We start from the raw sequence: 144,179 nt of genomic DNA, 5'->3' as shown, positions 1-144,179 counted from the left end.
AGATTAATTGGAAAATAAATGACAAAAGTGCCAGTTTGCTGATGTTTTCAAGGTACATGATTAAGTGTTATTACACATATATATTGGTTTATGTACATTTATATATTAGTTTTATAAATCTTCCACTAAATAGAACCTGTAAAGTGAATGTATTCTAATGTGCAGACAGTGTTTTGAAGTAGATCTTGTAGCTCTGAGACAAATATTCCTTTTGAGTCAAACCCATTCTCTCGTTAATTCTTGAATTTCACATTTTGACCCAAGTCTGTATCTTGGAAAGTTCAGCCAACCAGCATTTTTGACTTGATTTTTCTTTATCAGTGACTCTCATGTGGTAAAAATTTCATTACTTTTATTCTGGAAGCATTTTCCTTGTAGACCAGTGTAATTATTATAATAGTCATGAAATGATATAAATACAATAAAGAAAACACTTTCATTGTGTATCAGTTTTATTGAGGGTGTTATTTTGAAAACAGCAACTGAATCATTGTGTAATGGATAAAAACCATCTGTTGACATTTGTAGGTTTCATTTAATCTATGAAAAAGCACAAAATTAGTTGATGATAATGAGTTTGGCAAATGAGGTACAGGTGACATACATGTTGGGTGTGAAAAATATAAGGAAAAAGCATTTATTCAGTGCATAAAATGTACATTTGACATGCCTTAAGGCCGGCAATAAACATTCAAAAATAACTTCCAGATTCAGAAATAATTAAGAATTTTTTAATTTTTTTTTTTTTTTTTTTTTACAAAGCCACAAGGAGCCACTATAGAGACTCAAGAGCCGCATCTAGCCCTGAAGCCATGGAAGACGTTTATTATCATTGTTTGAGTGAATCAGACATTTTCACACAAATACTGAATTATAGACATCTGTGGTCTACTTGATTATTTCCACTTTTGTAAATATTAACCTCCTTTGTCACTTCTCCTAATCCTACCAGAGCCATGCATATGGAGAATATTATATTAAAACACTAAATCTTTCTCCTAAAGTTAGACTATTGTTTTTATATTTTTAATTTCTGTTTAGATTTCTCTAAAAAAAAAAAAACACCCTTCAAAATCCTGTGCATTTAATTTTAAACCAGTAGGGGGTGTAATTAATTTAAGGTAGTTGTACTGTACTGGAGTATTTCTATTTTCTTCAGCTTTTTACATAATGCCACTGCAGCTACGTCACTATTAGTGTTTTTTGGGGTTTTTTTGTTTTTTCTTAATTTTTCTCTTTTCTTTTTCTTTTTCTTTTCTTTTCTTTTTTTTTTTTTTTTTTCCTCCACCACATTTGTCTAACAGCATTTTTCAATTTTCTCCCAAAAATCTCCACTTGTGATAATATTTGATGTGATGAAGGGTGAAGTGTTTCCTTCATGGGTTGAGTTTCCTTTTTTTTTTTTTTTTTTTTTTTTTTTTTAAGCTACATAAACTCTTTAAAAACCCTCCCTCTTTGGTTCATCATAAACTATATTGTCACAAAGCTGTACACAGGTCTGTTTTCTACGGTGGCCCAGAGGTGCAACAGGCCAAAAAATTATCCACTAGATGAAAAAAAATTATCTACTACAAGAAAAAAAAAGAGAACAGCCTAAAAAAATGATCCACTAGATGAAAAAAATTATCTACTACAAGAAAAAAAAGAGAACAGCCTAAAAAAATTATCCACGAGATGAAAAAAATTATCTACTACAAGAAAAAAAAAAGAGAAAAACAGCCCAAAAAAATTATCCACTATAAGGAAAAAAAAAAGAGAACAGCCTAAAAAAATTATCCACTATAAGAAAAAAAAGAGAACAGCCCAAAAAAAATTATCCACTAGATGAAAAAAAAAAAATCCCCTATAAGAAAAAAAAGAGACCAGCCAAAAAAATTATCCACTAAAAGAAAAAAAAGAGAACAGGCAAAAAAAAAATTATCTACTAGCCCAAAAAATTATTCACTGTAAGAAAAAAAAAAAGAACAGGTGAAAAAAATTATCTACTACGAGAAAAAAAAGAGAGCAGCCCAAAAAAATATCCACTATAAGAAAATAAAAACATCATCCACCTTTTCAATTACGGGGGCGCTGTTTACCCGAAAGGTGTCTTGCTTTAAAATTAAGACCACCACAAAAAATAAAAGGATAGGCTGAAAAATTTTAAGGCTTTCGGCTAATGTGGCTAATGCTAAGGAAGTACCCCACCGGAAGTGGAGGTCGTGCGCTAAAAAATAAAGTTATTTTAAAATATAGATATTTCCATTAATATAGTTTGCAAAGCAGTTAAATGATTAAATACGGTTCCAGTGTCTGCTCAAGGTTAGGCATGGGCGTTAAATGGTTAAGGTTAGGGTTAGGGTATGGTTGGGGTTAGTTTTCAGTGGTAAATGGCCCTTGTGTGCACTGTGTGAAGGTTCGTTGCTAAGCTAATGCTAACGCGAAAAGTTGACGGCAACTTTGTGAACTACCAGTGCGAGTAAACAATTGTGTGATTACGGTGTTGAATTGTTCAACTGCCTGACATTCAATATCATTTTTGATGAATATTCGCTACAAGAAGTTCTAAAATTATTTTATTTTAAGAGGAGGAGAAGATGGGCTTCCTGTGGAGCTCCACTGTCATGGCATCGCCCATTTGTTGAGAGACAGCAAGTGCATATTGCGGCACCGACACCTGGTGCCGTGGCACCTCGGCTGGTGCCGCGGGGTACCGTGGCACCTCGGCTGGTGCGGCACCACGGTTGATGCCGCGAGGTGCCGTGGCACCTCGGCTGGTGCCGCGACGTACCGCGGTACCACGGCTCGGTGCCAGGTACCCCAGCACGGCACCGCGTACCATGGCTCGGTACCACAGCTCAGCTCGTTGCCAGGTGCCGAGGCACTGCGGTACCACGGCACACATCTTTATCTCCACAAAATGTCCTTCTTGATCTAGTGTTAGTGAAGACACTCCGTTTGAGTTGAGGAGGAGAGGTCTACCTGCAAACAAATGGGCGATGCCATGATAGTGGAGCTCCACAGGAAGCTCCTCTTCTCCTCCTCTCAAAATAAAATAACACAAAGTTGCCGTCAACTTTTTGCGTTAGCATTAGCTTAGCAACGAACCTTCACACAGTGCACACAAGGGCCATTTACCACTGAAAACTAACCCCAACCATACCCTAACCCTAACCTTAACCATTTAACGCCCATGCCTAACCTTGAGCAGACACTGGAACCGTATTTAATCATTTAACTGCTTTGCAAACTATATTAATGGAAATATCTATATTTTAAAATAACTTTATTTTTTAGCGCACGACCTCCACTTCCGGTGGGGTACTTCCTTAGCATTAGCCACATTAGCCGAAAGCCTTAAAATTTTTCAGCCTATCCTTTTATTTTTTGTGGTGGTCTTAATTTTAAAGCAAGACACCTTTCGGGTAAACAGCGCCCCCGTAATTGAAAAGGTGGATGATGTTTTTTTTTTCTTATAGTGGATATTTTTTTGGGCTGCTCTCTTTTTTTTCTCATAGTAGATAAATTTTTTCACCTGTTCTTTTTTTTCTTATATTGAATAATTTTTTGGGCTAGTAGATAATTTTTTTTGCCTGTTCTCTTTTTTTTTCTTTTATTGGATAATTTTTTTGGCTGGTCTCTTTTTTTTCTTATAGGGGATTTTTTTTTTCATCTAGTGGATAATTTTTTTTAGGCTGTTCTCTTTTTTTTTCTTGTAGTAGATAATTTTTTTCATCTAGTGGATAATTTTTTTTAGGCTGTTCTCTTTTTTTTTCTTGTAGTAGATAATTTTTTTCATCTAGTGGATAATTTTTTTAGGCTGTTCTCTTTTTTTCTTGTAGTAGATAATTTTTTTCATGTAGTGGATAATTTTTTTTAGGCTGTTCTCTTTTTTTTCTTATAGTGGATAATTTTTTTAGGCTGTTCTCTTTTTTTTTCTTGAAGTAGATAATTTTTTTCATCTAGTGGATAATTTTTTTAGGCTGTTCTCTTTTTTTCTTGTAGTAGATCATTTTTTTCATCTAGTGGATAATTTTTTAGGCTGTTCTCTTTTTTTTCTTATAGTGGATAATTTTTTTGGGCTGTTCTCTTTTTTTCTTGTAGTAGATAATTTTTTTCATCTAGTGGATAATTTTTTTAGGCTGTTCTCTTTTTTTTTCTTATACTGGATATTTTTTTTGGGCTGTTCTCTTTTTTTCTTGTAGTAGATAATTTTTTTCATCTAGTGGATAATTTTTTTAGGCTGTTCTCTTTTTTTTTTCTTATACTGGATATTTTTTTTGGGCTGTTCTCTTTTTTTTCTTGTAGTAGATAATTTTTTTCATCTAGTGGATAATTTTTTGGCCTGTTGCACCTCTGGGCCACCGTAGTTTTCTGAGCTCATGACAGGTTTACATTTTAAAAATACACAATATATGCTGAACAGACACTACAAACATTATATAGTCTTATACTATATCATCCGTTGCAGTATAGTAAGTAGTTCCAATAAGCTGAACCTTCACATGTACAGTCATAAAATGAATCTAAAACATCATATATAACAGTAGAACATTAACAGGGATCATTTTACTGCACGATAAACACTGACTTCTCCCTCATTTGTACATAAACCTTACAATGTGTGGTGCTTTCATAGTGCAGTATTAGTACTTGTTCGACCACATGGAAATGTCATTGTATTGTACGCAGAGGGGGAGGAGCAGAGGGAATCAGTAGAGGAGGAAGGAAGGGGAAAGTCGCTCTCTAATTAATGAATGTCATGCTACAGTGAAGAGGCGGAGGGTGTTGACCTATAACAACAGTGTGTACTAAGAAACCCACAGAGTCACACAAACAACACTGCTCTGCTTATGAAAGAACCACATTTGTCTGGTGGTTTATGTAAATTCCCTTTGTTCCTTATTTTGCTGGTCCTGATCTTCCAGTGTCAAACAGTAATCCACTTAAATGCAGGCCAATAATCCAGGGGTGTCAAAGTCAGGTTAGTTCAGGGGCCACATTTAGCCCAGTGTGATCTCAAGTGGGTCAAACCAGGAAAATAGTAACATAACCTATTAATAGTAATCCAAAGTTTTTCTATTAAAAAAAAAATTACATTCCTGAAAATGTCAATATAATTAAGGAAATATCTTTTCTTTTTATTTATTTTTTTTTTAATAGCGCAATATTATGTCTCAGCTTATTACAGTATAAACACAACTTACACCTCACAGCGAGTACACAAAATATTTAATAACAGGCATAATAATGTAAAAATTGTACTTATTTTTCTTTAGACATTTCAGGTTGTTCAGATTTGTTCAGGTTATTCACATGTGTTTGTTAAAGGATAGTTTGTTAATCAGTCAATTCAGTCAGTCTTTATTTCACATACAGAGGTCCATATAAAAAAAATAAATAAATAAAACAACATAACAATAAAACAACCACCCACATACAGTACAAGGTTACAGTAAAAATTTGGAAAAATTTATAGTAAAAGTTTGATCTACGGTATATATAAGCACCGTCTCTGGTGCCTCCAGAGTCCAGATGTGTACCTGACACTGCTCTCCACAGGTCTGCCTGTGAATTTGTACATCAGGTTTCTGATTACAGCATCAAGAGCGGGAACATTATTTTGTGCAAAGAGTTGACTGTAATGTAAATAATTTCATAATTAAATGGACTTTTTGCACTCAAAAGAGCTGTAATTATTTATAGGCATAATGTAATATTATTTCTTTCACATTACACCAGGAAGAACATTTGGAGTCATTATTAATGTGTTGTTATGTTATGTTATGTTATGTTATGTTATGTTATGTTATGTTATGTTATGTTATGTTATGTTATGTTATGTTATGTTATGTTATGTTATTTATTTTGTGTTGTGTTGTGTTATGTTATGTTATGCTGTGTTTTGTTTTGTTGTGTTATGTTATGTTATGTTATGTTATGTTTTGTTATGTTTTGTTTTGTTATGTTTTATTCTGTTATGTTTTATTCTGTTATGTTTTGTTTTGTTATGTTATGTTGTTATGTTGTGTTATGTTTTGTTATGTTATGTTGTTATGTTGTGTTATGTTATGTTGTGTTGTGTTGTGTTGAGTTATGTTTTGTTATGCTTTGTTTTGTTTTGTTATGTTTTGTTATGTTTTGTTTTGTTATGTTTTATTCTGTTATGTTTTGTTATGTTATGTTATGTTTTGTTATGTTATGTTATGTTTAGTTATGTTGTGTTGTGTTATGTTATGTTGTGTTATGTTATGTTGTTATGTTGTGTTGTTGTGTTATGTTATGTTGTTATGTTATGTTATGTTATGTTATGTTATGTTATGTTATGTTATGTTATGTTATGTTGTTATGTTATGTTATGTTTAGTTATGTTGTGTTATGTTATGTTATGTTATGTTATGTTATGTTTTGTTATGTTATGTTATGTTATTTATTTTGTGTTGTGTTGTGTTATGTTATGTTATGCTGTGTTTTGTTGTGTTGTGTTATGTTATGTTATGTTTTGTTTTGTTTTGTTATGTTTTATTCTGTTATGTTTTATTCTGTTATGTTTTGTTTTGTTATGTTGTTATGTTGTGTTATGTTTTGTTATGTTTTGTTATGTTATGTTGTTATGTTGTTATGTTGTGTTATGTTGTGTTGTGTTGAGTTATGTTTTGTTATGATTTGTTTTGTTTTGTTATGTTTTGTTTTGTTATGTTTTATTCTGTTATGTTTTGTTATGTTATGTTATGTTTTGTTATGTTATGTTATGTTGTGTTGTTGTGTTTTGTTATGTTATGTTATGTTATGTTATGTTGTTATGTTATGTTTAGTTATGTTGTGTTGTGTTGTGTTATGTTATGTTGTGTTATGTTGTTATGTTGTGTTGTTGTGTTATGTTATGTTATGTTATGTTGTTATGTTATGTTATGTTGTTATGTTATGTTATGTTTAGTTATGTTGTGTTGTGTTGTGTTATGTTATGTTGTGTTATGTTATGTTATGTTTAGTTATGTTGTGTTGTGTTGTGTTATGTTATGTTGTGTTATGTTATGTTTTGTTACGTTATGTTATGTTATGTTTTGTTATGTTATGTTATGTTATTACTTGAGATCACATCGGTCTAAATGTGACCCCTGAACTAAAATAAGTTTGACACTTTTGCCTGTTAATATGTTCAGTGTAATTTTTGCACTTTACAAATTCATCCTGTGGGCCGGACTGGAGCCCTTATTGGGCTGCTTTTGGCCTGCGGGTCTTATGTTTGACACCCCTGCAATCAACAACTGAGGGAAAAACAACCCTTATTAAAGACAGAAATGAGGGCTGTTGTACGCTTTGTGTCCATAAATAATTATTTGCTGCAGAAATATAAATCCATACTTGTTATGAAATCAATTTTTTTTTTACAGTGAATTAGAACAAAACAATTTAATTTTGTCTAATTATTCACAGTTATTTTCATCATTCCTTTTTAGTCATGTTTTTTAGGACAATAAATGTTCCTTTTAGAGACAAACAGACACATAATCTGGTACATAACTGCTATTTTAACAACAACGACTATGAGAATAAAGGATGTTGATTTAGTAAACCGTCTCTAATGACCTGGGGATAATAACATTCATCCTCTTCTGTTCTTTTTACTCCATTCTCCTTTTATTTCAAAGACCCTGCATCCACATCTGAGAACAGTGCATTTTGCTTTAGTTGCACCTTATGTTTCATTCTTTTTTAAATTCTAACCTGTTGTCTGCAGTGGAAAAACATGTTTGCGCCTTCTAGTGGTCACAAAAGCACAATACACACATCAGTGTAAAAGCAAAAGAGTCAGACCTGAGGTAAAAGTGAACAAGGTGCTAAACTTTTTCACATTTTAGTGTTGAAATCTGATCAGTTCAGGTGAAAAACATGTGTAGTTTGACATGGAATGTACTTTTGTCAACCTGTAGTGATAGTTTGATAATTTGGGAACACTGTGAAGGTGCAGAAATTTTTTAATCATTATTTATTAATTTAATTATTATTATTGTAAATTATTTGGGCTGTGGTTGTTTATTTGGTTTTGTTCATTTTTAGTTGACTTAGTTTCTGTGGGTGTTGCTGATTATTGTTGGTTATTATCATTATATTATATCATTACAATTGTCGTTATTGTTGTTATTGGTACTATTATTGTTAATATTTTCTCATGTGAGGGTCTCTCCTTCTTTCTTCTCCCTTTCCTCTCTTTCAACCAGTTTTTTCCTGTCAGGTCTGGCATCAAAATATGGTTAAACAAAACCCCAAATAAAAATGGTGGAATATCAATGGGAGCTTTATATACTTTATGAAGTCCCCCTTGGCAAAGTAAATTTGTTCAGCGCAACAAGGAGTCAGACCACCATTCAAGACAAGTTAAAAAAAAACAAAAAACAGTTGTTAATTTCACGTGATCAAGTGTGAGTAAACAAGCAGCAGTCAGTGAGCAAGATTGAGTGACAAACGTGTTCAAAAAGCAAATTATGTCTAGCAATTTTGAGGAAACGAGTGTAAATTGTTACTTATTCGATCCGATAATGTGTCATCTTAGACTGGTGTCTGCTCTATCACAGCCCAGGTAATCAGACAATACAACATTACTGTGTCACTACAGCCCATGAAGGAGGCAACATGTTGCTGACCATGCCTGATTGAAAGCGCTGCAACTTAGTACTCGCACTTTGACGTAAATGACCAGACAAAACCACTAATATTATACATGATCTTTTGAAATAGCTAGCAATGGAATTTCACTACAGGTAGCCTTTAAAAGACCACTGTTGATTAGTGAGACATGATTGGATAATTTATAATGCAGTGTGTGTCAATCATAGTAAAGCAGTTTCAAACCAAAACAAGAGAAGGAACAAAGAAGCAGATCTATTAGTAATATATTAACACTAATATTCATGTAAGTATTTATGACACTAAAACCACTTCAGTTGTTGGAACAGGTTTTCATGGTTTGACATAATACTAGTGACAGCAGTGGATGTATGATGTCATTACTGTCACAATAAGGCAAGAATAAAGCCTTCACATTAGTCCTGTCCAGCAGTTAAAGGGGTCATATTTTGCTAAACCCACTTTTATTAGTCTTTCGTTCGTTTATTTGTGTATTTGGACCCTAATAGTTCAAAAAGTTTGAATTTGAACCCTCCAGGTGCTGCAAAGCTATCTTTATATTCATTTGGGCAAAAATCGAGTGGATTTCTACAACCTGTTTTAATTCCTGCTTATAATAGTTATGTCACAAAATTTGCCCATATAAGGTCGAGACTTTCAGGAACATTTCTCCAAGTACACCATAATTGTTTATCAGCAGCAGCGCTTGTAGTCCATATTGAAATACGTCCAAAATTTGACCTGATTTCTGAAAAAATTCCAGACCACGGACATTTTGTGTAGCAGCGAGCAAGCAAGCTTGTTAGCCACGGTTAGCCATACACTGTGGTTGTTGTTTTGCCTCCTGGCATGGTTTGATGAGGTCATCAATCGCGCGCTGGTAAACATTTCAGGACCCCACAAGTGTTTATTCCATATTCCAGCATATTTGGCAAAATCCAGCCATTATGTTATCGGGTTTTCATTATCGGAGGAAAAACTGATAATGATACGTACAGATTTTACATAATTATGCTAATATCAGGTCGATATTATCGGCCAGCTGATATTATTGGACATCCCTACGAAAATGTTCAGTTGTTGGTTGTATAAATGAACACAAGTGGCTGAAAGGGACAGAGAAGCACGGTCAACAACCTGGAGGGGGTGGGGCTTGAAGTGGCTCATTTGCATTTAAAGGGCCAGCGCTCAAAACCACCTTTCTGGTGTCATTACTCAGAAATAGGGTTGAAGATGGACCTGTGGAGTTGAATTAATGAAGAATTCAGACCCAAGCATAGCATTTACAGTTTATGTAGACCACAGGGAAATGTTTTTAAATGCAGAACTCTATTTAAAAAACTAAATATCACTCCTTTAAAACAGTTAATTACATACAACCACTATTAATATTCCAGATATATTAGGATATATGAGTCTATTTGAGCGTCTTTGTCATATTTGTTTGGGTGTGACCACTGTTTGAAGCCTTTAGGTCTATATTCAGATTTTCATGGTGTACCCTCCGGTATATCCCCAAAAGGCATATAATAGTTTTACCCCAAACGCTGCCGCTGCCAGATATCCTTTGAGTGAACGCAATAACTAGAACAGATTTGGTTAGATTTCCTGTCCCTTGATAACCAACATAGGGGACCTTTAGTGGAAGAACCCTATCAATTTCAGCTTCTCTGTGAGCATTACAAGTCATCCAAATGGTGGAGCGTTAGTTGAAATTCAGTTTTTTGGACATAAATCAAACAATGACAGGCCGATTGAGGCAAAATTTGGTTCATATCTTACAAATGTTCATTTTCTGTCTTCCATCCAGAGTTCATATGGTGTCATTTTCATTCACTAGTTGGAAAAATTGGCTCTCTGACTATTGTTTTGCTACTATCAGGTTGATGTAGCTCAAATTGAGTTCATATCAATTGTCTAACAGTTATCGTGGGTAGGTTTATGTATGAAGGTACTATCTTTATTCTATTGTTGTTGTTTTTTTATTTGGTAGTGGCTTATTGTTCGTATTTATCTATTTTATTTATTTTTGTTGTTTTTAATTGTATGGCTTTTTAATCTATCTTGTATTTTATTCTTTTATCTGGGTTTTATTTATTCTTCTGTATAGCACTTTTTCCTTTTTGTGCATTTTCTATGTCTTTAAATCTATTCTGTATTTTATTCTTCTATTTTGGTTTTAATTATTCTTCTGTACAGTTTTTTTTTTTTAGTTTTTTTTTTTTTTTGTTCTGTTTTTCAGACATAAATCAATCAATAATAGGTCGATTGAGGTAAAATTTGGTTCATATCTTACAAATGTTAATTTTCTGTCTACCATCCAGAGTTCATATAGTGTCATTTTCCTTCACTAGGTGGAACAACTGGTTCTTGGACTATTATTTTGCTACTATCAGGTTGATGTAGCTCAAATTGAGTTCATATCGATTGTCTAACAGTTATCGTGGATAGGTTTATGTATGAAGGTACCATCTTTATTCTATTGTTTGTTTGTTTTTATTTGGTAGTGGTTTATTGTTCTTATTTATCTATTTTATTTATTTATTTATTTTTGTTGTTTTTAACCCTTTCATGCACAGCGGTCACTCCAGTGGACAGTTATTCTCCAGCTGTTCTCTTGTATTTTCATGGATTTTGTTGTTTTACTTGCATATCAACCAACACAGTGAATACTTATGCACCATCCCATAATACACTGCAATTCATACCGTTACTGTAACATTCCTGTTTTTGATAAACCTGATCTGCAGTAACATATTTGAGTGTAAATCAATTGTTAATTGTTATTAGACTGTAATTAACAGGGTTTTTTTTTTTTTTTATGTTGTTGTGTTTTGTTGTTTTTTGCATATTATAAGAGTGAGTAATAACTACAATTATATTATGTTAAAATGTGAGAAAACATCAGATTAGCAACATAAAAAAACATTTATGTCATAGTTGTCACACAGTAGGACAGTAAATACATGTTTCTTTGCTTCAACAATTAAATGCATGGTGTTCAGCTGAGTGGACATTTTTGTAACTCCATGAAAAACAGGTTCATAAAAAAAAAAAAAAAAAAAAAAAAAATTCAATCACATTGTGTGTTTTTTCATGCCTAAAGATGAATAAAAACACTCAGGAAAAAAATCTTGATTAAGGTTCTTATAATTCATGCATGAAAGGGTTAAGTGTATGGCTTTTTAATCTATCTTGTATTTTATTCTTTTATCTGGGTTTTATTTATTCTTCTGTATAGCACTTTTTCCTTTTTGTACATTTTCTGTCTTTAAATCTATTCTGTATTTTATTCTTCTATTTTGGTTTTAATTATTCTTCTGTACAGCACTTTGGTCCACTGCAGTTGTTTTAAAGTGCTTTATAAATAAAGTTGGATTGGATTGGATATAACAGAGGATTGGGGGGATTTCGGGGATATACCCTTGCTGTCAGCCCCCGACAGCATAAACCTCATTTCTTGTTTAATTTGTTGTTTCCTGTAGGACAGATCATCAGAAGTCCATATGACTTGATTTGTTCCTTGCTTGACCTGAACAATGACTTGTCTTGTCTGGTTTGGCTTTCTGTATGAAATCAATTTGACGTGCTTGATTTTCACCACAGAGACTTAACCCCTTATAGGGCACTCATTGAAATACTCTGACATTCAGAATTTCAACCTTCATGTGATATTGGACATCGTCATCCACCTTCTCATTCGTTGCCGTGACAATAGTCTCCTTCCTCTTGCCATAAAACATCTGAGCAGCAGTTGTTAAAATGTAAACACACACAATAAAACAACTGTTATAAGGTCACAAACGGACAAAAATCACACATATTCACTATTTACAGCTTCAAAATATCTATAAATTTATAAAAACAAATGTGCATCTGGACCTTTCTGAGGCACGAGATTGGTCCCATGTTTTATGTTTGCGGAAATTACCCAAAAATAGTCACTTGCCCGATAAAGGGTTAAGACTCACTAGCTGTTGTGACTTAAACCCACCTCTGCAGAAATTAACCTGACAAATCTATTGTGTTGAAGAGAAAAAGAGCATTCTGAGAAGTCTTTTGTGCCCCGTAGAACATGTGATGTGCAATGGCAAAGGAACAATACATGTGACAGACTGATCCTGCAGACAGAAAGGACAGTTCTGGAGTAGAGGATGGAGAAAAGAAAACATACAGAGTTACAAAACTTAAAGTGGTAAATCAAGGCTTTTACCTGCATTTGCTCAATGTTTGCAGGTGGAAGAACTGCGGAACTGTGGAAGAACTCTATCTTCTCTCATCTCATCTTATCTCTTCTGTTCTCTTCTCTTGTCCTCTCTTACCTCATTTCATTTCATCTTATCACATCATATATTCTCCTCTCTCATCTCACCTCACCTCACCTCATCTTATCTTATCTTATCTTACACTATATTGCCAAAAGTATTTGCTCACCTGCCTTGACTCACATATGAATTTCAGTGCCATCCCATTCCTAGTCTATGGGGTTCAATATGACGTGGGTCCACCCTTTGCAGCTATAACAGTTTCAACTCTTCTGGGAAGGCTGTCCACAAGGTTTAGGAGTGTGTTCATGGGAATTTTGGACCATTCTTCCAGAAGCGCATTTGTGAGGTCACACACTGATGTTGGACAGAAGGCCTAGCTCTCAGTCTTTGCTCTAATTCATCCCAAAGGTGTCCTATGGGGTTGAGGTCAGGACTCTGTGCAGGCCAGTCCAGTTCATCCACACCAGACTCTGTCATCCATGTCTTTATGGACCTTGCTTTGTGCACTGGTGCACAGTCATGTTGGAAGAGGAAGGGGCCAGCTCCAAACTGTTCCCACAAAGTTGGGAGCATGGAATTGTCCAAAATGTCTTGGTATGCTGAAGCATTCCCAGTTCCTTTCACTGGAACTAAGGGGCCAAGCCCAGCTCCTGAAAAACAACCCCACACCATAATCCCCCCTTCACCAAACTTTACACTTGGCACAATGCGGTCCCACAAGTATCGTTCTCCTGGCGACCGCCAAACCCAGACCCATCCATCAGATTGCCAGATGGAGAAGTGCGATCGGTCACTCCAGAGAACACACCTCCACTGCTCTAGAGTCCAGTGGCGGCGTGCTTTACACCACTGCATCCGGCACTTTGTACTGCACTTGGTGATGTATGGCTTGGATGCAGCTGCTCGGCCATGGAAACCCATTCCATGAAGCTCTCTGCACACTGTTCTGGAGCTAATCTGAAGGCCACATGAAGTTTGGAGGTCTGTAGCCATTGACTCTGCAGAAAGTTGGTGACCTCTTCGCACTCTGCGCCTCAGCATCCGCTGACCCCGCTCCATCAGTTTACGTGGCCTACCACTTCGTGGCTGAGTTACTGTCATTCCCGAACACTTCCACTTTCTTATAATACAGCTGACAGTTGACTGTAGAATATTTAGGAGCCAGGAAATTTCACGACTGGATTTGTTGCACAGGTGGCATCCTATTACAGTTCCATGCTGGAATTCACTGAGCTCCTGAGAGCGACCCATTCTGTCACAAATGTTTGTAAAAGCAGTCTGCATGCCTAGGAGCTGGATTTTATACACCTGTGGCCATGGAAGTGATTGGAACACCTGATTCTGATTATTTGGATGGGTGAGCCAATACTTTTGGCAATATAGTGGATCTTATCTTATGTTATCTCACCTTACCTCACCTCACCTTATCTTATCTCATCTCATCTCATCTCATCTCATCTCATCTCATCTTCTCTCACCTCATCTTTTCATATCTCATCTCCTCTCCTTTCATTTAGGCCTTTATTACACTTTATCACCCATTCACCAACTTCAGCCTCCATTGGACATGTGTCATAACTCTGGTCCAATATTTGATGTGAGTAATCCACTACCGATAGTAATGTATTAGATGATATCAATAACAGTTCACAATTTATCTGAGAGTCAGATTGGGATGGTTTTTGGTCATGCGACTGGTTTTAAGACACATCTTATTATGAAATCCATAGACAAAGGCATCAGACCCTATATCATGTTCAACAATCAGGTCATGCTAATCTTGAATATAAAGGAGAAAATAAAAATGCAAACAAAATAAAACCTGGATCTCAGGAGGTTAAGTTTAGAGAACAACGGTGTACAACTCTGACCCCCTTACTGCATGTCTGACATATATGTATAATTATATGTGTTATAGTTTTTAACTGTGGCATACGGTACATGCTGTCATTTGGAGTGAACTGCTGAAAACACAGATGTTACAGTCATCATTTAAATGTGAAAACCTCACACAAGGGACATTTTACGGATCAGTGTGTGACCTTAGCGTGGTCATAATGATGACAAGATGACGGCAATGGTCTCCTGAGGATACTGAGGCCGTGCAGGAGCTGTTGTGTCTTTATTAAGGATGTGATGTGGCATTAGAGCGGTGGTATTTGTAAAGGCCGTGAGGAAATGGGGATGCAGATGTTTGCACTAAATGGGTTTCAGGGACAGACACAGACTGAGAGAATGATAGAGATGGAGACAAATAGAGACATTATGCAGATGCTTCAGCTCTACGTCAGATGTGACTCTAAATCCAGCCAATCCTCAAATCACCAGTTACGGCCAGCAGAGCGTCAGCGTCTGATTAAAATGGTCAAAATATTTTGCTCCTGCATCCGCTGACAGACATGCTGTCAGAGTTCAGTCATCGTTTACAGAGATTATACCAGGTGGCGTCACGGCGACGCTTGTTTTGCCAAGTCTTATCCTGGATCCCTGCGGAGTCATCAGCACAAATCCAAGGGGTGACAGCACTGGATCATGTGGCGCTGGACGTTAATCAAATGTTATGTGGATGTAGTGCAACCAGGGAACCAGGGGTGATAAAGATAGTATGTCAGCAGAGGAGGAAGCAAGTAAATATGAGGTGGCTCTGAGGCACAGGAGTCAAACATGCGGCCCGGGGGCCAAAACCGGCCCGCCAAAGGGTCCAATCTGGCCCGCGGGATGAATTTGTGAAAAACTGCAAAAATTACACTAAAGATATTAACAATCAATGGTGTCAAAATCATTTTAATTCAGGTTCCACATACAGACACATACAGTCCAATTAGATTTCAAATGGGTCAGACCAGTAAATATTATCATAATAACCTATAAATAATGACAACCCCAAATTTTCTCTTTGTTTTTTGGTGTAAAAAAAGTAAAATTACGTGAAAATGTTTACATTACCAAACTATACATTTACAAAAAATGTGAATAACCTGAACAAATATGAACAAATGGAAATGTGTTAAGAAAAGTAAATGCAATTTTACCAATGTTCTGCTTGTTACTAAATGTTTTGTGCGATTGTAATGCACATGTGTAAATGATAAACTGATAAACAGAGGCAGAATATTGTTAAAATTGCACTTGTTTTTCTTAAGACAATTCAAGTTGTTCATGTTATTCAGATTTTGAAGGAAACTTTCTAGACGTAAACCTGATCATAATAGAATTTTACTTTTTTTTACTGTTATTATTTTACTGGTTTGGCCCACTTGAGATCAAATTGGGGCTGAATGTGGCCCCTGAACTAAAATGAGTTTTACACCCCTGCTCTGAGGTGTAGAAATAGTTTTGTCATCTACCATGTGTTTTTGTTTTTTATACTTTGTTTTTATTTGTTTTTTCAACAAACAGACAATACAACACACAAAACAAACAAACCTGGGGTCACTGGTTGAACACAAAATATTTAAATCACAGACAGCAGTATAGTAATTATTCTTTTATCTGTTTATTTCTTTGTATTTTATGGATTGTCTGTTTTATCTTGTTGTACAATGTCCTTGGGTGTCTTGAATTGCGCTAATAAATAAATTTTATAATAATAATAATAAATATTATTATTATTATTATTATTATTATTATTATTATTATTATTATTATTATTATTATTATTATAGCATTAACCCTCCAGTATCCTGTCCAGCAAGGCCCTTACTAAGGACCAAGTGTGCCATTTTGGCACACTTGTGGAATAATGTCAAAAAATGTTTCACACAGTTTGTTTTTAATTCTTTTACACTTTTTTCTATTTCATCATCTTAAGCTGTAAGTAAAAATACCAAATACTCAACAATTGTCACATTTTTTAACCTTTTAAATGCCATGTTTGTAATGTAAACAGACCATTTTTTCTGATACAAAAAACAAAAAAAAAAATTTTTTTTTCAATGTACTACATACATTTATTTATTTATAAATAAATATATGTTAAAAAGTGGATCACATATTATTTGTTTTTTGCAGCCTGGCATACGTCAATCATTAACTCCAACACTGGTTAATTTGCATTATTATTTTTGGCGCTAGGTCAAATGTTCAAAAATACTAGCATCTGTCACCAAGTGTGCCAAAAAGGCACACCTACAAATCAAACGATTAAATATTAAATATTGATTTATTTTTCTGCTCTAATTTGATTTTATTTTTGTAAATCAAGGTCAGTCCTAATCATGCATATCAAATAATCATTCATTTTACATTTTTTTAACCCTTTAAACAATCTTTTTTCATCATGATGTCACTACATTTTTTGATGCAAAAAACACAAAATATGTTTGTTTGGTTTTTTTGTTTTGTTTTGTTTTGTTCAAAATATGACATAAAAATTGGATTACATATTATTTGATTTTTGCAGCCTGGCATATGTCAATGATTAACAGCAACATTAACAATGTTAATAAATTAATTTAGACCCTCACCTCTCAAAGGAAGCCCAGATATCAGTAAAAGCAGGATTTATGCCTTAATGGCTTACAGATCAAAAACAGTGGTTATAATGGAAAAAATAGTGCATTTTATGCACACTTGGGAGACAGATGCTAGTCTGGTAATTTTCTTTTGTTTACAATGTGCAAATTTTAGTTGGTGACCAGAATTTTAAAGATCATGCAAAAATGAACAACTTTTGAATTCTAACCTTATTTAAATTGTGAAAAATAATATGAAGTTTTTTTAAACGAAGTGCAAAGTGTGCCTAAAAAGCGCACCTGGATACCAGAGGGTTAATTGAGCATTGTTATGTTTATAGTCCAGCCACTTTCTCCAGCGCTTCATGAAGATATGTTCCTTGAGTCGTAGGTAGTAAGTCAGTCTTTTCATGGAGTATATTTCCTCTATTATAGCTAGCCACTGATCCTCACGAGGTGCGTCCGTTTTGAGCCAGTTCCTTGTAATGGCCTTTTTGGAAGCGATTATAAGAATTTTAAAGAGGTATTTGTCTTCTTTCTCTAATACATTTCCAGGTAGCAGTCCCAGCAAAAGGAATTTGGGATCCTTAGGAATTGTGAAGGTCATGATAGTTATTTAACATGTTTTAGTTTTACTTTCATGTACAGGGTAGGAACTATGAATAGATATCAGAATCAGAATCTTTAAAAGCCAAGTGGCCACTGCATGTATGTGTGTGTGTGTGTGTGTGTGTGTGTGTGCGTGTGTGTGTGTGTGTGTGTGTGTCTTGGGAATCACACAGAATCCGTACAGAGATGACGGCTGCAGTTTAGCATACTTATGTATTTTTAGTCAAGGAAGAGACTAGCGAAAACAATAAGTTGATAGGACCAGTGTTTTGGGAGATATCTGTAATTTTGGAACACAATAGCCTTACAATCATGTTACTATGCCCAGAGCATTTTGGCGGTGACTGCTGGACAAATGCGGTACAGCATGAACAAATACACAACAACATAAAAACTACCACATCTAGAACTCGTAGATCCCCACGGGTCAACGCACTAATAACCCATAAAGACCCCAACAGCCACCAGGTGACCAAAACCATCTACTGATCTACAAAAACGAGGCATTCGTATTATTAATAAAGCCAGTTACTATGAACATACTAATGAATTGTTTATGAAATCTCATATTATAAAATTTAATGATTTGGTTTAGTATAAAATAATGCAAATAATGTATAAAGCCAAATTAAAGTTACTCCCTCTCTGTGTACCAAGGTTCTTCTCAACACATGAGTCTAAATATGATTTGTGAGATGTTTGTAAATTTGTTGTACAAAAAGCTAAAAAAGAGACTAAAAGAAGATATATATCTGTTGGATGGAATGAGTCCAGCATGGATTTAAGAATGTGTAGCCCATTTTTGATATTTTAAGAAAATGGCACGTAAGGCAATTTTTGAAGGATACAATTGTTAAGATCTAATAAGTAATATGTAAATAATTTATTTTGGATTCTACATTAAATTACCATTAATTTGGTTGGTTATGTTTTCTGTTTTTCTGGGTTAGTTTCAGTATTTATGTTTTTGATTGTTTGTTTGGTAGGTTGTATGCATTGTTGTTTTTTCTTTTTCCTATATTGAATGCTGGGTAGCTGAATTTGTTATGTCGGACAGGCATTAATATAAGCATTCTACTTCTGCCTGGGCCTTTTCAGTCATTCACCTGTTGGTAATGTTTGTAGTGTTGACACTGGTTGTATTATTGGTATTGGTATTGGTATTATTATGTGATGACTGAATAAAAAATTTCAACATCATCATTATCATCTAAACTTTTTAATACCTGTTGATCCACAAATTCTATCAATACATGTAAATAATTGGTGTAAAATACAGTTTGTCATCTTTTCATGGTCATCAGATATGACCCATTTGGACCTTTAGAGGCTCCTTCGTTACCGTAGAAACACTGTCATCTTCTACAACGTTGATTCACCAGTAAAACCCATGGAGTTGGATCCACACTTGTTTATGCATTCAGTTATTGATATCTTTCCTGAAATAGTCACTTTTTCTTCAATTTTCTCTGTTTCTAATAAAATAACCCTTAAATTTAATCTGAGTTTTAATGAACATCTACATCAGGGGTGTCAAACTCATTTTGGTTCAGGGGCCATATTCAGCCTAGTTTGATCTCAAGCGGGCCAGACCAGTAAAATAATGACTTAATAACCTATAAATAATGACAAATCTAAGTTTTTCTTTTTGTTTTAGTACAAAAAAAAAAACCCAATTAAATTATGAAAATATTTACATTTTACAAAAAAAGATGTGAATAACCTGAAAAACTGAAATTTCATTTGAAAAATTAGTGCAATTTTAACAATATTATGCCTTGACTTATTATTCACACATGTACATTAAATAAATTAAATAAAAAATAAAAATAGAATTAAATAAAATTTTGGAGTTTGGAACTAAAATTTGAAAAATTTCTACAATATTCCATCTCTTATTAACACAACTACAGATCACAGTGGATCCATAAATGCACCAAACATTCAGAATATTGTTAAAATTGCATATTTCAGGTAGTTCATCTTTGTTTTTATTTATGTATTTATTTGCATTTTATTGTGGAAAAAAATAGTTTTGTAAATGTAAATACTTTCACAGTGTAATCTTATTTTTTTCACTTAAATTTTTTCCACATAATTTTTCACAAAGAAAATTTGTTGTTGTCATTATTTATGGGTTATTGTGTTGTTATTTTTACTTGAGATCACATTGGTCTGTATGTGGGACCTGAACTAAAATGATTTGGACGACCTGGACTGTTCAGGTTAATTTTTGCACTTTCATCCTGCGGGCCGGAATGGAACGTTTGGCGGGCCAGATTTGGCCCCCGGGCCGCATGTTTGACACCTGTGATCTACATGATCAGTGAATTAAATATTGGAAAATACCTGATTTTCACTTGAAAAACACAAAAATACAGAGTATAATATTTTAATAAATGGTGCTAAATCACTTCAGAAAGGTTAAATAGCACTACCAGAACAGGAGTGTCCCTGCCTATCTTCAAGAAACTCTTGAAGACCCAGCTCTTCAGAGAGCACCTGTTGTCCTAGCACTTTCAAACATTCCATTTTAAATTATCATATCTATTCTGTTGTTTTTACTTGGTATTTTTATTTCACTGTTTTTAAGTGAACAGCTGCTTTTATGTCTCTTTTAGTTTATTCTTGTATTTTAGTCTATTATTTTGCTTGTTATTCTTCTGTACGACAGGGTTTTAATTGTACAGCTGTTTTATGTTTTTAATCTATTCTTGTATTTTTCTTTAATTTTTTTTGGTTTTTCCCCCGCAAGTCGCTTTGGAAAAAAGTGTCTGCCAAATGCATAAATGTAATGTAATGTAAATAGAGAGAAAAATGTTTTGGGAACTGCCACAAAAGCAGCACTGGGTCTTTATGAGTTAATGTGGAAATGGGGTTAAGGGGAAATTCTTGTAAAATGAAAGACATGAAAGAAACAATCCTGCATCAATAAAAAGGGTAAAAACTCTTAACCCACATGTTTAAGAGAACAGATACTTAACACACTGTTACAACTAAAACTACTAAACACAGATGAAGACAGTAGGGGAAAACGTTAAAAACTGGGAAAATAACAGACTTCGGCAAAATTTCAGGATATAAGTTAAATTCCCATAAATCTCAGGTACTGACGTTCAATTATTCACCCGATTTGTTAATCAGAGAACATTTTAAAATAAATTGGAGTATGGAATCAATCTCTTATTTGGGAATTGAGATTCCAAAAGATGTAAACAACCTTATATCAATTAACTATGATCCTTTAATGACCAAAATTAAAACTGATTTAAACAGATGGAATCTGATCCCCTTCCTAGGACTAACACAAAGGATAGATGCAATAAAGATGATTGTACTGCCCAAATTACTATACCTTTTTCAGACGATACCAGCTGAACCTAACAAAACTATGTTTCAGGAAACTGATAAATGGGTTTCTAGATTCATATGGCAAGGGAAGAAACCCAGAATTAAATATAAAACCTTGCAACTGGCTAAAAACAAAGGAGGCCTCTCACTTCCTAATTTGAGAAATTACTATAGAGCAGCTCAAATAAACCCACTAGTTGATATCTGTAACCCTTCCTATGTAGCTACATGGAAAGAAATTGAAAACCAAAACAACAATATCCCCATACCGGCTGTGATTGGTAATGTAGATTTAATAAACAAAATGACTACACTCAATCCATGGTCTGAAACCGCTTTTAGGATCTGGGCAAAGCTGGTAAAAGAAAACAATGAATTGTGTCTGATGATTAGGTGGATAGCATTTGATGAAGATTTTATCCCAAATAAGACTGACAAGAATTTCAAGACATGGATCAAAAAAGGATTAGTGAAATACAGTGACCTTTTTCATAAAGGTTGTCTTAGAAGCTTTCAAGAAATAAAACAGATTTACCATCTTGACAACTCAGATTTCTATAGGTTTTTACAAATCCGTCATTATTTGGACAAAATGAACAAAGTAGATCTAGACAGACCACTTAGTGGAATAATGACAATTTTACTGAAATCCTATAAATCATACCCAAACAACAAGCTAATATCAAGACTGTACACCGAATTACAAAACATTAGGGCTGAAAATATGGTTTATATCAAAGAAAAGTGGGAAAAGGAGGGCAATTTTGAATTGACTATGGAAGAATGGACTAAAATACAAGAAAATATATGGAAAGTACATCTTCACTTAGTTGGAGAGAATTTGCATGGAAAAGTGTGATTTGCTTTTTTTAGAACACCTGCACAAAAAGGTTTAAATGTAGATACGGTCTACTCTCGTTAAACTGCCCGCCGTTATACCGCCATTTCCGCCTATCGCCATCCGCCAGCCCAGTTCCATGCACAAACAACACTTATACCATTGATTTCCCGACCGTTATACCGCCAGCGTGATTGCCATCGAGTACACATACATTTTAACAATGCACTGAAACAAACGCGCCAGACGCTGATCGCGACAAGCTACGAGTAGGTCTACGGAACGGCCACCGTTCATTTATCGCAGAACACTCGGTAGGTCAGGATGTCGGGAAGAGGACGTGGGATTAAGCCAAAGCCTCAAGATGATGGGGTGTCATTTCCCGACACGGTATAATAATGCTTAAAATGTTTCCCCACTTTAAATGATCCCTTACAACATAACAGAATTATTTAGAAACGCAATTAGAACGGGTTAACGGAGGCAGGATAGACATCATATAGTAAAGACATGCACATTATGGACGCAACCCGTTGTAACGCCATTTTCGCTATACCGCCAATTTGGCCGTGAACGGAAGTTGGCGGTATAACGAGAGTAGACTGTACATCATGCTGGAGACAGTGTGGGGTGAAAAAAGCTCATCACCATCATATTTTTTGGAGCTGTCCCAAATTATCTCCCTTTTGGGAAAAGATCAGGAATAGTATTGACCAGGGCCGGACTGAGACTCATTTTCAGCCCTGGAGTTTCATACCTCAGACCGACCCACTTTAGGTCACGACCAATTATTATTAAAATCATGGAATTATAACCTTACATGTTAGGTCTACACACTGTTCTGCAAAGCCTTCTAATTCAGTGTATTTTCTAAAATATTTCCAATTCAGTGCAAGTAAAGGTTGCTTCACAATGTGGATTTATTTCAACAGCGAGTGCACGTCGACATCTCCAACATTATTATTCCTCACAACACAACAATAACAGAATCTATATTTTTGTTCTTATAAGTGTTAACATTTTTCAAACCTTTAAAATGTTTGAAATGAAAGAATATATACAAATATTAAATAAAAAAATAATTAAAAAAAAAAAAAGAAAAAAGCTTGCTGCACTTTCTAATAACTATTATTTTTGTATCCTCTGCAACAAAAGATTTCCATCACAACTTACTTGCGGTTTGTTCCATCGTTGCTATTGAAAACTTTTGGTATAGTGATATTAGGGGTTTGATGAGGATGATAAGAAAAAAATATATGTGTATCCTGTGACTGAGGGCGAGCAAAGCAATCAAAGCTAACAACAGACTCATCTTCATCTGTGTCATTTGTGCCTAGTGGTTCATATGGAATCACAGGAGTGCCAAAATTAAAAGGAAATAAATGTGGAAATAAAAAGAGAATCAATAAAATAATTTTGGAAATAAAAAGAGAATCAATAAAAGAAATTTGGAAATAAAAAGAGAATCAATACAAGAATCAATAATAAAAAATATACAAATGCAGTCATATCATTGCTTTTGCTTATTCCATTTTGACATTGTCTTTTCCATTTGCGTTTTGACATTGTCTTTTCCATTTACGTTTTGACATTGTCTTTTCCATTTGCGTTTTGACATTGTCTTTTCCATTTACGTTTTGACATTGTCTTTTCCATTTGCGTTTTGACATTGTCTTTTCCATTTGCGTTTTGACATTGTTTTTTCCATTTGCGTTTTGACATTGTCTTTTCCATTTGCTTATTGTCATTGCTTTTACCTTATGGCTCAAGCTGTCAATCAAATGGCAGTGGGCGGGTCTTTCTGTCCAGGATAACTAGTCGATACTTGATCAGACGATTCTGGCTTGACAGTGGCTATGCAGTTGCTCTGTTTATGTGTTAGCTCTCAGCACGGGAGACCAGAAGTAGCGTCACGGACAGGACGTAGACACACATACACGTGTCAACTAGAACCATGTCTGCATTCGTCAGTGCAGATATTTCTCCAAGACTTTCCATTACATCTTCCACCAACCTTAAAATATAGTCCGTTGGAAAATTTTCTTCCACATACCGAGCAATTGCTAATAATTCTCGTTGAACACCACTTCTCAATTTGTCCACGTCAACCATATTTAACTTTCCCTCTTTTTACTTCAGATAAATGTGTATGCGCGTCTACGTCCTGTCCGTGACGCTACTTCCGGTCTCCCGCGCTGAGAGCTAACACATAAACAGAGCTATTGCATAGCCACTGTCAAGCCGGAATCGTCTGATCAGGTATCGACTAGTTATCCTGGACAGAAAGACCCGCCCACAGCCATTTGATTGACAGCTTGAGCCATCAGGTAAAAGCAATGACAAAACGTAAATGGAAAAGACAATGTCAAAACGCAAATGGTAAAGACAATGTAAAAACGCAAATGGAAAAGACAATGTCAAAATGGAATAAGCAAAAGCAATGATATGACTGCATTTGCATATTTTTTTATTATTGATTCTTGTATTGATTCTCTTTTTATTTCCACATTTCTTTTATTGATTCTCTTTTTATTTCCAAAATTATTTTATTGATTCTCCTTTTATTTCCAAATTTCTTTTATTGATTCTCTTTTTATTTCCAAATTTCTTTTATTGATTCTCTTTTTATTTCCAAATTTCTTTTATTGATTCTCTTTATTTCCAAATTTCTTTTATTGATTCTCTTTATTTCCACATTTCTTTTATCGATTCTCTTTTTATTTCCAAAATTATTTTATTGATTCTCCTTTTATTTCCAAATTTCTTTTATTGATTCTCTTTTTATTTCCAAATTTCTTTTATTGATTCTCTTTTTATTTCCACATTTCTTTTATTGATTCTCTTTTTATTTCCAAAATTATTTTATTGATTCTCCTTTTATTTCCAAATTTCTTTATTGATTCTCTTTTATTTCCAAATTTCTTTTATTGATTCTCTTTTTATTTCCAAATTTCTTTTATTGATTCTCTTTATTTCCAAATTTCTTTTATTGATTCTCTTTATTTCCACATTTCTTTTATCGATTCTCTTTTTATTTCCAAAATTATTTTATTGATTCTCCTTTTATTTCCAAATTTCTTTTATTGATTCTCTTTTTATTTCCAAATTTCTTTTATTGATTCTCTTTTTATTTCCACATTTATTTCCTTTTAATTTTGGCACTCCTGTGATTCCATACTTTCAGGGTTGTGCTGCTGAGCTGCTCCTCTGTCATCAGTAGACTCTGCTCTCCCTTTCACACTTCCTCCAGTTTCCTTAGACTCGCCTGCACCTGAATCACAATAAAAAATAATATCTACAGACATTTTGACTTACTTAACTAATTAAGATATTTACATTGGCAAAATATGCAGGCTTATTCAATATAACTTTATGCTATTGCCTTTCAATTGTGGGCTTTGTGTATTTACTGTCTCACTTTTAATAATAAAAATTAAAATAGGCCAGTACTATCGTTTGGATATAGAAAGTGGTTTTAGTGGAACTAATGCTTGTTCACACAGTCTGTTCCAACAGCTCACCTGACCTGGTTCATCGTCCTCATTAGTTGTTTCCAACCGGGAAGTCGTTTTTGTGAAAAAGTTACAGATTTTGTCACATTTGGCTGCGTTTGCTTCCAGAACTTTCCTCTTTTTAATTCTTGCCTTCTCCACACCACCCTTGCTCTTTCTATTCTCCATGTTTCAAACAGCAAACACAGCTGACCATCCACAGCCTACAGAGCACAGTATGTGCTCCACAGCTACAGTATAGAGCTACTAACCGTATGCAAGGACATGTTACGCCAGGTCATGGTGCGTCTGCAAATAAGTGGAAAAAAACAAACAGTTTGCTCATAGAGGGGGTGGGGCCCAGGAACAGCGGCTGCAGATTACGTGATCAACTCAGTGCTATGACTGAACACCGGCCCCCAAAAAATAAATAAATAAAATATTAAATACATACAGGGTGGGGAAGCAAAATTTACAATATTTTGAGGCAGGGATTGAAAGACAGTGTATGACCAATTAGTTTATTGAAAGTCATGAGAATTTATTTGCCACAAGAAAATTGACATAATAGAAAATGTTTTTATTCTATGTGTCCTCCTTCTTTCTCAATAACTGCCTTCACACGCTTCCTGAAACTTGCGCAAGTGTTCCTCAAATATTCCGGTGACAACTTCTCCAATTCTTCTTTAATAGTATCTTCCAGACTTTCTCGTAATAGTTTTGCTCATAGTCATTCTGTTCTTTACATTATAAACAGCCTTTATGGACACTCCAACTATTTTTGAAATCTCCTTTGGTGTGACGAGTGCATTCAGTAAATCACACACTCTTTGACGTTTGCTTTCCTGATTACTCATATGGGCAAAAGTTTCTGAAAAGGTATGGATAATAGTGTTAGGTATGATTATGACATCAATATATGTTTGGTTTCAAAACAATTGATGTAGTGCCTGCTGAGAAAAAACAACTAAATGTTCATTGTAAATTTTGCTTCCCCACCCTGTATATATATTTTATATATTATGTTGCTGACTTTGATTTCAACATTTGGCAGAAGAGTCATAAAAGAATGGGAGAATACATTTCTCTTACAATATCTTAAAGTGTTTCACCGAATAATCACTCTTTCACTTTGGATTACATCAAGTGCCATTATAATTTGCTAGTCTGCCAATCAAACGTTAAATATCATCTCAATTATTCTGAAAACATTTATTATAGGACTCCATTTAGAACAGAAGAGCCTCTGAGAAATGAAAAATTAAATATGCTTGATTTCCAAGCAATTTAGCTGAAATATACATATGAGGTTTAAGTAATTCTCCAAAATTTCTTGTGTTTGATGAAACTGTGTCAAATCTCTCTGCTTAGTTGCATCCATAGTGCAATAATAACAACAATAAAGATATAGTGAAATTTGCTTCCCCACCCTGTATTTACAGTGAACTCCAGCCCTCGCGGCCTAAATATTTATACCGGCCCACCGGGAATTGTCCCGGTCCTCCCGATTAGCCAGTCCGGGCCTGGTATTGACAAAGTCATGAAAATAAAAACGCCTTTAAATTTTGAGAATATCTTCTTAGGTAAATGACCAGGTGGTATAAAAGGATTTTGTAAAACATATCTGTGGAATATCTTGTTGATTGCCAGCAAAAAAGTGATCACTAGGAAATGGTCGACAGACAAGACACCCTCACTGGATGAATGGAAGGACCTTGTTAAAGAAATCGCTCAAATGGAAGAACTCACCTTTACACTAAGACTGGACCATGACAAATTCAAGGAATGCTGGAGACTGTGGATAGACTTTATAAATACTTAAAAAGAACATACTTGACGCCCATTGTTCAATTGCTACTCAATTGTTCTCTTTGTTTGTTTTTTTTGTTTGTTTGTTTTTTGTCTTGTTTTATAAAAAAAAAAAAAAACTATCAATGTATAAAATATGTAAATCTTGCATTGTAAAAAAAAAAGAAAAAACTATGGGAAAAGACAGGAGCGACTGAAGGCTCATTTACAGTTTAGTCCCAGTTTAGACTCACCTCACGATCGCTGTAGCTGCAGGTCCTCTGCTCATTTCAGAAACATGATTGAAGTCTCTGTCCTTGGCTCAGTTTAATAATTTGACCCATGTTGGCAGCCTCTCATGTCTCACTTTGAAGCAATGTGATCTATTCTCCAACATTTCCAGCTCAAGCCCCAAAAATCAATGTATTACAGTGTCCTCATCATCTAAATGTACAAGAATATATCACGAGGTGCCAGAGTGTTTACATTGTTTCTGACTCGACAACGTTGAATCAAATCCAGACATGAAATGTTGAAATCACAAATAGCAAGAGAATATCAACAATAGAGTCTAATACTGACAAGAAACGTTACGTAGGCAGCGACAAACCATCATCCAACAAACACACAGTTCAGTACAAACATAAAGAAAACAAGAAACAAACAGAAAAACATGACTAACATCCTTTTCTGCTGCCAAAACACTCACTGAAAAAAGATTTTTTTAACCCATGAAGACCCAGGGCTACTTTTGTGACAGTTCCAAAATATTTTTTCCCTTTATATTTTAACTTTTCTTAAATGATTGATCACCAATTATTAAACATTATCCTCTTTTTTTTGTGGCTTTTCAGTCAAATTCATGTATTTTCTATATTTAATTTACTGATCATGTAGATGTTTATAAAAGCTCACACAAAAGTTGAAGGTTATTATATCAAAAACAGAGAAAACTAAGGAAAAAGTGGCTTTCTCAGCAAAAATATCAATAACTGAACATAAAACCAAAAGTCTCCATTCACTGTCATTGGTCCAACTCCGTGGGTTTTACATGTGAATCAGTGTTGTAGAAGATGACACTGTTTCCATGGTAACAACATCCATCCTCTGAGCATCCACATGGGTCATATCTGATGACCATGAAAAGATGACAAACTGTATTTACAATAATTATTTACATGTATTGATAGGTTTATTGATTCAAAAGTTATTAAATATTTTAGATCAGTAGATACTTTTTACAACTCTGTTAAAAAAAAAGATGATGCATGAACAAACGTGTCACTTATCTAAAAAAAAACAAAAGTTAGATATTTAAATAATTTGATGCTTACATTTTAACCACTTTCACTAAAATAAAACAAACTTTAAACAATGTAATACTGAATAAAGTTTGATGAGCAAAATGAAAAAGTGAACTGATTTATTTTACACATTTTGAACTCATTGGTTTTGATGATTTTTAATTATTCTGCAAATTTTACTCATTTTCATTGTGTTACACCTGACTGTCATAGTTTAACCCTTTCATGCATGAATTATGAGAACCTTAGTCAATATTTTTTTCTTGAGTGTTTTTTTTCCTCTTTAGGCATTAAAAAACAATGAAATTATTATTATTATTATTTTTTTTTTTTTTATGAACCTATTTTTCGTGGAGTTACAAAAATGACCACTCAGCTGGACACCATGTGTTTAATTTCTGAAGCAAAGAAACACGTATTTAAAACTCATCATCAGAAAGTGATGAACTGTGTGAAAACTATTAAATAAAAACATTTTTAATGCAGCTAATCTGATGTTTTCTCACATTTTATCATACTCTAATGCTAGTTATTACTCATTTCATGGAGACAATATGCAAAAAAAAAACATTTTGTTTCAGAAAACTGTTAAATACAGTCTAATAACAATTAGCAACTGATTTACACTAAAACATGTTACTGTAGATCAGGATTATCAAGAACAGCAACGTTACAATAATTGTATGAATTGCAGTGTGTGGGATGATGCGTAAGTTCCACTCTGTTGGCTGATATGGAACTAAAACAACAAAACTCATGAATAAACAATAGAAAAGCTGTAGAATAACTGTCCACTGGAGTGACCACTATGCATGAAAGGGTTAAAAATAGCTGCTAGGCCTGTAACGGTACACAAAATTTTCGGTTCGGAACGTTTTCGGTTTTGAAAGCCACGGTTCGTTTTTTTTTTCGGTTCGGTACGGGAAGAAAGAAGACCTCTCAAAATGTCTTTAATACATTTATGAATTTTTGAACATTTTTCCCCCAATTTTTGGACACAATAGAATATAGGAAAACAGAATAATATAATTCTGCTGCTACAAATCAAATGGAAAACAAAATAAATGGTTAATATTACTAAATGTATTTTAAACATTAGTATTGCACTTTTCCCTGACAGGTAGTTTTGAACAAACAAGAAAAATCTAATCACAGTTCTGTCAGTTCACATTCTGCAGAAAAATATCAACAAAAAAATTCTGCATGAAGTGCAACATTAACAGGAGTGTAAACTGGTATTCTGTTTTTAACAAACTGAAGAGCAACATTGACAACAAACTTAACCAAATTGTTTATTTTAGGACAGAGAACAAACTGTTTAGACCACTTTGTGTACGTGTGCGCGCGCGGGTGCGATTTGTCTGGGGGATGGTTTGTTTGTTTTTTTGTTTTGGTTTTTTGGTCAGAGCCGTGGGGGTGGGGGGGTGCGGTCTGGTCCATAACTAACGTAACTTACGTGAAACGAAAGTGAAACTTTATTTTTATATACTTTCAATGGCCAGCTCCGAGTTCTAAACCTCTGTTATACAGCGTGCGTGAGAGAGAGACAGACAGAGCTAGTGTCAGTGTTGTAGAACTGCCGTAGTTCCCAGGGGCCAAACAACGTTCGTCTTATCACCGTCTCTTTCCTCGTTGTCTTTCACCGGGACCTGAAGTGATCCCAAACAGGACTGTAAAGATGGTGGAGGGTCTTCAGTCTCTTCCTTCCAGGTTGACATCTTTTTTTTTTTTTTACCTTATATCAGCTGCTATTTCGTATTTCAGGTCAATATGTGCGTCCTTCAAAATGTCCGTGTGAAACTTGCACGGATTCAAAGTTCCGCATCAAACAATGTCTTTCGTTCCTTTTTCTTTTTGTCAACATACTGTGCCGTTTCGGTACAGCTGTGTACCGAACCGAACAGGTGTGTACCGAAACGGTTTGGTTCGGTTCGGTACGTGTACCGTTACAGGCCTAACAGCTGCAAAAGTTACAATTACTCGATTAACTGGGTAAATCAAACAAAATTTGAAATAAATATTTACCAATATCCAGGAATTTGGAAAATCTAATCAATGTTTTATATATAATTTCATTTATATAGAATTACAGTCTACTCTCGTTAAACCGCCCGCCGTTATACCGCCATTTCCGCTTATCGCCATCCGCCAGCCCAGTTCCATGCACAAACAACACTTATACCATTGATTTCCCGACCGTTATACCGCCAGCGGCGCGGCGCGGCACCTCCGAGGTGCGCCGCCGTGGCACCTCCGAGGTGCGGCTCCCAGTGTTGTCTTTTCCGTGGAAACCGGGTCGAAATGGCTCTTTGAGTGTTAAAGGTTGCCGATCCCTGCCTTACAACATAACAGAATCAAGATTTATTTAGAAACGCAATTAGAACGGGTTAACGGAGGCAGCATAGACATCATATAGTAAAGACATGCACATTATGGACGCAACCCGTTGTAACGCCATTTTCGCTATACCGCCAATTTGGCCGTGAACGGAAGTTGGCGGTATAACGAGAGTAGACTGTATATTTGTGCCAGTTTCTTGAGCGAGCAACGATAGATTCTGAGCACACACTTAGAGATTTTGAGCACATAAAAATATATTTTGCGAGCGCATCAATTATATTTCAAAAAGAAATTACGCTTGAGCGAACAAAAATTGATATTGTGCTCCATAAATGCGTTTGCATGTTAGTTTTACTCATAATGTTCTCTCACAAATTCTTTCTATGGCGCACAAACAGACCGCTGCGCTCGCTCACTTTCCCCTTCCCTCTCTCGCTCAACCTCCCTCTCCCTGTGCGCTCAGGTTGTCGTGTCCGCACGCTCAACTTGACACACACGTTACAATTGTGCCACAAAACCAACCAATCGGAGAGCTTGCGGAAGTACACTCTGATTGGCTGTTCGCTCTCCAATTAGCTTGCTAGTTACGTTTACCCGAAAAAAAATCGCTCGATGAGACAGACACGGACCGGAAGAGGAGGAATTGTTTCTACACAAACTTCGGTCAGTATTTATTATTATTGTGATTATTGTCTCATGTCATACCACTACTTTTAGTTTTTGTACTATAGTGCCGTAACGTTAGGACTGCGTTGTCTGGGTTTACATTATATCTATTTATTTGTATAAGTTTGTGTAGAATCAATTCCTCCTCTTCCGGTCCGTGTCTGTCTCATCGAGCGATTTTTTTGGGGGGTAAATGTAACTAGCAAGCTAATTGGAGAGCGAACAGCCAATCAGAGTGTACTTCCGCAAGCTCTCCGATTGGTTGGTTTTGTGGCACAATTGTAACGTGTGTGTCAAGTTGAGCGTGCGGACACGACAACCTGAGCGCGCAGGGAGAGGGAGGTTGAGCGAGAGAGGGAAGGGGAAAGTGAGCGAGCGCAGCGGTCTGTTTGTGCGCCATGGAAAGAATTTGTGAGAGAACATTATGAGTAAAACTAACATGCAAACGCATTTATGGAGCACAATATCGATTTTTGTTCGCTCAAGCGTAATTTCTTTTTGAAATATAATTGATGTGCCCGCAAAATATATTTTTATGTGCTCAAAATCTCTAATTGTGTGCTCAGAATCTATCGTTGCTCGCTCAAGAAACTGGCACAAATATAATTCCATACATTTAAAATATTTCATTTAAAAAAATCTTGTAGAGACATTACATTTCAGATTTTTTGTTGGGGTTTTTTGTAACTTAAAACTATGCAGTAATATTCTGTCACTTTGTTGCCATTCTTTCTTAAGTAATCAATAGTCATATTGTTTTATGGTAACTATAAATGGTGGATATTACTGTTTAAAATGCAAAAAAAAAAAAAAAAAGAAAATCTATCATTGAACTCTGACTGATGCATGTGTGCTTTCTCATTGAAGTTTTCTCTTAAAAATACCATCCTCTCCACTATCCAGGGTGTGTATAATACAGTCTATGTTTTTCCCAAATGAAATGAACAGAAGGACAAGCAAACAAACATATAAACAGAATCCGAAAAACAACACAAAGCTTGTCAGCTCCTTTACTTTGCTTTTACAGGGTGTGAAAATTGTGGAAATCGTAGACAGCTGCCGGCCAATAACTGACTTGTTTTGATCCACATTACGTGGTTTTGTGGGAGAAGACAGTTCCATGCAGAAAAACAGAGGCTTCAAAGCAGACATGTAAACTGTTTTCTAGGTCAGGGTGAGCGGCTGATGTTTTATGATGTAGACTTGTGTAATTGCACAGTGTAGAGGACAAAAGTGGACAGGAATATGACAGTAAACGCCTCTGAAGTTCAGGCCGGGTCACTGAAGGACTCAATAAAATAGTTTGGATGCACACAAAGCTTTCTATGTGCAGCTACTTCTTTTCAGGCGCAGAGTTTATTTTGGTAGAGTACAATTTATCTTTGATCAGATCTTTTTTTTTTTTTTTTTTATGGGTGACTTGAATGCAGCGTTGAACCCAAAGGGCTTTGGGTTCATGTGGCCTCAGGGAACACAGTGTATCTGCTATAAGTAGACTCAGCATCAACACGGTACAGCCGGCATGTGTTTAGCTCCGTTCTGCACAGAAATGCCCCCTCACGTCCACAAACCACAGCTACATCTCTCCTATTATTTTCTCCAAGGTTTCGGTGATGTTTAGAATCGTGTTGTAGCGATTCGTGATCTTGCAGAGTTCTTGGCATCACAACCTCCCCACAACAGAGCAGAGGGAGGAGATGTAAGTCATGCCTTTTTGTACTTTATCTGTTCCAGCTACAACAACTAACCACATTTCATTGGGGAAAATTCTAATTATCCCAAGAAACTGTAAAATTCCAATGCAAAGGCATGCAAAGTGACTCGTAACCATAGCAGCTCGTTTCTAAATATAAATACATGGACGATGAAGCAAGTGCAACAGAGTTTCTCTGAATCTACATTAGAAAAAAAAAAAAAAAAAAGAAACTTACCCCATAAAGACCCACTGCTACTTTTGTGGCAGTTCCCAAATGGATTTTTCTCTCCATTTAACATTTCTGAAGTGATTTATCACCATTAATTATAATATTATCCTCTGTGTTTTATGTTTTTTAAGTGTATATCATGTATTTTCCTATATTCAATTCACTGATCATGTAGATGTTCATCAAAACTCAGGTTAAAGTTGAGGGTTATTATATCAGAAACAGAGAAAACTGAAGAAAAAGTGGATTTTTCCCCAAATACAGGGTGGGGAAGCAAAATTTACAATGAACATTTAGTTGTTTTTTCTCAGCAGGCACTACGTCAATTTTTTTGAAACCAAACATATATTGATGTCATAATCATACCTAACACTATTATCCATACCTTTTCAGAAACTTTTGCCCATATGAGTAATCAGGAAAGCAAACGTCAAAGAGTGTGTGATTTGCTGAATGCACTCGTCACACCAAAGGAGATTTCACAAATAGTTGGAGTGTCCATAAAGACTGTTTATAATGGAAAGAAGAGAATGACTATGAGCAAAACTATTACGAGAAAGTCTGGAAGATACTATTAAAGAAGAATTGGAGAAGTTGTCACCTGAATATTTGAGGAACACTTGCGCAAGTTTCAGGAAGCGTGTGAAGGCAGTTATTGAGAAAGAAGGAGGACACATAGAATAAAAACATTTTCTATTATGTACATTTTCTTGTGGCAAATAAATTCTCATGACTTTCAATAAACTAATTGGTCATACACTGTCTTTCAATCCCTGCCTCAAAATATTGTAAATTTTGCTTCCCCATCCTGTATATCAACAACTGATCATAAAAACTAGGGATGCACCAATACCGATACCAGTATCACGTATCGGTTCGATACTGAGAACATGTACTCCTTGTATACCTGTAGTCACTTTTCCATTGATCCTCAAATTGCGCAAATATAACTTGCACCAAAAAATTCACCTAAAGGAATGTTGAGCCGCATTATGTAATAATTCCCATTATGTCATAAAAGTTCAAAATGTAATAAGAATGTCACGTCATCTTGTAATAAAGCCGCATTATGTAATAAACTGACGCATTTTGTAATAAACTACGTCAATGCATTATGCAGTAAATTTTTTCGCATTATGTAGTAAGTTATTACAATTTGAGAAATTTATTACAAAATGCACTTGACACGTTTTTATTATCAGGAAAATGTAATGTGCTAAATTAATCTTTAAACTTTGTGGTTAAAGTTCTGATTCCATTACCTGTAGCTCCTGTGACTAATTTCTTCTAAATTGCTCTGAAATTATATTAATTTGGATTGTTATTACATAATGAACCATGCTATTGCTTTTTTTTTTTTTTAATAAAAATGTGTCAAGTGCATTTTGTAATAAATTTCTCAAATTGTAATAACTCACTACATAATGTGAAAAAATTGACTATATAATGCATTGACAGTTTATTACAAAATGTATCAGTTTATTACATAATGCGGCTTTATTACAACATGACGTGACATTCTTATTACATTTTGAACTTTTATTACATAATGGGAATTGATTACATAATGCGGCTCAACAAGGAAAACGACAATTTCGCCAAAATTCTCCTTTTTCAATGAAAAGTTTTTGTGCTGGCAAGAGGTGGTTTTTCTGGCATAGTGAAATTTAAAACCGCAATAGAAAGACCTTTTTCTGCAACTAGAGTCACGTGAATAAAAAAAAAAAAAAGAAGTATGTTGATGAATGTTACAACAATTGAAGAGTTTTAAAAGAAACATGGCGTGGTATGTGTGGACACACACAAGTGAAAGTGAATCATTTTTTAATTTAGTACAAGATAGAGGGGTAATATATTATAATAATGAATATACCGGTAAATCAATGTGATATTTATGTTTGTCGCCGTGTGACTTCTCATGTCCTCTCGCAATAATAAATAAACCAATCATTGTATTTGTGATTTAATGAAAAAAACGACATTACGCACTTGTCTTTTCGACTGTTTTTTCGACATGACAAACTGTATTTTACACCAGTTATTTACATGTACATATAGGATTAGTAGATCAACAGGTATTAAACAGTTTAGATCAGTAGATGTTTGGCTGTTTATGTGTTTATAGGTTAATGTTAATTATTGTAAAATCATTATTGAAAAACCCAAACATGACATACTTTAACCCTTTCATGCATCAATTATGAGAACCTTAGTCAATATTTTTTTCTTGGATGTTTTTATTCCTTGTTAGGCATGAAAAAAACAATGCAACTGAAATTTTTTATTACCCTTTTTTTTTTATAGTTACAAAAATGTCCACCCAGCTGGACACCATTCATTTGATTTTTGAAGCACAGAAACATGTATTTAAAATGCATTATCAGAAAGTGACAAACTGTGTGAAAACCATGAAATGAAAACATTTTTAAAGCCACTAATGCCGTTTTATCACATTTACTCATACTCTAATACTAGTCGTTACTCAATTCAGGGAGATAATATGCAAAAAAATAAACTTTTTGATTAAGAAAACTGTTAATTATAGTCTAATAATTAGCAATTAATTTACACTAAAACATTACTGCACTTCAGGTTTATCAAGAACAGCAAAGTTTTTTTTTTTTTTTTTCCATTTTATTTATTTATTTAGACAAGGACAATGCAAAATATACATTAACCTTAAATAGGAGGGCTGTAGTGTGCCAGGTTCTAACACTAGTGCTAATTTCCACCTGTAGTCCCTGAACAGGCTGATGTTCTCATTACAAAAAACAGACATTAACTGTCAAGTTGTTCTGGTTTTGTTTGACTTTTTTTTTTTTTTTTTTCCTGCTGTTTGCCCCAACTTGAAAAAAAGGCTCAAACGTCTGGAGGAGGTTTGGGCAACTGGATTTCACTCAAAGGATTTCCAGGACGACTTTTCCTCTTTTTTTTCTCTTTTATTAAATTTCAGAGGCACAGGTCTTGGATCTTTAGGTGAAAAAACCCTTAACAATAAACAACACAAAACAAACAACAATTAATTGATCGATAAATACAAAATGCTATAAATACAAATTCACCATTATAGAAAAATAGATATTTACATACAGATAAAAATACAATACAAAAATTGTTTAATTTAAATTGATTAACAAGAAATATAATAATATACAATATATAATATATTTAACAAATCTGAATAAATAGAATAAGCAAACAAAAAATCCAATTAATTACACTCAATTAACAATATTTAAATCCAACAAAATCACTACTTTAACTATAATTAACTGACATAATCAGGCAGCTGAAAACCTGTCCCAGGCAATTTACATTTAAAATACAATCATATCTAATATAAACCACAAATAAACCTACTAATTAACAAAAAAACACCCACACTTTAAACCCTGTTTGCGCTCCGGCGCACTCACACACATTAGCACATTAATGAGACTATCATTTGATTATTTGATTATCATTTGATTTCATAAATAGTCTCACCGGCCGCCCCTCCGCAACGTCTCTCTCTCAGCAGTCTGAAGTTTGCAATAGGAGCCGCAGCGGCGTCTGCTCCGCCCTTTTACCAGTTGCTGCTGCAGTCTCATTGGAGACACCTGTAGCCTTTCAGCAGTGCATGATGGCACAGTGCACAGCTGAACTCACTGTGGTCTTGATTGATCTGACCTGTGCTGTGGCCTCTGAATCTCACATTATTTTCCCCTTTTCTCCATGTTTTCCCACAGTGCATTAAAACCAGTTTGACTTTACATTAATAAAAACTAAAACATTAAAAAACAGTTAAAAAAATAAAAAAAAATTTAAAAAAATCATTTCTATAACTCCATCTATATAAAATATTCATTCACATCCAACCTTTCACTTTTATTCGTCCCACTGTAGTCCGTCACACACATTAATGGTATGAATTACAGTGTATGGGATGGTGCATAAAAGTGTCCACTGTGTCAGCTGATATGGAACTAAAACAATAAAACTCATGAATATACAAGAGAACAGCTGGAGAATAACTGTCCACTGGAGTGGCCAGTATGCATGAAAGGGTTAAAATACATATAAAAGACACATACACCATCATGTCTACAATGAACACCAGTGAAGGTTGTAAACATACATCCTTTTATTGTTCTCTATAACATGAAGCTATGGCTGCATGGTTTGTTGACAGATTTGTGATGTTTGAGGATAATCTTGTAATTTATATTTAATCCATTTGAGTATATTTACTTGGTTATGAAGGAAAATGTACAAATGACTGATCATCATTGTATTATTGTCTTTAAGTTTAGCTTTTTTTTTTTTTTACTGTTTCTATCTTACATCTGTTTACTCTTGTTTCTTTTAATCTTTTATGCTCATACTTTGAGAGACCTCTGCACAAGAATTCCTATGTACCCAAACAAGTGTACAAATGGTAAATAAAATCTGATATGTACATTTTCTCAGACATAGTGTTAAAAAAAAAAAGAGAGAGATGTTTTAGACTAGCCCTGGGATGATCTGATGACACATCCAGTGTATACCCCGCCTTCAGCTGCTGGTAGGTAGGACAGACAGACAGACAGAATACAACCTGTCAAGGACTGAGCAGTTTGTAAAATGGATGAATGCAAAAAACTTTAAAGTAGCAATTTCCATTTGTTGCAGCTGTCACTTAATGCATCATCAGACAAACTGCCATTACCTTTCAGATAATCATGAAGGTCAGCATGCAGCGGTAAGGTTAATCACACATTGATGAGCCTCTCTCATTAGTGCTTTTTTGTATTCAGGCTGGATTTAACCTTGAAATGAAATGTTTTTCTTTCAGTATATTGCATCTGAGTCTTCATCCATCAACAAAGTATGGGCAGTTACTGTCTGTGTTGCCTCTACTTTTGCAAAAATCACCTGGAACATAAAGTTCAGTAGATGCACTTGAAGTCATTTAAATTCCTTCAAAGTACAGGGTGTCCCATAAGTCTCCATACATAGGAAAATAAACGTTTCTTGACATAAACCATTTTTATTTATATAATATGCTCTATATGACTGCCATTTTGTCGGGAACACATTTCAACGTGTGTCCTCCACTGCTGAAGAACTACAGTCTACTCTCGTTAAACCGCCCGCCGTTATACCGCCATTTTCGCTCACCGCCGACCAAAACCATTGCACAAAAATCCCCAATGCATTATTCCATTAGCTACCGCCATTTCCGCCTATCGCCATCCGCCAGCCCAGTTCCATGCACAAACAACACTTATACCATTGATTTCCCGACCGTTATACCGCCAGCGTGATTGCCATCGAGTACACATACATTTTAACAATGCACTGAAACAAACGCGCCAGACGCTGATCGCGACAAGCTACGAGTAGGTCTACGGAACGGCCACCGTTCATTTATCGCAGAACACTCAGTAGGTCAGGATGTCGGGAAGAGGACGTGGGATTAAGCCAAAGCCTCAAGATGATGGGGTGTCATTTCCCGACACGGTATAATAATGCTTAAAATGTTTGCCCACTTTAAATGATCCCTTACAACATAACAGAATCAAGATTTATTTAGAAACGCAATTAGAACGGGTTAACGGAGGCAGCATAGACATCATATAGTAAAGACATGCACATTATGGACGCAACCTGTTGTAACGACATTTTCGCTATACCGCCAATTTGGCCGTGAACGGAAGTTGGCGGTATAACGAGAGTAGACTGTATAAAAAAGAAATATAAAGAAATACATGTTAGAACCATATGTATTATGTCTCCTATGTATGGAGACTTATGGGACACCCTATAGTCATATAACAGCTAGGGATGGGAAACAAGAGCTGGTTCTTTTTGGAGAACCAGTTCCCAGTGGCTCAATTCCTTGGAATCATGTGCCTGCCTGCTTAAAGATTCTGCTTATTGATTCTGCCTTTTTTGCACATGTGTGATGACGTCACACGTACGGTGCATTGTTTTGGTTTAGAACATAGCCAACATGGCATCAAGGCAGAAACACTCCAAAGTATGGTTATATTTCACACCAAAAGATGACACCAGGGCCACTTGGAACATTTGCAAAGCTTCCATTTCTTCAAAGGGGGGAAATCCCTCCAGTATGCTCAAACATTTGTCCACGCAGCATGTGATTCATTTACAGGAATGTCATGTGTTTGATACGCTACTTAGCCACACTTGTGAATGTAGTGGCAGAGTGAACACCAGGGCATCATCCAGGCCTGATTCTGGGGGGGTCAACAAACATCCTGCCCCCTCAAGTAACAGCTTCCAAAGGTAAGGAAAAGGAAAATTAGGTGCACCCCCCACCCCCTGTTACCGCTTCCGTCACCAGCATGTGCCCCCTAAACGTTCCTGATGTCCACCTCATATATAACTATCTGGAACTGGGGACAGCATCATCTGTTATTATTATTTGTGCATACTGTATATTTTCTGTACAGAGATGCAAAGGAAAAAGACAGTTAATGCAAAGAAACTCCTTTGTACTTTTTTATTCCCTCACCCAATGAAAATCGAAAAGCAAAATCAATATTAATAACACTGGTCAACAACAAATTTATTGTTTAAGTTTTTTGAGTTGATTTAGGATAATTTTGGTGTGCTGAATCCAAAAATCGCATTAATTTTGCTCAATCAGGTCAACTTTCTGAACTATGCTACATATTGGCTTTTTAACATTTTTGCTTACATTTATGGGCATTTTCACATCATATGATACAAAATTCTTTCATATTTCTTGCAATAAACGAGTTCTGAAGATTTGACTTTTGCCAATTTATGATTAATGTTTTTTTTTAATATTACAGGTGAATGAAATGGCTTCGACTAGAAGATCTTGCAAAAATAAGCCTGACATATTCTGCTACATCTGCGGTGAATACACCATTGTACCTAACAGGAATCAAGTCACAAGTTTCATAAAGTGTGCTTGTGAAAATGATTTTTTTTCTCTTAAAACCTATTTTGGGTGAGAACTATATAAAAAATCAACTGATAAAGTCACAAAAATGTAATCAATTTTGTGAGAAGATCAAATTTTTCAAAATCAAATTAGCAAAAAAAACCTGACCTGACTGAGAAAAACAGATGTCATTTTTGGACTTAGCGGTGCAAAATGGGGTTAATTCAGTTGAAAAAACCTAGACAACTTGCAAAAAACATTTTTTTGTAACCCAGTGTAATGGAATCTGAATTGTTACATTTTTATCAATTCCCATCACTAATAACATCTGAATTAAATAATAATAATAATAATTATTATAATAATAACAACATGCTGTGTAAAATGTAATTAAAACAGAATACAATGATTTGCAAATCTCATAATTTCCCACCTTTTATTTTCATTGAGATGTAGAAAACATATAAAACAGAGAAAATGGCCCATTTTAACCCTTTATATGGCACTCACTGAAATACTTTGAAATTCAAAATTTTAACCTTAGTGTGTTATTGGCCATCGTCATCTACCTCCTCTTTGGTTGGCATGGTAACAGTCTCCCTCCTCTTGCCATAAAACATCTGAGCAACACTTACTAATAAAGTAAACACGCAATAAAACAACTGCTATAAGGTCATAAACGGACAAAAATCACTCATATTCACTATTTACAGCTTCAAAATGTCAATAAAATCTCTCTGAATCATTGAATAGTTTTATAAAAACCAACATGCTTCTGGACCACACTGAGGCAAAGGATTGGCCCCATATTTAAAGGAGTGATATTTTGCTTTTTTAAATGGAATTCTGCATTTTAAAACATTTCCCTGTGGTCTACATAAACTGTAAATGCTCTGCTTGGGTCTGAATTCTTCATTAATTCAACTCCACAGGTCCATCTTCAACCCTATTTCTGAGTAATGACACCAGAAAGGTTGTTTTGAGCGCTGGCCCTTTAAATGCACATGAGAGCCACTTCAAGCCCCGCCCCCTCCAGGTTGTTGGCTGTGCTGCTCTGTCCCGTTCAACCAACAACTGAACATTTTAGGTAATCGACTCGAAGTTTGGACATATTTTCAGTATGGACTCCAACCGCTGCTGCTGACAAACAATTATGTCGTACTCGGAGAAATGTTCGTCAGAAGTCTTGACCTTATATGGGCAAATGTCGTCACATAACTAGTTATAGACGAAACAAATGAAGCATGTATTAAAACAAGTTGTCGAAATCCACTCGATTTTGGCCAAAATGAATATAAAGATAGCTTTGCAGCACCTGGAGGGTTCAAATTCAAACTTTTTGAACTATTAGGGTCCAAATACACAAATAAATGAACTAAAGACTAATAAAAGTGGGTTTAGCAAAATATGAGCCCTTTAATGTTTGTGGAAATTACCAAAAATAGTCACTTGCTCAATAGAGGGTTAAGAAAAAAAGGAAATCGTAATTTTGAGGTGGCAACACATCACATTTGACCATCTATCTATCTATCTATCTATCTATCTATCTATCTATCTATCTATCTATCTATCTATCTATCTATCTATCTATCTATCTATCTATCTATCTATCTATCTATCTATCTATCTATCTATCTATCTATCTATCTATCTATCTGCTCTCCAGAGGGAATGTTTCCTGTTTAAATAAATGCAAAGTAAGAAAACACTAGTTATAAGTGACGTCATTAACACAGTAAATGAAACCAACAGCTTCCACTCTACAAATACCACCATAATTCCGAAGCTGCTGATCTTGCAGACGTTTAGGCGATCACAATGCGTCTCAGACACCAGTGCCAAACCCTGAGGCAGGATATAAGCACCACCCTGAATAAAGGTCACAGGATCAGGAGGCTCAGTTCTCCTTTATGTTTGTTGTAGTCAGCACAATAACAACCTTGGCCTCCGTGAAAAGAAAAGGCTTTTTGAGTTTTTGACACAGTGACAAGAAACAAAAGTTTACAGACTTCATTTGTCAGTTACAATAAAACACACAAAGGACGAAGAGACTTAAGTACATGTGGTACAAACAAAAACTTTCTTACTGTCTAGAAAAAAAAATACTATGGACACATTCTGAAGTTAACCCTTAAAGACCCAAACAGCCCAAAACCATCTACTGATCTAAAATATATAATACCTGTTGATCCACTAATCCTATCAATACATGTGAATAATTGGTGTAAAATACAGTTATTCATCTTTTCATGGTCATCAGATATGACCCATTTGGATGCTCAGAGGCTCCGTAGTTACCATGGAAACACAGTCATCTTTTCAACATTGATTCACCAGTAAAACCCATGGAGTTTAATCAGTGACAGTGGATGGAGACAAGTGGTTTATGTTCAGTTAATGATAGATTTTACTGAAAAAGTTGCTGTTTCTTCAGTTTTCTCTTTTTTTATACAATAACCCTCCACATTAACCTGAGCTTTTATGAACATCTACATCAGGGGTGTCAAACTCATTTTAGTTCAGGGGCCACATTCAGCTGAATTTGATCTGAAGTGGGCCGAACTGGTAAAATAATAACATAATAATATATAAATAATGTCAACTCCAAACTTTTCTCTGTGTTTTAGAGCAAAAAAAAGTAAATTTACATTATGACAACTTTTACATCTACAAACTATCCTTTCAAAAGATGTGAATAACATGAACAAACTGAAAAAAATAAGTGTAATTTTTACAAAATTATGCCTGAACTTAAAGGACTGTTAATATCTTAGTGTTATTTTAGCATTTCTTAAATTCATCCCAAGGGCCAGACTGGACCCTTGAGCAGGCCGGATTTGGCCCCCGGGCCGCATATTTGACACCTGTGATGTACATGATCAGGGAATTAAATACAGGAAAGTACTTATTTTCACTGAAGAAATGCAAAATACAGAGGATAATGTTGAAATAAATGGTGTCAAATCCCTTAAGAAAAGTTCAATAGAGAGAAAAATTAATTTGGGAACTGACACAAAAGTAGCACTGGGTCTTTATGGGTTAATAAAAGTTGTCTTTATGTTTAATGTGTTTTTTTCTTATTCCTAGTTACCTAAAATGAGTGAAATGAAGTTTATTGTTAATCTGAAAAGACAACATTAACCAAAATCAGTAGATTTCTCACAACATGAAAGCACAAGATAAGTGTGGAAGCTTATTAAACAATTTATTCTTAAAATGATCTATACAATATATAGGTTCATTGACCCCAACAATCAAGTATAAGTTCTAATTTTTTGTATAGTTATGGACTACACCAGTAAAACCTATGCATCAGGGGACAGAGACACTTGATTTATGTTCAGTTAATGATATATTTTGTTGAAAAAGTCACTTTTTCTCTATTTCTGGTATTATGACACTCAACTTTAATCTAAGTTTTAAAGAATATATCCATGATCAGAATATTAAAAATAGGAAAATATTTGATTTTCAATGAAAAACCACAAAACACAGAGGATGAGATTAGAATAAACGGTGATAAATCAGTTAAGAAAGAATAAATAGAGAAACAAATTCATTTGGGAGGTGACACAAAAGTTATTTTAAAAATCTGTCATTATTTATAGGTTATTATAATAATATTTTACTGGTGTGATCCACTTTAGGTCATTTTGGTATATATGTGGAATGATTTTGCATCCTTGATTGTTAATATCTTCAATGTAATTTTTGCAGTTCACAAATTCATCTCATGGGCTGGATTGGATCCTTTGCTCGCATATTTGACACCTGTGATCTATGTGATCAGTAAATTAAATATAGGAAAATACCAGATTTACACTGGAGAAAAAACACAAAACACAGAGGATGATATTATAATAAATAGTAATAAATCAGTTAAGAAAGGTTAAATAGAGAGACAAATTCATTTGGAAACTGCCACAAACATAGAACTGGGTCTGTATGGGTTAAACATGGTCCACAGTCTTGGAGGAACTGAAAGGAGACCGAGTGTGAAGTACCCCCCCCACCCCCCCGCACATAATGTGGTATTACTTTGTGGCAGAAAATATAAACCCCAGCAGTGACAGAGTGCTGAAAAATACATACAGTCATGAAGAGTGATTTAAGACACGAGACACAGAAATGACTAATTCCACAGACAGGTTGTCGCCTGGGAAGTTACGGTGGCACTTGGAAGTGGGTGTGTTGTATAACACACTGTTATCAACACTAACCATACCTTATTAATGTCCTAACCAGGATCAGGAGGACACACTAATCATTAAACACTTATGTTTTTGGCTTTTCTAGTCCAGAAAGCAGCTACTTCAGCTCCATTAAGTACATGCATGGGCCTCATTAGGACTTGAAAACATCCAGGGCTTAACAAAACAAATTTGCGAACCAGGGGGTGGGGGGTCAGAGGCTGAATAGTAGGGTGGACTGCCTTAATGTTTGGTATTTCAGACTTCTAGTATAGTAGTATATTACAATGTTAAGACAACATGGTAATGTAATAATAATAATAATGATAATAATAATAATAATAATAATAATAATAATAATAATAATAATAATAATAATAATAATAATAATAATAATTAGGCCTGTAATGGTACACGTACCGAACCGAACCGTTTTGGTATGCACCTGTTCAGTTCGGTACACAGCTGTACCGAAACGGCACAGTATGATGAGAAGAAGAAAAAGGAATGAAAGACGTCGTTCGACGCAGAACTTTAAATCCGCGCAAGTTTCACACGGACTTAATAAAGCAGCACACATTGACCCGAAATATGAAATAGCAGTTGATATAAGGTTAAAAAAAAACAACAAATATGATGTGAACCTGGAAGTAAGAGACTGAAGACCCTCCACCATCAGTACAGTCCAGTTTGGATCAGTTCAGGTTCAGGTGAAAGACAACAACGAGGAAAGAGACGCTAATAAGTCGGACGTTGTTTGGCCCCTAGGAACTATGGTAGTTCTAAAACACTGACACTAGCTCCGTCTGTCTGTCTGTCTGTCTGTCTGTCTATCACGCATGCTGTATAATAGAGGAATAAATACAACGTTGAAAGTATGTAAAGTTTCACTTTGGTTTCACGACAGCGTTCATTACGCTAGTTATGGACTGCACCCCCAGGTATATAACTGCGCACCCCCCTCTACCCCCTGGCTCCGACAAAAAAAAAAAAAAAAATCCCCGTGCACACAGGCACACAGAAATACACACAGTGTCCTAAACAGTTTGTTCTCTGTCCTAAAATAAATAATTTGGTTCATTGTGTTGTCAGTGTTTCTCTTCAGTTTGTTTCAACAGAATACCAGTTTACCCTCTTGTTAATGTTGCACTTCATGTGGAATTTTTTTTGTTATTTTTATGCAGAATGTGAACTGACAGAACTGTGATTAGATTTTTATTGTTTGTTCGAAACTACCTTTCAGGGAAAAGTGCAATACTAATGTTTAAAATACATTTAGTAATATTAATAATTTATTTTATTTTCTATTTGATTTGTAGCAGCAGAATTATATTATTCCTGTTTTTCTATATTCTATTGTCTCCAAAAATTGGGGGAAAATTTTTTTTTTTAAAAATTAATAAATGCATTAATAGACATTTTGAGGGGTTTTCTTTCTTCCTGTACCGAACCGAAAAAAAAACGAACCTTGGCTTTGAAAACTGAAAACGTACTGAACCGAAAATTTTGTGTACTGTTACAGGCCTAATAATAATAATATAAAATGTACAGCTTAAGCAAATAGTACGTAAAAACCGGGGGGGTACCGCAACTTCCGGGGCTATTTTCAGTGCGGCAGTTGAACTTAGAAGTGCAATATTCAAGGCACATTATGAGCAGAAAACAAGTTTAATCCATAAAGACAAAAATGTTTTTTCTCTCTATTTAACTTTTCTTAACTGTTTTATCACCCTTTATTCTGATATTATCCTCTGTATTTTGTATTTTTTAAGTACAAATCTGGTATTTTCCTATGTTTAATTTACTGATCTTGTAACTTTCGTGTTCATAAAAACTCAGATTAAAGTTGATGGCTGGAGAGTCGGCTTGTGACCGAAGGATCGCTGGTTCGATTCCCTGGACTGGCGGAGATGTGCACTTGAGCAAGGCACTTAACCCCCCCATTTTGCTCCCCAGGCACCTGATATGGTGAGTCCACTGTTCCTAGTATGCAGTGTATGTGATGCATGATCTAGTGATGGGTTAAAGACAGAAGACACATTTCAGTGTGTGGTGCATGTGTGTGAACCTACTGACAAATTAAAGATTCTATTCTATTCTATTCTATTCTATTCTATGCTATGCTATGCTATGCTATGCTATGCTATGCTAAGCTATTCTATTCTATGCTATGCTATTCTATTCTATTGTCAAAGTATCAGAAACAAAGAAAAATGAAAAAAAAAACAAAAAAAACATGTTTTTTTCAACAAAAAACAACAACTGAACATAAACCCAGTGTTTCCATCCACTGTCATTGATCCAACTTCATGGGTTTTACTGGTCAATCAATGCTGTAGAAGATGATGGTGTTTCCATGGTAACTACAGAGCCTCTGAACATCCAAATGGGTCATATCTGATGACCATGAAAAGATGAAAAACTGTATTTTACACCAATTATTTACATGTACTGATAGAATTAGTGGATCAACAGGTATTAAACAGTTTATATTGGTAGATGCTTTCGGTTACTCGTGCTTGTTTGGGTCTTTATGGGTTAAATAAAAAAACAGAAAAACAGAAAACAACAGTCCTAGCTACAGGCCATAACTGTTTACACTGTTACTGAATTATAAGTTACTATCTACTCGGGTGTGTTTGGATATTTACAACCTTTAGAAGTCATCATTTTCAAACTATGACACAACAGGTTTTCACAGACACGCCTTGAACTATATGATACGAACAGAACAAACCTGGAACACAATAATGTTAGATTAACACAAATGTCTTACAACATAATGATCTTTGCTGAAACCTTTATTACCATCCATATAATATATATATATATATATATATATATATATATATATATATATATATATATATATATATATATATATATATATATATATATATATATATATATATATATATGCTCTGCTTTAGTGCTCTTGGGAATTTACCGGATCTGTTCTACTAATCTGCAGCTAAAACACACCTCTGACCTCTGATGACCTCACACTGTTGGAGCCTTGGTGGCTTTATGACTGTAACTGTCTTTTAACAGGATCCACAAAATGAGAGCACATTACACCTAGTTTTGCACTGACTACATGTTGGTTTTGTTTTCCTGCAGAATGGTTTGGCCCATGGTATATTTCTAAGTGTTTAATTTCTTATGTATATGTTTTATGTTTTCACACTACTTTCTTTATACAAATAGTATGAAAACATCATTAGATTTAAGAAGATGTATAAAAACCTTATTTTCCAGAGATATAGCAAAAATGACCAGGAGTTCAACAGTAATAGTTATTGATTGTATGTTATAATTTGTTCTCTAATTTGTTCTTTAAACACCCTGACACACTTTAATCCAATCAATGACAAAAATCTGGAGGACATTCTACACCAGCTGAGCTCTTCCTACTGCTGTCTAGATGTTTTACCCACAGATTTTTTCAAAAAAGTTTCACACGTCATCGCATCTGACCTGTTAGAGATTGTAAACGTGTCTCTAAGCTCAGGAGTCTTCCCACAGACCCTGAAAACAGCTGTCATTAAGCCGCTCCTAAAAAAGAACACTCTAGAAAAGACCTCAATGAACAACTACAGGCCGATATCAAATCTTCCTTTTTTAGGTAAAATCATTGAAAAGGCTGTGTCCCAACAGCTGAATTACTTCTTAACAGTCAACAGCTGCTTTAACGTCTTTCAGTCAGGTTTTAGACCACATCACAGCACTGAGACAGCTCTGCTCAAAGTATTTAATGACATTCGCTTAAACACAGATCATGGCAGATCTTCAGTTTTAGTGTTACTGGACCTCAGTGCTGCATTCGACACAGTCGACCATGATATATTACTTGATCGACTGGAAAATTGGGTGGGACTATCTGGCACAGTTCTTGATTGGTTTGCATCCTACTTAAAGGGCAGGGATTATTTTGTGTCAATCGGTAACTTTAAATCTGAGCAGACCAAAATTACATGTGGAGTCCCCCAAGGCTCCATCCTGGGGCCCCTTCTGTTCAACATCTACATGCTTCCACTGGCTCAGATCATAGAAAAAAACCAAATAGATTACCATAACTATGCAGATGACACACAGCTCTACATTTCAATGTCCCCAGGTGACCATAGCCCCATACAAGCACTGGGTAAATGCATGGAGCAAATATCTGAATGGATGGGCCATAACTTTCTTCAGTTAAACAGAGAAAAAACTGAGGTAGTCGTTTTTGGACCCAAGGAGGAGCGTTTTAAAATCAGCATGCAGCTCCAGTCACTTCAGTTAAAAGTTAAGTTTAAAAATCACATACAAACAATTACAAAGTCAGCTTACTATCACCTCAAGAACATTTCTTGGATTAAAGGACTGATGTCGCAGCAGGACCTTGAAAAACTTGTCCATGCCTTCATCTTTAGTCAAGTTGACTACTGTAACAGTATCTTCTCTGGTCTGCCTAAAAAGTCTATTCGACGACTGCAGCTGATCCAGAATGCTGCTGCTCGAGTCCTCACTAAGACCAAGAGAGTGGACCACATCAGCCCAGTTCTGAGGTCTCTACACTGGCTCCATGTCTCTCAGAGAATAGACTTCAAAATTCTCTTACTAGCATATAAAGCACTGAATGGTTTAGGCCCAAAATACATCAGAGACCTTCTAGTCCAGTATGAACCATCCAGACCACTCAGGTCATCTGGTACAGGTCTGCTCTGTGTTCCCAAAGTCAGAACTAAACATGGAGAATCAGCGTTCAGTTTCTATGCTCCGTATATCTGGAACAAACTACCAGAAAATATAAGGTCTGCTGAGAGTCTGAGTTCTTTAAAGTCCAGGTTAAAGACTCACCTGTTCACTGCTGCCTTTGACTAAAAGGCTTTGACTTTTTAAATTTTATATTCTCTTTGAAACTCTGCACTGCAACTTTTACTTTAATATGTGTGTTTTTATTTTTATTTTATTCTATTTTATTTATTTATTTATTTATTTTTTGATTTTATGTGTTGTTTTCTTGCTTGCTGTTTTTGATCACCTTTTATATGTTTCTTTTATAATGTTTTAAATGTGTTTCTTTTTGTTTCTTTTATTTCAATGTCCTGTGTGAAGCACCTTGAATTGCCTTGTTGCTGAAATGTGCTATACAAATAAACTTGCCTTGCCTTGCCTCTCTTTCAATACTTTAATAACTGACCTGTTCTTTTTTTATGGACTGTATACTTTAGTCATATACATTTTTATTGTAGGAAAATACATGTTTGGCTTCATCCTACTCCATTTTGGACATAACAGTTTGTTAAAGTGCCACAAGAAAATAACTGTACACTGTGTGACTTTTTTTTGTGTGTTATTTATCAACTTATTGCCTCCAATATTCTTGAGGGTTCCATTTATTTGTAATTTCTCTTTGCCTTTTGTTCACCTTTATATTTTATTATTACCTCCGCCAAGGAGGTTATGTTTTTGCCAGCATTGGTTTGTTTGTCTGTCTGTCTGTCCATGTGCAAGATAACTCAAAAAGTTATGGACGGATTTGGATGAAAATTTCAGGAAATGTTGATACTGGCACAAGGAACAAATGGTTAAATTTTGGTGGTGATTGGGGCGGGGGGGGCACTGATCTGCCTTGGTGGAGTTCTGTGCTCTCTGAGTGCTTTTCGAGTTTATTATTATTATTATTATTATTATTATTATTATTATTATTATTATTATTATTAAAAGCCATGGCTCTGAGGTTATATCCTTTTTAAAAGTAGAGAAAATTACATATCACAAACAGGGAAACTTGAACAAATTCTACAATAAATCCTCCTGACACCCAGTAAGTAAACATTTTTGCCATTTTACATTAAATAATTGCCTTAATTGGAAACAGCATAATGCAACAGTTGTTTCAGATACATTTTTTATATATATTTTTAACATAATGTCCTTTTCAGTGGACATTATGTAATTTTTTTTATTTTAAAGTAAAGCTGTGATACTCTTGTCCACTATAGAGGACAAAAATGCATTGCTGGGTCTTAGGAGGATATGGTAACCATTTATGGATTTTTTTTTTTTTTTTTTTTTGAGACAATGTAATTCCCTTCCTTTTTTTTTTTAATTTATGTATTTATTCATTCTTATGTTTAGGTGAACAGTTTAATTATTTTACACAGACTATGTCTTGGTATATGTAGGTATGTATATACACATAGGTAGGTATATGTAAGCACCTTTGTTCCTCTTGTATACACATCAATAAAAAACATGAAACAGAAAAGCCATGGCTCTGCTAAATAGGAAGTAACTGTTTGAGGACAATGGGATTGAAATCCCTGTGAAGTTGATGAACTAATACCGAAAACTCCATTGTGTTGAAAACACGGTTGTTGTGGGAAATCCTGCATTTTATTACAGGTAGTGTTTCCCTTCCTTAGAAGCTGAACACAAGGCCAAGTGGAACAGACGATAAAAGGACACTCCGAGTGTGGAGAACGGAGCTAAGAAGAATCACTGAGTTGAAAAAAAAAAAAAAATCTAGGTTTTGTTTCTGTGCTTGGAGACTGATCTCATGAAATTGCACTGCATGCCAGTTCTTATGGCATTTGACATGGTATATGTACGCATTTTCAACATTTTGCGTGCTATTCAACGCCATTTGATCGCGTGTCAATTTACGCCAAGATCTCCAGCTCACATAACCCTAACCCCTAACCCTCAGTGTGTGGTATTTGATTTGGTGTGAACATACACATGGAAAACTTATAATGCGTACAGATAACTCTCTAATTAAAAGTGGCATTTATATTTAAGTGAGTCATGATATCACTTTGGTGTTTGACACTTTGCTTTTTGCACAAACATGCAAACAGGCAATGAGCTAAAGATGTGTGTTTACTGCACACATAGACATGTGTTGTACAGTAAAATATTAACTTGATGAGTCTCATGCAAAAGGATTTTAATGTTCATATGAGTGAAACATCAGATTTAGCAAAATTTCTCAAAACTGAAAACGTGTCATTCACAACATCCACAAACTATGAAGTGCACAGAGTTTTCAATCTCAACAATGAAATATGGAATCATTAGGTTAAAGCAGGGATGTCGAACTCATTTTAGTTCAGAGGCCACATCAGCCCAATATGATCTTAAATGGGTCAGACCAGTGGAAAAAAAAATTACACTGTGAAAATGTTTACATCTGCAAAGTTTCTTTAAAATCTGAAGAACATGAACAACCTGAAATGTCTTAAGAAAAATAAGTAAGTAATTTTAATAATATTACACCTCAGTTTATCATTTACACATGTGCATTAGAACTTACAGATCACAGTGGATCTACAAATACAAAAGACATTTAGTAACAGACACAATATTGTTAAAATTACTCTGACTTCTCACAAGATATTTCATGTTGTTCATATTTGTTCAGGTTATTCACATTTTTTCTTAAAGAATAGCTTGTAAATGTAAATATTTTCAGAATTAACCCTGTAAATCCTGAACCATTAAATCATTGACAGAAAATTCCAGTTCTTTGAAACTGCGGCCTTTATTGGTCCTTCTTAACAACCAAAAAAAAAAAAAAAGTTTTTTCTAATATCAATTTCCTTGCGTGAGTTTAAATTTTGTTTCATATTTGATACATCGGGTCTCAATGCTCAAATACTATTATTTTTGAACAAACAAAACATAATATAACACAAACATGTCTAACAAATTGGTGGATTATCTGTGTATTGCACGTATCTAATTGAATACATCAGGTTTTTCAAGAAAAAAAATGTCACACTGATCATGTAGACGGCTTCAAAACTCATGTATCAAAAATGATATGTTTGGCGTTATAGGGTTAAACAGGCTTTTTGCACTTAAGCAAAGATTAAAATTTGGAGTTGTAATTATTTACAGGCATGATGTCAGTTTTTTTTTTTTTTTTTCACATTAAACCAAGAAGAAAATTCTGAGTCATTTTTTTTATGTTATTATGCTATCATTTTACGTGAGGACATATTGGTCTGTATGTGGAACATGAATTAAAATGAATTCAGCACCCTTGACTGTTAATATCTTCAGTGTAATTTTTGCATTTCACATTTGTTCAAGTTATTCATATTTTTTGAGAAAGGATCGTTTGTAAATGTAAACACTTTCATGTAATTTGACTTTTTTACACTAAAACAAAGAGGAAAAATTTGCGTTTTTCATTTTTTATAGGTTACTGTAGTATTTTACAGGTCTGATCCACATAAGATTGAATTGACCTAAAATGACTTTGATCTTTGATTGTTAATATCAGCAGTCTCACTTTTGTATATCACAGATTCAGCCGATGGGCTGGAATGGACCCTTTGATGGTCTGTTTTTGGCACGCGGGCCGTATGTTTGACACCTGTGGGTTAAAGCAAAAGAATAACACATGATTACCTTCATCAGATCTGGACCCTTGAGAACTGCATTAGTACCTGAAAGATGATTAAAAATACGAACAAATGGTGAATTCTGTAAGTCATCCTAAATCACTCACATGTGGCATTCAAGGACAAGTGTGTTAGTGTGAGTGGTTCCTTCACAAAACACATTGTCCCCATGTGAGGACCTCGTAAGACAAAGCGTAAGTCCTATAGTAGGACCTAGTTATAGCGCAGAGAAATGAAAAATGCCCATAAAGTAAAAGCTTGGAAAAACCACATGGAAGAGATTAAGATCATTAAATCTATCTCTATTTAAAGTGTGGTTTCAGAGTCTATAGTTCACCTCCTACACTATTGGTTTATTGTTTTGTTTTTACTCATATGTATTATCACTCTGTGGTTATTGTTACTGCTTATTCTGTGCATTGGTTTATTGGCAATCCTATCGTCTTTACTGTTTTTATGACTTTCATTATATTGGTTTTGTGGTGGTTCGTACCTTCTGAATCACATTGTAAACCTTGCTTTTAGAAAGCTATGATATAAAGATTTGTTGATTTTATTGTCATTCAACATGTGGCATGAAGAACAAAATTATGATCCACAGGACTGACAGTGAAGCTAAAATAAAAATAAATAAATAAATTAATAAAAAAAACTTCACATTTAACTCATAAAGACCCAGTACTAGTTTAGTGGCAGTTCCTAAATGAATTTTTCTCTATTTTTAGTCTTTCTTAAGTGATTTATTACCATTTATTGTAATATTATACTTTGTATTTTGCATTTCTAAATAAAAATCACCTGTTTCCCTATATCTAATGTGCTGATCATGTAGATGTCCATAAAAGCTAAAAGTTAAAGCTGAAGATTATTACTCCACCCCAGGAAGGGGTACTGTTTTTGGGTACTGTTTTTGGTTTGTTTCTTTGTTAACACTCATACCAAATTCATACCAAATTGGGTTTATAGATTCCCAGTGACCCAGAAAAGATGTCATTACATTTTGGGAAAAGTAGGTCAAAGTTCACATTTTTTATGATTTTTAAAAATCTTCCCATTTACTTATAATGGGAGAAATATGTGTGAGGGGCGGGGTTAGTTTGCCTGGCACCACTTGTTATATCAGAAACAGAGAAAACTGACGAAAAAGTGACTTTTTCAGTAAAATATATCATTAACTGAACATAATAACAAGTGTCTCCATCCAACTCCATGGGTTTTACTGGTGAATCAATGTTGTAGAACAGGGGTGTCAAACTCATGTTAGTTCAGGGGCCAAATTCAGCCCAATATGATCTCAAGTGGGCCGGACCAGTAAAATAATAACAGTGGAAAAAGTCAAATTAAATTGCGATACTGTTAACATCTATAAAAATCTGAATAACATGGACAACTGGAAACATCTTAAGAAAAACAACTGCAATTTTACCAATATTCTGCCTCAGATTATCAGTTTATCATTTACACATGTGCAATACAATTTACAAATACACAAAACATTTAATAACAGGCAGAATATTGGCAAAATTGCATTTACTTATCTTAAGACATTTCAGGTTATTCACTTTTTTTTTTTTTTTTTTTTTTTTTTTAGAAAACAACAGTTTTTTAATAATAATTTTATTTTTTTAACACTAAAGCCAAGAGGAAATTTGCTGTTTTCATTATTTATAGGTTTAATATGATAGTATTTTACTGGTCTGACCTACTTGATATCTAATTGGTCTGTATGTGGAATCTGAATTAAAATGATTTTGACATCCTCTATTGTTAATATCTTCAGTGTAATTTTTGTATTTCACAAATCCATCCTACGGGCCAGATTGGATCCTTTGGCGGGCCAGATTTGGCCCCCGGGCCGCATGTTTGACACCTGTGTTGTAGAAGATGACAGTGTTTTCATGGTAACTACGGAGCCTCTGTACGTCCAAATGAGTCATATGTGATGACCATGAAAAGATGACAAATTGCATTTTACACCAATTATTTACATGTATTGATAGTATTAGTGGATCAACAGGTATTAAACAGTTTAGATCAGTAGATGTTTGGCTGTTTGGGTCTTTAAGGGTTAAAACAGAAAAACTATTAAAGCAAAGTATATATAATAATAAATAATGAACATGGAAGAGGAGAAACACTTGGAATGTAAACATAAGACTGATTGAATATTGTACAGTGTTATTATATTATAGTTCAGTTATGTATGAATTGAACAGTCACAGATGTATCACAGCCCACATTCACATTTTTGTAATATTTTTTTGCACTCCCCAGCTCTGTGATCAGCTGTTGTGAATATCACTGCTCATAATGCCCCGTCATATTGTGCTCAAACAGTATTCAGATCATCACACAAACTGGCGTCCTCAGGTCATTCAAGCGCCATCCGAGACCTGAGATCATAACCATGGGAAATCGCTAAAGGCTCTAAATAATGGCACTTATCCTTCTGTTTACACACAGAACCCACAGGATTATGTTTTCAACAGAGAAGGCACTGTAATGATTATATTTCTAATGCGTTGCAGAGAATTAAAGTGGTTATTTTTAAGTGTAAAGGTCACGGTTTGAGCCTCGACGACAGCAAAGAGATTGATAAAGTGATGTGTTGTGTGTTTAGTAAATATATCACGTCTCTATATGTGCTCATGGCCTTGACCTCCCTGTGCCGGCCAACGCAGTATCAGATTACTGTAAGAGCACATGCACAGCATATCCCAACTACGAGATGCCGAGGATAGGGTGACCAGGTCCACACATGACAAACGCTGTGGGACAATGGGGAACATTTTACAAATGCTGAGAGGCAGATGCACATTTTGATCAGTGGTGGGTCATCCATAGAGGGCGCTAGAGCACCGCCCCACCTGTCCCATATGAAGAAGAAGATGATAGGAATCACCTAGAAACAAGCGGCGCAAGGCACAGCAAACCCCGCCCCTCACATGTACTGTAAGGCAAGGCAGGTTTATTTATGAAGCACATTTCATGTACAAGACAATTCAAAGTGCTTTACATAAAACATAAAAGCATTACAGCAGGGGGCAGGGGAAGCAATAAAAAGTGTAGGCAAAAAGAAGAAAAAACAAAACAGACAAACATAAAACTGATAAAACCGATAAAACAGATAAACAGATAAAAACTTTAAGCTTAAAAGAAATTGTAGCTGATTTTGGCATCGATCCAGCTGATGTCATCATGTCTATGCATGTGCTGATGTCAGCATATCAGCTGCCTCTATATATACTGAACAACAAAAGAAACGCAAGTATGTTTCGGTATTGGTTTATATGAGAGTTTTATTATGAATATTGGTTTCATATGAGATATTTATATCCAGCTGTGAAATTTACAGTGGCAGTACATTGAATTGTGTCCATGAGTACTGAGTTGACGGTCACGGAGATGGGCCAAGCGAATATGGCGATCCTGATTACGGGTGGTCACACGTGGTCTTCCGGATCTTGGTCTGTCCCGAGTGGTCCCTGTGTCACGGACTCGTTTCCTCAGCCTACTGATGGTGGACTCATGCACTTGCAGACGTCTGGCAACGTTGCGAGCCGTTAAACCAGCATCAAGCATACCAATGGCGCGTTCTCTCAGATTATTAAGATGATTAAGGCGAGGCATCGTGGTAATGCAGTAACTTTTGAATCTCACCATTTCTTTTTATAGCCTCTGGATAAACAAAGGGAATGGCCACTCCCATTTGTTGCTCCCACTACCATATCACTCAAAACGTACCGCACCTCCGATACTTTGTACATGTGCTCAACACCACTCGTGGTCGTGTTTGCCTGCAAACACACGCTCCAATGGTTACAACTCACTTATTGTAATGTGTATCTTAGTTGACAACTCAACAGGACAGCTGAACTCTTGCCTAAATTAACGACCAAAACTTGCGTTTCTTTTGTTGTTCAGTATATGTGCCAAGTTTGAAGTAAATTAAAACAAAATTTAAGTTTTTACGGGCATGTGAAATTTCAACCGTTATAAGTAAATGGGAGAAGAAAAAAGATTTTAAAAATTCATAAAAAATTTGAGGTTTGACCTACTTTCCACAAAATGTACTAACGTCTATTCTGGGTCACTGGCAATCTATAAACCCAATTTGGTATGAATTCAACCAATAGTTTTGCTGCTACAGACATTTGAAATTTTGGCCATTATAAGTAAATGGGGGGGAAAAATGTTTTTTTTTAAAAATTCATTAAAAATTGGAACTTTGAGCTACTTTTCCCAAAATGTACTGAGATCTATTCTGTGTTACTGGCAATCTATAACCCAATTTGGTATAAATTCAACCAATAATTTCGCTGCTACAGACATTTGAAATTTCGCCCATTCTAAGTAAATGGGGAAAAAAAGATTTAAAAAATTCATTAAAAATTTGAACTTTCCCCTACTGTTCCCAAAATGTAATGAGATAGATTTTGGGTCACTGGCAATCTATAAACTAAATTTGGTATCAATTCAACCATATAACAATAGTTTTGCTGCTAGAGTGTTAACAAATAAAAAAAGAAACATACCATACCAAAAACAATACCCCTCGCCTCCCCTTCAGGGGGGTGGAGTAATAATACTACAAAAACATTAATATTTAAATAAATGAGCTATACATGATACAGCCCATGAGAACTGTGTATAATCTGTATTCAAGTGTATGTTCAGAGTGCAGGCAAACGTGGCCCAAATCCAATTTTTGTTGCCCATATGTGACCTGTATCTGATCTGTTAGACAGTTTGAATAGCAGAAATCCAATTTTTTCAAATCCGACCCAGGCCACTTTCATATGTAGTCCTAAATCTGATACGTATCTGATATTTTGCAACGCGACTTTAGTTTGAACAGCCAGGTCGCATTTATTTGACCTTTACGTCATTGAAATGTAACAAACGTCACAATTCTGCATCCTAGGAGTGTTACTTCCGTACATCAGGACCTCTTTTGCATATGCGGGTCACTTCAGGGTCGCATTCAGTGCACACTCAAAACTGATAGAAGTTGCAGTTAATGTGTAATATGAACGAGCAAACAAAAAATTCGGATTTCACCAAAAAATCTGAATTGTGCATTAAGACTTGCTGTCTGAACGTAGCCTGAGTGAACAGTTAACTGACCTGTTTCCTGTTTGGGGTGTAAAAATCTGTGCCCAAGGCTCTCCGTTCACAATACACTCTGTTTATAAATGGCGCGTGTGCAGTTGACCCCCTCCAATACAACAGATAGGAGAGCCTGGGGGCACAAAAAGCTGCGCACAAGTGGTAGGATAACTCAGTGGTAAACACTACTGGTGCAGATGCAGGAGACCAGGGTTCCATACCGGCACAAGTGGTAACATTGACATGATTTAATCCTTATGTTGATTTTTGCTCCTCACATCTGCCTCACAGTATTTACTCCTTCTACTGCTGCTCCTGAAAAAAAAAAAAAAACAACAAAAAACTCACATCAAGCACAAAATCAACCAAATGAACAAAAATGAACATAATGAGCATTACAACAATATGTTCCTGTTGAAATCAGGAAATGACTTTAACCGTTTCATGCATGAATTATTAAAACCTTAATCAAGATTTTTTTCCTGATTGTTTTTATTCCTCTTTGGGCATGAAAAAAACGTGATTGATTTTTTTATTATTTTTTAATGAACCTATTTTTCCTGGCACTACAAAAATGTCCACTCAGCTGGACACCATACATTCAATTTTTGAAGCAAAGAAACATCCATTTACTGACATACTGTGTGAAAACTATGAAATAAAAGCATTTTTGACCTCCTGAGACCCAGCAACACATTTTTGTTCTCTGTAGGGGACAAAAGTTTGACGGTTTTCCTTGAAAAAAAAAAGGCTGTCCATTGTAAAGGGCATTCCATTAAAAAAAAAAAAAAATTGTGATTTTTATAAAATGTCTCGGAAAAAACAAACAAACAAACAAACAAAAAAACTGTTGCATTATGCAGTTTACAATCAAGACAATTGTTTAATGGAAAAAAGCTAAAAATTTCCCTTTCCTGGGTCTCAGGAGGTTAATGCTGGTAATCTGATGTTTTCTAACATTTTAACATACTATAATACTAGTTATTACTTACTCAGATAATATGCAAAAAAAAAAAAAAAAAAAAAAAAAACTCTGTTTATTACAGTCCAATAATGATTAGCAATTGATTTAGATAAAAGAACAGGAAAGTTACAGTAATGGTATGAATGTCAGTGTATGGGATGATGCATAAGTGTCCATTGTGTTGGCTGATATGGAACTAAAACAACAAAACCCACAAATATACAAGAGAACAGCTGGAGTGACCACTATGCATGAAAGGGTTAACACTGCAGTACAGTGTTAGTTTTAATAGATATTTTTTCAGTTTTAAGCTTTTTTGCCTCTGGAACAGGTTACATTACTTTTATGAAAGTAGATACCTTTCTGATATAATAACTAGTAGTATGTAACCTTCACAACACTGCTGCTACTACAGTATGTATGCACAGAAATATACATGTTTCCTCTGCAGATTTTCAAAGAGCCAGTAAAAATGTATGAAAAATGTGGAAGTAAATCAGACTGAAGTCTATATTTTCTTTCTCTAAATCCTGGAGAAAAGTTTGGAGTTGACATTATTTATATATTATTATGTTACTATTTTACTGGTCCGACCCATTTGAGATCATATCAGGTTGAATGTGGCCTAAATGTAGATTTTTTGTTTTTTACGCATTTTTGTGAAATTTTGCTGAATCTGATGTGACACATATGAACATTGCATGAGCCTCATCAAGTGAATGCTTTACTGTCATGTCATCATTGTGCATCACAGAATACACATCTATGGCTCATTGCATTTACATGTCTGTGCAAAAAGCAGAGTGTCATATATAGTTAAAAATGCACCGATTTTTCTTGTCCGTTCATGCTATTAAGGATAGTTTGTTAACATTTTCCTAATGTAATTTGACTTTTTTTACTCTAAAACCTGGAAAAAAACTGGAGAATAGTTTCGAGTTGACATTATTTATATATTATTCTGTTATTATCTTACTGTCTGCTGTTGTGATTTGTTGACATTTTTTACAATTTTGTGAAATTTTGCTGAATCTGATGTTTCTCACGTACAGTATGAACATTAAAATCTTCTTGCATGAGACTCATCATGTTAATACAGTGAGCAACAAATACACATCTTTAGCTCAGCACTAACATGTCTGTGCAAAAAGCAAAGTGTCATGTATAGTTAAAATTGCACATATTTTTCTTGTTTGTTTATATTATACATATATTTAAAGATAGTTTATAAATGCAAACATGCAGTTTTATTTTTTTCCACTCTAAATCCTAGAGAAAAGTTTGGAGTTGACATTATTTATATATTATTATGTTATTATTTTACTGTCTGATGTTGTGATTGACAGATTTTTGACAATTTTGGGAAATTTTGCTGAATCTGATGTTTCTCACACACAGTATGAACATTAAAATCTTCTTGCATGACACTCATCATGTTAATGCTTTACTGTACAACACACGTCACCACTGTGTAACAAATACACATCTTTAACTCATTGCATTGCAAAAAGCAAAGTGTCATGTATAGTTAAAATTGCACATATTTTTCTTGTTTGTTTATATTATACACATTTTTAAAAATAGTTTGTAGATGCAAACATGTAATTTTATTTTTTCCACTCTAAAACCTAGAGAAAAGTTTGGAGTTGACATTATTTATATATTATTCTGTTATTATCTTACTGTCTGATGTTGTGATTTGTTGACATTTTTGACAATTTTGTGAAACTGTGCTGAAGGTAATGTTTCTCACATACTGAATAAACATTAAAATCTTCTTACATGAGACTCATCATGTTAATACAGTGAGCAACAAATACACATCTTTAGCTCAGCACTAACATGTCTGTGCAAAAAGCAAAGTGTCATTTATAGTTAAAATTGCACTTATTTTTCTTGTTTGTTTATATTATACATATATTTAAAGATAGTTTATAAATGCAAACATGCAATTTTATTTTTTTTCACTCTAAATCCTAGAGAAAAGTTTGGAGTTGACATTATTTATATATTATTATGTTATTATTTTACTGTCTGATGTTGTGATTGACAGATTTTTGACAATTTTGGGAAATATTGCTGAATCTGATGTTTCTCACAGTATCATACAGTATGAACATTAAAATCTTGCATGAGACTCATCATGTTAATACTTTACTGTACAACACGAGTCATCAGTGAGCAACAAATACACATCTTTAGCTCAGTACTAACATGTCTGCAAAAAGCAGTGTCATGAACTGTTAAAAATGCACTAATTTTTCTTGTTTGTTCATGTTATTACGGATAGATAGAGTAGATGTAGTAGACAAAATTATAGGCATTTTCCTGATGTAATTTTACTTTTTTCACTCTAGAACCTAGAGAAAAGTTTGGAGTTGACATTATTTATACATTATTCTGTTATTATCTTACTGTCTAATGTGATTAACACATTTTTGACAGTTTTGTGAAATTGTGCTGAATCTTATGTTTCTCATATACAGTATGAACATTAAAATCTTCTTGCATGAGACTCATCATGTTAATGCTTTACTGTCCAACACATATCATCAGTGTGCAACACAGAATACACATCTTTGACTTATTGCAATTACATGCAAAAAGCAAAGTGTCATATATAGTTAAAAATGCACTGATGTTTCTTGTTCGTTCATGTTATTAAGGATAGTTTGTAAACATTTTCCCAATGTAATTTGACTTTTTTTACTCTAAAACCTGGAGAATAGTTTGGAGTTGACATTATTTATATATTATTCTGTTATTATTTTACTGTCTGATGATGTGATTGACATATTTTTGACACTTTTGTGAAATTTTGTTGAATCTGATGTTTCTCACACACAGTATGAACATTAAAATCTTCTTGCATGAGACTCATCACGTTAATGCTTTACTGTACAACACATGTCATCAGTGTGCAACAAATACACATCTTTAGCTCATTGCATTGCAAAAAGCAAAGTGTCATGTATTGTTAAAATTGGACTTTTTTTCTTGTTCATGTTATTCCCATTTTAGTAGTTTGTAGATGTAAACATCTAATTTTATTTTTTGTACTCTAAAACCTAGAGAAACGTTTGAAGTTGACATTATTTATATATTACTGTTATTATTTTACTGTCTGATGTTGTGATTAACACATTTTTGACAGTTTTGTGAAATTTTGCTGAATCTGATATTTTTCACATACTGTATAAACAAAATCTTACATGAGACTCATCCTGTTAATGCTTTACTGTACAACACGTCATCAGTGTTCAACAAATACACATCGTTAGCTCAGTACTAACATGTCTGTGCAAAAAGCAGTGTCATGAACTGTTAAAAATGCACTAATTTTTCTTGTTTGTTCATGTTATTACGGATAGATAGAGTAGATGTAGTAGACAAAATTGTAAACATTTTCCTAATGTCATTTTACTTTTTTCATTCTAAAACCTGGAGAAAAGTTTGAAGTTGACATTATTTATCAGCTAAAATTTACTTAGGGGGTCAAATGAGTGGCCATTTTTGTCAAAAAAAAAAAAAGTTGTAAGAAATGCATAGAACTGTGTTGAAATAATGCTAATACATTTGTGCACAGACTACTGATATTATTTGACAGTGGAAGCTATATTTTCAGAAATATTGGATTTTGAATAGCGCGTGTATGTGAAAACTTTTGCTGGTGGACAGACGTGACATTACCCATGATGCTCTGGTCAGTACCAGTACTTTATTAGGAATAAACTTATAGACTTACTATTGCTAATTCTCCTCTTATTCATAAATGTTAGTATTGTGGATCTAAAACAATAACAGCTGACACAAAAACACAAAATGTGGCAGTGGACGCATGCGACATGGTTGGTACAGATCCCATCATACTGATGCTCGGCAGCCATGTCACCGTTTCCACAAATGATCTCTGTGCAAAAACTAGTATCATAATTATTTTTTGTGTAGTTTATCATCATACTAAAGAGTAAATAACAATATAGAATTGTTATTTCTTTATAAAAATGTTTATTATTAGAAAACTATTGATTTAAAAAGTGACGTGTGACATTCTTAATGTATGTATTTGCGTAACATAAGCAGGATGGATCAGCACCATACTCCATATTGCAACCTGTAAAAATAAAACATGTGATATGTGGGATATAATCTTGTAAGAAAAAGTGGGGAATCTAAAAGAATAGAATATTTGTTTTTCAGGTAAATTCAGTTCAAATATAACTTGGCCCTTTGTGACATGAAAATATAGCATTAATTGTGATAAAATTGGACATTTTTTACCTGAAAACATAGTTCATATGACCATCAACATGTTGTAACAGAACTGAAATCCTGTAAATTTGCATAACTTGCCTTTTTTTTTTTTTTTTTTTTCTTGGTATGGTGTGTTGGGGGGAGGGAGCTCGCATTTCTGACAGAAACAGACTGAACAAACTCATTAAGAAAGTGAGCTCCATCACTGGGACTGGACTGGACACAGTTCAGCAGGTGGCTGGGGTGAGAATGCTCAGGAAACTGGACTCTATTTTGAAGAATGCATCTCACCTACTGCACCATCTTGAGGTGTTCAGAGAGAGCAACTTCAGCCACAGACTGATTTCCTGCAAAGGATCAATAAAGTATCTATCTATCTATCTATCTATCTATCTATCTATCTATCTATCTATCTATCTATCTATCTATCTATCTATCTATCTATCTATCTATCTATCTATCTATCTATCTATCTATCTATCTATCTATCTATCTATCTATCTATCTATCTATCTATATTTACCAACACAAAGTTCCTTTGGAGATTCACTTATATTGATTTCTTATGCACAAAGACATAAATAAGACCTCTAAGCAAATTTTAGCCATTATATATTATTATGTTATTGTTTTACTGTCTGAAGTTGTGATTGACACATTTTTGACAGTTTTGTGAAATTGTGCTGAATCTGATGTTTCTCATATATAGTATAAACATTACAATCTTCATGCATGAGACTCATCGTGTTAATGCTTTTCTATCCAACACATATCATCAGTGTGCAACACAGAATACACATCTTTGACTTATTGCAATTACATGCAAAAAGCAAAGTGTCATATATAGTTAAAAATGCACTGATGTTTCTTGTTCGTTCATGTTATTAAGGATAGTTTGTAAACATTTTCCCAATGTAATTTGACTTTTTTCACCCTAAAACCTGGAGAATAGTTTGGAGTTGACATTATTTATATATTATTCTGTTATTATTTTACTCTCTGATGATGTGATTGACATATTTTTGACAATTTTGTTGAAACTGATGTTTCTCACATACTGTATAAACATTCAAATCTTGTGACACTCATTATGCTAATGCTTGAGATAGATAGATAGATAGATAGATAGATAGATAGATAGATAGATAGATAGATAGATAGATAGATAGATAGATAGATAGATAGATAGATAGATAGATAGATAGATAGATAGATAGATAGATAGATAGATAGATAGATGGTCAAATGTGATGTGTTGCCGCCTCAAAATTATGATTAACCCTCTATTGAGCAAGTGACTATTTTTGGTAATTTCCACAAACATTAAATGGGTCATATTTTGCCAAACCCACTTTTATTAGTCTTTGGTTCATTTATTTGTGTATTTGGACCCTAATAGTTCAAAAAGTTTGAATTTGAACCCTCCAGGTGCTGCAAAGCTATATCCTCAGGTTGCTTGTGAAAGACCAGTGTTGTTTTAAATTATTAATAATGGCCAACTGCTGAGAAAATTCACTACCGTTTCTCTGCAAAAAAAAAAAAAAAAAGAAAATAAAACGCTGCTCAGTTCAATTGGAAGAATTCCACGCAAATTCACAAAGCTTTGGCAAATTTCACTTTCATATAACTCTGTGTGTTTAAACCTTTGTAAAAGCCACAAATACATTTTGAACTATTATGACGGGAGTTATTTCAGTGACAGTATCGAATGTCTGTTAAAAGAAGTGGTTGCAAGAAAAATACAGCTGTTCCCAATAAATGCAATACTATGAATAGATAGATACAGGGTGGGGAAGCAAAATTTACAATATTTTGAGGCAGGGATTGAAAGACAGTGTATGACCAATTAGTTCATTGAAAGTCATGAGAATTTATTTGCCACAAGAAAATTGACATAATAGAAAATGTTTTTATTCTATGTGTCCTCCTTCTTTCTCAATAACTGCCTTCACACGCTTCCTGAAACTTGCGCAAGTGTTCCTCAAATATTCGGGTGACAACTTCTCCCATTCTTCTTTAATAGTATCTTCCAGACTTTCTCGTAATAGTTTTGCTCATAGTCATTCTCTTCTTTCCATTATAAACAGTCTTTATGGACACTCCAACTATTTTTGAAATCTCCTTTGGTGTGACGAGTGCATTCAGCAAATCACACACTCTTTGACGTTTGCTTTCCTGATTACTCATATGGGCAAAAGTTTCTGAAAAGGTATGGATAATAGTGTTAGGTATGATTATGACATCAATATATGTTTGGTTTCAAAACAATTGACGTAGTGCCTGCTGAGAAAAAACAACTAAATGTTCATTGTAAATTTTGCTTCCCCACCCTGTAGATAGATAGATAGATAGATAGATAGATAGATAGATAGATAGATAGATAGATAGATAGATAGATAGATAGATAGATAGATAGATACTTTATTCATCCCATAGGGAAATTTACAGTTTCCAGAGGTATCCACAAACTTCAAAACAAACAGTAGTAAAAGCACAATCGTAAAAGAAAACACTTTAACTTTCCACATGGAGTCAGCACAAAGGAGACTGTTGTGCTTAGAGTCAGTGCAATGAATGAGTCTGTGCAAAGGATTAAAGTGCAATGTAAACAATGCAGTGTAAAGTGTGTAAGTCATGTGTTTACAGTCCAACACATATCATCAGTGTGCACCACACACACACACACACACACACACACACACACACACACCTACACACATATCTTCAGCTCTGTGACTCCCATCTGTGTGTGTCTTACCCAGTGGACATCTTAACCCTCCATTCCTATAGGTGTCAGTATAGTCGTCCTTCCTTCTCCCCCTCCATTCCTCTCCTCCTCCTCCTCCTCTCATCCACCAAACCTCCGCGAAAGGGTGTGCGTTTTGAAGGTTGTATGAAGCTAAGCACCACTGCGGAGAAGGACCAGTCGGCTCTTGGCTTGACTACCCGACACGAGCGTCCTGAAGCCGGGGTGGAGCACATCCCTCTCCCCCCTCCTCCACCTCCTCCTCTCAGCTACTCTGCCGGTCGGTCCCCCTCCTCTTGAGCTCAAACTCCCACCAAGGTCTTGTCCTCCGTGGAACACAGCTGTAAATGCCGCATACACCGACATGAATAACTAAAAGTTTACCTTCATAAGACACGTCGGAAAATGCGATGTGACAGTTTTTGCGACTCTGCCTCAAGGTCAGTATCCGAGCAACGACGCTTTACGTCCGAGTTTCTTGGCCAGTGGAAGACTGAAGGGGGGGGGATGCCGCTGTGTCTGTCTTGCCTCCAGCATCAACAATGACATATTTCACCGAGCGATAAAGCAGTCCACTCGGAGACGGACCAACTTGTAAAAAAAAAAAAAAAAAAGACTGTTGCTGTAAAAAAAACAAAAAAAAAAACAAAAACAAAAAACAACACAGTGGCTGCTCTGAAATTCAACTCTTTCCAGTCGTTTCCTGCTTTGCTCCATCGGCCTCCGCGGGTCCGACTGTTTACCTGGACATTAAACGCATCATCACTCAAGTCAAGGAAGCTAACACCGTCTGACAACATGCACTTTTGGTTCGGTTTAAGCTAGGTCCACCAGTTATTCATGTCATTCTGGACGGTTCCCCAGTCGGTTAACCGGCGTATGCTTTCGAAGTCACAGAAAAGTTAGCGCCTCCAACTTCCTTAAACTTCCACTGACTGTGTTTTTTTTTCTTACTTATCGCTTGTGTTATTAAGCGACATGCCTTCACTGACAGATTCAGGCGTCGGGAAGAAGAGTTTACCGGAGCGGGGGCTGCTCCTGCTGGTGGTCTGGGTGTTACTGGAGGGCTCTGTGATCCCACTTGGGGTTGCCAGCTCTCCGGATGTCAAACTTGAGGAAACACACGCCAACCTCACAACGGATCATAAGGAAAAGAAGGTTTTTCCCGTCCTGGACCTCGACTACCACCATGTACAGACCCCCTTTGAGATCTCATTATGGGTGCTGTTAGCCTCTTTGATGAAATTAGGTGAGTACCACATGACTAAGTTATGTCTGATCATCATCTGGAATGGCTGAGCAGAGAAGCAGCAGTGATGTTTGAGATGGAAAATCCCCCTTAGCACATGTAAATATGACTGTGGGTGGTCTCAGTTATTAATATGGAGAAGAAATAGTGCATCTAAACCACCATTCACCTTGTGTTCTTCCTATTATATAAAGATTAAGGGGATAAGAATATATCGATTCTGCAATATATCGCGATACTTCATTTCACAATACTGTATCGATATTAAAAAGTACTGTATCGGTATGAAAAAGTACTGTATCGATATCAAAAAGTACAGTATCGGTATTAAAAAGTACTGTATCGATATTAAAAAGTACTGTATCGATATCAAAAAGTACAGTATTGATATTAAAAAGTGCTGTATCGATATTAAAAAGTACAGTATCGATATTAAAAAGTACTGTATCGGTATTAAAAAGTACTGTATCGATATCAAAAAGTACTGTATCAATATTAAAAAGTACAGTATCGATATTTTTAGGTATTTATTCAAATGTAGGTATGGTGGAGATTCATTTTTGTTTTTTGGTTTTCTTTATTGTTTATATTTTATTTATTATTTAACACTTTTATTAAATAATGGTTATTTGAATCATTCTAAAAGCACTTTTTTCTGTCTGAGAGGCAGATGATAGTTCCTTTGTTGGGATTGAACTAAAATATTGTTCTGATGTTAGTTCTGAACTAATAGAATATGAACATTTGAACAGGATCTAAATCTGTAATGTCTGTAAAACAATTTCAGTTTGAATACAGGAACATTTTATGATATAGCATTAGATCCTGTTGGGATCAAATAAAAATGTGTTTAGTATTTGTGCATATTTCTGGTGTAATTCAATTCTTACAGGAAGTAATCTTTAAAAAAAAAAAGAAACAAACAAAAAAAAATGCCTTTTTAACAATATCATGATATATTGTGATATATCGTATCGTGATCCTAGTATTGTGATTTGTATCGTGTTGCCAGATTCTTGCCGATACACAGCCCTAATAAAGATCCGATGGGTATTCCAACAAAAACAAGAAAAAACAGGATTAGTTCATCTCCTTTTGTGACTGTATAGATGTATATATATGTTTCTGCTGTGCACATTTTCTACACATATCAGTAGTGTGTTTTAGAGGGTTCAGTGATGACTAAGCAGCTCCAAGGTGTTGTACAGCAACTATTTGGCAACTTGTCAACACAAGGGTTACTTGTTATCTCTTTCACACTATTACAACACTAACTGAGTCAAACACTGTTCATAAGGAAGTGTCCAAAGAGGAGATATCCAAATTTGACTTTAACCACTTCCTGATCTTTGATAGAGCTGAGCATAAATGTATTTTTCTAAAAATAGGTTTCTAGTTCATGTGTTGCATAGTATAAACATGCAATGTGAGTACTCGCTTATAAATATTAGACTTTAAGGTGATCCTAGCGTGCTGAAAGGCTTCTGTGGCACTCTTCGCTTTCTGTTGCTCTTGTGTTTCCTCACTCTTCGTCGCTCCTCCCCTATGGCTCTCCTTTCTGTCCTCCTTCCTCTCTATATACTCCTGTCTTTCTTTCTTTCTGTCATCAGCCCCTTCTTTGCATTGTGCTCCCTGCAGAACACAGCATTGTCCTGTGCTATCGTTTACGGCGAGCCAGCAGCTTGTCTGGTTGTGTGTGACATCAGGGGCCTGACTGAGCACCGGGCTGTAGCCAGGGGAGAATACTGCCTCACTGTCTGGGGGTGAGAATCCCAGTGTTTGTGGAAAGACAGGACAGGCAGGAGTGGCTTCTCCAGTAGGACGAGCTGAAGGACGTGACAGCGGTCAAAATGAGAGATGAGGATGAGAGAAGATAGTGAGTGGAAGCATTATGAAAGTGCATGGAACATAAGTGAGGTAGGGAAGAAGGCAGGCTGAATAAGCGTGCGAGCTGACAGCAGCAGTAGACGGTGGTGACCTTAAGCCTCTGATTATCCTCGGACTCCTGGAAATGGGCTGTGGGTAATGCGATGTGGCTTTTACACTGCTCAGCCTCGGTCATGTCTTTGATTCATGCTCGTGAACCAAATCCCTTGACTCTTAAAGACAATAAATTAACCCATAAAGACCCAAACATCCACCGTCAACCAAAATCATTCACTGATTTAAACTGTTTAATACCTGTTGATCCACTAATCCTATCAACACATGTGAATAATTGGTGTAAAATACAGTTTTCCATCTTTTCATTTCACCCATTTGGACGTTCAGAGGCTCCTTAGTGAACGTGGAAACACCGTCATCTTCTACAACATTGACTCACCAGTAAAACCCATGGAGTTTGACAAATGACAGCGGATGGAGACACTTGGTTTATGATCAGCTATTGACATATTTTACTGAAAAAGTGACTTCTTCTTGTTCTGATATAATAACCTTTTAATTTACTCAGCTTTTATGAACATCTACGCGATGAGTGAATTAAATATAGGAAAATACACAATTTACACGCAAAAAAAAGTGCAAAATAAAGAGGATTATATTATAATACAGGGTGGGGAAGCAAAATTTACAATATTTTGAGGCAGGGATTGAAAGACAGTGTATGACCAATTAGTTTATTGAAAGTCATGAGAATTTATTTGCCACAAGAAAATTGACATAATAGAAATTGTTTTTATTCTATGTGTCCTCCTTCTTTCTCAATAACTGCCTTCACACGCTTCCTGAAACTTGCGCAAGTGTTCCTCAAATATTCGGGTGACAACTTCTCCCATTCTTCTTTAATAGTATCTTCCAGACTTTCTCGTAATAGTTTTGCTCATAGTCATCCTCTTCTTTCCATTATAAACAGTCTTTATGGACACTCCAACTATTTTTGAAATCTCCTTTGGTGTGACGAGTGCATTCAGCAAATCACACACTCTTTGACGTTTGCTTTCCTGATTACTCATATGGGCAAAAGTTTGTGAAAAGGTATGGATAATAGTGTTAGGTATGATTATGACATCAATATATGTTTGGTTTCAAAACAATTGACGTAGTGCCTGCTGAGAAAAAACAACTAAATGTTCATTGTAAATTTTGCTTCCCCACCCTGTAAATGGTGATAAATCACTTGAGAAAAGTTAAATACAGAGAAAAATGAATGGAACTGCCACAAAAGTAGCACTGGGTCTTAATGGGTTAATTTGAAAGGCTGCCTGTGCACCATTCCTATCTTTGTCCATTTGTCACACATCCACTCAACTTTAAGTGATTTGAACCTGTACAAACATGTTTCATGCAACTCAAATTCTAGCAAAAAAGAGTTAAAACAAAGACCTCTGCAGTTTTGGTCTTCTGCACTGATCATATCATCTCAACTCACCTTGACCCAGCACAGCTTTTTTGGCATTTCCACTACGTGAGAGCAGGAACCCCCAGATACTATCAAATACTATTTTGCCAAAGTTCCAAGCAGGCCAAGGTGATACTACAAGCAGATTGGTCCATCCAGAAACGTTGCTACATCAATACTTAATGTATCATCATGTCAATGCATGAGGTACTGAGCCAAGATAAAAGGAAAAACGGAGCAAACTTTAAAGTAGGCTCTCTCTGTCTTGTTTAGTTTCTTGTTAGTTTTAGTTTAGTTTTAGTTTTATTAGTTTATTGTATCGTGGACAATCCCAATTAATTAATTGTATCAATAACAGTAAAAAGGGGCAGCTTTAGCCAACATGGCTAGTATCCTGCTGTAGTCCCTGGCCTGATGACAATAGGCACCCTATAAAAACAATAGATTACAGCACATTAATTAAAAGGAGGGAGTTAAGGTAGCTATGAGACAAGATAAATCAATAAAGATAAAAAAAGGTTAAAGAGAACAGTGAAGCATCAGTACAGTCATACAGAGACAGCACGTATAATCTAAACATATAAAAGCAGCACATATAATATAATCACACACAATACATCAGCGCATAATCACAGACAGGGATATAAACAGACATCACATACCTCACCTCACATCACCTGACAAATAATAATAATATGTCTAATTTATTTGTAAGCCTCCTCTGTTGTGGTTTTTATTGGCTTCATATATAAAAAGTTAATGGTTTGTTGGTGACAATCGTGTCGCTATAACAACCAGCTGCACTGAGCAAGTACAACATCTGCAGAAAGAAGCCCCGCAAGCTACTGGCCAAACCAAGCCGAGCTGTGCCGTGCCATGCTAAGTTGAGGCAAGTCAGGTCCAACGTTTCCTGTCAGTGGAGGAGCTACACTAGGCTACAAACAATAACTGACTTCAAGAGAAAACAATAGCTAAAAGATTGTAAAAATGCTTCTGTTTAGTATTTTAATATTAGTATTACTTAGTATTTATGACATCTGTAGTTTTATCATTTGTCTGCTTTTTCTCCCTGTAGACTATCATTATTGTATCATCCTTTAAAAATCCACCTGTCAGTCGACCTCTACTAAATAATCCTCTTAACCCTTTCATGCATGAATTATGAGAACCTTAATCAAGATTTTTTCCGTAAGTGTTTTTATTCCTCTTTAGACATGAAAAAACAATGCAATTGAAAATTTTCTAATGAAAAAAAAAAGATTCATAAAATAAATAAATAAATAAAATAAAAAAACATTAAAAAACTAGAAGCACTCAGAGAGCGCAGACCTCCACCAAGGCAGATCAGTGCCCCCCCGATCACCACCAAAATTTAATCATTTGTTCCTTGTGCCAGTATCAACATATCCTGAAATTTTCATCCAAATCCATCCATAACTTTTTGAGTTATCTTGCACACGGAGAGACAGACAAACAAACAGATAGACAAACCAACGCCGGCAAAAATATAACCTCCTTGGTGGAGGTAATAAAGTAAAAAAAAAAAATACGTACTACTACTACTACTACTAATAATAATAATAATAATAATAATAATAAAGAAAATGTTCTTATGAACCTTTTTTTCATGAAGCTGAGAAAATGTCCACTCAGCTGGACACCATACGTTTAATTTTTGAAGCAAAGAAACATGCATTTACTGATAAATTGTGTCAAAACTATAGGGGGGGGGGCTTGTGATTCTGGGGGTTTTTACTCAGGGGAGATCTACACAATGTTACCAATTCATGCCAGAAAAGATATGGAATGTCTTAAAAATTTAATTAAGATATGTATTAAAAAAAAATCCATGAATATACAAGAGAACAGTGCAGAATAATTGTCCACTGTAGTGACCACTATGCATGAAAGGGTTAAAGTGAAGCTTTTTCCGCCTTTGTATGTATATGATGGGTGTGTCTGAAAGGTGCTGTTTAACTTTAATCAGATAAACAGATAAAGGTAAATGTATCATACTTTTATCTAAATAACCTTGTTCCACATACATTTTGTGTATTAATAGGTAACCCATCACAGGAAGGGACTATAAAAAGAAAAAACTTGACTGGCAGTTGTGAAAACTAATGACTGTCCTAAAACTTGGTTATAGGCGCCTGGTCTGTCTGGACCTTCAGTCCTCAGGTGTGTTAGGCCTCATTCATCGATGTGTGGATTGTAGTAGGACACACCTTTGGTAATCACACCGTAGACTGTGAACCTCCCCATTTCCCCCTCCTTCTAGGAACACTTTTGATAACATGTCCAACAGGCCCAGTTAGTTTCACCTTCCATTTAATTCAAACAACCCAAATGATTTCAAGGGAAAGTGTGTGTGACTGTTATTGTGTTATTCAATGGCAGCTACACATGCTACACGCACACAGTGGCTGACTGTTATATGAGTATAGTTTTTGTTGTAGTGGAAGTTGAAGTGCAACCTGAAACTTGATTCCTGTTTGTAGGAGTCAACTCAAAAGTTTGATGTAATTTTTATTGCAGAGTAATACAACGTATGGAAACATTTGGATTTGCTTGTATAAAAAATACTGATTGAGACTTTTGCATGTATTATTTTATTATTTATTATTGTATTTATAGTTCTAGGCCAGTGGTTCTTAACCTTGTTGGAGGCACTGAACCCCACCAGTTTCATATGCGCATTCACCGAACCCTTCTTTATTAAAAAATAAAATACGATTTTTTTTCAAATTCAAGACACAGGTATATGTTTTACTGGTGCACAAAATGAACTGTGCATTAACACCACTGTGTTCAAAGAACAAAACCAATACAGTGCATGAACTCACAACAAATTACATACCTTTTCACAAAGACATGACCTTTTTTAATACAATCACACTGAAATGGTTTTAATTTTTAACCTTATGTATTCCAATAATGAACTTATTGTATTTATGCTATGTATTTATCGTCATAACAACGATGTGGAAAATACTCAAATAATTCATCGTCAGACGAGTGGAAGAGATTTTAAACACTTCCGGATGTGTTGTAGTGCTATAAGCAACAACAATACACCGCGTATATTGGATGTCAATCAGAGAAAGAGTCTCCAAAGCCGTTTGTTTACATACACGGACCTAGCCTGACACACACACCCGACTAATGAGTCGAGTGTGTGTCTTGACCTCCGCCGAACCCCTGAGACTGACTCACCGAACCCCTAGGGTTTGATCGAACCCAGGTTAAGAACCACTGTTCTAGGCGATATATATAGTTAAAACCAAAAATATGTGTTGACATAGGTTATTGGTTTGACCCTCAAACCACTTATATCTTATCTCATTTTCAAACCCGAATTTTACCTCCAAATACTTCCAGCTCTAGTTCTTCTGATTTCCAATGCTGTACAATTATTAGTCTTTCCAAGTAATTATGATTGGTTATGGGGCTGTCGTTTGTTTATTACACTTAATTGCACTGTGACATTCTTTGGAAACCTCACCCTTGGCAAAGCTTCACTGCATGTGTGACAAGCTTTACACGGTTCATCATAAATGTGTTGTTAAGGTTAAGGCACGGTTGGCCTACTTAGGTGGAGTGTTAGGTAAGGAGGTGACTACTGTAACCTAAAAAAAGGAATCTCTGAGAAACGGCTAAATGTCTCTGCATTGCATGTAATGAAATCACATCTGTCATCTAATTAAATTGCCTTCAGATCAATAGTGAATATCGATTGGCTTGATAGTGGATGGTTCTGCGCCTGAGTCACAGGGACAGTATTTCATCATTTTATGTGTCTTAGGTTAAAGGTGTTTTAGCAGAATGTCTTTATATCTGTATCTCTATTGCTCTCTCTGTTTTTCTCTCTTTTTTAATTCAATTCAGAAATGCTTTATTGGCAGTACCAACAAATGTTTACGCAGATTGTACATTCCAAGGTGAAATGTGCTAAGTAATGTAAAAGTTTAAATCTATCTATCTATCTATCTGTCTGTCTGTCTGTCTGTCTATCTGTCTATCTATCTATCTATCTATCTATCTATCTATCTATCTATCTATCTATCTATCTATCTATCTATCTATCTATCTATCTATCTATCTATCTATCTATCTATCTATCTATCTATCTATCTATCTATCTATCTATCTATCTATTTATTAGGGATGTAATGATTACCGGTATAACGATAAACCGCGGTACAATTGCCAACGGTTAGTATTACAGTTTAAATTCTAATTATCATGATAACCATGTTTGATTACCACACTTTTCTGGAGAAAACGCCTATGTAAAGATCTGCTTTTATGTCAAATATTTGAGTATAGTTTTCATTTATTACAATTTAAATTTTATATACCTAATATTTAGAACCAATACTCACTTTTAAAGTCTTTGAAAAGATTCATTAATCATCTGTGTGTTATTTATGCAATAAATTATATACATTTTTCAAATCAGATTTTATTTATTTATTTATTTTTTGTGTTTTCTGGCCTCATGTTGATATAGTCGCTTAAAGTGAAACAAATAATAGGCAGTTGATATAAATGAAGTTGTGCTAAAAAAAAAAAATCGATACCAAAGAGGGGTATAGTAAATATTTGTTTATATAGTATATAAAGGCAAAATCAAAAGTACTGAAAAATGGCCAAAATTGTTTTTTGTTTTTTTTTTCCCAAAATACAACTTGGTTAAATTATTTCAGTGTGTATAAGTACTTTTTGAACATTTTGAGCACAATTTCAACAATACTGCGATAATAATGATAACCATGATAATTTTGGTCACAGTAACCTTGTATTTGTTTTCATAACGATATGAAATTTTCATATCATTATATCCCTACTATCTGTCTGTCTGTCTGTCTGTCTGTCTGTCTGTCTGTCTGTCTGTCTGTCTGTCTGTCTGTCTGTCTGTCTGTCTATCTATCTATCTATCTATCTATCTATCTATCTATCTATCTATCTATCTATCTATCTATCTATCTATCTATCTATCTATCTATCTATCTATCTATCTATCTATCTATCTATTCATAGTATTGCATTTATTGGGAACGGCTGTTGGATTTTTCTTACAACCACTTCTTCTTTTAACAGACATTCGATACTGTCACTGAAATAACTCCCATCATAATAGTTCAAAATGCATTTGTGGCTTTTACAAAGGTTTAAACACACAGAGTTATATGAAAGTGAAATTTGCCAAAGCTTTTTGAATTTGTGTGGAATTCTTCCAACTGAACTGAGCAGCGTTTTATTTTCATTTTTATTTTTTTTTGCAGAGAAACCGTTGTGAATTTTCCCAGCAGTTGGCCATTATTAATAATTTAAAACAACACTGGTCTTTCACAAGCAACCTGAGGAGCTTAATAGTCTCCATCAAACAATCAAACAATGACTCACAAAGGCTTATCTTTCACACAGGCCTCCATCACTTGGACACACATGTGTTTTTCACCTTTTATCAAAGTGTGTTGATTTTCCAGTGAACGTATGTGAATCACTGTATTTAACAAAGAGGCTGATCTAATGTTTTCTCTTCTTTTGTGCTCGCTCGATCTGCCATATTTGACTGCTGGCATCGAGCAATTAGTCACCTGGCAACACGACTCAGCTCCTGCCTCCAGAAATGAGAAATGAAAATGTCTAACAAGTGCCAGTCTGTGTGTGCTGACACAGGCTTACACAGGCTGAAGTGAAAGAGCTGATACTATTCAGGGTTTTCAATGACCTTGCTGCTTAAAGGCTCTCTGGAGGGCGTCAGGCAAGGACAAAGTACCTGCAGTTATTGACAGCAGCCAGGGTTTTCTGTCCCATTCAAAGGCTGGGAACAGGGCCCAAGTATTTTTGTGCTGCCCCTGAGCTACAGAGACAGAAAAAAGTCTGCTGAGATTTCTCTATCACACTGAGGAGAAAGGATTATCCTGAATCTGTGGAGATCATCTTTTTTTTTTTATGAGGTGTTTTTTATTGACTGGAGTTGCAGTTGCTGACAGTATGGTTTTAAATGGACCTAGTAAAAGTATAAATATAGTACAGCACAGGGTGTGAATCATAGGTTGTTTTTAGCATTAAAGTTGCTAAGCTAGTGTACGTATTTAAATCTGTTTGTACTGATTCTTTAGAGACTGTCAGTACAGGAAGCGTTCGGTTATCCAACTGTGACCTGCAGATGTTCGTTCAAGAATCTGAGCCAGAAAACAAATTAGAGCCATGACAAGTAAACAGACTTCAGATCATCTGTATAGGAACATTTTAACAGCTGAAATGTATGAACATGGTGTTTTCTTCATAAATAAAGAGATTTGTTGATCATGTTTCTTACTATATTCTAAATATTATAGTAATATAAAATAGGCCTACGTAGTGTGATGGAAAAAAGTCATATAATAATTACTGAGGATATCATTGTGATGTGCAGTTTTAGTCTTATTTGGTAGTTAAGGGAAATGCATAGTTTACTGATCTCTGAACTGTTTTAGATTTTCCAACGCAGACAAATTTGTATAACTTGAATATAAAATGTAGATTCCTGTATTTTACAGTTTTTTATCCATTAGATTCAACTCAGTGTTACTGAATCCAAAATGTCACCATATATATGTCGAGGCCCAAAACGGAATCTGGCCTGATTCAGAATCGGGCCGGCCCAGAATGGAATTCTATTCTAGGCCGGCCTAGAATGGAATCCTGCTGCTATAATGTTATTTTTATACCATGTTTAATGCAAATGATCCATATTTCCATAATTTGTCATAATTTTACATTTTCAGTCTTACATACCTTGAGTAACTATTGTCAATTTCAGTCGATTTCACTGTACCATATATTGGTGGGGAGTACCACAAGGTTCTATTTGTAAATAAAGTGTATTATAGTTTACAATTAAAATGTTGTTTGTTTCTTTTTTTTTTCACATATTTGCAAATTCCATGTATTGATTTTTGTAATAATTTAGATAATTTGCATTAAACATGGTATAAAAATAACATTATAGTAGCAGGATTCCATTCTAGGCCGGCCTAGAATAGAATTCCATTCTGGGCCGGCCCGATTCTGAATCGGGCCAGATTCCGTTTTGGGCCTCGACATATACACACTGGACTTTTACATTTCAGTCTCACAATTATACAATTGTACAGACCAACACTGCAGTGCTATTATTTGTGCACCTGTAGTCCAAAACTTGTAAGAAATCTACTTGTTGATTTTGGATAATGATGTCTTTTCAGATTAACAATCAACTTCAATTCACCTACTTTAGGTAACTAGGAATAAGAAAAACGTAAAAACATAGACAACCTTAAAGCGTACTTATGGTGAATTTTCATTGCTAGCTATTTCAAAAGATCACTGACCCCGTACAGCAGACACCAGGCTAAGATGACACAGTATCGGCCTGTGCTGGGTCGTGTCTTTAGGATGGCAAAGCTTATGACTGGACTAACAACAAACGCGAACACATGGTTTAACTCAGTCTCGCTCACTGACTGCTGCTTGTTTACTTGCAGTCTATCACACGGAATCAACTAGGGTACGTCACTTACAGCCAGCAATGGCAGCTCCCAACAGGTTCTGCCCCTGGATGTAATTCATCTTATACAAAGGTCTAGTGTAGGAGTGGGAATCGAAAACTGGTTCTGACTTAGAACTGGTTCCAGTTGATCAGCTCCATCGGAATTGTACACCTCTAGCATTGTCAGTTCTTCTTCATGATTCTCTCATTTCCCAGCACAAGGTTTTCTGGTTTTCCCTATGTCGCATCACGGTACTTTACGTAATTACGTATTCCGCTGACCTGCTTCAACTGCGAGGAATCATGGAGAGGAAAAATTGATCCAAAGCTTGGCTACGTTTGACCAGAAGAGACGAGAATAATGCATTTGTCGACCCGACAGGGAATTAAATTCCAGGAATGTCATGTGTTCAACCACCTGCGTACGAGTGCTAACATTGCTAGTCAAAGAAGCTCCACTATAACCTGCCGAAATGCTTTTATCCCACTCAAAAAAACACTCAGGAATCATTAGGAGAATTGATAAGGAATTGGATTGGTGAGCAGAACTGACAATGGCATTGATACTGATAAAATTTGTAATACCTCCACCCAGTCTGGTGTGGTGCATTTATGGCTTTTTTTTTTTTTTTTCTTTACTGAATTTGTGCCTCTCGTGCTTATAAGTATTGCACAAAGCACAGTTAATGTTGTAAGCGTGACAAGCACAGGTACACTTTAATTAAGAAAATAAATGATTAATTTGTTTTCTGTAAATTTGATATCTAACATTTCAGTTTATATCTATCATTTCAATATCTGAGCTGTAATCTGTAGACAACCCTCCCTCCCACCCATTTTCTGAACTGCTTAATCCTTGAGATGGTTGCAGGGGTGTAGGAGCCTATTACAGCTACCATAGGGTGAAGGTGGGGTACACCCCCAAACCATGTGCTGTTAAATGGATTGAAAGCTAACTCAGTTATCGTGAGTATACAGTCTACTTTAATGGTAGCTACTCAGAGGTTGAAAATGTGAGTTGTGGGGTGCCCCAGGGTAGTTGTTTAGGACTTCTTTTATTTTCAATTTTCACAAATGATTTTCCACTGGTAACTAAACATGCAACCATGGCAATATATGCAGATGATAGGCCTGTAACGGTACACGTACCGAACCAAACCGTTTCGGTACACACCTGTTCGGTTCGGTACACAGCTGTACCGAAACGGCACAGTCTGTTGAGAAAAAGAAAAAGGAACAAAAGACATTGTTTGATGCGGAACTTTAAATACGCGCAAGTTTCACACGGACATATTTAAGGACGCATACATTGACCCGAAATATGACATAGCAGCTGATATAAGGTAAAAAAAAAAAAAATATGATGAGAACCTGGAAGGAAGAGATTGAAGACCCTCCACCATCAGTACAGTCCAGTTTGGGATCAATTCAGGTCCCGGTGAAAGACAACAACGAGGAAAGAGACGGAGATAAGACGAACGCTGTGTGGCCCCTGGGAGCTACGGTAGTTCTAAAACACTGACACTAGCTCTGTCTGTCTGTCTGTCTCTCACGCACGCTGTATTCCAGAGGAATAGAACTCGGAATTGGATGTTGAAAGTATATAGAAATAAAGTTTCACTTTCGTTTCACGCCAGCATTAGTTACGTTAGTTATGGACCGGACCGCCCCACCCTCCCCCACGCGCCCCCCCGGCTCCGACCAAAAAAAAAACAAAAAACAACCAAACAAACAAACCATCCCCCAGACAAATCGCACCTTGCATGTGCGCACACACGAGTACACAAAGTGTCCTAAACAGTTTGTTAGCTGTCCTAAAATAAATAATTTGGTTCAGTTTTTTGTCAGTGTTTCTCTTCAGTTTGTTAAAACAGAATACCAGTTTACCCTCCTGTTAATGTTGCACTACATGCAGAATTTTTTTGTTGATATTTTTATGCAGAATGTGAACTGACAGAACTGTGATTAGATTTTTGTTGTTTGTTCAAAACTACCTGTCAGGGAAAAGTGTAATACTAATGTTTAAAATACATTTAGTAATATTAATAATTTATTTTATTTTCTATTTGATTTATAGCAGCAGAATTATATTATTCTTGTTTTTCTTTATTCTATTGTGTCCAAAAATTGGGGGAAAAATGTTCAAAAATTCAAATGTATTAAAGACATTTTGAGGGGTTTTCTTTCTTCCCGTACCGAACCGAAAAAAACCGAGCCGTGGCTTTGAAAACCGAAAACGTACCGAACCGAAAATTTTGTGTACCGTTACAGGCCTAGCAGATGACACAACATTATATTTATCGGCAAAAAATGTAGGTCACCTTAATACCATCTTAAATGAGGAGTTAGACTTAGTTACACAATGGATTACAGACAATAAATTACTTAATAATGCAGGCAAAACAAAATATATGGTTGTTGGATCAAGATATTTTCTTAAGATGTCACCAACGTTGCACTGAACTGTGGGAGAAAACATGATTCAACAAGTAGATGAAGCTAATTTATTGGGTGTAATTATGGATAGCACGCTGTTGTGGAATGGCCAAATAAATAATATATTGCAAAAAATGGGTCGGAGTACAGGAATAATTAGACACTGTAAGAAATTTATTCCCCAATGGTTGACCGAGCTATTAGTTCAGTCATTAGTATTATCTCATATGGATTATGCCTCAGTTGTTTGGTCAAATGCTAATGAAAATAATTTACACAAATTGCAAGTTGCACAGAATAAAGCGGCACAAATTGTTTTGGGTTGCCCTTACAGAACTAATAGAACCACAATGCACAACAGTTTGACATGGTTAACCGTAAAATCTAGATTGAAATATTTTTTATTATCATTTATTCGTAACATTATAGCAACACAAACTCCAGAAATTATTCACAGAAAACTGTCATTTTTTGTTGATCAACATAATTATTGTACAAGACAAACCACTGAAACACGGTGTGCTCTGCCTCTAGGCAGAACAAATCAGTTACAGCAAACTGTTTTTTATCGAGTCATGGTTGCATGGAATGGATTGCCAGGGTTTTTGTTGTTGGAAAATAATAGAAAATGTTTTTAAAAGAAATTAAAACTTTTTTGTTTACACAGCAGGCATGACATGGAATGAGTATTGCTAATATTGAAAGATGTCTTATGATCTGTATCAGACAGCTATTGGTTGGTGAAGGAGTACAAATGTATAGTACTTATTTTGTTTGTTTATTTGTATCAGACAGCTATTGTTTGGTGAAGGAGTACGAATGTATAGTACTTATTTTGTTTGTTTATTTATTTTTATTGCATTGGGCTGTTGTACAGGGTCACCCAAAAAAATGGGAATTTTTTAAGTGCGTATTGGCAGACATGAGCAAGTGGCAGCACTGCGAGACAGTGACCTTGAGCAGGTAAACACACCCCCATTTTAGTAACCATGGATCAGTGGAACGGGCAACAGCGTGCATTAGCCATAAAAATGTTTTATAAAAACGGTGATAGTTTGACAGCTGCGCAGAGGGAGTTCCGACGTTTTTACAATTTAGGACGTCATGGTGCTATTCCATCAAAATACGCGATAAAATGTTGGATTAATAACTTTGAAGAGACTGGATCTGCCCTAAAGAAGAAACCAACAGGACGACCAAGAAGTGCTCGTACTCCTGGCCCCCTAGATCACCAGATTTGTCTGTTTGTGATTTTTTCTTGTGGGGCTATCTCAAGAGTAAAGTGTACACGACTCGACCAAGAACTCTGGATGAGTTAAAACAGAGAATTCAGGATGAAATTCACAGTATCCCAGCTGAGATGTTGCAGCGGTCAATGAGGAATCTCAACAGCAGATTTCAAGAATGCATTCGTACAGGAGGACGCCATCTACAGGAAGTAATTTTTAAATAATGAAAATTCCATCATTGTTTCTTAAATGGCATGTTTTAAGGTTTCAATTACTATGAATAAAATATTTTTCTTCCATCACTCTTGGTTTTAATGGATTGTTAAAAAGTTCCCGTTTTTTTGTGTCACCCTGTATATGTCCTGTTTGTGTGTGCGTGTGTGTGTGGGTGTGAATGGCGTAAGATGAGTGTAAAATAATTAAAATTGTAATGTAATGTAGAGGAGACCCCAGGAAGAATAGCAACTGAATCATCAGTTGCTAATGGGATCTTAATAAATGAAATGAAGTGTCACCAGTTCATCACAGAGCTGACATACAGATGAAAAACCATCCTTACACTAGCATGAACATGCATACATGTTGTGTGTTACAGCTGAGTACACTTACTAATACCACTCAGCACTTGTCCGTTTTAACTTGGCTGTAGCTACATACTGTGTTATTCTTTGTAAGTGCACTTGTTGACTATCTTATCTCCCACTGTGGTTCTTTAGTTGACAGGAACTGAAGGCTGAAGTGATTTAAGAACGTGTTAACAGTCCACTTAACCTCGGTTGGGCGCTTCAGTCCTCCTCCACTGAGCTTCATAAATCTAGAAGTTTCCAGTTTTGATGGTGAAATGCCTCCTTGTGTCATTCTTTCCTGCTTCGCCAGATTACACAAGTCTTCCCTTGTGCCTGCCGGTCACCCATGAATGATAATGGCTCATTTAGTGTGTCTTTCCAGTGAGTGTGCTGCTGCTTGAGGCAGCTAAAATAATTGGTTTCGGCCACCGAGTCATGATTTGTTTGACATTTTCTTACTTGGGACCATTTTCTGACATTAACTCCCCTCAGCAATTTTCAATTTTGAAACCTTTAACAGGAAAACTACAGAATTGTGTAACGTGTTCTATTACAAAATGAGAACTAGCCTCATCTCAGTCGACACATGCCAACCTTTGTATGTTTGGATAATGAAGCTCTAGAGCAGGGGGTGTCAAACATGTGGCCCGTGGGCCAAAACCGGCCCGCCAAAAGGGTCCAATCCGGCCCGTGGGATGAATTTGCAAAGTGTAAAAATGACACTGAAGATGTTAGCAGTCAGTGTCAAACTCACTGTAGTTTAGGTTCCACATACAGAACAATACAAGCTCAAGTAAAATAATAGAATAATAACCTATAGGCTAAATACTATCAGCTTCCAAATTTTTGTCTTTTAGTGCAAAAAAACAACAACATTAAATCGTGAAAGTATTTGCAATAACAAACTATCTTTTAACAATAAAATGTGAATAACCGGAATGAACATGACTAACCTGAAATGTCTAAAGAAAATTAAGTGCAATTTTAACCATATCCTGCCTGTTACTAAATGTTTTATGCCTTTGTAGATTAGATCTGTAATGCACATGTGTAAATGATAAATTGAGGCATAATATGGTTAAAATTGCACTTATTATTCTTGAGAAATTTCAGTTTTTCAGGTTATTCACATCTTTCTTGTTTGGATACATGTAAATAGTTTTATAATTTAACATTATTTTTTACACTAAACAAAGAGGAAAGATTGTAGTTGTCATTATTTATATGCTATTATCCTGTTATTTTACTGGTCCGGCCCAGTTGAGATCAAACTGGGTTGAATGTGGCCCCTGACACCTGTATAAATGATAAATTGCGGCATAATATGGTTAAAATTGCACTTATTATTCTTAAGAAATTTCAGTTTTTTCAGATTATTCACATCTTTTTTTGTTTGGATAGTTAGTGAATGTAAATAATTTTATACTTTAACATTATTTTTTTTGCACTAAACAAAGAGAAAATATTATAGTTGTCATTATTTATATGCTATTATGTTATTATTTAACTGGTCCGGCCCACTTAAGATCAAACTAGGCCGAGTGTGGTTCCTGACATAAAATGAATTTGACACCCCTGGTCCAGTGCCAGTCATGTCCATCACACAAGGGACTTGTCTTCTAATAATACCCAGAGCTGGTTCCACTGACATTTTAAATTCTGTAGATTTATTTGACGTTTATGTCATTTTAGTGCATCTTTAAACATCAGCAGTCCTGTCATCAGTGTGTTAGTGGTGTGTGACAAGAAACTGTCCAAATCACTGTATAGTGAAAGAGTGATGATTTTTTTTTTTTTTTTTTGTGTGTGCAAATCTGCCTGATAGAAACTTGAACAGCAGGTTACAGCAATTCTTTGTGAGTAGATTCCCTAGTGTTTTAGAGTGTGTGAAAATTTGAATACCTGTCCGTCCACAGGAAATACCCCCCCCCCCCCCCCCCCCCCCGTGGACGTAAGCTAAAAATACACGTGTTTGTAGATTCTTTTTAAAGTCGTAAAGAGGTTTTCCATCACTTTGGATTTTCCCACAGGACATTTTGTCGAAATGCTCATACTGCAGCCATCATTTCTGAGATAAAATGGCTATGTTATGTTGTTTTTCTGTCCTCTGGGATGTTTGCACATTCTTTCAGCAGTGTAGCAGCATTTTTTTCCACTATTACAGTGGAACCATATAGTCTGATAAATGTAAAGCAATCATTACATCTGTCAGTGGTAGAGGAAGTTCGTCAAGAGGACTTGGTAAATATATATAATCCAGATACACATGCATTAATTGAGAAGGAGGAATAACCAAATAGAACCGCAATTTAATGTTATGATTGTAAATATGCAATAATTTAGACATGAAAGACAGTGTTTGTCAGCTGAAACTGGACCGTCATTGACAAGAACTGCGCTATGGTAGACACGTACTGTATTCTGTGAAAGTCTTGGCTAATATTAGGTTTGTTGGTTTAGTTCTAATGACCACACCTAAGCATTTGTCAGTCTCTGTATTAAGACACAATCCAGATATATGTGAAATATGTACAGCAGTTAAGACAAAAGTATGAGGGAAAAAGCACCTTCTATAAACCAAAGTGGTCGTATTTATAATTAACATGTCCTTAACACATTTGTTTAGACAATATCAGATTTATTGCTTTAATTTTCTCATGTTTTATAGCAGGTTTCATTTAACATGTCAGATGTTTCTAACTTTGTGTTGTTTTTTGTCACAGGGTCAGAGGTCATACTAAATTGTGACTTTAACCTTTAGACCCCATTTAGTTCAGTTCATTTTTTGTGTGTTTTTTTTTAAGGCTGCACACATATATTCTGTGTTTTCTCATATCTGAAGAAAAGAGAATTAGAAATAAACATGCTCATTTCAACCCTGCTGAAACGGCAAAGCTAAAAGTGACCTAAGACTTACGTACAATATTGTACCTCAAATGAAAATGTAATGCAGATTTTGAGTTTGACAAACAAACCCAATTACTTTAAACCCCGCCCCTCGCATGCATAGTAACTTATTTCGGCATCGATCCAGCTGATGTCATCATGTTTTTGCGTGTGCTGATGTCAAAATATCAATTTCCTCTATATATGTGCCAAATTTGAAGTAAACTGAAACAAAATGGATGTTTTTATAGATGTGAAATTTCGCCCATTATAAGTAAATGGGACTAAAAAAGATGTAAAAAAAAATTCATAAAAAATTAGAACTTTGACCTACTGTTCCCAAAATGTAATCACATCTATTCTTGGTTACTGGTAATATATAAACCAAATTTGGTATGAATTCAGCCAATAGTTTAACTGCTACAGACATTTGAAATTTTGCACATTATAAGTAAATGGGGGAAAAAAGTGAAAAATTCATTAAAAAAATTAAACTTTGACCAACTTTTCTCAAAATGTAATCACACATATTCTGGGTCACTGGCAATCTATGAACCAAATTTGGTATGAATTGAAGCAATAAGTTTGCTGCTACAGATGTGAAATTTTACCCTTCATAAGTAAATGGGGAAAAAAAAAAAGATTTTAAAAATTCATAAAAAAATGTGAAGTTTGACCTACTGTTCCCAAAATGTAATGAGATCTACTCTGGGTCACATTAACCAAGTCTGGTATGAATTCAACCAATAGTTTTGCTGCTAGAGTGTTAATAAACAAACAAAGAAACAAAATGAACCTAAAACAATACCCCTTGACTCCTCTTCAGGGAGTGGGGTAATAATAACGAAGTTTGTAAATGTATGAATAAACAACTGAAAATGTAATCTATATTAGGGCTGCACGATATTGGAAAAAACTGACATTACGATTTTCTTTTTTTACCCTGCGATATAGCCTATATTACACTACGAAAAACTATTCAGGAGGATATAGTAGCTGTGTGGTGCTGACGAGGCCGGTGGTAGGCATGGGCAGGGGTGGACTAAGCCCACCCAAATGTTTTTCTTGCCCACCCAATCGAAAGTTAAGGGAAAACGTTTATCCAATAGAAAAAAATGAAGGACTACACGACTATTGGGTCTTATTTGCAATTGGATGGGCAGCCTACAGCCCACCCTATTCCATCAGTGATTGGTTGTCATTCTTGTTTTGCATTTCCTGAGCGCTTTATTCGCTCCTACAGCAGCTCACAGTCCGTTTCTGGGCTGCGGGGAGTTCAACGTCCCACCTTGGTCTCTACTGCACCTATCGAGGTCACTGCTGCACCTGTCGGGGTTTCTGTTTCATACCGTGATTCCTTCTATTGGAGTTTCACTGTATCTGTGGCTTGTTGACGTGCTCTTGAGCTGAGTATCGTCTCTGGGCTCCTGCAGAGCAACCGGCCTGGTTTGGCGGCCACTCGCATCACATTAAGTGCGCACACACTGACTAAAGCAGCACCAATAAAACACACACATTGGGAAACACAACGCCAGTAAAACCAAAAAAACATACACAACACCAGTAAAACACACACACACACACACACACTCTGAACCGTCGCTCCAAGGAAGGGACAAAAACCGAGTGGCAAATGATCTCTGTCACGAAATCATATTAATTATTATAATAATTTCGTCATGATAGTCTGTATGTATCTAGTTCTACTGACATTTTAGTCTAAATTTCAGGGTTTTAGATGAAAAAGAAAGATTTGTTGTTCTCTTTGTCATTTGTCACTTTTCAGACTGAATTTGAATGAGATTTTTCTGGTTTGTGAAATATGAAAAAATATAATTTAGTTTTTTTTATTTTTACTTTTGGCCCCGTTTCAGTTGTTTGTGCGGTTGTTCTATCTGTGCCACTTTTCAGTCTGAGTTTGAACAAGAGTAGACTGCCTTCTTTTTGTAAAAATTCTGGCCACAGTGAGAATAATTTATTTTATGAGTTGTTAGTATTCATTCTTCTATTTTCCAAGCTCATCCAATGAAAAGAAATATGCACAAAGGACTTTTAAAATCATTTTCATTTTATATTAAAGAGTAAATGAACACAGATGAGCTGCCCGACAATTGAATTCCTCTTTGGGGATCAATAAAGTGATTCTTAGACTTAAGTAAACCCCCCAAACCACTTCTTTTCAGTGCCGTCAGGACTGCAATTCAAATTGTGAGCCTTCAGGACACTTGCTAGTGTCTGTACACACCAACCAAGTTGCCCACCTGTTATTTCAACCAGCCCACCCTAATATGACAGGCTAGAACCGGCCCTGGGTGCCAACATGAATGGTCAAACAAATTAGTTGTGTTTCCTCTTGTTGTGGCAACAGGTGCAAGGCACTGTCGACACAGAACATGTGTTTCAATATCATCCTTCTTGTAGCTGAAATAATTCCAAACCTGACGTTGCTTTTCTTTGTGACACCGAGTCTTCGTTTTCAGTGATTTTCTCTTGTTCGTTGCTCATTTTTCAACATTGTTACCAGCGACTCACTCCATGTGCAGGGGCGTGGTCTGCTTCGGCAAACTGATTAAGAATGAATGTGATTGGTGGAGTTGCTCGCAGTGTGCGTCAGGTACCCAGGTTGAAATTAGATGAGAACACATTGAGTTCATTTGCCTCCAACACTGCAGGACCTGGGTTGTGACTATTGCGCACACGTATATTGCGATGACGATGCTCAAACGATATATTGTGCAGCTGTAATCTATATTATATTATCAGCTATTCTTCTTGTTGAGTTATATAAAATCATTTCAGGAATAGACATGATAGTAACGTGGTAAACCAGTTAGCTTTATCTAACATTTTTGCAAATAAATAGTCTTTGTAGTCATTTTAGGGTGTATTCACACCTACCACGTTTGGTCCAGACCAGAGTTCGTTTCCCCAGAAAGTCCGAACTTTTTTTTAGGTGTGAATGCAAACATGTGAACTCTGATTCAAACCAAACAAGCCACGTAGAAGAGGTGGTCTCGGTCCGCTTCCAAACGGACTCTGGGCCGGCTCACTTCTGGTGTGAATATAACCGACCTCGAACCGAACCAAACCAAGGAATCTTGAGCCTTTTTGTGCTTGATGAGCCACCGTAGCCGCTGGAAGTAGCCGAGGTTTACAGGTGGTCAGAGCTAATAGCAGCAGCTATGAGCTGTGGACAGACGTGGAGCAATGAGGAGATTGAATGTGCCACTGACATTTGGTCAGATGCCCATATTATGAAACTGGCTCCGACTGAGCTTTTCATGAGTGTTAACATTTTCGTAAATTTGTGTCTGTAAAAAAACAATTTATATTCCGAAAATGATAGCTGTATGTAGGAGCACCACGTCTATTTTCATCAACACCGGCCATCTCTGATTCACCCCGCCCCCAACTTTTCTGTCCAATGCCAGCGCAGTTCATCACATGCGTGCTTCTGTTCACGCATTTTGGTCCACTAGCAAAAAGTGCAATGTGAATGCGATCCGACCCAAATAAAAAAATTAAAGTCCGCATTTGATACGAATCAAATAAGCCGACCAAAAGACTTTTCAGTTGTGAATACACCCTTAGTGTAACTTGCCAGCTACAACAACAGTCGAGCTGTGTGTCACGAGAAAGATCCTTTGTATTCAATGAATAGAACCTCTGAAAGTCTGACTCCAGAGGCACTGAGTTGTCAATCACACCTGTAAAACCAACATGATCACACACGGCAGATATCAAAGCCATTTCTTAGCATTAAAACCTTATTAAGACTGTCATACGTTACAAAACCACTAGCAGAACTTTACTGGAGGGTATAAATAAAGCGAATGAGAAAAAAAAACAAAACATTGATTTAGTATTCCATTAGAGGAGTTCAGTGGAAGTCTAGCGATGCCAGACTTTTTGAGTTTCCATCAGTGGAATTACACTTTAAGACGTTTCCATAGTCAGTAAGGAAGGGCTTCATGTCATCTGATTGAATCCTGGAGAAACACCAGACAAAAACTGTTCTGTAGAGGTTTTTATGTCTATGTATTCAATCATCCATACATTGGTTCCTTTTACAGCCATGGTGCTTCTCCACATTTATTTCTTGAGGCAACTTTCCATTTGGTTTTGAATTGTAGTGACATTTTATACATGCATACTTGAGCTGTGACTCTTACATCTGTCATCATATCCAGAACAGGTTTAACTGCTTTCCCAGGCATCAGGCGCTGGTTATCACTCTTCACAAAGCTTTATTACTGCCGGTGATAATGATTAGACTCTGTTGGAGCTGGATGATTAGATTGGGTGGCTCTTCCTCCCTCTACGCTGTGATTGACACTGGATTTTATTTATTCATAAGGCATGGTTTTGTTTTTGTTTTTTTCAATTCCTTTATGTCACTGTGCTGTTGCCTCTTCATACACTCTCACATGATTGTATTAAATTGCAGGTTTTTTTTTTTTTTTTTTTTTTACACTGACGTTTCCATAGTCAGTATGGCAGTAGTCAGTTGTTTTTTTTTTTTTTTACCAAACATAGATAAATGAAGTTTTAGCCACTGTGGAATAAATTACAGAACACTATTAGGCTATGTTCAGACTGCAGCCAAATGTGGCCCAAATCCGATTTTTTGACGCTTTTTGGCCTGCATCTAACTTGTTAAAGACAGTTTGAACGGCACAAATCTGATTTTTTTCAAATCTGACCCAGGCCACTTTCATATGTGGTCCTAAATCCGATACATATTGGATATTTTGCAATGCGACATCAGTCTGAACGGCCAGGTTGCATTTATCCGACCTTTGCATCATTGAAATGCCAGTACAGCCCGACTGCAACATGCTTGCGAACAGATATAAGTCGCTGGAGATGAGCGTCTTGTTATGAGAGTGTTACGGAGAGACGGTCACAGATATAGTTAAACATTCTTCTTGTCATTCTAAAATTATGAATGAAGTCTGTGTCAGTGAAGCCGCTAACATCACTATCCCACCTGCGGTGGCCCAGAGGTGCAACAGCCCAAAAACTTATCCACTATAAGAAAAAAAAGAGCAGCCCAAAAATTATCCACTATAAGAAAAAAAAAAGAGCAGCCCAAAAACTTATCCACTGTAAGAAAAAAAAAGAGCAGCCCAAAAAAGTATCTACTATAAAAAAAAAAGAGAACAGCCCAAAAAATTACCCACTATAAGAAAAAAAAAACATCATCCACCTTTTCAATTAAGGGGGCGCTGTTTACCGAAAAGGTCTCTTGCTTTAAAATTAAGGCCATCAGAAAAAATAAAAGCAAAGGCTGAAAATTTTTAAGGCCTTCAGCTAATGTGGCTAATGCTAAGGAAGTAGCCCACCGGAAGTGGAGGTTGGTGAAAAATAAAAATAAAGTTATTTTAAAAATATATAGTGGATAATTTTTTTGGACTGTTCTCTTTTTTGTCTTATAGTGGATAATTTTTTGGGCTGTTCTCTTTTTTTTTTTTTTTCCAAATAGTGTATAATTTTTTTGGGCTGTTGTCTGTTTTTTTATAGTGTATAATTTTTTGGGCCGTTTTCTTTTTTTTCTTATAGTGGATAATTTTTTGGGCTGTTCTCTTTTTTTTTTTCTTATAATGGATAATTTTTTGGGCCATTTTCTTTTTTTTTTTCTTATAGTGGATAATTTTTGGGGCCATTTTCTTTTTTTTTCTTATAGTGGATAATTTTTTGGGCCATTTTCTTTTTTTTTCTTATAGTAGATAATTTTGTGGGCAGTTCTGTTTTTTTCATAGTGGATAATTTTTTGAGCTGTTCTCTGTTTTTTTCTTATAGTGGATCATTTTTTGGGCCGTTCTCTTTTTTTTTTTATAGTGGATCATTTTTTGGGCTGTTCTCTTTTTGTTTTTCTTATAGTTTATAATTTTTTGGGCTGTTCTCTTTTTTTTTCCTTATAGTGGATAATTTTTTGGGAAAGTAGATAATTTTTTGGGTTGTTGCACCTCTGGGCCACCGTACCCACCACTTCTGACTCCGACTCCGCATCCAAATACTCCGTTGTACAGACGTAGCAGCCATTGCAACACAAAAGGCCAGAGGAAAAAAAACCTGGCTCCTCTTTTTTAATCTTCTACTTAAAATTATTTGACTGTAATGGTGCTGACTTCAGTTGTAGAGAAACTTTATCAGTGCTACACACACGCCGATACGGGATGCCTCCATAGTTACTTCCATAAACACAGTGCATGCTGCGTGGTCACGTATTACGTCAGGACCTCTTTTGCACATGCGGGTCCCCTCAGGGTCGCATTCAGTTCATACTGACAACTGATAGAAGTCGCATTTCATTTGTAATATGAACAAGCACACAAAAAATCAGATTTAAAAAAAAAATAAAAAAAATCCGAATTGTGCATTAAGACCTGCTGTCTGAACGTAACCTTAGACTGACTTAAGCCCCTGGTCCTCAACCTTGGTCCTTGAGAGCCACTATCCTGCATGTTTTAGATGTTTTCCTCTTCCAGCACACCTGACAGTTGTTATCAGGCTTCTGCAGAGCTGGATGATAGGCTTATCAATTGAATCTGGTGTGTTGGAACAGAGATACATCTAAAACGTACAGGATAGTGGCTCTCGAGCACCAGGGATTTAACCCTTTAGGCCATAAAATTGTCACTGTCATATTTTATGTCAGGCTGCTCTTACTTTAATTAAATAATTTTATATTTTAGTTACTGCTAAAAGCTTTTCTTATGGTTTTATTATTCACTGAATCGTCTTTTATCTATATTGTAAAAACCAAGTGGCCTCTATATGCATGTGTATGTTTGTCTGGGGATTCACACAAAATCCAGAAAGAGCTGACTGCTGCAGTTTGGCATACTTATGCATTTCTGGTCAAGGAAGAAACTAGTAAAAATGGCAAGTTGATATGACAGATATCTTGGGAGATATTAGCAATTTTGGAATACAGTAGCCTTACAATCATGTTGCTATGGCCAGAAGGCTTTGGTGGTGACTGCTGGACAAATGTGGTGCAGCAGACACGAATACACAACAGCATAAACACTACCGCATCTAGAACCCGTGGATCCCCAGGGGTCAACGCGCTAGTTATTTTTATTTGAAGTATGATTCCTATTTACTCATCTGTGGAGAAAGTGAGGCCCTCACCTCAATATATACAGCATTTGAGTCAAACTGAAGGTTGAATTAATCTACTTGAGTATTTTGCTCAGAAATGTAGGGCAGAAATTAAAGTTCTTGTTTTTTTCTCACCGGCCAATAAGCCATGAGCTCTTGTGAAGGCGCTGTGTCTTCGTCTTTGTCGTCATCATCTTCGTTAATAATTTCTTTAAACATCTTCTCTGATGAAACTGGTCAGATTCATTTCAATTTTTTTATGTATTTTCCTTGGGAGAATTTCTACAAAGTTTGTTCACAATTATGAGAAATTCTGATTTGTAAAAATTTTTGATGAATTTTTGAAATGCAAAAAATATCGTTTACTTTGAATGGTTCATATTTTGATGGCTTATAAAATGGAAATGATTAGAGATATCAATATAGTTACTATTATTAGTCAAGTAATATATGGACTTTAATTTAATTACAGGGTGGGGAAGCAAAATTTACAATGAACATTTTGTTGTTTTTTTCTCAGCAGGCACTACGTCAATTGTTTTGAAACCAAACATATATTGATGTCATAATCATACCTAACACTATTATCCATACCTTTTCAGAAACTTTTGCCCATATGAGTAATCAGGAAAGCAAACGTCAAAGAGCGTGTGATTTGCTGAATGCCCTCGTCACACCAAAGGAGATTTCAAAAACAGTTGGAGTGTCCATAAAGACTGTTTATAATGTAAAGAAGAGAATGACTATGAGCAAAACTATTACGAGAAAGTCTGGAAGTGGAGGAAGCAACAAAAAACGTACCAAAGCTTTTATTAAAGCTCTCAAATCCAAAATCCTAAAGGATCCAACCAAATCCATGAGAAAAATGGCAATTGAACTTGAGGTAGACAAAAAGACCGTTAGAAATACAGTAAAATATGATTTGAAGATTTAAATTCTCATGACTTTCAATAAACTAATTGGTCATACACTGTCTTTCAATCCCTGCCTCAAAATATTGTAAATTTTGCTTCCCCACCCTGTAGTTGAGTTGTAGTTGTAGTTGAAAGTACCACCCACTTATATTGGGAGATCTCTCTTTTGCATCCAGACCACAGGACTAACATAGCGGCAGAACCTGACAACCTCACAAATTCAACTTGTTATTGAGTCTTGATAGAACATGCCGGTGAGATACAGGCCCATTGATCCTATTTTGTTAGAAGAATTATGGCTTTTGACTTATCGGAGTTTCATACACTACAGTGAACACCGCTGTTGTCTGCTGACCTTTCCCTCCTTGCTTTCCAGCTGAATGAAGGTGTCTTCTCCTGATAAGAGTGTATGTAGTATACTGTCTCTGTATGAAAGATGTTACTACATGCAGTATGGTACAGTTATGAACAGGGGAAAGTTCACTGTTGTTACAGGCCGCAATGAGGCAAGTAAATGACAAAACTTAATGAACCCAGCTATTGGAATAATTTTTTAGGTTAGTTATCATGGGGCCTATTTCTGAGGAGAACTTTTCTTTAATCTATTCTTCTCAGCTGGGAGTCAGTTAGTTTACTGGAGATGTGCGAGCCCATTTCAGTCCCACACACCGCTGAGATCTGCGCAACGACATCTTTATGTAACACAGATTACAGACGACTCACTGAGACGTTCGAGACATTTTTAAACCCTCCAGTAAACAGATTGATGCTCACACAGATGAAACTTTGTGCGTCAAATAGTCAGAACCAGCTGTGATTACATCCTGCTCAGAACACAAGCCTTCTCCCAGAGGCTCATGGGTACTTTCATTCGCTTGTTTTCCGAGCCAAGTTGCTACAGGAAATCTTTGTTAACCCACCTGGCTGCGTGACCTCAGTCAAGATGTAGGCGGGATCTGCGCTCTAATGAAGTTCACGGAAAAGAAAAGAGCACTTAGATATGTCGTGGGAAAGTTAGGTCTCTTTAGATAAGGCAGAGGTGTCAAACATGAGGCCCGGGGGCCAAAACCAGCCTGCCAAAGCTTCCAATCTGGCCTACGGGATGAATTTGTGAAGTGCAAAATGACAACAATTAAGGATGTTTAACTCGTTTTACTTCATTTTCCACATGCAGACCAATATGTTCTCAAGTAATTTAACAGCATAATAACTTACACATTTTCTTCTTGGTTTAATGTGAAAAAAACAACAGCATTATACTGAAAATATTTACATGTATAAACTACCCTTTAAGAATAAAATGTGAATAACCTGAACAAATATAAACAGACTCAGCTTTCTTGTTGTTCAATCAACAAAAAACAGTTACCCAAGTCTCGCATTTGTAGCATAAGAAAGATAAAAGATAAAAAAATAAAATTTAAAATAGAATATATAAAAGGTAAGTAGGGTAGAAGACTAACTACCATGAAATATGCAAAAAAAAAAATCTTAATATGTACAAAATTACACAGTATGCAGCAACAGTACAGTGCAACCTGAAATATCTAAAGAAAATTTTGTGCAGTTTTAACAATATTCTGTCTTTTATTAAAGGTTTTGTGTGTTTGTAGATCCACTGTGATCTGTAAGTTGAGATGTAATATTATAGAAATTCTTATTTTAGTTCCAAATTCCTCAACTCAAAAATTTTAACAATATTATTCCTGTTATTAAATGTTTGTGTAACATTGTGTGTAAAGCATATGTCCAAGTCCATGTATAAAGGCACATGTAAGAGGCATATTATTGTTAAAATTGCACTTATTTTTCTTTAAATTTCTTCTTTTTTTCAGGTTATTCACATCTTTTTTCTGAAAGCATAGATTGTAAATAGGGGTGTAACAGTGCACTTGTTTGTACCGAACCATTTAGGTTTGAGGCCTTCAATACAATACTGAGGTGTATAGAACAAATACATGTACCCTACGTGAAGAACGCAAACACTCGGGAAGCAGGGTGGTGTTACTGCTCACCTTAGGGCAGAGGTGTCAAACTCATTTTCTTCCGGGGGCCACATTCAGCCCAATTTAATCTGAAGTGGGCCGGACCAGTACAATAATAGCATGATAGCCAATAAATAATGACAACTCCAAATTGTTTTAGTGCAAAAAATAACATTCAATTATGCCAGTATTTACATTTAAAAACTATCCAAACAAAAAGGATGTGAATAACCTGAAAAATGAAATTTGTTAAGAAATGTAAGTACTTTTTTTTTTTTAATCAATATTATGCCTTCACTTACCATTTATAGGCTATATGTGCATTATAGATCAGATCTACAAAGGCACAAAACATTTAGTAACAGGCAAAATATTGTTAAAATTGCACTTAATTTTCGTTAGACATTTCAGGTAGTTCATATTTGTTCAGGTTATTCACATTTTATTGTGAAAGGATAGTTTCTTAATTTAAATATTTTCATAATTTAATGTTTTTGTACTTAATCAAAGAGAAAAAAATGGTGTTGTCATTATTTATAGGTTATTATGATATTATTTTGGAGTTCGATGCCCTAACTTGCACTTTGCAAATTCATCCTGCGGGCCGGAATGGAAACTTTAGTGGGCCAGTTTTGGCCCCTGGGCCACATGTTTGACACCTGTGCCTTAGGGAATCCTGTGAGGCATTCAGAAACACTCAGTAAATTACAGTGTTTGCCATATACCAACATTGAACATTCAAAAATACATGGCATGTGGGGTGCCTGTTAATGCAAAAATGACTGAATAATATTTTGTAGACATGTCCTGTGTCCCACAGGTAGTTACGGAGCACCCCCCCCTCCCCTTCACTGGTCTTCTTCACTGTACTGAAAACACTGAAAATGTATGGAACCGAAGACCCCTGCACCAAAAAACGTACTTAACTGAAATTTTTCTGTACCATTACACCTCTAATTGTAAATATAAATATTGTCACAGTTCTATGTTTTTATTGCACTAAAACAAAGAGAACGAGTTGTCATTATTTATAGATTATTATGCTATTATTTCACTTGACATCAGAAGAAAATGAGTTTGACAGCCCTGAGATAAGAGCTCCTAGAATCCAAGTTTCCCTCAGACCAACAGCTGCATGACGCTGTATCCACCGGCGACACACACTTGTGAGTCTGTATACTCAGACACTAATACTGTTGTCTTTAGGCGATCCTCCCCCTTCTTCTCATATATTTTATTCCCAAAGGGACACTGTGACACAATATTTTTCCTCCCAAAGTGCTGTAACATCTAAATGTTAAGATGAAGTTTAATTATTGTTCCATTTTATCCCTTAATTGCTAATTAGTCATTGGAGTGCCTTGCAGGTTCTTGTTTACTGACAGCATGTAAGCACTGCGCTAGTGAGGGAGTATTCATTTGCTGTTCTGTCGTCTTCATCGTGCAGACATAAGCAAACTGAAGCAGGCCTGTTACCTGCTCAGGAGGGAACCAGTCTGTGGTTCCAGTACCAGATGGTGCCACTGTTGTCCGGAACAGCTCAGCTTTTTAGCCGTGGTGCCTGATATAAACAATTAAACATTAGGGAACCTGATGATCTTTTGAAGTAGAATTAATATCCGTGATCTGAAATGCATATTTTTTTGTAGGTTGTTGGCCAGTTAGAACCAAACTGTAACCAGGCTTTAACAATATTATGTGCCTTTTGTAGATCCACTACAATATGTGAAGTTGTAGTCCACATATGTAAATGATGAAGCATAATATTGTTAAAATTGCACTGATTTTTCTTTAGAAATTCCAGGTTGCTCATGGTCGTTTTTTTTGTGGAAGCATGGAAGTTTGTAAATGTAGACATTTTCATATTTCATTTTTGCACTAACACAAGAGAAAAGTTTGGACTTATTATTTCTAGGTTATTATGCTATTGTTTTACTGGTCCAGCTCGCTTGAGATCAAACTGGGCTGAATGTGGAACCTGAAAGAAGACCTGTGGCTTAGACTGTGGTGTGGTGGTTTTTGTAGGTTATTTGACTTAGAGCAGGTACAGGTACAATATTTAGATAATAACTTAAAAAAAAAATACAGGGTGTCCACAAAGTCTCTTTACAATTTAAAACAATGTATTACAATACCAATTGATGAGATATGTTCATCAGATTTGTTCTATGTACTCAGTGGTTATCAAAGTTTTTAATCACATTGTGGATCATGTGCAATCAAATCAATGGTCCTTTTTTCTTCAACGAAAGATCAATACCGCAGATGTTCACTTTGACCTTTTGACTGAATATGTGTCACCACAACTGGATGACCTTCAACCAACCATCATTTTCCAGGTAGATGGTGCACCACCACATTGGGGACTGCATGTTGGTGGGTTCCTAAATCTAACATTTCCAGACCAGTGGATTGGAAGGGATGGTCCAATTCCCTGGACACCTCGTTCACCAGATATCACTGCCCTGGATTTCTTTCTATGGGGTTATGTTGAAGATATCGTGTATCGAACAAAGATATGGGACATCAGTGACCTGAAGTAAAAGATCACTGATGTCATTAACTCCATTAATGAGTCTGTGATACAGTGAACATGGAAACAAATCCAGTATGGTCTGGATGTGGTGCATGTAACTAATGGTGTCCATATAGTGGTGGATTAAATGAGGAAAAAAAAAATATCTACCTTTTATTTCGTAATAATTTCCACAGATTTGTCTATTTATTTGCTTTTTTAATAAATGTGTTAAATTGTAAAGAGACTTTATGGACACCCTGTAGATCTCCTCAGTATGTCCACAGTTTCCTGTGTCACACATCTGTGACCGTTCATTTTTCTATTAATAACAGCCTGCCATTGTCTAATTACTCTTGCAACAGGTTCATAATAAACTTAAAATATCTTAATAATAATACATTTTATTTGTAACACACTTTACATTTGACACCAAATCTCAAAGTGCACAATATAGGAATAACCACAGAAACAGCAGCAATATAAAAAAAGAAACAAAAAAAAAAAACACTTCTCATAGTCACATTCAAGATCGAAGAAAAAAAAGGTTTGCTTTGCACTGTTGGTTCAACAAAGCGTCTGTGTAAAACCCTGTGTACTGCACATCAGACGTCTCCATCCTCCTGCGTAGAGTATCATGTTACTGTAATTCTTCACTGTCTCCAGTCGTCATTTCATCAGTGGCTGAAAAACAGTGCTTTACATAAACTCCGGCTGGTTAGTCAACTAACCCACCTCGACTGCATATGCTAAGAATGTTAGAAACATGACTAGAAACTGCTTTCTCTTCTACATTTAAAATTAAATTTGATCCAGTTGGAGGGTTGGTAACTGTTATTATTATGGGTGGATATTGCTTGAATTTCATCGCTTCCTTTTCATAATAATTTCTTGTTCGGTTTAAATATTTTTTTGTATTATTTGCTGAATGCATACAATCCACAAACCTTTGATTGATTAAAAAAACAGCCCTTATATAATACAGGTCAATATAGCACAGATAATTAAACTAAAATGTTGTGATGAAAAACGTGGATTTATGTTAGAGCCCAACCGATATGGGATTTTTGGGATAGATGCAGATACCGATATTGGAGGCTAAAAAAAAGACGATATTCGATATATCAGCCGATATCTGATATATTGGCCGATAACCAATATATCAGCCGATAAATGAAATAAGAACATTGATATACACAGGATATAATAGTTTTATATTAGATAATGGTGGACATGTGAATTAACAGTTGCATCTTTGTTTATCTCACAAAGATAATGTACACAACTTCAAAACACTGTATAATTGTCTCATATTAGACTAGTATGTGACCTCATGGGGAACCATGGGTTGTAGATGTGGTAGTTTTTATGCTGGGGAGAGCAGACTTTTGGGAAAGACATGTCTATATTTTATAAGTAGTAACCTGAAAATATTTTGGTAAATCATTCTTTAAAATGTAAGTGACAATTAATGTACAATTTTATTACCCAGGCGCCCCTGCAGAATGAAATGGTGAGGTACATAGGAAGCACACGGACAGGGGTGGGGGTAGAATAATTTCTGGGTGAGGGGGGTGATTGTGAAAGTGAAAGTGAACACACTTTACTATTCCTCTAACTCTCCAGGCAGCACAGACACACATGAACAGAGCGACAGAATCTCCGTGCAGTAAAATAGTTAATACATCGGTTACATATTGACCGATGTTGATTAATCGTGATACGCTATAATCGGCCTGCCGATTAATTGGTCAGCCTGTAATTCATTCTCTTATATTTTACGAGTCCAGAAGTATGGAACAGGCAGAGACAAGACTTATATGTGTAATGGGTTCTTTAACACCTGCGAAATATATTTGTCAATTCACAGCATTTTTTATTTTACTTGAATGTCTGAGAGAGCAAGGTCATTCATTATGGATGACTAACCCCTCACTCTGTCCTCATCAGTTAGTGTAACTGTCAAAACAAGCCAGGTACCTACAGATAATTACCTCCACACATCCATCTTTTCTGATGTGAAGTCGCTGTGAGTCCTCTTTCAGTCCATTGTGACAGTAGACATGGGCTTCTTTCTTTACAGACAGGTTATACAGATCACTACATATGGTCCCTGCACGTCGACGAACTGATGAGCAGATCTGAAATTAGGATATTTTTATAGATACCCTGAAATACTTGCCACAGATCCATGGATCTTTAAAAAGTCTTAAATATGAGTGTCATAAATTAAGGCCTTAATTGTCCTCAATAGTCCTTAATTCTTGCACTTAAAGGTAAATGTATTGGTATATTTGCTTTGGAAGTTTTTCAACTGTGTAATCAGTGTTCAGTATTTGAACATAAGGGAGATCAGAATGAGTGGATCCACCAACACTCATTCATGGGTGGAGGCGTTCAGGTATGAGCTTCAGTAGCTTCAACATCAGTAGCAGAAACATTAGTCATGGACAAATGGAAATGTAACATTAGCTGGATCGGAACATGGTTAAGGATGGTTGAAGGAGGTAACTATTGCCGCGTTTCCACTACGTGATACCGGCTCAGCTCGACTCGACTGGACTTGGCCTTTTTGCGTTTCCATTACAAAAAAGGACCTGGAATCTGGTACCCGGTATTAGTTTTTTGGTATCACCTCCGCTGAGGTTCCAAGACAGGGAACCAGATACTAAAATGTGACGTGTAAACACTGCAGACCACTGATTGGTCAGAGAGTCATCTCTGTTACCCGCCGTTTTACAAAAAACAGATGCAGAAGTTTACAGTAAATATATAGGTTAATTCACATGATGACAGCTCGCAAAACTACACCATTCATTCAGGAGATTCGGTCTTTGGTGGCCGACGTAAAAAAAATCAGTTTGTGCTTGACGAGACAACACCAAATGAGCGAGTTTATCATCAACTCTCTGAGCAGACGACACGGAAGTAACGCGCCGCATTGCTATGACTGTAAAGTTGGTAGTATCCTGTAATGGAAACAGTCTCCGGGAATAGTATCTGGTACCCAAGTCGAGTCAAGCCGAGTTGAGTCAAGCTGGTTCCACGGAGTGGAAATGTGACATATGAGGTCCTTTGTCCTTTTATTTTTAGGAATTTAAGGTCTTATATTTGACCAAAGACGCCTTGAAAAATGTCTTCAGAAGTCATACATTTGGCTTCCTCAAACCTGCAGGTACACTGTGTCATGTTATTATGAGGTCTTACTTGGGACCAATTTCCAGTAACTGAACCGAGGTATGATACATGTATTTAATTAATGACACATCTATAAAATTCCTCTCAGAAGTAGATCGTATGCTCACTTAAGATCATCCATAATATCCATTATCAGATTGCCCAGCCGTATGACAGCTTAGGCCTTTGTGATGTATGGAATTAATGAAGAACTTTTATTTGTCAGTATATTATACATGCAGGCATGCAACAACACACTGGAGGGGGGTACATTCCTTGCTCAAGGAAGGAATTAATTCATTTAATCAAGTATTTGCCTCTTAAAATTGTAGGACACATTGTTTGCTGTAATGTATTAAGTGTATTCTCAGTCTTGAGTCATGCTTATTTTTACTTCATGTAAACAGAAAAGAAAAATCATCATTGGAAAAAAATCACTGGTAAAATTCTGTTCCTTATCTTGGGCCAAATTGCACATCTTTATGACAACCAGATATTTTTGTGTCACAAATGTACTTTAAGAAGGAAGATTGCAAAGCATGTTAACAGCAGTCACATAACAGGTTTGTCCTTCCATTTCTGTTCACGGTAAACAAATATAAATGGTAAAGAAGACAGGTTTTCAAACATGCCTTTATTATTAACATGAAGGGCTGCTGTAGGTCCTGCGTGTTGTCATGCTGCATTGTACCATCCACCTGTATAGGATCGCTAACCTGCATGTGAGCATGTAGCCTTACCTGGGTCATATTTCCCATGTGTTTGTGTGCGAGCGTTGATGAGCCGTGTCATCAGCTGTCGCGAGCCTGCTTCAAAGACCCATTTCCCCCGTGTAGTTTCAGTGTACAGTAAATATAGACAGGGAAAGACTTTGAAGCCCTCGTCCCTCCACGTTGACTATTTATGCCAAGGCTATGTTATGCCAACTCGTAGTGTCACCTCAGTGTGCTTCAGCAGCTTGTTCTGTGTTTATAGTATCACAGAAGGCTTCGCAGCACCTCCAGAATAATGGTACTTGTGCAGGTTCCATACTGAATTGCATACTGTTGTTTGCCTTTTATAGCCAAATACTTTTAGTCAGTTGTCAAACAGTGTGTATCGCAGCTTGTGAAGGAATTACCATTAACATTCCCCGAGGCCTCACGTCAGAGCTGCTTGTGTTGCCACATTCAAGTCATGCAGCCTCAAGAAACTGTGAATTGATAAAAGCAAATAGTTACTTAAATTTTATGAGTCTCCTGCTAATTAGATTAGAACAGGAACAGAAAGAGAGTTGAAAGGTGTCTTTTCATTCTACCGGCAGCTCTTAATTTCAGTCTTATCTACTAAATGTGGGCCCATGGGAAATATTCTGTGAGTCTACATGTTTTACATATCATTTCCATCTTTTTCCTTCCGGAATTCTTCAAGCCACACTGTTAGTGGAGTCATACCAGTGTTCAAAAGCCATCCTAATTAGGGCTGGGTAAAGAAATCAATTGGATCAATGTTGGATTGATTTTATTTAAATTATGCGTTATCGAATAATAGTGGATGAAATCACAGCATCGCGAGTACCTGATCTGGGTATCACTGAGGCACCACCGGTTCTGTCTTGCAGACCCCAGGGGGAGATGGGGCGTCTCGATCTAGCTCATGATGGTTCTGGCATGGGAGGGGCGTGGACAAAGGGTGGAGAAAACACCTCTGCGGGAGGTCATCCCAGCCTCAAACTCGAACCCGCAGTTTGGAGGAAATGGCCGAGGCGGATGACAGAAGCCGGTCGTTCTAGGAATATTAACTTGGATCCGCACCCGTGGCTGAGTGTGGAGTTAGAGAGGAATAGTAAAGTGTCTTCAATTTCACTTTCACTTTGCATCGCTCTGGCAATCATGGACGGCAGATCGTCGTCGTTATATTTGTCGTCATCTTCGTTATTATCAATTACTTCAGATATCTTCTTCTCCAAAACTACTGGTTGGATTCATTTATAATTTTATATGTAGATTCTTAGGGACAATGTCTACAAATCCTGTTCACAGTTTGGTGAAATTATGAATTTTGAATTTTTGGTGTATTAAATATTTGCCTTTACTTATAATGGTCCATATTTTAATGGGTTTTAAACCTGGAATTGGTGACAGATAACAATATAGTTACTATTGAGCACTGATAGGAAGTTATATATGAACTTTAATTTGGGTCCATGACCTTTGACCTTGAGTGACCTTGAAGGGTCTAGATTTCAACAATTTTCTTCTCCGAAACTACCGGTCAGATTTATTTCAAATTTTACAAGTAGCTTTCTTGGGACAATGTCTAAATTTTTTTGTCCACAGTTTTTAGAAATTTTGATGTTTTACATTTTTGACAAATCTGTTAAATATTACAAATTTGCCTTTGCTTATAATGGGCCAGATTTTGATGGCTTATAACATGGAAATGGTTACAGATATGAAATTTAGTTATTATGGACTTTCATTTAATTTGTTGAGTTATCCTGCAGTGAAAGTGCCACCCACCGCTCCTGCATCAAGGCCACAGGACTCAACATAGTGGTAGAACCTGACAACCTTGCAAAAGATATCGATTCTTCATAGAACATGTCAGTGAGCTGCAGGACCATTGGTTCTATTTTATACTCCAGGTGAATTGTAGTGGAAATAACCAAATGAGGACACTCTGGACAGGCATGAGGTGATCATGAGATATCACAGCCTGTGCAGCAATTATTGACTGCCTTTGGAAATAAAATAGGCCTACTGTTCAGCATAATTTGTTTGGTTTTGAGACCAGTGTTGCTGTACAAATATAAAAAAGCTATGTAGTATATAGTCTATACAGAGCATTATAGTAGTGGACAATCTTACGAGAACATATCACACATTCAATCACAATTCACAATGCGACTTATGTTCTTTCTTCTCATATTTGACCAAAACAGTCAATGGATCATGTATTTATGCAATTGAATTTATTACATTAAACAACTCACTATTTCTTCTATAGACCATTATTTTGGTAGTAAAATGAGGATCAGTACCTAGGTGTGTGGGTTAATGAAACTAATTGTCAAATTTTGATGTTGAATCTTGAAATTCTGGCACACAGACTTTCATTGGACAATGTTTTGTCAACACTCTGCATAAAGGCAGGGAATGACCTGACAGGAAGCATATTTGTGGCTTGGCGGGTTATAGCACGGATCTGCAGCTGTGTCAAGAATGTGGACACGCCACAGATCCACGTAATTAAATGTTCATGGAAGTTATCATGAAATTTGGAAGTAACTGTAGGATAACATAAGATGACACAACTTCTGCAAAAACTGTGGCCATCTCTGAGATTAATAATGGTGTAAGACCAAGTCAGACGATGATATTTCTTTGCTGGGAATCGCAATCATGATCCCTAATTTGAATAATGATATTTCTTCTCATTCTCTAAATGTAATAATAATGGTGGATCAGATTTGTATAGTGCTTTTCTTGGCACTCAAAGCACTTTTACATTGAATCCATTATTAATTCACCCCACAGTCACACAGTGGTGGTGGTAAACTCCATCTGTAGCCACAGGCTAATGGAAACATGGCTGCCAATCCATGCCAAACATTAACACACTAGTATGAATGACACTGGAGGTAAGGTGGGTGAAGCATCTTGCTTAAGGACACAATGGCACATAACAGGAATGAAGCAAGACTTGAACTGCCAACCTTCTAGTTATTGGATGACCTGCTCTACCTCCTGAGTAACACTGAAAAACCAGAGACAACTGATGGATATTTATGTTTCAATGTTGTTATTATACCCGGGTGGGGGTTTATAGATATATCAGGAAATCTGTTTGTTCTTCCGTCTGTCTGAGATTTCTGTCCAACCAATTTCTCTGACACTGTTCCCTCTGATTTTTTCAAATTCCACACACGTTCTTTACCACTAGGAAAGGTGCAGTGCACAGTTTGATTTTTTGGGATTTTTTTTTTTTTTTTTTTTGTTACACATTCTTGACCATTTTAACTTAGGGCTTTTTCACACTGCGTACCCAAGTCTGTATCCAAGTCCGTATCCGAGTACGTTGGACCCCAAAGTCCGCTTAATTTTATCAATGTGCGCGAGTACTGTCCAACTAAGAAGGTAGTTCTGGATATGGACTCCATGGACTCAAGTACGATACATTGCAGTGTGAAAGCGATCTGTGCCCAAGAACAGGTGTGACCTAATCACCACGAGACCATAGAGGGCGCTTCTGTTGTCTCATGAAAAAGCCTCGCATCCGTGCGGCACGGGCTCGCCTTACCGACCAAACCACTCGGTGATATATCAGGGTCTACAAAGGTCACTCTTCTTCACTTTGCCTCAAACAGGCTAACAGATAGAGAAGTATTGCTGCCATTGTAGACAAATGAACAGAACAGTCGCGCAGTTGATGATGTAAGGGTTTGTCTTCTTCTGACCTCTGTCTTTGTTGGATAGCAATAGAATTCCTTCCACACCGCCACCTACTGTTTCGGCCCTGAAACATACACTCATACTCCGGCATGGGCTGCGGTACGGGCTTGTGAATGTGAAATCTGCGGGAAAGGTGTGAGTGTATCCAGGTACGGCACAGATTTGCATACTCAGTGTGAAAACACCCTTAGAAAATGTGTCTAATTGACTTCTTGGACTGTGTTCACCCAATTCTTTTCAAATTCTTCAAATCAAGTTTTCAAAAAGATTTAAAGTTAAGACTCAAAATAAATCCCTGGATAGGCAGGGTATCAGTCAACAGGACCAGGTGGGTGTATTAGTAAAACTCTGCTTACCTTTTTATTCCATTTCATTTATTTCATTCATGGTTGTGCATTTCATCAGCAGAAATTCAATAATCATCAAGTGAACAAATATATACATACCCATGGTCGAAAAGGAGCAGGATTAAGAAAATCTTAGATTTCCTGCCCCCTTCTAAATAGTAATAACCTTAATGGTTAGACTTACACAACTAGCTATAAAATCATGCTGTATAAAGTCAGACAAACCAAACAAAATACCTCCAAAGATAATATAAAATGAATACAAACCCAAGTGCAAAACTACATGTCCAGGAAGTACAAAACATAGCTAAATATATTTATTTGTTTTATGTGTCTTTTGTTCAAGATGGTTAAGAAGACAGAACAAAATAAGAACACGGGTGATCAGGAAATACAGCATTGATTCTCCCTAAAGCCATTACTTAATTTTCACTTCTAACAAAGTTCCTGATCCACAGGTGTTCAACTACTCTGAGGTTCCAGAAACTCCCAAACACCAACCCACCCCCATCCAGTCCAGTCAATAAATGAAGTGCAGAATGAGGTCTTGGGCACAGGCTTATCAAGCAGTGTCCTTACTGCCTTATGTGAACAAACACCAAACATTATTTATGTATGGGTTTATTGCATAATCAAGATAAAAAAGCAGGTTTTGATTTGATTCATGCTCTATTGCGACTGGCTATAATCTACCTTGTCTCACTACAGCTTCAATTTTACAACAGTTTTACAGCTCACATAATAAGGTCACTAGCACTTACTTTTATTGCTGACAGACTCTAAAGAATTTTTATGAATGGACTGTAATACACACTAGAAACATCAATGCAACAAACAACCCATGGAAAAAACTCTACATTACACTAGTATTTATGTATGATGGTATATGGTGTGACGGTAAAAATACAGTATATCTAGTCGTAGAGATTGTAAAGTGGGATGTTGAGTATCCAGCGGCCTCATTTGTATTGAAGGTGGACTGGACATTGGTACCCTGTTGTGTATTTAAACAGTGTCATTGCTGTCATTTGGGGCCTTAAAGCTTCCAGTTTGGGGGAAAAAAAAAAAAAATTAACGTAAATGTCTATGTGAGGTTGTGTTTTTTGTTAGACCCCCTAGATAGGCTATATCAGGAATTCCGTGTATTTGTGATTTGTGTCCAACAGATTTCTTGGACACTATTCACCCAGTTCTTTTAAAATTTCACACAGATTTTCTTTACATGTCTTTTTCTAAATTTTTTGCTTTTTTTTTTTTTGCAAATTTTTAAAAAGTTTTCCAAAAGATTGACAGTTAAGACTCAAAATTCATCAGTGAGAAGGAGGGGCAAAGTGTTGTACGACCGGGCGGAGGTATTGGTAAGCTTCGCCTTCTTTTTCACTTGTTTGTGTCTATGTTCCATATAAAAGTGGAGAATAAAATAAGAAAATCAAATGCGATAAAGTGTGGTATAAGTACTTGGACCTCTTGAGACCCTGCAATGTATTTTTGTCTACTGTAGGGGACAAGAGTGTCACAGCTTTACTTTCAAAAAAAAAAAAAAAAAAAAAAAAAAAGAAAACGCTGTTAACTGCAAATGGCATTCCATAAGAAAAAATAAAAAAGCCAAAACTTTTACTTTTTTGGGTCTCAGGAGGTTAAACCATTTCATAGCTGAATTTATAGACTATTTATTAAAGTTGATATAAAATGACACGTTAAGGCTTTTTTTTCAACCTTGGGATTGCAACCTTACATGGGGTTACCTGGAATTTCTAGTATTTATTAAAAAAAACAAAAAAAAAACTTTACTAATAAAAAATATATGGTGAGTTGAGAGAGACAATCACAATACATAAAAGACATGACAAAATGAAGCTGAAACTGAAGCACTGTGGTACTGTTTATCTTTCAAATGTTCATTGTGGTCGGTTTCAGATGCTGCAGCTCTTTCATAATTACCTCCGCCAGGGAGGTTATGGTTTTGCCGGCGTTAGTTTGTCTTTCTGTCCGTGTGCAAGATAAATCAAAAAGTTATGGACGGATTTGGATGAAAATTTCAGGAAATGTTGATATTGGCACAAGGAACAAATGATTATATTTTGGTGGTGATGGGGGGGGGGGGCAGATCTGTCTTGGCGGAGGTCTGCGCTCTCCGAGTGCTTTTCTTGTTGAAGTATTGAAAGAGAGAACAAATTATAACATACGATCAATAACTACAGGGTGGGGAAGCAAAATTTACAATATTTTGAGGCAGGGATTGAAAGACAGTGTATGACCAATTAGTTCATTGAAAGTCATGAGAATTTATTTGCCACAAGAAAATTGACATAATAGAAAATGTTTTTATTCTATGTGTCCTCCTTCTTTCTCAATAACTGTCTTCACACGCTTCCTGAAACTTGCGCAAGTGTTCCTCAAATATTCGGGTGACAACTTCTCCCATTCTTCTTTAATAGTATCTTCCAGACTTTCTTGTAATAGTTTTGCTCATAGTCATTCTCTTCTTTACATTATAAACAGTCTTTATGGACACTCCAACTATTTTTGAAATCTCCTTTGGTGTGACGAGTGCATTCAGCAAATCACACACTCTGACGTTAGCTTTCCTGATTACTCATATGGGCAAAAGTTTCTGAAAAGGTATGGATAATAGTGTTAGGTATGATTATGACATCAATATATGTTTGGTTTCAAAACAATTGACGTAGTGCCTGCTGAGAAAAAAACAACAAAATGTTCATTGTAAATTTTGCTTCCCCACCCTGTATTACTGTTGTACTCCTGTTCATTGTTACTATATCTCTGGAAAATAAGGTTTTTATACATCTTCTTAAATCTAATGATGTTTTCACACTATATATGGGGGGGGGCACTGATCTGCCTTGGCGGAGGTCTGCGCTCTCCGAGTGCTTTCTAGTTCATAGTTTGAGTTCTTGTTTGTTCAGTATTAATTGTCAGCCGTGTAAATCCAAGATGGACTGACTGTACATATCCTGACCAAGGAAAATTAAATTCTCACTTTGTGCAGTAATCTACACCTGGCTTTTCTGCCATAATAATATGCATTATATAGACTAAATGTCATCTAAAATTAACATTTATTTCAGGGATTAAAGTTCTCCGTCACCACAATCGATTTCCGTCAAATGGAAAAATTGAGGGGGGGGGGGGGGGGGAGTCATATTGAAGTAACTTCCCCACCTGTTTCACGGAGTCCAGTTGCGATCCTGTCCTGGGTCTGCTGTCCTGAATCTGCAGGTGTTTAACACAGGCACGCCACGCACAGAGGGCTGACTTCTTTATTTTTATGTCAGGAGGACAGATTGATGACTATTTCTCTTTGGAAGGAAACGCTGCTCATTCTGTGCCTCAGAAACACATGGACAAGTTCAGCTTTACCGAAGTTCAGCCTCCAGACGCTAACTTTAGTTTAGTGCTAACAAGTAGCTTTCATTATGAAAGAACCACAGCGAAAAAGGAAGAAGACAGAACTGATCCACATGGACCTTCATGTTTGGGTTCATAGCTTATCTCCTCTTGCCGGTATATGACTAGTGTGTGTGTTTGTGTTTGTGTGTATGTGCCCTTCCCGTGCGTGCGGCTGTGCGCACCGCGGCCTTATGCGGTTACGCGCCCGACTGCATAAGTGCTTTATTTTGACCCGTTTAGCATCTTATTTCTATCTGTGTGGTACAGTACGAAGATGAAATTGAATGAATGAGTAACACCCTTGGTATTTGCAAAGCCACTGTATTTTAAATACCCTCAGAGAGGATCTGGAACGGAATATATAAATATATGTAAATATAAAAGCAGAAAAAATAAAAGATTAGTTGGTTAGGGTTACATTTACACAGACATTTTCCCCAAAATTCATGTGCTTTTGGAGTTGGAGTTATGTTTTAGGAGTTCCTAAATTGTTAAATAAAAAGTTTTTCACTCATTTTTTGCAGTAAGGTTTTCTTCTAGTTATTTTCACTTGCTTCAAAGGTTTTCATCCCCTTTAAAATTAACCACAGAGCCCCAAAATTGACCTGAAGCTTCAAAAATTTTCTGGGGGAGGACCCCCAGACCCCCCACCAATACCACTCATGACATTTTTTCTATCCATGTTACTAATCTTCTACACCTGTACACTCTCCCATTCAGTGTGTTTTACAGTATTGCCAAATTTGACTATATAAACTTGTACGCTATAGTAGTATTGTATTGCATCATTTTTAATAGTGGCCAATGATTTTGACCAGAAGAAAATTTTCAGTCAGATGAAAAATTTTTGCTTTAATCCCTGATTTATTTGCAACATAGTATAGCAAACTATTACATGATCAAAAACAAATTAATTTTAGCAAAAAACGTGTCTCGGTTTTGAATGTCTGGGGGTCACCACATCTCGAGCCACAAAAGGTTGGGAACCACTGGATTAAGGTGGTTGACTGAACATATTCAGTAGAAGCTGCCCGGTCCTTCCTTCTTTTACACCATGTTTTACCAGGTGGATGTTAAATCTGATGCAGAAGTTCAAGTTGTGGAATCTGGGTTGTGTTGGCTCACAGGAGTGTGGTATGTCACACTTGCTTGCCCTTGTTTTTTTCCAGTGTTGTCTTTGATAAACTGAAAAGTAAAGAACAGGAGCAGTTCCAGTTAACTGTAACTATATAAACACACCTTTATTTTTTTATGGCCACTGTCTCACAACACACCTGATGCCAATGTCGTTTAGCCTAAAGCAAGGTTTATCTGGAAGCACAGTACTTCCAGGTAAGTCTGGCCACATTCTTACCCATTCTATGATTTATGTTTTTGTTTTTTCGTAGGGTTTCACCTGATCCCCCGTCTGTCCAACATTGTACCAGAGAGCTGCCTGTTGATCACAGTGGGTTTGCTGGTGGGGGGGCTTATCAGGCTAGCTGGAGAGAAAGTCCCACCCGTTCTGAACTCCCACTTGTTCTTCCTCTGCCTGCTGCCGCCCATCATCCTGGATGCTGGCTACTTCCTGCCCATTCGCCCCTTCATGGAAAACCTGGGCACAATTTTAATGTTTGCCGTGGTGGGCACCGTGTGGAACTCCTTTTTCATCGGGGGTCTGTTGTATGCTGTATGTCAGATCACACCTGCTCCCTCCAGCCTCCACCAACTGGAACTGCTGCCTTGCCTGTTGTTCGGTTCCATCATATCAGCGGTGGATCCCGTCGCCGTGTTAGCTGTTTTTGAGGAGATCCACATCAATGAACTCTTGCACATCCTGGTGTTTGGTGAATCACTGCTCAATGACGCTGTCACTGTGGTAAGTAAAGGGGACGGGAATGTAGATATAAGAATATTAACCCTTAAAGACCCAAATATACACTGGCGACCAAAACCACCTACTGATCAAAACTGTTTAATACCTGTTGATCCATTAATCCATGTAAATAATTGGTGTAAAATGCAATTTGTCATCTTTTCATGGTCATCAGATATGACCCATTTGGACATTCAGAGGCTCCATAGTTACTGTGGAAACACCTTGATCTTCTACAACATTGACTCACCAGTAAAACCCATGGAATTTGACAAATGACAGTGGATTAAGACACTTGGTTTATGTTCAGTTAATGAGAGATTTGCTGAAAAAAGTTGCCTTTTCTTCAATTTTCTCTGTTTCTGATGTAATAACCTTTGAATTTACTCTGAGCTTTTATGAACATTTACATGATTTTCACTGAAAAATGCAAAATACAGAGGATAATATTATAATAGTGCAAAAACACTTAACTGTTGTAATTCAGATTTTTCTCTCTATTAAACTTTTATTGATATCTTTGCTGAAAAAGCCACTTTTTCCTCAGTTTTCTCTGTTTTGATTAAACTGAGTTTTCATGAACATCTAAATTAAAAATAGGAAAATACATGATTCTCAGTTTTTTTTTTTTTTTTAAATGCAAATGCAGAAGATAATATTATAATAAATGGTGATAAATCACTTAGGAAAGGTAGAGAAAAAAATCCATTTGGGAACTGCCGCAACACTAGCACTAGGTCTTAATGGGTTAAATATGTTTATGTGTGCTTTTGTTGTAATTAGTGCAACTGGCTTTAATATCATTTTCTTTTTTATTAATTTTCAGCAGCTTGACTTTTACTTTAGTTTCAAAGATCTCAAATGCTCAGACATGCTTGTATGCTTACATGAAGTTTGTGTAGGAGTCTGTTTTGTTGAAAGAGACAGTCGTGGGCTGATGTTAGCTAACTACTAAACTAACGGCTGTCACATTAGCCTACATCTGTGACAACTGTCTGCAAACTGTAGCATACAGGGGGATAGATTTCCTGCAGAAATCCTTAAAGCTCTCTCCTGTGTTCTTTAGTGGCTTCCAGGTATACATCAAAAACCAGCCAGCTCCCAGCACCTCTCCAGCACAAACGCCACATAAGAACACAAGTGCACACACATTTTACTTATTGACCTTTAAGAGCAAACTTCCCCAACTGGCATATTTTCATACCTACCAGGAAACAACTTGGTACATTTCATTTGTTGAAAAGCATCCACCTGTTTATTTATTCCTTGGTGTTGCCTGTCTACAGGAACTCGAGACAAAAACTCATCAATCTTTTTTTTCTAAATAAAACTGTCCTATGTTTATGTCAAATTATCATTTGTTTAAAATAAATAAATAAATAAAATAAAGGGATACTTGTAGGCAGTGAGTGGAGAAACAAACTTCCATTCCTGGTTGTATTTTGACGTAATCCACAATGGAGATGTTTTCAGTAATGATTACAAAGCAAAAACTCAACAGATCAAATTCATTCAACAATCAGCCCAACATTAGTTTAATGTAGATACTAGAGCCTGACCGATTATTCGGCCAGCCGATTAATTGGGCTGATTATAGCATTTCACCAATTCATCAACATCGGCCAATATGTAGCCGATGTGGCCGATATATTAACTTTTTTGCTGCATGGAGATTCTGTCGCTCGCTGCTCCTGTGTGTGTGTGTGTGTGTGTGTGTGTGTGTGTGTGTGTGGTGCTGCCCGGAGAGTCAGACGAACAGTAAAGCAAGTTAGTTTCACTTTCACTCCTGCTCTGACAATGACACTATCACCCCCCCACACACAATCACATTATCATGGAGCTACTGCTAATACCCTACCAGTCCGACTCCGACCACCACCACCAGTGAAAATCATGGAGCGCTACTGCGCGCTCTGACAAGGATGAACCGCTAACGCCCCCCCCCCCCCCCGAAAATCACGGACCCCCTGTCTTATGAAGTATTCACCCCCCATACACACACCCATGTCCGTGCACTTCCTGTCTACCTCACAGTTTCATTCTGCAGGCCTGGGTGTTAATACTGTAGGGGAGACTGGGGACAGTTGTAACACAGGTCAGTTGTAACTCTTGCTATTGCTCCAATCAGGAACAACTTAGGACTCACCTAATTCACTCTGTACATGCTCAGTTTAGTCCTTAGTCCACATGGGAAGTTGTAGTGCTGTGGGGCAGATGCATCAAAATTTGTGAGGGAAAGCATAATTGTGTGGTAAGTAATATTTTTTGCTCTAATTATTTTTGTGATTGCATAGTTTGCATTTGAAAGTTGTGCAAATTATCTTTGTCAGATAAACAAAGATTTATGCAACTGTTAATCCACCTTTCCACAATTATCTGATAAAAGATTATTATATCCTGGGTAGATCAGTGTTCTTATTTCATATATCGGCCGATATATCGGTTTTCAGCCAATATCAGATATCGGCCGATATATTGGATATCGGCTTTTTTTTTTAGCCCCCAATATCAGTATCAATATCAAGTTTTTTCAGGTGTAACATAACAGTTTATCTTAAAAATGATCAAAAAACAGACTTTAACCCTTTTACACCTACTATTATAAGAGGCCACCTAGATTTCTTTATGGTTTTTTTGCAATAAAAGTGACAGAAAATGTATTTTTGCCAATTCTTACGCACTTTTTTTTTTTTACATTCAATATCTGGCCATTTATTGTCATTATTATATCTAATAGATGCTTAAAACAGAGTGTTATAGTAAAAAAACTAACAAAAAAGGGATTTTTTTCATCATATTATGAAAAACAACTGTAAATGTTTATAATGTAATTTTATGATTACAAAAATAAGCTAGTAACTATTTTACATGTACTCAAATTTTTTTTTTTCTTTTTTGCCTAGCGCATTCTGTTTTCATGTCGTAGCTTCTTATTTTTTATTATTTCTAGTCATTTTCAGCCTGTGATATTCTCTGTTCACTTTCTGTCTAGTTGTTAACAGAACCCCCATAGAGAGAAAAACATCCACTATCGGTTTCTTTTGCACACAGTACATCTCTTTCTGTCCTGGCTAGCTTTTTGCATATAGATTTACATATACACAAATATACATACATTTATATAATATTTACAGCTAAAAATAACTAACTACTATAAAAAAATTCAGATAAAAACAGTGGGGAAAAAGGCTAATCACTACAAAAACATGGCAAAACACACTAGTAGAACACTCCAAAACAGCAGTATCACCATTATATCCAATTATTTACATAATTCAACACAAAAACAGTGCTTAAAGTAAGAAGCGGCTCTGATTGACTATACCTGTTGTTGTCGGCCCTGCTTTGTCTTCTACTTGTTGCCCCACACCTCCATCACTGGCAATGTGGGCCTCTACCATAAAGGGTTTATACATGTTATATAGTGTCAAAAAGCTCACAATATCAGCTTTCCGATGCTGTTTGAATTTTGCAGTTAACACAAACGGTTCAGGATGTACGGTTATTTGAATGCGTAAAGTGCAAAATGTAGCGCCGGAGCAACAAGCGTCATAAAAGGGTTAAAATGGCATTATGTACTGTGGTATGATCATGTTGTAGCATAGATAAAGGTTTCCCAGGCTCGCACATGACAGACAGGAGTTCACTCTATCCTCTTGTCGACCGTCTCCCAGGTGCTGTACCACCTTTTCGAGGAGTATTCAGGCGTTGGCACGGTGACAGTGTTGGACGGCGTCCTCGGAGTCATCTCATTCCTGGTGGTGTCTCTTGGCGGGCGTCCTAGTCGGAGCTATCTACGGGATCCTGGCAGCCTTCACCTCACGCTTCACCTCCCACATACGGGTCATCGAGCCACTTTTTGTCTTCGTGTACAGTTACATGGCCTACCTGTCAGCGGAGATGTTCCACCTCTCTGGCATCATGGCGTAAGTTTGGCATGGTCTGTCATCGGAGGGAGCAGTTTTGTATCACTTTAAAGCAAGGTTTTGTCTACTTCCATCCTACACCTGTACAAAGGTGTAGCATTTACACAGTACAAAGGACATCTTGTTTCAACTGATCAAGTGTCCAGAAAATTGTATCTGAAACTGACTTCCCACATTTAAATAACAGTCTAAGGCTACATTTAGACTGCAGGCAAATGTGACCCGAATCCGATTTTTTTGCCCATATGTGACCAGCATCCAATCTGTTAAAAACAGTTTGAACAACACAAATCTGATTTTTTTAAATTCAACAAAGGACACTTTCATATGTGGTCCTAAATCCGATACGCATTTGATATTTTGCAATGAAACTTCAGTCTGAACGTTCAGGTTGCAGTTATCTGACCATTATATCATTGGAATGCAATCACTAAATAGTCAGTTTGACTATTTAGTGAACAGTACCAACTAAATGAAACAAACAATCGTTTCATTTCAGCTGAATTAACTGTAAAACTCATTTACATAATTATCGCTGTCGGGTGGAAACCTCCTAAGTCAATTTTTGGTCTTTTTTTTTTGTCATTAAACATTTGTATTGGTCAGACTTCATGTTGGCCTGATAGTTTTAGAAAAACAGGGTGACACAAAAAAAACAGGAACTTTTTAACAATCCAATAAAACCAAGAGTGGTTGAAGAAAAATATTTTATTCATAGTAATTGAAACCTTAAAACATGCCATTTAAGAAACAATGATGGAATTTTCTTTTTTTTTTTTTTAAATTACTTCCTGTAGATGGCGTCCTCCTGTACGAATGCATTCTTGAAATCTGCTGTTGAGATTCCTCATTGACCGCTGCAACATCTCAGCTGGGATACTGTGAATTTCATCCTGAATTCTCTGTTTTAACTCATCCAGAGTTCTCGGTCGAGTCGTGTACACTTTACTCTTGAGATAGCCCCACAAGAAAAAATCACAGACGGACAAATCTGGCGATCTAGGGGGCCAGGGAACGTTACCGAATCTTGAGATCACACGGTTACCGAACAATTCTCGCACAGCCGCCAATGGTTACTGAAATGGGGGTGTGTTTTACTTGCTCAAGGTCATTGTCTCGCAGTGCTGCCACTTGCTCATGTCTGCCAATACGCACTTCAAAAATTCCCGTTTTTTTTGGGTCACCCTGTAATTATAAAAAAATAAAAAATTCCGTCATTGTTTCTTAAGATGGCATGGTTTAAGGTTTCAGTTACTATGAACAAAATATTTTTCTTCCATCACCTTGGTTTTATTGGATTGTTAAAAAGTTCCCGTTTTTTTGTGTCACCCTGTATTTAACCAATGAAAAGTGTTGAAAACGGCTTGTAACTACATCTCTTAACTCCATTAATTTACTTAGAATATACATTGTCTCTCCAGTTTACTGAAAAATAACCATTATGGACATAAGAGATTTCCACCTAACAGTGATGATAGGTTTTCTGTTTATAGCACAGGTGTCAAACATGCGGTCTGCTGGCCAAAACTGTCCCACCAAAGGGTCCAATCTACCCCATAGGATGGATTTGCAAAGTGCAGAAATTACACAGAGGATATTAACAGTAATTATACTTACAAATAATAACAACTCCAAATTGTTCTCTTTGTTTTAGTGTAAAAAATAACATTAAATTCTGAATATATTTACATTAACAAGCGGTCCTTTAACAATAAAATGGGAATACCTGAACAAATATGAACGTGAAATGTTTAACGAAAATTAAGTGCAATTTTAACAATATTCTGCCTGTTATTAAATGTTTGCTGCCTTTGTAGATCTGATCCATTATGAACATTGAGGCATAATATTGTAAAAGTTGCGCTCATTTTCCATTAGAAATTTTAGTTTTTTTGAAGTTATTCACATCTTTTTTATTGGATAGTTTGTAAATGTTAATATTTTCTTACTTTAGTCTTATTTTCCTGCACTGAAACAAAGAGAACAACTTGGAGTTGTCATTATTTATATGCTGTTATTTTATTTTACTGGTCCGACCCACTTGAGATCAAATTGGGCTGAATGTGGCCCCTGACAGAAAATGAGTTTGACACCCATCGTTTATAGGAATTAAACAATGAATGAACAATGGCATGTACAGAGTAGACTACACGTTGCTGTCACTTCTAAGTCATTTCCAAGCTGTTGCTCTGTAGTGATAAGAATTTGTATCTTCTAACCACATCATCTGGCCAAATGAACTCACACACACATTAATGGCAGCAGCTGTGCACTGAAATTGCTGTAACTTTATCTGCCGTACAGCCCTGGGTCCTATCAGCATTAGCCGGAACACTAAAAGCACTTAAACGTCAAGTCTAAGACCAGACAGGGAATATGAACTAATGGATGTGCTGATGAATTTACAAGTGGCTGCTGTGGTGAGATCTGGTTCTTCCACTGCCACTGACAGCAACATATGGTGGAAAAGGTTAAAGCTGCGTATGACGTTCATCCCCAATTTATCAAATCTGTAAAACCCAAGTGATAGGAATCCGTTAGTCTTTCCGTGATTACAAACCTGAATTACTTCCCTCACAAGCCGTCTGTTCGTTTACATACCAGACTGAAACTGAAACAAAACTGTCTCTCAGGTCTTTTCCACACAGCCGAAGCACAGGAAGCAATGAAGCCGTTTCTGTGTTTGTTGCTGCTGCAGCCATACTGCAACTACGTGGAATTCCGAAAAGGCCTGAGTGACGGTTTGGTTTCAGTTTCGGTTTGGTATGTAAACGAATGAACCACTCGTGATGGAGTACGCTTTGAAGTTCTTCACCATGAGGAAGTGATTCAGGTGTGTGATCACTTAAAGACTAACAGATTCGTGATAGTTAGGCTATCACTCGGGTTTTACAGATTTGATGAAAAATTGGTGACAAACGTTCTACGTTGCTTTAACCCTTTCATGCATGAATTATGAGACCCTTAATCAAGATTTTTTTTCCTGAGTGTTTTTATTCCTCTTTAGGCATGAAAAAAACAATGCGACTGAATTTTTTTTTTGAATGAACCTATTTTTCATGGAGTTACAAAAATGTCCACTCAGCTGGACACCATGCGTTTAGTTTTTGAAGCAAAAAAAACATTGCATTTATTGACATACTGTGTGGAAGCTATGAAATACGAACATTTTTAATGACACTAATCTGATGTCTTCTCACATTTTAACATACTCTAATACTAGTTATTACTCATTTATAATAATATGCAACAAAAAAACAACTACTTTTTGTTTAAAAAAAAAAAAAACCCTGATAATTACAGTCTAATGACAATTAGAAGTTGATTCACACTGAAATATGTTAGTGCAGATCAGGTTTATCAAGAACAGAAAAGTTACAGTAATGGTATAAATGTCAGTGTATGGGATGATGCATGAGCGTCCTCTGTGTTGGCTGATATGAACTAAAACAACAAAACTCATGAATATACAAGAGAACAGCTGGAGAATAGCTGTCCACTGAAGTGACCACAATGCATGAAAGGGTTAATAATAACATAATGATGGATTCTTTAAGGGCGTTTTCACACAGCGTACTTGAGTCCGTATCCAAGTACGCTGGACCCCACTGTCCACTTAATTTTATGAATGTGAATGCAACCGTTCCGTGCTCGAGAACCGTGCCCAAGTCCAGTTGAGAACGTAGTCCTGGGTTCAGACTGCCTGGACTCCGGCACGGTACGTTGCCGTGGGAATGCGATCTGTGCCCGAGACTGGAAGTGACCTAATCACCACTCCAACAACGGAAGTGGGTTAATCACTACAAGATCATAGACGGCTCTCCTGTTGTCTCCTGGTCTCCTGAAAAAACCTTGGATCCGCGCGGCACAGGCTCACCTTACCGACCGAACCACTCATGATACCACCACTCAGTGATGTATCAGTGACAACGAAGGTCGCTCTTCTTCACTTTGCCTCAAACAGGCTAACAGATAGGTAAGGGTTTGTCTTCTTCTGACTTCCGTGTTTGTTGGATAGAGACAGAATTCCTTCCACACCGCCACCTACTGTTTTGGCCCTGTAACACTCATTTGTACTTGGGCACGGACTGCAGTACGCGCGTATGAACGTAACATCTGTGGGAAAGGTGTAAATGTATCCAAGTACGGTACGGACTGGGGTACGCTGTGTGAAAACACCCTAAGACAGTTATAGTTGGCAGGTACAAACCCGATTAACAACTTTTACTTTCTACACAGCCATTTCTCACCTAAAAGAGAAACACCCTGTCTGTATCTGCAAAGAAATATTTAACTCACTCTGATTTTTTGGTATTTCACCATTGCATTTCTGTGACTGGTGCATTTATGGCGATATAAATGTCTAATAAAGAAAACAGCCGAGATTTATTGTACACACTGGCATGTGTAGCATTACTTGGATCCACTCTAATTATGAACTAATGCAGATTGACTTTGGAGCCGCACCATAACGTAACATATGAGATGCATTATGGCTGATGAAATGTTGAGAAAAAAAAAAAAAAAAGCTTTTTAATCTCTGCATAGGCTGCACATTTTACAGCTGAACCACATAAGAGTCTGACAACAGTTTTAGGAAGATGTTCAAATGTTGAAATAACTGTTAACGAATCCATGTGTTTATCTGACTGGAAAAAACTGAAATCACCACATCTGACTCAGAAGCCATGGGTTACAGACCCCTGACATAAGCTGTTAGTTACCGGCAACCATAACATGCACATAAACACAAAACAGTTGCGTTAGACGGGAAACGCCAATGAAACGTCACTATGCAAAAAGATCCACTCAGTCTAAGGGCTAAGGCAGGGGTGTCAGACTCAGCTTGGTTCAGGGGCCATATTCAGCCCAGTTTGATCTCCAGTGGGCCCGACCAGTAGAATAATAACATAATAGCCTGTAAATAATGACAACTACATTTTTAGTGTTTTAGAGCAAAAAAAAAAAAAAATTTTGAATACAAAAAGATTTACATTGATTTTGATGTGATTCATTCACTAATTTCTTTCATATTTATTCTGTATGTACAGGGTGGGGAAGCAAAATTTACAATATTTTGAGGCAGGGATTGAAAGACAGTGTATGACCAATTAGTTTATTGAAAGTCATGAGAATTTATTTGCCACAAGAAAATTGACATAATAGAAAATGTTTTTATTCTATGTGTCCTCCTTCTTTCTCAATAACTGCCTTCATACGCTTCCTGAAACTTGCGCAAGTGTTCCTCAAATATTCGGGTGACAACTTCTCCCATTCTTCTTTAATAGTATCTTCCAGACTTTCTGGTAATAGTTTTGCTCATAGTCATTCTCTTCTTTACATTATAAACAGTCTTTATGGACACTCCAACTATTTTTGAAATCTCCTTCGGTGTGACGAGCGCATTCAGCAAATCACACACTCTTTGACGTTTGCTTTCTTGATTACTCATATGGGCAAAAGTTTCTGAAAAGGTATGGATAATAGTGTTAGGTATGATTATGACATCAATATATGTTTGGTTTCTAAACAATTGACGTAGTGCCTGCTGAGAAAAAACAACTAAATGTTCATTGTAAATTTTGCTTCCCCACCCTGTATGTGTATACAGGGCACGATCTTTAAAAAAAAAAAAAAAATTGTCGAGGGGGGGGCAGCAGTTGTATAAGTGGGCGTAACTAACACTGGCATGAAACAAAAGTGAAACTTTACAGACTTTCAACGCCCAACTGCCGGTTCTATTCCTCTCTTATACAGCAGATCTTACACAAAATTTTCACAACTTCTAACCTGTATCCACTGGACCCCCTCCACTGCTCTATGGGCCCCCCCACAAATGCTGGACCCCATGAATTTGTCACGTTTACCCCCCACCTTTTATGGCACTCCAGTGCATGGGGACGTTTGTGAATTCTGAGACTGCCGACAGTTCGGTTCAGGTGAACGTTAGTGTCAGTAATGTAGGATATAGGTGGAAGAAAACTGTCACAACCTGCCTGTTATTTACACTGGTTGGTTGTCCCCCCCGAGGATAAAATTCAGTGAGCAAAAGTGGGGATGTAAAAACTAGAGGGGGCGTTGATATTCCCCATTCCACCCAAAAAAATCACACCCTGTGTATATATATATTATATATATATATATATATATATATATATATATATATATATGTATATTATTTAATTTTATTTAATTTAACTTTATTTTATACATTTTATCTGGCAAATACTTGTGCTTACTGGCTAACACAAACTCCACCTACTTTAGAACATCCCTCCTGTGTTACATCTTCAGAAAATATACGCCAACACTCAGTGACTGAATGTCTGAGCCTTGACACTGCAGTGGAAACCCATTTCAGCTCCTCCCGCTTCAGCACCACCTCAGTTCATATATTGTTGTAGATCACTGTAACCAACGGTATCTTATAACTCACCTGACCCGGCGCCGCCTGAATCAACCCTGAATTTATAACCGTCCCAACATCCTGGTATTTCTCATCAGCTTCTCCAGTGCATATCAATCCATTTAGCATTTAAGGTGCAGTGACTTACTGGCGATGTTGACAGGTGGTGGTGATAAAGTGATTCCCCATCCTGTCAGGGCCAAGCAGCCTCAAGGACAGTCTTCTACCAAGGCCTATGGCTGTCTTATTTTAGCCTCAAATGAAAAACTGGATTTGGCAAGATGTTCACTGCCATGTGTGACTATTAGGGTTAGTTTACTATGAATATTCATCAGCCCCTCAGTGACAGTGGAGAGATATGGTCCTTCTATTATGTAAAGAGACAGAAAATAATATCTGAGATTGCAGTAAACATAATGCTGTTACTAGTAAAACCTGCGTTTATATATATTTTTTTATTTGTCCCTTCATTTAACCAGGAAAAAACTTGGCAACAGCAGAATTACAGACAATAGAGCAGGGGAGATGTCAAACTTATGTTCTTTCAGGGCTTCATTCAACCCAGTATAATGTCCAGTAGGTAAAATAATAACACAATAGCCTATTAATAATAACAACTCCAAATCTTTGGGTGTTTAGCGTCAAAAAAAAAAAAAAAAGAATTATGAAAATATTTACAAACTATCCAAACAATGAAGTGAATGTGAATAACTTGAAAAAAATTAGATTTTTTAAGAAAAATGAGACCAATTTTAACAATATTTTACATGTGCATTATGGATCAGATCTACAAATGCACAAAACATTGAGTAACAGGCAGAATATTGGTAAATTGTACTTAATTTTTTTTTCAACATTTCATTTTGTTCATATTTGTTCCGGTTATTCACATTTTATTGTTAAAGGATCATTTGTTAATAATATTTTCATAATTTAATGTTATTTTTGTGCATTAACACAAAGAGAAAAAATGGAGGTGTCAATATTTATTGGTATAATGATATTTTTTTCACATTTTTCCAAAAAGAAAATATGGAGTCATTATTTATAGGTTATTATGCTGTTATATTTGTGGAACCTGAACTAAAATGAGTTCAACACCTTTGACAGTTAATATCGTTAGTGTCATTTTTGCACTTTTTGCACAAACTCAACCCACTGGGGCGTATGTTTGACACCCCTACAATAGAGATTTCATCCATACATCCACAGTAAAAATATACATAAAACACATAGTAAAAGTCAGTTCTAAAACCATACATATATTGTTTTCCTCCTGGAGGATTCTGTTGGGTTTCTTTAAATTGGCAACTCTGTATGTAAAGTGTCTTGTTGTGATTTGTGATTTGGCGCTATATAAATAAAACTTGATTGACTGATTGATTTGATTGGTTTTCCCCTGTAAGTCGCTTTGGAAATAAGCGTCTGCCAAATGCATAAATGTAAATGTAAAACACTAAAGACATACATCTAACACACCATCAGTAATTGAAAAGGTACTAAAAGTATGTAACAATGGTCCTTAAAGGCATCTCAAAGCAGAACCCGATTCAGTTGGTTAGAAAAACATTTACATCCAGATTTATCCTTTTCCCATTCATTTAAAATGAATTTTTCTATCTATGGATCTTCTTTAAGAGTCCACTGATTCTCAGACTTCTGAACACAACAACTTCAAAATAAAGGTAACTATCTACTTTACACATCCTGTTCAAATTGTAGAATTTCTGCAAAAATCACTCAGTCCTTGGACTCAAACTTACACTGTTTCAGTAGTGACGTAAAAATGCATTCAATTTTATAATGTAAATCTTGATAATGTATAAAGAAAATAGAGGTATTTTATGAACTACACTTTAAAAACAATTGAAAAATAATTCCAGTATCATTTTCAGAATTTGAAACATGGAAAGGTAGGATTAGTCATCACCGAAAACACCAAATAAATGAGGTTTTTATATATTAACCTTAGTGCTCTCTCAAATTTGGATATTAAAAGATGATAGAAGAATTTTAATCAGCATCTAAGATTTGCATCCTGGCACAGCTGTTTGTAGCAAAAGGTTCTATACATATATATAACTGCTTTTCTTGTTTATATTGGATTCCTCTTCATTTCAGGTTGATTGCGTGTGGGGCAGTGATGCGACCCTATGTGGAGGCCAACATATCACACAAGTCCCACACCACCATCAAGTACTTTCTGAAGATGTGGAGCAGCGTCAGTGAGACCCTGATTTTCATCTTTTTGGGTGTAGCTACAGTCGACGGAGACCATTCCTGGAACTGGACCTTCGTCACCGTCACCGTCATTCTGTGCCTGGTGGCACGGGTCATAGGTCAGCCGAGTTCTGTTATAGTACTGGGTAGGCCTGTAACGGTACACAAAATTTTCAGTTCGGTACGTTTCGGTTTTCAAAGCCATGGTTCGTTTTTTTTTCAGTTCGGTACGGGAAGAAAGAAAACCCCTCAAATGTCTATTAATCCATTTATGAATTTTTTAACATTTTTCCCCCAATTTTTGGAGACAATAGAATATAGAAAAACAGGAATAATATAATTCTGCTGCTACAAATCAAATAGAAAATAAAATAAATTATTAATATTACTAAATGTATTTTAAACATTAGTATTGCACTTTTCCTTGAAAGGTAGTTTTGAACAAACAAGAAAAATCTAATCACAGTTCTGTCAGTTCACATTCTGCATAAAAATACCAAAAAAAATCCACATGAAGTGCAACATTAACAAGAGGGTAAACTGGTATTCTGTTGAAACAAACTGAAGAGGAACTTTGACAACACAATGAACCAAATTATTTATTTTAGGACAGAGAGCAAACTGTTTAGGACACTGTGTGTATTTGTGTGTGCCTGTGTGCACGGGGGATTTTTTTTTTTTTTTTTGTCGGAGCCGGGGGGGTAGGGGGGGTGCGCAGTTATATACCTGGGGTGCGGTCCATAACTAACGTAACGAACGCTGTCATGAAACGAAAGTGAAACTTTACATACTTTCAATGTTCTATTTATTCCTCTGTTATACAGTGTGCGTGATAGACAGACAGACAGACAGACAGACAGACGGAGCTAGTGTAAGTGTTTTAGAACTACCGTAGTTCCTAGGGGCCAAACAACGTCCGTCTTATTAACGTCTCTTTCCTCGTTGTTGTCTTTCACCTGAACCTGAACTGATCCGAACTGGACTGTACTGATGGTGGAGGGTCTTCAGTCTCTTCCTTCCAGGTTCACATCATATTTCTTGTTTTTTTTAACCTTATATCAACTGCTATTTCATATTTCGGGTCAATGTGTGCGTCCTTCCATATGTCTGTGTGAAACTTGCGCGGATTTAAAGTTCCGCATTGAACGACGTCTTTCATTTCTTTTTCTTTTTCTCATCATACTGTGCCGTTTCAGTACAGCTGTGTACCAAAACGGTTCGGTTCAGTACGTGTACCGTTACAGGCCTAGTACTGGGTAGAGATGCACCAGGATGACTGACTGGTCCTCAGGCTAATTCTGCACTGGTCAGATTTACATGTAAATAGGATAGAGTAGAATAGGATAGGATAGGATACAATAGCCTTTATTGTCATTGTGTGTTCAATGAAATTAGGAGCGCTACTCCAGTCAGTGCAGCAATATGAACAAAAAGCCAATATGTCAGAAAATAAAATTACAAGATTTTACAAGAAAACTTAGAGGTAAAATGAGAAAATAGAATCTAAAATTTAACAAAAGTAGAATAAGACTAGAACCAAAGTAGAGTAAAATAAAAATGGACATAAAATATGAGAAAAAAATATATACGTACATATATATAATTCATATTTTATGGCTATTTTTACATTGCCTACTAAGCTCTGCATTGGTTCACGTCATGTACACATTAACACAGAGTAAGATCGCAGTCCCTCTCATTCTGAGATGCCATCATGTGAAAGTGAAATGAACATGACACATCTCTGCAGTCGTGGTGCCAAGCTGCTTAGTCCATGACAAATGGCACATCTACTGCCAAATAATTTATACAACAACAACAACAACATGCAGACAGGCAAAAACACATACCTCAGCTAAATCCACTAATCCATTACATTTGTCAGGGCCAGTACCTTTAGTTTGAACTGATTATTTATAGCTGGCGTTCCAATTTCATGTACAACTCGGTAATATTTCAACTGTTGTTATTTGATCAATTTTCTCACTGAACTACAAGGGTCATAAATTATAACTACTGCGCTATTAAACATCATCGCTGTCGGGCTTTTTTCTTTTTTGGCATAAAACGATTCTATTAGTCAGTCTTCACATTGGCCTGAGGGTTTTAGAAATATTTAACCAAAACAAAGTATTGAAAACAGCTTGTGACTACATCTCTTAATTCCATTCATATATGTTGATTATACATTGGTTTTCCAGTTTCCTGAAAAATAGCCGTTTTAGACATAGGAGGTTTCTGCCCGACAGCGATATGTTATTTTTATTTTAGCTGTGTTGTTTTCACAGCTCTGTGTTGTAATGCTCTTACTGATGATGTGCAACTAATTAGTGCAATTTTGCAGGGGATGTAATAATTGTTAATAATGTTCATCTATGCCGTCATTTTCAATAACAGAGGAAGATCACTGCATTAGTTCTGTTTTTTGAGGTTATCTGTGGTACTGACGCAGGCAAAGTCACTGGGTTTGGATGTGAACCAAAAGGAGTAAACTAAAGTTACTTGTGTGTATTAACTTTCCAAGGAGATGAATATGTTATTGTACCTTTTAAAGCGAATATATATGTGTATGTGGAAGATCTAAATGTGAAAACTGGAATGAATGACAGGAGTGAATTTTGCTGTCATGTGTCATCAAACGCCACTGAGATTTCCATCTTGACTGAGGCTGTCACACGTCCTTATGCTGATGATTTGTCACACCAAATTTATTAGTGTTGTTAGAGAGAGAAGTGAAAGAATGATGAGGTGTGTCGAGTCATGCAGTTCTACATTCTCAGCTTCGTTTCCTATTGTCAGGATCAGGAGTTGTCAACAAATTACACAAGCGTGTTTTCTGACTTGCTGCGATCGGTAAACCAGCACATCTTCATAGTATCATATAATACAAGATCACGTGGTGTAGTGAGCATGTGTTTTGGTTGTTCAAATCATAAGTCGCTTTTCCATTGGATATCTCTGCAAAATTTTACCAATATTTACTCAGTGTCGAAAAAACAGAAGTGCGTAATGTCGGTTTTTCCATTAAATCACAAATACGATGATTTGTTTATTTATTATCGCGAGATGACACGAGAAATCATTCCAAAAACATGGCGACGAACGTAAATATGGTGTCGATTTACAGATATATTCATTATTATTATATATTACCCCTCTATCTCGTACTGAATTTAAAAATGATTGGGTTTCCTGGTGTGTCCACACATACCGCGACATGCTTCTTCTCCTCCTTCGCTTGTTGTAACATCCGTCAACATCTGTTTTTTTAATTCACCTGACTCTAGTTGGGGAAAAAAGGTCTTTCCATTGCAGTTTTGCATGATATACCATTTGCGCTACGCCCGAAAAACAACCTCTTGCCAGCGCAAAAACTTTTAATCGAAAAATGAGACTTTAGGCGAAATTGTCGTTTTTCCATTAGGTAAATTTTCATGCGCAAGTTATATTTGCGCAATTTGAGGGTCAATGGAAAAGCGACTACATACGCTTTTAATTGTTTAACTGAATACAGGGTTCCCGCGGGGTCTTAAAGGTCCTAAAAGTCTTGAATTTACAAGTCTGCATTTAAATTCCTTAAAGAAGTCTTTAAAAGGTATTACATTTGATATGGTAGGTCTTAAGTTATATTTCCATAAACTTGTTGGCTGTATTGTGTTTAAATGTGTCTGTTAAATGTCGAAGCTACAAAGAAGTAACATTAGTCGACTCATTTCCACCTGTTCCAACCCGACAATTTATATTGAAATTCGGAACCAATTATTGCTAACTCTGCAGCTTGTGGTGAGAAATGATCACAAAACATTCAGCCCAACATACGTGCAGCCGTTAGTCGCCCAATAAAGCTAACTTTGGGAACTCTTTGGGAACACCGGTGGATTGGAAGGGATGGTCCAATTTCCTGGACACCTCCTCCACCAGATATCACTACCCTGGATTTCTTTCTGTGGGGTTATGTTAAAGATATCGTGTTTAGAACAAAGATACGGGACATCAGTGACCTGAAGTAAAAGATCACTGATGTCATTAGTCACTTTTCCATTGACCCTCAAATTGCGCAAATATAACTTGCGCATAAAAATTTACCTAATGGAAAACTGGCAATTTTGCCAAGTCTCATTTTTCAATTAAAAGTTTTTGCACTGGCAAGAAGTGGTTTTTCAGGCATAGCGCAAATGATATATCATGCAAAACTGCAATGGAAAGACCTTTTTTTTGCAACTAGAGTCACGTGAATTGAAAAAAATGGATGTTGACGGACGTTACAACAAGCGAAGAAGAAGAAGAAACATGTCGCGGTATGTGTGGACACACCAGGAAACCCGATCATTTTTTAATTTAGTGCGAGATAGAGGGGTAATTTATAATAATAATAAATATATCTGTAAATCAACACCATATTTACGTTCATCGCCATGTTTATGGAATGACTTGGTGTCATCTTGCGATAATGAAACAAATCATCGCATTTGTGGTTTAATGGAAAAAGTGACATTATGCACTTCTGTTTTTTTGACATTTAATAAATATCGGTAAAGTTTTGTGCAGATGTCCAATGGAAAAGCGACTATTGACACCATTGATGAGTCTACAATACAGCCAACATGGAAACAAATCCAGTACCGTTTGGATGTGGTTCATTTAACTAATAGGGCAAATGAGGCAAAAAAAAAAAAAACCTTCAATATCTACCTTTCATTTTGTAATTATTTCCACCGTCCAACTGAACCTCAGTTTCTCATTGCGTTGTCTTTTCCAGGCGTGGTCGGTCTGACCTATGTGATCAACAAATTCCGGATTGTCAAACTCACCACCAAGGACCAGTTCATCATAGCCTACGGTGGTTTGCGAGGGGCCATCGCCTTCTCCCTGGGCTTCCTGCTGGACAGGGATGTTTTCCCAAAGAGAGACCTGTTTCTTACTGCCATCATCACTGTTATCTTCTTCACCGTCTTCGTTCAGGTAATGCTCCATATGTTAGCTCACATAGACTGTAGAGGAGAGGCCATTTTTGGTGTGATTGTGAAACCTGATTTAATGTGTTGTTGCTTGTACTTGTGTGCTTAAGTGCATGGGTGAGGGTTTTCGGTTAGAGTCCATGTTATGCCGGGATTAGAAGGTCTTTCATTTTTTATCTCACCGGCCGATAGACCATGCCCATCGCCTTTGTCGTCGTTGTCTACATGGTTAGCAATTTCTACAAACATCTTCTCTGATCAGATTCATTTGGAGTTTTTATGTAGCTTCCTTTGGAGAATGTCGACAAAGTTTGTCCACACTTTTGAGAAATGTTGATTTTGCCGAATTTTTGAAATATTAAAAACTTGCCTTTATTTATGGACCATATTTGATGGGTTATAAAAAAAATAGAAGTGGTTAGAGATATCAATATAGTGAGTATTGAGCACTGATAGGAAGTCAAAAATGGACTTTCATTTGGGTCCATGACCTCTGACCTTGAGTAACTTTCAATGGTCAAACTCAAGGTCATCAGTGTTGTCGTCATCTTTGTTGTCGTCTCTGTCGTTGTCGTCTTCGTTATCAGTTACTTAAAACATGTTCTCTGAAACAACTGGTCAGCTTCATTTCAAATTTTATATGTAGTTTCCTTGGGACAATGTCTACAAATTCTATTCACCGTTTTATGAAATTACTTATTTGGAATTTTTGAAGTATTAAAAATGTGCCTTTACTTATAATGGACCATATTTTTGATGGCTTATAAAAATGGAAATGGTTGTAGATATCAATATAGTTACTATTGAGCACTGATAGGAAGTCATATATGGACTTTCATTTGGTTCCATGACCTTTGACCTTGAGTGACCTTGAAGGGTCAAACTCAAGGTCGGCAACGTCTACATTTCAACAATCTTTTCTGAAACTACTGGTCAAATTAATTTCAAATTTTATAAGTACCTTTCTTGGGACAATGTCTACAAACTTTGTTCACAGTTTTTAGAAATTTTGATGTTTTTGCATTTGTTATATTTTTTTTTAATATTACAAATTTACCTTTACTTATAATGGTCCATATTTTGATGGTTTATAACATGTAAGTGGTTACAGATATCAATATAGTTACTATTGATACTGACAGAAGTCATATATGGACTTTCATTTCATTAGTGGAGTTCTCCTCCAGTGAAAACACCACCCACTTCTATTGGGAGATTGATCTCCTGCATCCAGACCACAGGACTGTAACATAGCACCAGAACCTGACAACTTAACACATTCAACTTGTTATTGATTGTTGATAGAATATGCCGGTGAGATACAGGGCCATTGGTCCTATTTTAAATATTGTTCTTTCAGCATTTCTATGCTTGTGTGTTTGAAAGATGCAGTGATGTAATAACATGTGACAAATGGTCCAAACATGTCGAACAAGGGATTCATTGCTCATGGCATTATCAGTCATGTGGCATCAGATCACTCCAACAGACTCTACTTCTAAACTCAGTTACCAGCGCCTAGGTTTAACCTTCTGAGACCCAGGAGAAGGCAAATTTCAGATTTTTTTTTTTCATTGAATTTTTCATTCAATTTTTGTTTTGTTTTTTTAGCTTACCGGCCGACAGGCTGTAAGCTATTGTTGTCATGCGGCGTCCATCGTCGTCGTCTGTTGTCTGTTGTCCATTACAGAAATTTCCATCATCTTCTTCTCCGAAACTACAATTCCGATTGACTTCAAACTTGGTATACTGCTTCTTTATGATGATGTAAACAAAAGTTAGCGAAATTATTTGGATCCGGATCTGATTCTGGATTTGGTGCCACTTTTAAAAATTTTCCCATTATAAGAGATAGGAAGTGGATGGATGCAATAACTCAGTAAATATAATGATATCCAGTGTAAATTTCTACAGTCCAGCCCTGATGGGGAGATGACCAAAACATAATGTCCACATGCTGATCAGGCTCTTCTTCTGGATCCGGGAACTTATGGAAAATTTAACATGGGCTCTTACGGGGAAAACATTTCAATTGTCTTCTTCTCCGAAACTACAGTTCTGATTGACTTCAAACTTGGTATACAGCTTCTGTATGATGATGTCAACAAAAGTTAGTGAAAACATTTGGATTCGGATCTGATTCTGGATTTGGTGCCACTTTGAAAATTTTCCCGTTATAAGAAATAGGAAGTTGCTTGATCCAATAAATCAGTAAATATCAATGATATCAAGTTGGAATTTGAATTTTTTTACAGATCTGATTGGAATATGACCAAAATATGGGGTATTTCTGTAATGTAATAAATACACATAACTGGGTGATAATAAATGGCATCTGGATACATTTCCCAAAGCTTTAATTTGGCCGGTAAGCTACAGGGCCATTGCTCTTATTTTTTTAAGATAAAGCTGTGGAACTTTTGTCCTCAAACATGGACAAAAAAAAACAAACATAGCTGGGTCTTAGGCGGTTCAGTAAGATATGTTAAAGTATCATCAAGTAGTCATCATGCAGTTAAATGGTCCCTGCCAGTGTTTTGTTCTTAATGGTGTTTCTGGATTCCTTTTAATGCTGCATTTGCCTGTATTTTGTATTTTGCTTCAGCACATGTTTGAGGTTGAATTCATTTGAAGTACTTTCTAGTGTTGTTATGACTCATTTCCAGTGCAACGTTGTGATCAGTCTCAATTTAGACTGATGCATAAATCCGGACATCACTGCAAGAGCTCATATCTGTAGGTGGTTTAGGACTACATATGGAAGTGGCTTAGATCAGAACCGAAGATATCAGATAGGATATGACTTATTCTGAAAGATCAGATTTGAGCTACTGCAGCATGAACATAGCACTTAAGAATCAGAATTATTTAACCCGTAAAGACCCTGCACTACTTTAATGGCAGTTCCCAAATTAATTTTTCCCTGTATTTACCTTTAAGTGATTTTGCCACCATTTATTATAATATTATCCTCTGTATTTGGCATTTTTCAGTAAAAATCATGTAAATGTTCATAAAAGGTCAGAGTAAATTCAAAGGTTATTAGATCAGAAATGGAGAAAACTGAAGAAAAAGCCACTTTTTTCAGCACATCTATAATTAACTGAACAGAAACCCATCATCTCCATCTGCTGTCATTGATCAAACTCCATGGGTTTTACTGGTGAACTCAATGACAGAAGATGACAGTGTTTCCACGGTAACTATGAAGCCTCTAAATGTCCATATGGGTCATATCTAATGACCACAAAAAGATGACAAACTGCATTTTACACCAATTATTTACATGTATTGATAGGATTAGTGGATCGACAGATATTAAACATTTTAGATCAGTAGATGCTTTTTGTCGCCAGTTGATGTTTGGGTCTTTATGGGTTAAACTTAACCCCTATGTCTAATCTGCATATAGTCAAGCCCCAAATTCTCTATATCAGAGGAAGCTGAGAAGGTGAGAGAGAGAAAGGAGCAGCACCTAAAGCAAAACAGAACAAGAAATTCATGAAAAATGAAACAATAGTAACTGAGGCTGGAAGCCAAAAATGGCACACTATTCCAAAGCGTTTCCTCAGGAGTCACGATGGTAGGGCTGGACAATAAAATGATAATGATATATATCGCAAAAAAACTTCTCCTCGACAGAAATATGAGGCGTGTGCAATACAATTCCAATAGAATTCATTTGTCCATGTTTTTACAGACATAAGAACAGCCAATCATAATTAAGTGGCGCCGCACCGAACCAGTCACACTAGAGCCACATCAAGTTTGGTTGACACACACAGCACAGGTGTAAGAGCAGCTGCAGCACACACACTAATGTTTGGGCTACAGCGGGAGATAATGAGCGTTCCCTCAGGAGAAAATGTGACCAAGAACTTGTGCGACCAGGTTACTGAAAAGTAGGGGTGTCAACCATTTCAGTTCAGGACAACCGAACAAATGCATGCATCCTATGTGAAGAACGCAAACACTCACCTTTCCTTAAGTTTGACTTTCGGTTTTACGGCAGTTACCGCTGTTAAGGAACACACCCCCACATATATACCCCCAGTATTGTTTGTGAAGATGGTCGGTTTTGTTTGTGTTCTTTTAAAACTTGAAAGCTTTTACCTGCTGGTCAGACTGTTAGTTTAGTTTTCTTGAACACGCCGTAACAGTAAATCTCAAACACTACAATTAAATTTCAGTTAATGAATTTACCGCGTCAGACATCTTTATATTTATACACTGGGTACTTTTTTCCGCTTTGCTCTTACTTAAACTGCGTGCCCATGCGGAACACATGACCGCCGGTGTTTCATCACCTTACTCCAATACTTCCGTAAAAATGGCTGTCCAGTTAAATCCAGGCTGCCCCGGACGGGGGTCGCATAATTTAAACTAGAAGCACTCGGAGAGCGCAGACCTCCACCAAGGCTGATCAGTGCCCCCCCCCCCCCCCCCCCCCCCCACCCCCAACAGTGGGCCCCCCCACCCCCAATCACCACCAAAATTTAATCATTTCTTCCTTATCCCATTTCCAACAAACCCTGAAAATTTCATCCAAATCTGTCTGTAACTTGTTGAGTTATGTTGCACACTAACGGACAGACAAACGTGGCCCCCCCCGTGAGCCCCCCCACCCCCGATCACCACCAAAATTTAATCATTTCTTCCTTATCCCATTTCCAACAAACCCTGAAAATTTCATCCAATCTGTCCATAACTTTTTGAGTTATGTTGCACACTAACAGACAGACAAATGTGGCCCCCCCCGTGGGCCCCCCCACCCCCGATCACCACCACAAATTTAATCATTTCTTCCTTATCCCATTTCCAACAAACTCTGAAATTTCATCCAAATCTGTCCATAACTTTTTGAGTTATGTTGCACACTAACGGACAGACAAACAAACAAACAACAGACAAACAAACAAACCCTGGCAAAAACATAACCTCCTTGGCGGAGGTAATTAACTCACCAGTTATATTTCGGATGGAAGGACCAAACCCAGGAGAAATGGAAGAACTCACCAAAAAGAAGACTGAGGTTTTAAAAAGTTAAAGCAATAGTTTGGTTTATTGCTTCAGGCAAAAATAGGAAAAGGTTACAAAAAGGAAGAAGTCAGTTATCAATTAGTCTAGCATCAAAAACACTATTCGTCTCCCCTTTGTCTCATCCATCATCACATTTTATAGTCTTCAGTCACTTGGAAGACTTCCATATTTGGTACCTAATCTCAATGACTGGTTGAACACTTGTTGCTGGGTAAAACATGTCACAGCTTACATCAATAACTCCACGTCAGCTAATTCTAACAAAACCACATTAGAAAGTTCCCCTGAGTTAATCATACCTCGGTTGGACATTTGCACCAACATTTAGCTTACACTGTATAGTTAACCACAAAGAGTTCCGTAAGTACGTCTAGTTCTAACACTTGAGCAATTCTTGACCACAGAAGTCCCTAAGTTCATAATCAAGATGAACTCAGCTCATTTTTACCCAAAGCTGCAAGATAAGATCTTTTTCTGACCTTTCTCTGAGTTCAGCACACACGAACCTGACCTGACACTGACTGTTCAGAACAAAGGAGGACACATCTGCAAAATAAAAGATTCTTCAAGCAAACAACTGCAACATTACTTTTTTGACTTCTCCATTTTGGTTCACGATGTATGATGTATGATATTGCACCTGACATTGTAGAGCAAAATTTAAAGTCACATTCAACTACCATTTAATACGATCCGTATCACATTTTAAATATATTGTACCTGTTTTATTTATCTGAAACAGTTGTATCATGTTCTTCAGCACGTCTGTCATGTTCAACCTCTGACAGAAAATAAATCAGATTTAAATCAGAAATAACCCTCTGATGTCTTCACAACTAACTTATCAGTAATGGAAAATTTAAGATGGACAAAAATAATGAATTTATTTATATTGTGATACATATCAATATCATCTGATATGAAAAAAAATACTGTGATATGATTTTTTCCTATATTGTCCAGCCCTAGACAATGGTCAAATGTCAAACAAACTAAAAAAAAAAAAAAAAAAAAAAAATCAAGTCAGTGTTTACATGTGTTTCCACTGTGATGCTCTATAACTCTGATTAAAAAAGAACATTCTTTGACAGTAAATCTAATGATACCTGAAACTGATAAAAAATAAGGAAACAGGTGGAGGATGAAAGCTTCCTGATTGTGTCAGCACAAGATAACATATTTATTGGCATAAGCTCAGGCCTGCACATATCTATCCAACAGGGCGGAAAATGGTGAAGAATACTTTTTAAAAATCTGGAAGTCCAGTATTCAAGCTGCTGTACCGTCCTGTCAGCAGGAAATAAGGAAGTGATGAGTGCTCACGTTTTCAGAGATAAGCATCCTTTATTTGTGAGTATAAGTGGTCTGAGGCACTTCCCTGTTTTTTTTTTTTTGTTTGTTTGTTTTGTTTTTGTATAGCACAAATACATTCTGATTCTTAGATTTGTCCATAAAACACATGGGTGCACACTTCAATACTGCAGGGCTTTAGTCAAAGGGCTAAAATTCCATAATTAAAAATCCTTAATATTGTAATTCATGGACATAACTCTTCTGCAAATACACCATGACTGTTTTCAGACTGTAGAACCCTATGATGACTGATTTTGTCTAATCACAGGTGTTTTCGGGCATTAAACTTGAAGGAAATATTGATATTATAAACTAGATGGACAAAATATTGGGACACATCATGTCTACAACTGTAAAATTTCCTGTTCATTCTGATTTAAGATATAAACATCAATATTCCTTAAAGTTTAATGGAGATTTTTATTCCTAAGTGAGATGGCTTAGTTGTGGGTAGAAAATTATAATTTACAGACAGAGCATGAAAAATATTTTAGAAATTTAGAGTTAGAACATTTAAGATAACAGTCATGGATAAAAAAACAAAACAGTTTGGAGGAAGCAAAGATAATAATTTAAACCAGACTAACCAATGCAATGATAATTACCACAATATAAAACTATATTATGACATTTATCACTATTGTTTTGTATCCCAGACCGCTGTTAGACATCCTAATATTTTTGTCCATATAGTGAATTTGATTGACAGCTGTAAGGACCAATCACTGATCAGATTGTGTCAGATGTGATTGATGGAAAGTACCTTCACGTTTCAGTAACAGCTCATGTGTATTCATATTTTAGTCTTTTGCTTTGGACTGAGGGGAGAGAGCTGCTCAATGAAGCTCTGTATTGTCAGATTATTGCAGTTTTTTTCCTGTTTTCAGCTCCTGCAGCCTTAACAGAGTTGTGTGATGATGCCCATTGTATCACGTTACACCTTTAATGTGTATAAATCATGTGATCCCTGGTTGTACTAGGTATTCTACTTTAAAGACATGTTTATGCACTTATAGAGGCAGGTTGCTTCACTGCTTACAGCGATAGTCCTATTTCATACCATATCAGTTTGTCAGTTTGGAGTCTAAAACAAGCTCAGCTGGTTCACGTCACTGTTACATTTACCCAGAAAACCCAAACTCACACAATGAAATGAGTGTTATCAACAATTAATTGTCCTTACAATACTTATTCCATAAACAGAGATTTGACTCATCATCATCAGTAAAAGCAAGCAACACTGCAGTTATGAAGGCGACAAACAAGCACAACATTCACAGTGTGAAAAAACAAAAGAAAAAATAGAAAATACAGTCCATGTGCTGTCCATTTTTGATACCTGTATTTCATAGTCGTTCAGTTCAAGTGCAGTACCAGGTGAAGCCTTTAGGGCGAGAGTGGGACTTGAATGAGTCCTAGGATGACAGCAGCTAAAATAAAAACCTTGAAGTCTGTACTTTGAGTCTAGATTAGAATCATGTTTAATTCATGCTGTTGGAGTCTGTACAGACCTTCTAATGCTGAGACTTTAAAACTAGAATGTGCCAGATCCTTTTCACTTAAAATGCTCAGTTTGTTTGTTGGAGTCATTGTTTCATATGTGTAGCAGAGTCAGATTTTGTCATATACAGCCCATAATATGGTGAAATAGTGCATATGCATCGATCACTTTATAACCATGTCTACATTTTTTAACCTATTAGCAGATGATATTTGATTTTCACCCCACGGCCCAGGGGTATTGTAATCGTCCATTCGTCTATTCAACGACATAATTGCATTATCTGAAGAATGCATTGAGATATCTGCATCCAATTTATACTGTGGATGCATCATGGCATGGAGCAGAAGAATATAAAAAATAGGTGACTTTGACATATTTGTTCAAGGTCAAATGGCCTTGTGCAGTTATAATATCTGAGTAATTTTTTTTTCTTTTTACTTTATTTCTATTATCAACAAAAGACAGGCAATTAACAATCCAAGTACTTTCAAATCTAAATATGTATGTAATAACTTTTACACAAAGACAATCTAATCTAAATTATAGAGCAGTAACTTTCAACAGAATCTTACACTATATTTGGCCGAGGGGGATTAGAAGTGCACATTGTTATTTTATCATTGTGTGACTAGTGTAATAACCCTGAGTTCTAGATACATCAATTCCCGATGAGCTAATACGTCTAGCGTCCTTGAATCTTTTAAATTCTCTCCACAGCGTAGAGGCGGAATATCCAAATCCTTTCCTATCTGTCTTTGAGGAGCATTTATTTTAGAGATTCAATCATTACCTCGCCAGAAGGTATTGTGATCACTTTGCTTTGTGTGCATGTGTGTTTGTTAGGCAAGATAACTCAAAAAAATTATGGACGGATTTTCATGAATTTTCAGGAAATATTGATACTGGCACCAAGGAAGAAATAGTAAAATTTTGGTGGTGATCGGGGTGGGGGGCAGATCTATCTTGGCGGAGGTCTGCGCTCTCCGAGTGCTTTCTTGTTTCTCATGTATTTGTTGATCATTGGCCCATCTTTGCTCCCAAAGGATTCAACATTTATCGGATACTGTTTTTTTGGCCAATCTTGATATCATTACACATGTTCACATCGCTTGTTTTGACTGACTTCATTATTTTAGCTCATTATTAGCCTTAAATTCCTCCTCTTCCACCTTTTTCTTGAATTTACCAGACAGAACTTGACATATCTTCATACAGCCTGTAATAAATCCAAGTCAAGTGTGTTTTAATATCAGTACTTTATTTCCATTTCCTATGCCAGTTCTTTATTATATTGTGTTGAACTGAGTGATTTGATGCTATGGAAACAGGTGATTGACAGCTGTAATGACTGATGGCACTGCAGGAATCCATCAAATGCTCAGCCAGAAACCAATTACATACCAGTGATGTGGCAGCTCCTGTGGTTGTAGCTTCATTTCTAAGCGGTTGTGATGACGTCCATTTAACATGTGACATGTGAAAATGATGACCCGCAGTGGGAACTAACACTTGTTCAACACAAAAGCAACAGCGCTTCTACCAATTGTGCTGCTGAGGAAAGAAACACGTAACTAGAAAAGCACTCGGAGGGAGCGCAGCCTCCGCCAAGCGCAAAAATTCCCCACATAATCGGTGATACAAATCCTAATTTATTTTTTAAAAAGATCCGCCATCAGTGTTTGCGATTTGATAGAACCCTTATTATAAATTGTGATCAAATCCGCAATCTGGATCAGATCCGGATCAGGTCTTTGCCATTTGATAGAACACCCCGGTTGTAAATCCCTGAGTCAAATTGCATGAGATTTGCACAATTCCCCCATATTGTGATTTCCACCATAAAATATTAGTCCATATTTATTTTAACCTATATTTAAGATTCCTTGACCATGAAAACATACCATTAGCAACTGTATTCTAAGTATATCTCTTAGTTCAGTAGTATGTCACGAAAATCAATTTTCGTAATGGGCGGTTTTCTTCTGGATCTAGCTCCTTAAGTATTAAAGCTACATGAAATCCGGTGGCATACTCCCGATGCGGAACTGACTGAGCTACACGATGGCGCTTTTCAGAACTTTCTACCTTTAATATTAAAGGCACAGTAGGCCAAAAGTAAGGGCACCCCCATTTTTTATATAAATTGAGATAAAATACGCCTTCTGGATCAGATCCGGATCAGCCTTTGAAATGTGCTAGAGGACCCCATTGTCAATTCCTGAGTTTAAATTCATGAGTTTTGGTCAATATTAAGCGAGATATGGGAAAAGAAAATTTTGGCCCCATTACCACATGTTAACGAAATTCAAAGTGATCCAGAATCCAGGATTTTTCCGGATCACCCCCAAAAGTAATCATTTCTTCCTTATCCTATTTCCAACAAACCCTGAAAATTTCATCAAATCTGTCCATAACTTTTTGAGTTATTGGTTGCACACTAACGGACAGACAAACAGACAACCACAAAACCCACCCTGCAAAAACATAACCTCCTTGGCGGAGGTGGTAATTAAAAACATGTGCCAATACCTTTTGTCCATTTGTATTAGTTATGCGTATGAGGCTAAGGATTTCAAATAAAAAAAAAAATATTAAAGGTGGCCTGGACAAAATGATGGTACCCCTAGAAAAGATTGAAATATTTGCCTAACCCTAGCTGTAACCTTAACCGGTTCTGTTCTGGGGCTGCTTTGCTGCATCTGGCACAGGGTGTCTTCAGTCTATGTGGGGCACAATGAAGTCTCAAGACTATCAAGGCGTTCTGGAGCCAATGTTCTTCCTAGTGTCAGAAAGCTTGGTCTCAGTCGCAGGTCATGGGTCCTCTGACAGGATAATAACCCAAAACACACAGCAAAACATTAGACTATTCTGAAGTGGCCTTTATGAGCCCTGATCTGAATCTGTGGGAGGAGCTGAAACATGTAGTCTGGAGAAGACACCCTTCAAACCTGACAGACCTGGAGCAGTTTGGGTTTAAGTACCTGTTGATAGGTGCAGATGTCTCACTGAGAGTTCCAGAAATTGCTTGATTGCCTCAAAAGGTTGTGCAACAAAATATGAAGTTAAGTGCACCATCATTGTAATCCAGGCCAGTTTCATTCGTTTTTTTTTGTTTTTTTTTTCCTGAACCATAATTCAAAAACAACGCAAGCAACTTTCAGTCAATTTCTGTTATTATTACTGGTGTTAGTTTCAAGTTATTCAAGTGGCCATTGTGGGTTTTTCTTTCTTTAACTGAAGGGAACATTTTTGTCCATGTGTGTAATTCTGGCAGTAGCAGACTAAATATTTCTAGTTTTATGTAACTGCTTTCACTTTGTTGACAGAAATAGCTTTATAGCCGACATTTGTTTCCACTTAACTCCAGATCTGTTGTGTTTCTTGTATGTGTATTGCTCATACAGTCACGGAAAAAAATTATAAGGTCATCAAAAGTCAACAAAAACAACGGTTATGTAATCAAGTACTAACTCCTGTGTGTATCATGTGACTAAAACAGACAGAAAAGAAAACATGGAATCCCTAAAAGCACTGTTTTTGTCAGTACAATGCCATAGATATTGATATAAGAACTGAAGTGATTTGGTTATTATCAAGAAAACCATGGAAAATGGATAGATATCAGCTCTGACATTAAATTCTTATGAGCTATTTTTGTTGTTATCATTATATTTGTCCAACAAATGTACCTTTAGTTGTACCAGGCTTTAAATGAACCAGAAATTGAAGAAAACAAGGGGTGGTCTAATCATTTTTTTTTGGAACTGTATAGTCTCCGTGATACCATGGTCTTGTCAAAGTAAAAATGGTTTTCCCGTGGATAATGTTTTGCTCCTTTTTCATTGGTCTTTTGCAGGGCATGACCATCAACCCCTGGTGGAGTGTTGGCAGTGAAAAAGAAACAGGAGGCCAAACGCTCGATTAATGAGGAGATCCACACACAGGTACAGCCTTCCACCGCAGACCTCTTCTGTAGAAACTGTGTTGTTGACAGTGATATTTTTTCACAATTATTTTCTATTTTTAACCCATATAAACCTAGAGCTACTTTTGTGGCAGTTTCCAAATAAATTTTCCTCTCTATTAAACCTTTTTTCAGCTTTTTATCACCATTTATTATAATATTACCTTCTGTATTTAGCATTTTTCAGTATAAATCAGGTATTTTTCCTGTATTTAATTTACTGATCATGTAATGTTCATAAGAGCTCAAAGGTTATTATACCAAACCAGAAAAAAAAAGACAAAAAAGTCTTTTAAAACAAACTATATCATTAACTAAACCTAAAATCAAGCACCTGCAACCACTGTCATTTGTCAAACTCCATGGGTTTTACTGGCGCATCAATGTTGTAGAAGATGACAGTGTTTCTACAGTAACTACGAAGCCTCTGAACGTCCAAATGGGTCATATCTGATGACCATGAAAAGACGACAAACTGTATTTTACACCAATTAATGACATGTGTTGATAGGATTAGTGGATCAACAGCTATTTAACAATTCAGATCAGTTGATGCTTTTGGTCGGCTTTGGATGGTTTGGGTCTTCATGGGTTAAAACTAATAAATATGCAATTAACATATCCCCTCCTGGTCTAATATGGTGCATGATGTAGAATTATCTCATGTATTTGCAAAAGTTATAGTCACTGCAGCATCTAAAACTACAGCATTGCATCCCTCACTTCCTGTTATTATGACATAGAATATAAAACCAATCATGGACTTAAAATACTTGGAAGTAGAAACGACACAACAGTTTGCATGCTGAATTCATGTTGGTGGTGTCATTTTGCCTCTTCAGCTGTAGTTGTCACATCCGTTTCTTTCTTCTACGGAAATTGTTATTTTTTTAATCAAAATCTTGTGGTATTGTGCCTGCCACCTACTGGCTGTGTGTGTGGTAGTCATCATCTCATCCACTGCTATTAGAACTGGCACATTGGACCATCAACCAGGGCGTTTTACCACTAGTTAATCTGAGTGTGCATTGCAAAAATAGATCCTAAATATTTTAAATATAACCAAATTGTCTTGTATTAAATGTGAAAATCTGCCAGCAGGGTCAAGGCAAAACTAGAATCAAAGACAAACCACTGGAAGATTAAAGAAACATGGCAACATTTAGCTTGTTATGCTTGATACAAGCAAAGAAAATTAGTTTTTACTTAGTTAGAAAATTAGTTTTTACTGTTTACTTTTTTGTTATTTTGACCATAAAAAGGTCAGAAAATATGCAGTAAGTCCTTTTGCCTATTTTTTCAGAACACTTAGATCTATCAATTATCTAGCAGTAATTTACAATTTACTGCATGTTGTAATACTGTAATAAAGATTAAAATGAAGAAAAACACAAAAACGGAAGTAGATTTTTGAGTTTTAGTAGAGAAAAAATTGTATAGTATGTTAATATCACCCTAATCTGTATCACTATCCACTCGTATAATTAATACTGTGTATTGTAATGTTTATTAATTTGTAATAATTCATATAGTGTATTTATAGCACTCCAAAAATCTATCCTATATTTATGTATACACTGTCTACTGATTACACTGCTGGTTAGATATTAAATGGCATTTCGTTACCTTTTCCTTGTATTTGTGTAATGAAAATAAAGTTTGACGTGATCTAATTTAATGTAATTTCATGTAATCTAATTAAATGTAATTTAATCTAATTCATCCTAATCTAATCTAACTTTATCTAATTTAATTTAATGTAATCTAACCCAATTTAATCCAATTTATTCTAATCTACAGGGTGGGGAAGCAAAATTGACAATATTTGAGGCAGGGATTGAAAGACAGTGTATGACCAGTTAGTTTATTGAAAGTCATGAGAATTTATTTGCCACAAGAAAATGTACATAATAGAAAATGTTTTTATTCTATGTGTCCTCCTTCTTTCTCAATAACTGCCTTCACACGCTTCCTGAAACTTGCGCAAGTGTTCCTCAAATATTCGGGTGACAACTTCTCCCATTCTTCTTTAATAGTATCTTTAAGAAAGTCGACATTGCTGTGTGATGTTCTATTGGTAGCATGTTCTAAAACGCCCCAAATAGCAGAATCCAGAGGGTTTAGATCTGGGCTAGAAGGCGGCCATAAACATGATTACCAAAAATTGCTAAAGTTGGATTTGTTGCTGTTGTCAACAAGTGTTTTGGTGTTCTTGTGTAAGATTTTAACTTCAAATCCTATTTTACTGCATTTCTAACGGTCTTGTTGTCTACCTCAAGTTCAATTGCCATTTTTCTCATGGACTGGTTGGATCCTTTAGGATTTTGGATTTGACAGCTTTAATAAAAGCTTTGGTACGTTTTTTGTTGCTTCCTCCACTTCCAGACTTTCTTGTAATAGTTTTGCTCATAGTCATTCTCTTCTTTCCATTATAAACAGTCTTTATGGACACTCCAACTATTTTTGAAATCTCCTTTGGTGTGACGAGTGCATTCAGCAAATCACACACTCTTTGACGTTTGCTTTCCTGATTACTCATATGGGCAAAAGTTTCTGAAAAGGTATGGATAATAGTGTTAGGTATGATTATGACATCAATATATGTTTGGTTTCAAAACAATTGACGTAGTGCCTGCTGAGAAAAAAACAACTAAATGTTCATTGCAAATTTTGCTTCCCCACCCTGTAACCTAATTAATTTAATCTAATTTAATTTAATTTGATTTTAGAGAACCCAGTTTAATATAATCTAATCTAATCTAACCTAATTTAATTTAATCTAATTTAATCTAACCTAATCTAATTTAATTTTACCTAATTTAATCTATTCTAATCTAAAATAATCTAAACTAATCTAATCTGTTTTCTTGAAGTGGATTAGTCTTCCACTAGCTTTTAATACAAGTGTGTGATTTGTTTGTTGTATCTTCTGGTTGTGTTTTAGATCCTGTTTATCCTGTTACTGTGTTTTTTTTTCTTTTTTATCACTTTTAGTATATCTTGCATTTATTCTTATTTTGCAAGTTTAGCATAACTTGTATTATATTTATTACTTTGTACAGCACTTTGGGCACTTTCCGTTGCTTTAAATGTGCTAAATAAATAACCTCAAACCTTCTAATCTGAACAAAAGCTTGGCAGTAATGAAGTAATGTCCATAGACAAGGCTTTTTACTTTCCGTTATTGAAGTCCTCCCTCTGTCTTTAAGCTCTGTCTGGTGTCGTCCTCCTCCTCCTCTTCATCACTTCTCAGCTTTCTAACTACTGTCTAATCATCCAATCGTCCGCTGACTTTGGGTGAACGGTCACATCCTGAGTGTCCGGGGAGAGTTCAAGTTGTCTTTTGAAGGTTTTAATAAATGCTGAACATGCCCAGTACACACCCGCAGCGGGCTCTGGGGGCTCAGCGGTGAGTCACCGGCACTGGAGGCTGGAGGAGCAGACCTGTCCTAATGGGTTCTGCACCGTAAAACCCAGGCAACAGACAACTGCAGACATGACAGACCTGAAAGAACTTAACCACATGTTAAATCAGGCTGTCAAACTCCTTTTCTTGTCATGTCAAGTGGGCCGGACCAGTGAATATAACAGAATAACCTATAAATAAGAATGACGACTTTTTCCTCTTTGTTTAG

The 144,179-nt window shown here is 36.2% G+C and overlaps 1 protein-coding gene across 1 annotated transcript; it reads left to right on the top strand.

The window, feature by feature from the left end:
- The first annotated feature begins 66,321 nt into the window (after window positions 1–66,321).
- On the top strand, window positions 66,322–140,534 carry LOC115436410 (Na(+)/H(+) exchanger beta-like). Its single transcript, XM_030159277.1, is given in 7 exon segments — window positions 66,322–67,447; window positions 110,707–111,176; window positions 114,848–114,946; window positions 114,948–115,099; window positions 123,627–123,844; window positions 128,485–128,687; window positions 140,437–140,534. Coding segments are annotated over 7 exon segments (1,482 nt in total). The 5' UTR covers window positions 66,322–67,176; the 3' UTR covers window positions 140,506–140,534.
- The last annotated feature ends 3,645 nt before the right edge of the window (window positions 140,535–144,179 follow it).

This window comes from Sphaeramia orbicularis, chromosome 16 (genome assembly GCF_902148855.1).
Source record: "Sphaeramia orbicularis chromosome 16, fSphaOr1.1, whole genome shotgun sequence".
In the NCBI taxonomy this organism is placed as follows: domain Eukaryota; kingdom Metazoa; phylum Chordata; class Actinopteri; order Kurtiformes; family Apogonidae; genus Sphaeramia; species Sphaeramia orbicularis.
This window is presented reverse-complemented; position numbering and strand designations above follow the sequence as displayed.